Source organism: Myiozetetes cayanensis, unplaced genomic scaffold (assembly GCF_022539395.1).
Source record: "Myiozetetes cayanensis isolate MyiCay16 unplaced genomic scaffold, myiCay2020 scf3, whole genome shotgun sequence".
Taxonomy (NCBI): domain Eukaryota; kingdom Metazoa; phylum Chordata; class Aves; order Passeriformes; family Tyrannidae; genus Myiozetetes; species Myiozetetes cayanensis.
In genome coordinates this window covers 45858136-45964031 of record NW_026087521.1, presented here as the reverse complement: position 1 = coordinate 45964031, position 105896 = coordinate 45858136, and the positions used below count along the sequence as shown (strand labels likewise).

Genomic DNA, 105896 nt, shown 5'->3' with positions numbered 1-105896 from the left:
ATGTCATAAGTTAAGCATTTTTTACTTGTGACAGAACTACATCTTCTGTTTGTCTTAAAGAGTTAAGGAGAAGATTTTTAGTGTCTCCTCAATGCTATTAACACAGAGGGCTAAACTGCAGTGATTATAAATACCTAACAAAACATACCAGTGCATTGTGTATGGTATTGTATCAGTTTCAAGGTTAAAGTTTACAAATAGGGCCTATGCCCCGGGTTTGTAGTTTGTCTCATGATTTAGTTAAGAAAAAAGGACCACTTCATTAAGCTCTTCTACAAAAAGTGCACTCCAGCTCTGGAATTACAATGTCCTTTTCTTTATATCTTTGGTTTATTTCTTTAAAATAACAAACTCTAATGCATCATGTACTTTCATAAGAGCTTCCATTTTTTTCTAGGCTACTCTCCATAGACCATCTACCTATAAATGGTGTCCTTAAGCCAGAGACCACTGTTTCTGGGCAGTTCAATTGGTAGGCAGCAGATCAGTCTCAGATTGTAGCACGCAGTGAGACAGCTCTGTTCACACTGTTTCACTACAATCATTTGCAGGGACTGAGAGACTAGAGAGCCTGCCCTTATTGTGCTGCAGATATGCATGGTTCCTCCAGAGAACCCATAATAATTTCCTTAAAACACTCACTAAGAAGCATGTCTGAGGATAATGTTTATGCTACTATAAGTGCTCCTTCTGTTGGTTCAGCTATCCCAGCAATATCCACCTAGCCCTCTCTCAGCCACATGCACACTCCAAAGAATGTGCTTCTCCTCTGTGACTTTTCAGCATTTATATGATCTGTAGTTCACAGGAGCCTAAACACTCAGGGAGAGTATTCAGGTATGTTTTCAGGGAAGTGCAAGAAGAAAAGGAAATGAGTGGACCAGTGCCATAATGTCAAATCCCCGTTTCAGTGAGAGGTCAGATGACTCTGTTGCCAGTTCTGATCTGACATCAGATGCAGTATCTGAGCCAGCTCTAATCAGGCTTAGCCACTTGGCATAGTGCTGAACTGTGTGGAAATACCACAACAATGCAATTACAGCAGAAGGACGTACCAGAACAGTCTGTCTCTGAAGTCAGTGTATCTGGGATCATGTTGTGTAGTTATGCTTGGGTGCTACTTTGCATAGTGTGGGTTCACATTTAATGGCCAGTGTTCATAGTACAACAGGTGCACAAAGTGAAGGATATGCTAAATAAAAGTATGGAGATGATAAGGTGGGAGAGACTTGATAATGGGATGCAGAGACTGCAATTTGATTTGGAAGGCTCAAGGGCTCTGTAAGATGAGGCATCTGGCATACAGGGAGAAGGAAGTGTAGTAGATGGTAGTACAACTTCTGTTGTAGTTGTAGAGGATGGAAAAGAGCCTGTGAATGGTATACTCTTTTGGTATTGTCAGGAGGACAGTCTTCCCTTAAGAGAAAAGAAATCATGCCTTGAACACTGCTGGAAGTAGGTCTCTTAAGTACAGCTCCAGAGGCTGCTCAGGGGAATAGTGAGAGACAGTCTAGACAGAAGAAGGAAATTTGTGAAAAAGAAAAAATAATACCTTCTTCAGAATCCTTCCTGAAAGAGATACTTTCACTTTCATATATGTTTGCTGTGGTGAGGATTTTTGGGCAAAGAACAGATTGAATTTAGCTATGCCAGTCCCTAGCCTCTATTTCTCAGATCTAAAACTGGGCAAATTTCCCTTTGATACCAGCAACACTGACTACTATCTAGCTCCAGCTGCAAGCATGATAGTGATGTTGGCTGCCTTCAGACATTAAAAGGGGAAAATGGGAGTTCCAGGCTCATTTTCTGGGGAAAAGGGTCTTAATTCCTGAAGTGGGTTTTGGTTTTTGTTTTGTTTTGCGGTTTTTTTGGTTGGTTGGTTTGTTTTTTGTTTTGTTTAGGTTTTTTTGTGTGTGTGGTTTTTTGTTTGTTTGTTTGTTTTTAATTTTTGGTTTTAGGGTTTTTTGGTTAGTTGGTTTTTGTTTTCTTTTGTTTGGGGGGATTGGAGTTTTCGTTTGTTTATTTTGTTTTGTTTTGTTGTTTTTGTTTTGAAAAGGCCTACACTTTCCATTATCTGAGGTGTTCTTCGGAGAAGCAGCTGGAGTAGAAGTCAGAAAGTGGGAGTGCTGAATGGTAATGTGAGGGGGTCGGACAGATCTCCGCACAGCAGGTGGAGCTCCCTCAAGCTTCAGACTTACATATTTAAGAGTCAGAAAATTCAGGGTTGACAGTGCCAATTATATTTGCTGGATACAGCAGAGATCTGAGATAAAGAGATAATTGTCTTCCTTATAGCAAGAGAAAGGCAGTAGCTGAGAGCAATAGAAGAAGAAAGCAGGAAGAAAGAAAAAACATTTAGTGGGAGTAGGTCAAGGCATATGTTTTAGCAATGGTGCTGGAATTTCAGGTCTTTAAACCTCTTCAACAGGTGATACTTCCTCTCTGGGGCTCTGTAGCTATTAATATGGAAGCGAGACATTGAAATATAGAGAGACTGTCTGGCACTTAGTCCCTGAGAAGTTTGCAGATAGGGAGCTAGCTGTGGGAAACGTCCTCAAGGAAAAGTGTTTTGCCCTGAGGCTACAAATGATAGGACATATTTTCAGGTTGTTCCTAAGCAAAGGGACCTAGGGAGGTTCAGACCAAAATGGTCTTCCCTGCGTTAGTGAGCTGTAAGAGATCCCAGTGTGTTTTGGAAGGCTTGAAGATGCTGCTCTTTGTAAGAGTCATGGGATGACTTTTCAGGCTATTGTAGCCTGAACAATTTGATAATGCTTACACTACACGTCTCTTACAGCCTAGGGATGCCAGGATGTCTCTCTACTTCATTAACTTTCTTGCTAATACATTTGTTGCTCAGTTTTGGTCTGGTGACTGTATTTTGTGTCCTTTTTTTATTTAATTTCATTTTATTTTACTTTTTTTTTTTTTTTAATTTTGCCATCCAGTAAGGTGGTTACTGCACTTTAATAACTGAAATTACTGCAGCATTTGGGAAGTAAACAGTTGATCAGTAGTTAGGCTGAATTCAATTCCCTTTAAAAGGCCAGTTACCCAATGACAGATCACCTGTGAACTTAAAGGATATCAACAGCAGCCTGTAGATATTCTACAGTGTACTGTTCAGTGACTAGATAAATTTGTTAGATTTCAATAATAATAGTTCCTCAGGCATCATTACTATGTATGAATTTATTCCTCTTTTTATTTTTTACTGTTCTGTGCATTTCTGTAGCACCTCTATTATCATAATTTACTACATCTCTATCATTTCCTTTGACTGTTATTTTCAATAGATAATACCTCAAAAGTAGACACAATTAAATTACTGAATAATGCCAACCACAAGAGATATTTACAGAGAGGAAAAAGAAAATCCAAGCTAATGGCTAGCTCAACCCTCATTAAATACAAAATACAAAATTTATGGTAAGGTTTCCAAATTCCTTAAGTGTCCTATACAGCCTAAGGCCTTTGTTTCAACCCTAGAGCCGTGCAGCCCTTCCATTTAATGTGCACGATACCTGTTCAGGGGAAAGAAGATTTTAGCATTTGCAGATGCATATGCATTCAGTAAAACAGTCTCCAGCAATTAGTGAGTAAAGTTCTCCACATCCTTTCTACCTCAGCAGGACCTGCAGAACTTAAAAACACACTGCTTTCTGAATCCCCTTCTAAAAGTCACTCTGATGTTGGGAGACGTTGTTATTTTATCTCAACTCAATTTATCCTGGTCAGCACCTCAGGCGTCTTCTCTGTTACAGTTATTTGACATCCAACATCAGTGCACACTATTAGGCTCTTCTATTGCAAAGCACTAAAAATCATCATAGTGAATACTTGTATCCCTCCAGAAGACATTATCATTTTAAAAACTCCTCACAGTGCATGTAGCATGAGTATGTTTTAATGGGAAAAATTGAAGCAAAACAAATATCTTAATTTTACTTCTCTACTTTCTGAGAGAAACAGGAAATACAAAAGGAAATTAATACATCCAGCACTCTTGGGTAATAATTAGCATAGGCGTTTGAAAAGCAGTCACACAGAGAAGAATATGTGCAAAGTCAGAGACTGCAGTGACCTCCCACACTGTGAAGTTCTTTAGAATTACTGAAATTATAAACAAAGTAAAAGCTCTTCTTTCTGAAACAGCCGCCTCGATGTCACTTGTTTCCACATTCCGGCTTCTGTCGCTGCATCCCACACTCTCTCTGTTGCTAAGTGCTTTAGGCTTCTGCAATATGTTCCAGCAGCTCCCTGTATCTCTCAGATCTCCAAATGTGCTATCATCTGAGAGCAGGATGTCTAGGTTTATCTGACATGGTAAGAAAAAAAGATTAAACTGTACAAATTACAGCTTCCTAAAGAACACTGAATTTTCCATATAAAAAAAAAAAAAAGGTCTTTGTAATTTTGCATGTCCTTTCATAACATTTTGTTAGAACATATTTTCAATTCACTGTAGGATATGAGAGGGACTGGGGCACGTTATGGCTCCTGGGAGCAGCTGTAACTACATCTTGACTGTGACAATAGCAGCAGAGAGGACTGTGTACTTGCAGAAGCTTAGATCAGTGCTGCCACTGAGCTATGCAAATAAAGAAGCTCATAAATAAATGGAAATCATAAGAAAAGTGGGGAAAAATTACAACATTTAAGAATTTACATAATTTTGTAATTATATTAGTAAATACAGACTGTTACATCTATTCATTATTCTGACTTAAACAATTGTTTGGTTTCTTCCAGCCTTGTAGCAGACACAATAGTAGCTTCCATTTAGGAGAGAATGTTGTCACAGTTATTAACCCAGCTATAGCTGTCTTTTTTCCCTTGGTGAGTAGGCATCTTACCAAGTGCAGTTTTCAGCCTGTGTGCCTTTACCCACCCTGGGGTACGGTTCCACAGCTCTCCCTGCATCCTTGGCTACGGTACCAGCACACCGACTATTGTGACTGCTGGCAGGTTATGCTGTCTCTCTTCCATTCAAGTTAAGATGAGCAACATCAGCTCTTTAATAGAGATTGAAGAGCTGTTTTTAGAGATTAAAGAACTAACATATGTAATTAAACTGTGTGGGCATCCCCCCTATCAGATTCAAGAAACATTCTAGGTACATTTTTAGGTTAGATTTGGCATTTCCCAAAGCCAGCTTAAGGTACAGGCAGAGCAGGAAGTATTTTCTTGAGAAAGTAATCCAGCACATAAGGAGTGGATTGGTAGAACAAAACAGCTGATACTAAGTCACCTCATTTTTCCATGGTATGTATTTTTATTTTTTTTTCTGGATTATATTTAGCCCAGTCACCAGAGCCAAACACCTCCACTACACATGTGTTTCAAAGCTTTCTGAGAAGAAAAGTGTTAAGTATGTGCTAGAGGACCTTGAGACGATGCAGCTCACACGCTATTTTGGAACCTCTTGTCCCCATTAGCACTAGGGTGTATGTGGAGCAGATTTGAAGCAGAGCTGCTGTTTTCATTTCCTCCTTAAGGAATTTAGTTTGTATGCACCAAAACCACTTGGAGAACTGAAACACCACATGGTAAGTGAAGACAATGCCCTATTGCTTTGAAACAAATAGCTAATGTAGACACAGCCTTTGACAGCTGCTGAGGGAGCAATCTGTTGGTTCTGCTAGGGCCTAGGAGAGGAGATCAGCTGCTTTAGGCTGAATCTGTTCCCTCTGTATAGACCACCTTTCAGTATCACTTCATGCCTTCCTGCTTTTCTATCAGTGCTCTGTCTTATTCCTTTTCCCACGTCCATTCTCACATGGGAAAAGGTCCCTGGCCTGCCCCATTACCATCTATGTGGAAGGCAAAGGAAGCGAACTGTGGCTGCTGAAAGATGGTGCAGGCTGTAGAGTGAGGACCAACACCTGCATGAGACCTGAGCATGGAAATGCCGTAGCCAAAGAGAACTGAGAGAAGTGTGTCTCTTATTCTGAAATAGCTCACTTGCTAGTGCTGCAAATTTAGATTAACTACACAAATACAAAAATTTTAAAACCATGTTTCAGCAAGATGCTTTCTCTCTGCCTCATTCTCCCTACACGGCGGGTAAGAAAATTTCCTGTTAAATCTGTCTGGTTTCTCCTGGTTCCTGGGCCTCTTCTTTGCCTCCAGACATGTTCTTTTAATAACTGTGTGCTGAGATGAGGTATCTTGCCTCTGTCTTCCTTCCCTCAGTTAGTCTGAGCCTGAGACCAAAGCTGATAACCACTCTTCTCCTTAATGAAAACCTAGGATGAGATGTTCCATTGCTTGACATCTTAAAAGCTTCTGTGGAGGGCTGGGATTAGGACACCCTTTACCCTACCCATCCCGGGTTACTTTGAAGCAGAGAAGAATACGAGCCAAGGCAGGCAATATGCAGCAAATAACAACTACAGAGCAGTGCAAGAATCAGATGAAAAGCATGCTTCATCCCTTTCTAGCTGGACAAAGTAATGGCATGGCCCCAACCAACCATATAAGGTACATGTAAGGGACACAGAGCCCCTGCACCACTCTACTTCCTGCTTCTTTTCCCCTGAAGCTCTGGTTAAACTATGTAGATTTTACAGTGTCGTCATATGCTCAACTTGCTAATAATCACACTGTGCTGCAGAGAAGCTCAAATGTCATCGTAACCGTTCCCTTGGATCACTTCAGTGTGGTAAGGAACAGAGAGAACAAAGATGCCAGAGGACAAACAGGTGTGCTACAGCAAATATGGAAGAGCAGAAAGGAGAGAAGCAAAACTGTGGCAGAGCTGGTAAAGCTAGGGTCACCTGAAGTCACCCAGCTGGACTGATATGGTGGAAAAGTAATGCCCTACAGAGCAACTGCAGATCCATGTGAGGTTACACCAGTGATACAATTTTCAAGATTTTTCTATATTAGAAAGACTGGGATGGAAAAAAATCAGGGACAGTAGTCAAAACAGTTTTAATTCATCTGACAAGGGCCAAAAGCAGTAAGTGTTTATGTAGTTCATCAGGTAGCATCCAATTAAAACAAAACCAAAAAATAAAATGCCAGCTGTAAGGAACAGCAGTTTGACATCTTTGCTGATATGCTCCTATGAAGGGCAAGGAATAATGTGGGTAGAAGCGACCCAGACCCACATCTCATGTGTAAGATCAACCTAGGAAGCACCGAGGCATGTTGTATTGCAGTGCTGTGTCTGTTACAATTGCAGAAAGACAACTCTCACATTCCTTTGTAACAACTACAAATGTCTCTTTAAGGGCATTATACACAGATGCAGTGTACTCCCTGAACTCTATTCTTGGTATGTTACTAAGATACGCCTGTTTCTATGGAGAGCTTATTGTGGGCAAAATAAACTATTTTGATGAAATATAAAAAAGATAAATTAATTTTTCAAAACAAAATATTGCATGAGAATGCTAGTGATATGAAATCACACTAACATAGAATTTCACATATATAGTTGCCTCCTCTTTTTTATTGTTTTTCTTTTTAATTTCTAGTAGACATATATCCTAAATTCTGTATTGTCTATAAACTGTTATAAATTATTATCTGTCCTGCAAAATAGTTAACTAACTGTAGTAGCCACCTATGTAGTGGCTACAAAAGCTCCAACTGAATATTTCTTTGTTTTTAAAAGGTAAGTATAATTGTACAGCAATTTACTGTGGATTATGAGTATCTGTATGACCATGAATATGCCATGTTGTAAAGTAAATAAAAGAGCTTTGAAATAAGAACAGTAAAGGCAAAGGAAGAGAGAACAAATGAGTATGTTAAATAAAGCTCAGCATTTAATTTTAACATGCTTCTGTGGTAACAGCTAGACTCTACAGATGACAAGTAATAGATATGTGGGGGTTTGTGGCATTCCTGCTTCTTTTTTGTTTATAGCTCTAATTATTTTATTCTGTGCTGAAACAGACCTTGAGAAATGCTATTCTTGACTTAAAGAATAGTTTACTTGATCAATCAATGATTTGGCAAAGTAAGAAGCTACACAAAAAGAAATCAGTGAGGAATTTCACAATTAAATCAGTTGGAATTTATGAGTGACCTCTATTTTTTTACCTTTAAAATCTTATCTGTAAAAATGATTAATCTCATTTGAAGATGCACTTCGGTATTTTCAGTGTCAGAAATATTCTATAGGTTACCTATCAGTTTAATCAAACTTAAATGCATATGTAGGTATGTAAGGTTTCTCACTGGCACCTACGAGGCAGCATTTCTTACCATGAGCGGATAGAAGCTGCCATCTATATCCTTCTGTTTTTATGCCACCCTTTTTTCTCTCTCGTCTTCCAAGGTTGGAGTCTTCCGAATCTAGCACCACCATAAGAATATACACATGGCTGCCTAAAGCAGGAGGATTCATAGGACAGGAAAAATTAGTTAATAGAAGCCTGACTGATCTGGCTGTCCTGAAATTACAGACCTCACCGCTTTGTCCCTCCCAAGTGCCAGAGGGTGCCATCACTATAGGAGGTGTGGCAGAAGACACTACAGGCATCTGACTCACCTGCCTTGATGTCCTCACTGGTGGTTAAAGCTAATTGCCACACTATACAGGGAAATAGGTATGGTTCCCTTCTCCTCTCCCTCGGGGTGTAACAGCTTGCAGCAGAAGGGTAGGGCAACTAGCTAGGGCAGTAATGCATTAAAAAGTAACCTCTTCGTTCTGACACCTATAGTCTTGTAACTGCAGGAGGCTCCATGTATTTAGTACTTCAATTTCAAATTCTCTAAGTATTTTGAACTGGCAATGGTACAAATGTTCTGAGACTCACTGATGGCATTTCTAATCAATTCAGTGAATAATGACTGCAAATTTCTATGAAGCAATTTACTTGCAATGAAGAAGAGAGATGCTTTCTATTCTGTCTGCAACACTGAACCTGCATGACAGAAACAGAGGAGAAGAATAGGAGTCTCTTCCCAGGACATTTCATAAAGCGAGAAGTGTATCGACGAATGGGACTTGAAAAGGAGAAGCGGCAGAGATGTGTATACACAAGTGACCAGTTTTCATTACCTGTAGATCTTCATTGTTTTGCTCAAAATCTTTTCATCAGTTTTACTCTCCAACACAAAATGTAAACAACATATAGATTAAAAAAAAAAGTTTCTATCACTAGGCTAGGGTTTAATAATGACCTATCATCTACTGCACAAACCTCATTTACAGACAATCTACAGAAAATACTTAACCATTTCCTATCTCAGTATGGTAATTGCACTGGGTTGAGGTAGGCCTAATATCTTGTGTTTTGAAAAGCAGGATGTCCTGCCTTTCAGAGCAGTAGTAGAGAAATAAAGGAGTGCCTAGTGTTTGTTTGCACACTCAGGCAGAACTGTACAAAAAAATCTCTCTCCGTGTTATTAACTTCCTTTTACAAGGATTAAGCTGACTCTTGCTGAAGTCAATAGAAATACTTCATTTACATTAGCTGGAGGAATCTCCAACTGGAGAAAATAATAATCAAGAGAAAGCAAGCAATGAAACTAGATTTTCCACTAAAGCAATGCTCCAGATCCCACAACTGGTAGACATTTTGTAAATTCAAGTCCCAGAAATACCAAATATAAGTAAAAGCATCAACTCAGGTTTTGTAAAGATACAAAAATTATTATCTTCATGAATTACAAATATTCTTCAAAATTTAGAAATACAAGGTATTACAAGAAATTCAAGGTACAAATAAGAAACAATATTTAAGTAGCATTCTGATAGGATAATGTGAAGTTAACTAAGAGGTTAAGCAACATAAAGGAAGAAAACAGTGACAATGGTATCTCATATGTATGTCATGTCATATATTACAAATAATTATATGCTAATAAATAACAAAATAGAGATAGGGAATATGGATAGGATGGCACAGACCTTCCAGTTATGGTAATTTCTCCAGCAGTTGATCAGTCTCCAAACACCTGTATTACTACAAAAATTAAAATCTCAATGAACACCCCACTATTTGCACTTTCCTGCTTGGCAAAAAGCAAGGTTTACAAAAACAAATAGTAGCTTTCCCTCTTTCTATGTGAAATATACAGTGCAACTAAATTAAAGTGCAGCTAAGTCAATGACCAGTTAACAGTGACTGAAATCATGGTAGAAATGGTTACAGCTCTTGTTAGCAGACAAAACTTTTGTTTCTTGCAAGGGTGACCTCCTTCTCGTTGCTACTTCCTGCTTCCATTCATTCAAAGAGGAAGGGGTTTGGTCTTCGACTGAGGTAAGAGAATTTTACTTTTTTGAGCCTAAAGGCCTTGTACCAAATCCAAGTAACCTGGAAAACACTCTATATGAATACCAACCTTGATATAAGAAAGCAAGAAACTATCTTAATTTGATTATTTTAAATGGATTGAAGTTTGCGTAGGTAGAAGACAATCATCACACAAAGGAGTGCTACACAGACTAATATAAAAATAGCTCCTGCTGTGAGGAGAACAATAGCTCTGTTACTTTTCTCGGAGCACAGATACAATTAGTTAGAGGATATTGCTTTCTTCAGAAATTTTTGGCATCCAATAGAAAAAAACAATTGCATTTCAAAACAGAATATTGTATTTGAAAATCATTTCCTCTTTTAATAACCTGCCAAGACTTTCAGTCTTTCCCCTGCAAATGAACACATCCCTTGTAGTTTAGCACAATGCTTTCCCTCACTGCTGGCTGATTGCGAGGTTGCTGACTCCTGATGCTGTGACACAGAATCCTGAGCCTGGTTTTTGGCAGGAAAATAACTGCTTTCCACATACACCATGTGAAAAATGCATACGTTTCTGTAAGGTTTCCACCTGCTGTTATGTGAACTCCACTGATTTAACTCCTATACTTTTACTGTCACAGGAAAACTGTGTACTTTTGTTCAATAAATGCAGAGGTAAAGCCAGTAGATTCATTTTCAAAGCAGGAAATCTCAGTCCCCTGACAGCACTGTATTCCTACTGCTGGATTTATATTCTAATGGTTGATGTAGATTTCATCAGATTGTCCAGTGGCAATAATTCATTCCATGTAACCTGGGTGTATTCCATTCTCACTGGCTTAGAGAGCAGACCTATTGCACTCACCAGCCAATCCATCTTAAACTAGTTTAAAATATTAATAATCATGGTTAGCTAGATGGAAATATGATTGATTGCTACATAATCCACTAAATGATAAAACAAATCAATAGATGTAGCTATAAAACCAGGCCTATGGGATAAATTAATCAAAATCAGTGCCTACATTTCAAACTTAACGTCTGTCACTCTGCCTTGCTTCTGTACCGTCTTTTGCCCAGATGTGAAAATCTTAGTCTGAGGACATGAAGTAGTGGCAGATACAATGACCAAATGGATATCAAGTGTTACAAACCCTTCCCTCTTAATAACTAATTATTCTCCCATTACAAGTGGAAAACCTTAAAATACTCTCATTACACTGCAATCAGTGTTGACCCCTAGGGTTTCTCATCCTAACTGCTTATTTTTTTAGTTTCTTCTTTTGTTTGCCATAATTACTTTTCTTGTCATAACAGAAGTATCAACAGCAAACATGAATATGTATCAAGTAAAACAAGCATCTTTTAGTGATATTTTTAATACTTAAAAACATGGCTGCATAAACTTCCACCTTCTCTCTGTACCTCATATATGGAACAGCATTTACTTGGATGTGCTGCAATAAACGCACTCATTGCTGTGTTGTCTCACAAACTTGTTTCACAAATCAAGTATATAGTAACAAACTTGCACACTATCATTTATAATTATATTACTTACCCAAAATTGAATAAGATAAAACAAAACACACATCATCTTGCTAGCATTCAAAGATTAGGACAACTGGTAGGTCTAGCTAGAACTGGTAGTTCCTGAGCTTTAAAGGAGATCTGTAAGGAGTATCTTTGCATTACCAGGAAGTTCAAAGCTTGAGTGTCTGCTTTCCCTGTGTTATTAAAAATCCCACACGTTTTGCAAATATAAGGTAGCTATCCTACATCTTGAAAACATTCAGAAATACCTTGGTAGTCATGTTTTGTCTGTAGAAACAGCAAGTTTGTTTCTGACTCATATTTACTTCTTTTTTATCCTAAACCAATTTCACTAGAGGTCTACATCAGTATGAGCAAAGTGAATTTCTGTGCATGTAAGAAGTGGTTTCATGCTTGCACTCCTTTTTTAGGCAAGAGCAAATCACTTCTGTTTACTGGGAAACATACTCGTCTGTATTCTGGTTTGCTTGTGCTGTTGGAAGGGTCAACAGAGCTGGAAGCAGGGGAATTTTCAGCTGGCACTGCTCCTGTGAAGGCAGCTCCCACTTGGCCCTACTGTGGAGAAGGACTGGTTAGCATAAGCTGCATATGGAGTTCCTCAAGATCAGGAGCTTGCTGCTGCTGCAAATTAATATATATGCTGGTCTCCACCTAGACAGCACACGCAGATCTGCCTGCAGAACGAAGGAGCTTCGGCCTCCCTCAGCACTCACAGCAGTGGGGTGAAGCGAAGACCTGCAAGACCTGTGAGTGAGTTCAGAGCCTGTGATATGACCTGGCATATTCAGTCAGTAACCCTGGTTTCCACGAGGGTGGGCAAAGGCCCTGTGACACTGAACTTGAGCTGAAAAAGTAAGAGAGCAGGCAGGCAGCAAGGATCAGCAGATGTCCAAAAGGAAAAAAAATAAACAATTTGCCAAATTCCAGCCTAAGTGTACCTATGATCTGGTACTTGGAGTTCAAACCCATGTCACTTAAATTACTTCAGATTTGGCCTTCCTGATAGATCTTGCTCTTTGTGTGGTGGAAATGTGAAAACAACAGTGCAGAATAGCTGGCCCCCAAGACTAGCTTTTAGGTCTTGCTCATTAACACAGAGCCTAAGAAATTTGGGGCTGGAAAGGGCTGAGAAGTGAGGAAACACACACAATCACTTTGAAGGGAAAAAGATTCAAAGCACAGGAAGGCAGCATAGTTGGTGCTGGCAGAACAATCACAGTGCAGACAAGAGGGATAGTACAGGGACCATGAATGCAGGAGACAAAGGAAATAAAGTACCGCAAGAATAAATGTGGAAAAACATGAGTTAGAAATCGATCTAAAAAGCCACACGATTTCCCTTCAGTTACTGATGTGTCAGCCGTGGGAAGGGGGAAGCAGGGGGGATGCCTCAGAGATGAGCTAAATCGCCCCACAAACCCAAGAGGAAACGCTGCCAGAAACCGGAAAAAATGAAACGAGCAAACGGCCCTTTCTCACCCTGCCCTCCCCGAAACCGCTCAGGGGGACCCCTCGGTCGGCCAGCAGCGGGCAAGGCCTCGGGGCGGTTTCCCTGGAGCGTCTGCCGAGCAGACCCACTTCCTCCCGCAGGAGGCGGCGGCCGCGCAGGGCCGCTGAGAGCAAGGAACGGCGGCGGCGGCAGCGCCCCGCTCGGCTCGGCTCGGCTCAGCCGGGCTCCCCCGCAGCGGGGAGGGCGGCCCAGGGAAGCGCTGCAGCAGCCCCCGCTGCCCGCCCGAGGCATTCCCCGCGGCGCGGGCCCCGCGCTCCGGCCTGACCCCCGCGCTCGCCGCGCAGCCGCCGGCTCAGCGGGGCTGCCGCCAGGTGTCGCCGGCGCCCGGGCGTCCCCGGCCCCTCCTGCGCCCGGAGCCGGCGGGGCTGGCTCAGTGCGAGCGGGCGGAGGCGTCAGCCCGCAGCGGGGACGCGCAGCCTAGCCCGGCTCGCCTCGGCTCGCCCCTTCTTCGCACACCCCCGCGGCCGGGCCCGGCTCGGCTGACGCTCTCGGCACCGCCAGCGGCCGGCCGAGAGGCTCCCGACCACGGCCTGCGGCCGCTCTCCGGCGGCGGCAGCGGGGAGCCTTGGCGAGGCGAAGGCTGCTGCGGCGGCGGGGGGAGCAGCCATGTTGGAGCGGGGAATAAAGTGACTTTCCTCGGGGAGGGAGCTCGGCCGGCGGCGGCGAAGGCACTCAGGGCAGCCAGGGGACGGAGGGGTTCGGCTCCCGGCGGCCAGATACCGCTCCTGGGCGGAGGAGAAGGGGAAGGAGAAGGGGGAGAGGAACCGCCCCCGGACCCGCGGAGCTCCGGCGCTGCTGGTGAGTGGTGGCTGCTCATTGTCTCCCGGCCCCGGGGTGCGGGTCCGGCTCGCGGGGGGTGTCGGCTCTCGGCCCGCGGTGCGCGGGACGTGGCGGGGGTGATGTGACAGCCCGGCCCCGCAGGAGCGGGGGCAGCGGTGGGGGAGCGCCCCGCGGGAGGGCCGGGGGCCGCCCGGGAGCCCTCGGGGACGGGCAGGGCCGCTCGGCGCCCCCGGGCAGGGTCGGGCCGGGCTGTGGGGGATTTCCGCTGCCCGGTGGCCGCTGGGAGCGGCTCCGCGGGGGCCGGGGGGCAGCTCCGGCAGGCTGAGCGCTCTGCGAGGGGAGCCCAGGGAAGCCGGGCGAGAGGGGTGAGTCGGGGCTGCGAGCCCCTGAGCACCGCCGGGATTTTTTGGTGAGCTTGCGTTCGTCACCGTCCTTTCCCACCGCCTCCACCTCTTCAAGCGAGGCAGCGTTCTCCTGACAGCTCTTCTCCTCGCAGCCTCCGCACGTATGACACATTCGCTCCTATTGCAGGTCGCCCCCCACACGCACACCCAAAATATATAGGTTTCAGTGCGTGGAAACAGGAGTTTTTGTGCCCTGAGCTTTGAGTTCGAAGATGACAGGATACGTGAACACTGGCTGACCCTGAACTTCTCTGAACTCCTCCCTCCCCTTCCTCTCTCTCGTATATGTAATGGCTTGAGACCAGTGAGAGCAAAATGGTTCTCTCCAAAGGCCGGGGAAAAATCGTGTGGAATTACGTTTATTTTATATTTAGTGGAAATTTTTTACACCCACCAGTGCCAGTGTACCATGTTCATAGGAATGGATTAGCTGTTGCATTAGAAGAATGCTGACCTTGATCCCCTTTGTCTTTTCTGCAACAATTTTGGGAGCTGGCTGGAGTTGTCTTCAACTCATTGCCGTATTTGGCACTTTACTAACGGTGGTTAACATTATTATGGGCGTTATGAGCAAAACGGGGATGAGTTATATCATAGTCCAACTCAATAATTTAAAAAGCATTCACTTCCTTTTTTTATTTTTTAATTTTGGTGAATAATTTATATTAGTTTTGTAATTTAACAGAAGATCAATAGCAACTTTCTTGTAGCTATCACGGCATAGATGTAAGGAGAAGCCTGGTTGGACGTTCTTCCATTTCTTCTCCCCGCCCTCTCCCTTCTTTTTTAATTGTATTAATTGAACTGGAAACTAGATCAGCAAAGGTTAAATACCGGGAAGATGCAGGGCAGAAGAAAATATTTATGAAAAGAGACTTAGTACCGAATCCAGCTTTGTTTTCTTGTTAGAACTGGGTAAAAATTAAATAGGTGATTGGGTATTTTATATGCTTAAGATGTTAAAGAAATTGCCATATTGCTTTGTTGTAAGAATTCTGTGTTCTTGTACACAGCTCTTGTTATTTATATCTGCACTTCAGTAAGTGACAGGAGGAAGGCTTGTTTTGAATAATTAACACACAAGTAACAGATACGAAAATGTCAAATCACATGTTTGAAATACATAGTGAAAAAGTCCCTTAAAAATTGCTTTTGCTTGGAAAACAAACTGAATTTACTTCTCCAGCATAGATAAACCATTATAATATTAACTTGACATTAAAAGGGACACATAAATTGGAAAGATGAAAGCATCTTTTTTTTTTTTTTGGTGGCATTATTTAAATACTGCTTTAATGATAATGACTCTGACTTACAAAAATCTGTAGAAAGGTTGATGCAGTGAAGTTCATACCTTTTGTTTGCATGTTCTATGGTGTAACCCTGTGTTTACCTGGGATAGAGCTTTACACAAATCAGGAGGTGGGTTCTGCCTACATCCGTACAGAAGAGTTTGCAAATTAGAGCCTGTGTTGTCTGAAGCAAATTATAGTTTGAAAGTGGCGAGTCATTTATTTTAAGCTTGGCTAAGGGTGTGCATTAATTGATCTTTTTAATATGTAGAATGCAACTAAGGTGTAGTGAAATACTTGATCTATAATTAGAAATATAATTCAGGTTGAGAAACAGATCAGGGCTGTGTATTTCCCCTGAATGGCTCTGGCTTCAATTTCTGCCTAGCACTGCAGTGTGAAAATATGATACAGCTTATGACAGGGATGTTAAGATGTTCTGTATGCCTGTTGTTACTGTTACGATGTGGAGCTCTTACAGTAAAACTGCAGAAATTTTTGGATGGCCTACTAACATAGAAGATCTTTGAATTTCTTAAATGACAACTGCTGCTAGGGAAAAAACCAGAATACTTCACTGCTCTTAATAAGTTTTGGTTCTGCGCAGTACATTTGAGTAATTACACCCTAAAAGGCTTCGTTGGAGTCCGATTCAGTGAACAGTCTACATTATAATCTTTCTCTGAATTTGGTCTTTATCCTCTTTTCATGTTAATGAAAGCTGTTGATATTTCACATACTAATCAGCTTTTATTTGTTGTCCAAGGAAGCTAATCAACTGTAGTCTAAAAACACATATATACTAGTTTTGTTCTTATTGAATGCATTATCTCGTAGGATGTGCAAATGGACAAGATCATGTCTAAAAATCAAGCTCAATAGTAATAAAGCTTTTCTTGTGTAAATTCACTAAATATTGCTTAAAGTTCTTAAGTTACAGATATCTTCAGTTGTTAGCTACATGCCTTTTAATGCTTACTTTTTTATTTTTGCAGCAAGCTCTGAATAGCTCTGAGGCAGCTGGACAGAACTGTGATCAGTGGCACTGCAGAATTTGATTAATACACTACTGCATAACTTTAGCATGTAAAAATGCTTTTGAAATGCCAAGTGTTTACTTGACAGTTAGACTTTACATCTAAAGGACAAACTAAGCCAATCTATTGCTAGTAATCACTGTCCTTTTTTTTGCAGTGCATGTAATTATAGCAATATACACCTTCTGAGTATGAGAACTAAATTATTTGTTTTTGGTACCTGTTCACATATTGATATAGAGACTTGGATGTTAGAAGTAAAATTATTTTATGTTTAAATATGTTGATCACTAGACAAAAATTTTACTTTTAAAAAACAAGTCTAGGCCTAGGGGGCTTTTTAATAAACTTTCTAAATATTTTATATCCTCTATCTATACCTTCTGGGCCCTAGTAATGTTTTCCCCCACGAAGCAAGAAAGAACAGGGCTTCCTCCAGAAATACCTGCTAATGGTATGGGATGTTTTCTTTTACCTGTGTATTTTGTGAAGAGTTGTGATGCCCTTTTGACAGCTTCTATCTGAAGAGTGAAAGTTAATGCTTGTTTGGACAAATAAGTTTTTGTAATTCTGTATTGAATACAAATCCATATATACACACTTTTAACTAACTTGATGGATTGGCAATCCTTTCAGAGTTTTTGGTTTCCTGGATTCCTTTTAGCAGCGATGTCAACTCCAGAGTTTAGTAGAACTGGTTAATTAGAACATCTACAAACAGCGATTTAAACCTCGAGTGATTAACCACTGATGTTGATAGTCACAGGGAATAAACAAAACTGGAACTTGGGCTAATTTGCCAACTTGGAACACAAGAACATTTGGAAGAGAGAAAAAAAAAAAGAATTCTTTTTTTCTATGATCCACTTGAATGGAAAACAATAACCTTAATGGATGCATAGATCAGGTAATGTGTATTGGACTGGCTTTTGATACATCCGTCCTTGGATAATAAGGCTTTTGCCACATCCATGGAGATCACTAAACCCTGTGTTTGGGTGTAAATATAATATAGTAAAATACTGTAGACTCATTGATACTGGACATCATTGTAATTCTGCTTTACTGGCATATTTGGGCTTTTGTGGCCTAGTGCCTGTTTTTAAAGGATTAGAGATGTCATTCACTAGGAGACATCAGTTTATCAGGTGTGTTATGCATAAGCATGAATGCTGGAGAAAAAAGAAATGTGACAGCAGCATCCTCAGTGCAGCAGCAGAAGAAATAACTGTCAAGTCACGTTTAATTTTTCATGTGGTAGGACAGAATTAGGCTTAATGATTTTAAGAAGACTGAAAAGTATCTACTTTATAACATTTTTAACTAAACACTCAAAGGCTTCTCTGGATTGCAGGACAATTTTCTGCTTGCTTATTTCAGTAATACCTTAAAAATGCAGTAAGCTGAAGGATAGTTTTATCCTAGGTTTTGATTCTGACCTTTTTTCCCTATTTTTTTTTTTAAATTTATCTTCTCTGGAACAGCTTGCTGGGCATATATTATGTTGATCAGGGCTACGTTATTATACCAGAACAAAGAAATTACGTGTCTTAGAGTTGCATTCCTAGCAACAGTTCTTACCTGTCTTTAATTTTAGGTTGAACTTGTATCTTGCATTAGTGAATGTTACTTTCTGCCCTCTAATCATATTTCATGTAATTATAATCTGTACCTTGTAATTGCACTCCTTTCTCTGACTGCTGTTGTTTTCAAAGGTTTGGTAGAGTTGCATGATGATCTCTGATTTTTAACATGTGCATTTTGTCAGCTTCACTAAGGATACTTGCATGCTTTCAGTTTGTATTTAAGTTGTCAGAATCATGACATTCTCTTCTTTGCTTGGTGGATTAGAGCATTTTGCAGGCACATAGCTGTACTGATACAGTAATATCGTAGTCAAGTGCCGTAACCTGCATAGTCTTTCAGAAATTTCTCTTCCAAGTGTTTCTGACTTCCTATTCTTAACTTACACGGAAGTATCTTTGTTTGTTTGGATGTTGTTTAGGTACGTGCAATATGTCTTTATACAACGGTCATTAAAGTTAACATTTAATGAGGTTTACAGTAATGAGTATTAATTAGTGTTCACTGAAATAAATGTATTTATGAAATATGGATTACTGAGAATTAGTAGTCATCAGTATCATCATTAGTCATCAGCAAACCCATTGTCCTGTAATTGAGAGAAAACTGTTTGGGTTAAAAAGTTACAGTTACCTATAGGTCAGTTTGCAAAAAATGTGAAGAAGCCAGTTTACAAAAGTATGAAGAAGTTGAAGTTGAGATCAGTTAATATGATTGGTAAGAGAGGCCAAAGGCTATGATGAGGAAAACCCGTTCTATGGCCAACCATTACAATAAGGCAAGGTGTATTTTAGGAGGAAATTGAATTTTAACAAGGCCATTAGCCTTTTAGAAATGTAAAAAAAATGTTAGCATTTGTTCTTAGAATAGGTTGATGTTCATTAAATACTGCTGTTCATAAATAAACCAGCTGATAGTCATATGTGGCTCTCTGAGACTTCCACAGAGAACCCAAAAGGTTTTAAACAGCTGCCACTGAAGTTGTGTGGTAAGTATTGTAAAAGTTTATAGGGCATTTTCTGGAATGGTAATGCTGGTCACATTTCTCAGTATGTCTCAGAACACTGAGAAATTGTGTCATTTTTGCACAATGTAAGGTTTCTTTCAGTGGTTTTAAAAGTTAGGAATAAGCACAGTAATGGATATTGACGGAGCAGGAGTTTAAGAAAATAGCTCTCGCTCAACATATATTTACAGAGGACCGATCTTGTGAAATTAACTTCTGGTTCTCTTGATAAGATTAAAAAATTTGTTTGGTATGTTGTTGATATTGCAGACAGGCTTCTCTGAAACTTTTTACTTGGCTGTTACATGGAATTTTGATTATAAGGAACTAGAATGAGAGATCAAGTGTCTACATATGAAATGGTTTAGAATCTGGTGGATAATATGAATCAAGTGGTTAACTATAAATAGTTGCTGTTACGTAACTGCATGTGGTGAGGGCTCCTCATCGTCAAAGTACGTTCCCGAAGGGGCACGGGGAAACCTACTCAGTGCCAGCTGCTGGGCATTGCCACTAATGACGTGAAAGCCAATGAAAATTGCTGATGATTTTTGTAGCTCGCAGAAAACTGCGAAAACAATAGACACTGCAGCATGGGTAATGAACACAGGGTGGATGCTTGGTAAAATGGCAGTTTCCTGATTGTTTACTTGATGTGGTATTTTATATCAGGCTTTAAGAGACTGAATACAGTGTGCTAACTTTTAAAAATAAATTAGTTATATTTTGTGATTGAATCACATTTAAGCGGTTATTAATGTTACCTTTTAGCTTGGGTATTTATTTTCTAAAGGTTTCAAATGGTTTTTTGTGTATAATACAGAACAGATATTAAGTGTTGATCTTCATTCAGTATGTGGGTTTTAGGGAAAGCTTTTATTTTGAAAGTATAATAATAGAAGTAATTATATGAAAGAGGAGGAAAAACAGTTATGAAATAATAGATTGCATTTTATATTTTCATCAGTTTTCCATATGTTTTGGAGCAAAGTTGAATTTCTGAATGTAGAATTTGTAAATGTTCTGTGTAGACCAAAAAAGATGTGGCCATATACGTATTTAACTGGGGAAAATTAAAAACCTTTTTTCAGTCTGTCCTTAGTTTATTACCAGCGCAGCTTCCTCTGTTCTTTCTCTCTTTGTCAGGATCTGGTTGTCATAACCAGCAGTAGAGTATTTACATATGGAGGGGGCTTGTTTCTTTCTTAACCACCATTCAGTCTTAAAGCCGTGTCATAAATATGTTACTAAATTGTTTAAGCTTCTGCTTGTAGAGTGCAAAACTGTTTCGTAATTCACTTTATTTATGTTTGCTCTGGAAGCTAAATATAAAACTAAGGTCTTCCTATATGACTATGGGAGACTAAGCTTGGGCTGGTGCTGCCTGTGAATGACTTTGTTACTCCACAGACAGTTCAGTCTGGAATAAGTTTGGCACTATTGCTCAAAGCTGTGGTGGTTTTCCCCTTCGCTGGCTACTCTCTCATCCACTCGCTCCTGCCCTTGTACCAACAGGTGTCTTGTGACTGTCGGGGAACGAAGGAGGTTACAGTAGCTATTTGGGTTCAACTTTACTTTTGTGTTTACCTGTAAATAATAGTCACTCTCTGCAGAATCAATGGAAAAACAGCAGTTTGTAATTATTTATTTTTTTTAAATATCCTGAGCAGATGGGAGGGGAAACTTCCTGTGTACAGATAGGAAAGGAGGTGCTCAGCTGCTAAATATATCAATCATATATTCTATACTAATATCTTTTAAAAATTACATGTAAAACAGCAGCTTAGAAGCTTACTTTGGTACTCAGTAAGAAGGGACAGTGGGGAAATAGTTACTGATAAATCTTATAAGATACATTCTTAATTTTTAATATGAGTACATCTTGGAAGTGAAAGTTATGAAAGGCAATAGGAGTTGTGGAAAACGCTAGCATTGGAGGAAAGAAACCTGAGAAAACTAAAAGTATTTATTCATACAAATAATATTTAAAAACTGAACTACATAAGGTGAAATTGAGCTACAGAAGGAGTTTGAAAAATTTTGGAACATGCAAAAATAAAAAATCACTTAATAACTATAATATTTGTATTTTAAAGGAGCCCAGTAGTGGAGTTGTGCAGGGTCCTTGTTTTTTCTTCTGAAAAACTGGTTACCTTTGGAGAGACTAGATGAGATCTTTGGCTTCATGGAAGGTGTAGTTTGGATGTAAAACACTGAAATTTACAATGAGTGTTCTTAAAGAGTGAGAAAAATGTCCTGCACAAATACTCAGGTAAAGCAATTTCAGAGGCAATTGCAAAAATTGAAGATTCTCCATAATGTTTCTTTACTTTTGTCAGTGTGATTCAGTAGGTTATGGCAAAGAAGGAAAATATTTTGAAGCTTGTGCTATTTACCTTCAGGATTAAACAAGATAAACAGCTTACAGTGTTCCCATATGCACAAGTCACAGTATTTTTAAACCCGCTGCTTGTAATTCTGGGTTGTTTATCAGGGAATACAGTTAACCTAAATGTTTTTTGGAGGCTTGTTTCTGGTACAACTCAGTATAATTCTCAAAAACAAAGTGTTTGATCCATGAGCCAAAAAAATAGCTTTAAAATGTATTAGGCAGAAGGCAGCTTTTAGTTACTAAGCATACTCTTTTTATTTTATTTTATTTTATTTTATTATTCTGGACAGCACAGAAGAAACAACATAGTGGTGTATAGTAATTGGTTTGCTCAGTATTTAAGTGCTTTTCTTCTTGAATCATGCAGTTTTAGTAATGTAGGAGCAAAGTAGATTATGAGTTCTGAAGGTTTGAGTTTGATATGCTTTGGTATTAAGCTTAGTTACTGGATTTTAAAATGTTTTTGGGTTTAGTTTATGTATGAAGTGTTGAGTACTTCGTAAGTAAATAAGAGTTCTGAACCTGCTTCCTTTAAAATGGGCTTGTTATTTTTTTTCTGGTGGTTTTACATAATAGGAGTTTTGGTTTTCTGGTATTTGTGAATATTTCTGATAGTGATAGAGGCAGACATTAGTTGAAGATTTGAGTTGTTAGTTGTTTGTCCTTGTTAAAAGTTATTTTGGGAATGAAGGGATAGCCAGTGATCATTTTCACCTGTAGCTATGTCTTAACAGGAGCCCCTGGTGGTCTAGGGGGGTAAAGGCGCCGCGCTATCACCGCGGAGACCCGGGTTCGATTCCCGGTCAGGGCCACTCCCGGGCAGGTGGGGCTCGTTAGCCCTTAAAGGCAACCCACCTACGTCCTAAGGACCTCGCTGCCACCGTCCAAGCTCGCTTGGCCCCGGCAGATGAACCTTAGGATTAAAGGGTGGGCTCAGTTCCGCGCACACTGTGTCTCACCTAAAAAATCCAATGCGCAGGCTGGAAGGTGGAAAGACCTTCCCCGGATCTTCGCTCGCGAAGACTGGCCATTATTATTATGTCTTAACAAAATACCTGCATTCTTCTTAATGATCTGTTTCTAGGAGTGGGTAGATACAACCTGGATTTTTTTGTAAATGCATATGTCTATAATCAGTAGAGAGAAACAGGTTCAGAGGGTAATCCGAAGACCTTAATGTAGAACTGTCTCTCTTTCCACATTTACCTGCAAAGGAACCCATCACAGCCATTGTTTTTATATTGCAGCATAACAGTTTGAGCTGAATTAGGTGCTTACTTCAGAATAATTTTTGTTGCATCGGTAAATGGAAGAGGTTTCCACAACTATGTGCAAAGTACTGGAGGGAAGGGAGAGGGCAGGCGTTATGCAGTTGATGGTGAAGAAGGAAGAGAGTGTGGCTGGGGGATGGAGTCAAGCATTTTCTTACTAGTGGTGGGAAACTGTAAATTTCTGTAAATAAACTGTAAAATTGACTCTAGAACTGGTATGAAACTTTCTCCTAAGTGCCTCAGGTGCCTAAAGATGAACAGTGTCCCCTCCCCCTGCAATTTATGCATTTGGGTCTTTTAATATGTAAGCAATAAAACCTGCAGACTTTCTTTATTCGTCACTTCTTGCAAATGCTTATCATTAATTAAAATTCTAGTCACGTGAATAGTCGTGGTAGTATATTTTAATGTTGAAATAGGTTCCTGAATAATTTGTGTTCATTTTATGTCTTGCGGCAGTTTCAGAATCCAGGGTTGCAAAATAATAACTATCTGGTTTGGGTATTCTTGTGGTATGAGAACCTGGTTCTTAGAATATTTGTGTTCTGTGATAAAGTAAGCCTAGTGAAGATTTGGGTACATCCTACACCTGCAGTTGATGTTCGTTACTGACTTTTTAACAATATAACGCTGTATTTACATTTACATGTAATTTACATTTACATCTTTACATGATGGGATTGACATATCTGCTCTTGGTAACTGAAATTGTATCTTAACTCAGAGTTTGTATTTTTGATTTTGCTTGGAAGATAGGATGTAAAGTCTTTATTTTACTTGTATATTGGGAATTATTTTCTTGAGCTGATTAATGTTATTTGCCAAATTTTATGCTAGTTTAGATAACCTGTTGGAGATGTTATTTTAGGATATATCTGCAGCAGGCCTTGTGTAGTGACATTGGCCAGTTCTCATGAAAAGAAGTGCATCACTACCTAAAGATGTATGTAGGAGTGCATTCTACAATTTTTGGTTGCATGACTTGAGGCTTCTTAAAGATACTGATCTTTAGGGTGTGAGTGCTGAGGATGTTTTGAAAATCAGCCTTAACAGGGTTGTCTGCAGAGGCCTGTTAACAGAAAAAATACCCCAACGGTGTCGGAAAACTTTTTAAATTTTAGTAAATATTTCTAAGAAACAACTGAAGGAGAAGCAAAACTCGTGTATCTATAAAATACTAATAAGCCACCTTTATACTAATAGAATAGGCTAGCTTTCCTTTTTCTATGGCTAGGTGTTATCCCACTCTCAGCTTTTTATGCCAATGTAAATGAATCTAACCTGGATTGTTAAATCTACGTTAGTGCTTTATGTCTCAGTCTGGTTAATTGCACAGGGCCTCTTCCAGTCGTATGTCAGATAGAACTAACACATATGTAACCTCACTGCTTCCAGCCAGGTCTGAAATACAGATTTGGAAAGCAGCCCTGTTGACTGTCTTCTATAGGGAGTCTTCTCTCTTAACTGCATTTGGTATACAGAACTTTCAGTAGTAGACTGTTAAAAAAAAACCCACAAAGGTCTTTGTCACTGAAGGAGGAAAAAAGCCTCAAACGTCTGATAAAGCACAGGAAGCAAAATTGTTGACAAAGAAAATTCCTTTTCTGTATAGTCACTTTTATGAGAAGAGCCACACCCCAAAGGTAATATATTTAACTGTTGGTGGATCCTAGTAACATAATAGATTTTTTTTTTCTCTCTTGTATTCAGAGGTTTAAAAGGGATAGAGAAAATTATGTTGGTTTATATCCTTCCAGAGTTATTTGTGGTAGTTGCCACATTATTTGTATTACGTTCTAATTGTAATGTTTGCCTCTCCATTATGGTAAGAAGCTTTGGAAAAATAACATGTACCACTTTGTGCAGAAGTGGGAGACATGGATGATGGTTCTTTTATCTTGTTTAACTCCTGTCAAAGCTACTTCCACAGTGTGTACAAGTCTTGCCTTTTCTGCTAGGTAGTAATATTCCAGTTGGATTGAGTTATCATGGCTCTTTATCATAAAGTCTTGGGAGTTTTTGATTAAGCAGTCTGAAACACAGAGAAGCTGCACTCTGTTTTATAGCATAGAGATGCATTTTTATTTTTAATAATGTCCCTTTCCCCTCTTTGGATGAGTAGCTCTGCTGTATTTTTGAACTGAACCTTAGGGTTAGCTGTGGTTTTATTGGGTAGCAGAGGGGGCAGACCAAGGTGGGGAGAGAAGTGCATAACTGGGGCCAAATGAGAGCTTTACAGGTAGGGCATGGTGTTGCTGTGCACTCATCCAGAATCACATTACTGGAGCATGTTTTTTTGAAATACTGGGAATCTGGTAGGGTGGGGGGTTTGGGTCTTTTTTTTTGGTTGGTTGGTTTTTAATTTTTGGGGAGGGGCTGCCTTTGCGGAGGTTTTTTGGTTTGATTGGGTTTTTTTGTTTTTGTCTTTCGGTGGGTTTTTTTGGTGGTGTTTTTTAGCCAGAGGAAGACCTAGGGGTTGTCTTAGAGCTTTGCCATCCATGCTATCAATAGTATTTAGACCTAAAAAGTCAGACATCTATGTTTATCTAGTGAAAAACAGCATATGTAAATCTGCACTTAGATTCTTGCAGGTTTTCTTTGAGAGGTGCTGCATACAGTATTGTCCATGATATATGCTCATTTTGTGTTCTAAGGGTAATTAAATGTTTTGAACTCTAGTAGGCCACAGCAATGTACCCAGGTATTCTTTTTTGTAAATTCCAGTCATGAAATGCTGTAGATTGAATACTATGATGTAAGAAAGCTAGAGGTGATTACTGAATGGTGGTGTTGATTGATGTCAAACCCATACTCTGCAGCACCTAAAGTTTTGGGACAGAAAGACTAAATTGAGACTTAAAAATGTTTCATGTGTCCTGATGGATTGTCTGGTAGTGATACCAGTTTAATCTTATCCATGGTTCTGGCACAAGTTTTCATTGTACCAGCTCTTTACCAGAACCCTGTTTGCATCTGCACCTCTGTACCCACGAATGGAGTGCTGGGCTCACAATTATGCTATGAAATGCCTTGCACTACTCTTTTTTTAGTACCTTGAAACTTTACATGTATGAAAGTTAAATATTGGGAGTTCTGTTAATAAAGTTTAAAGTTCTGAAAGGCAAAAAGCAGCTTTTCTCCCTAATCTCTAGTATAGTTTTGTTATCTTTTTTATTTGTCCAGCAATATTTTGGGAAGTGCTGTTTCCCTAAAAATGTCAGTAGGGAATGTCAGAAGAGGCAAACTATATTTTTATATATTTTTATATACCTAAATCTTTGCAGCTTATCTCTTTTTTTGTCCTTGTCTATTCTTAGTAATTTGACTTCTACTAGAAATGACTAATATTTGAATTTGTTGAATTTGAAATGTTTAATTTTAGAGTTTTTAAAAGCCCTTAGAATATGTTTTTATCTGCTGTGTTGATCAGATGTCAAATCTGAAATTTTTGATGTTAGTTCAACCATCTAACATCACTGAGAGGCAAAGTTAGTCACAGAATCTTGTTCACAGCCCACGTTTTTCATACTCTATTCTGTTTTTTTTTCCTATGTACGTTGTTCACAAATTTATTTACTCAAATAATTCCATGATGTTAGCTGTAAGAATTTGTATTATAAAAAAGATGGAAACTTGTAGCTTCTGATCTGGGAAAGCTATGTTTGAAAACAGTAGAAGATTGTAGAATTAGTTCTTTGTCATTTTGAGACACTACTTAGAGACTGCCTATCTATTATATTGAAGGGATTTTTTATGTTGAATTTTTCAAATGGTGTACTATCTAACTCTGAAATTCAAATGAGTAGGAAGAGAAATCATGATCTATCTTAAATGTTAAATAAATTAATAGAAAAAAGAAAGGCACCTGATGGATAGAAGAACATTCTGACCTTGTAGAAAATAGAAGGTATTTAGGATTATAATAAGCATTAGTAGGCCTTTGCATATTTTGCTTAAGGTGTCTCAAAGTAAATTTAACAAATGTGACCTATTTTTAGAGTTTGGTCTATTGAAAATCCTGCTTATGATGTATTTGGAACTGTTTTTACTTGAAAGATGCAATGAAAATTTCAGGTATTTCTATAGCGAAGCATTCACATATATTGAAAGGAGGAAATTGAAATTGCAATTTTATGTCTGGGTGAAATTTGTCTATAGCAAATGAGATGTAAAAAAAGGCAACCACAGTTACTTTTGTTGCACACTTCATGATTAGTTAATGCACGTTGGGCATGTTTAAATGCATGTCTGGCATATCAGAATATGATTTATACTGTGTAAATCATAAATACTTTACTCAGTATTTTCACTGCTCATTACACAGAATTGTCTAGCAGCACTTGAGAGAGTAAATGAATTCTCCTAAGACACTTCTAAGTGCTGTCATCAGCAATATCTACGTGTTTACATTCTCAACTGCGTGGACCACTTTTTAAAATAATCCACTGTGTGTCTTTGTCATGCTAAAGTAGAAGTTTAATACAAGCACTACATAAATTAAAAGTGCTGTTCTTTTTTGGTAGCGAAACTGTCTCAAATTTAGACATCCAGGCTCAAAACAGCAGTTATTAATCATTTAACTGGGTTAAAGAGGTAGTTGCTTTTAAAAAACTCTTTGTAATTATTCAAAGCTAATTGTTTATTTTAAAGGAGTAGGGAACTTTCTTTGTATAAAATGGTGTGCAGTGCTGAAATTAACCTGATTTGTACCATGTGATGTACTGTTTATCAAAATGATGCACTGTAATTTAGAATCATTTAATTAAAATAGCAGTATCTTCTAGGTGTTTTTATTTATACAATCAGATCAACATAAAATGAATTTTTAAAAAAAGCTGAAAGTTGTTTTTCTTTGTTTTTTTACAAGACTTTATGCCTCTCTAGCTGTACAGATATCTGGGAGTGGCATTCCTGGCCTGAAGGGTGGAAGACTGAATGAGTCAAGGCCTGACTGTGCCATGAACAGTGACCTGACTACCATTGCTTCCCTTTTGGTGGCTCTAGTGGGTGCATTCTGCAATGATAACACTAGCTTTAAAGCTCAGAAAAGCATCTTAAATTATTGCGTTAATCCTTTCTACTAGAGATATTTGGTAAATTCTTGAGTTCTTGTTCCTGTCTGTATTCTCATTAATTTGGTTATTTGGTCTTCCTAGCTGGCAGACATACACTCAGATAAAATGTAATGTTGGTACCAAGATAAAAGTTTCTGTCTCTAACAAAGAGACTAGGTTGAGAATAGTGTGAGCTACCAGGAAATAAATATTTGGAGGATATTTACCTGTTTGCATCATACTTGTTTTGAGGATAGGTTCAAGCGTAGGAAAGCTTTAAAATGAATGTGTATTTACTGTTGCCTCCAAAGGTCTTTACTGACTAGATTACTACCAATATGGACAGGATCCTGTTGTGGATCTTAGTTAGCTCTACCTGTCCGTACAAAAGCTAGTAAATCTCTGTGTTACTCTGACTTAAGGGTTTAGTTCATCAAAGCTGTAATGTGAGGCACAAACAAAAACTTTGCTGTGATACTATAAAAAGGTTTCTTGAACTGAGGATTTGTGCCTGGCATTATTCCCTGCTATTCTACAGATCCAGCAAAAAAAGTGATTGTAAACCTGCTTTGATGGCACTGGTAATATAAAGTCTGGAAAGGAGGGTGTGTGTATTTGTTTTTTAGTAGAAGGCTGTTCTGAGGCTGAACTGAGTTTAATAAATGTTTTTTCCTCTGCTATACTGTACATGAGGCTGAAAAGAAAGTTTTGAAAAAGTTGACTAGAAATGACCATGAGTAGCATTAACTCCACTTGCTTTAGTCTTGTCTCAAGACTGTTTTCCTTTAATGTGGTGGTGATTAGACTGGAGTAGAAAGATGGCCTTTTCCGTTGTCTGCTGCTCTAGGGCAGCTTTCCTGCCCTACAGACTGCACCAAACAAGGATTCCCACCATAGGGTGGTAACTACACAGTGGTTTTCTCTCTGAGTTGTAGTTTAATTTAATGGCATTTAGAGGAGTTCATGGTTACCCATCTCTTTCTCTTAGGTCAGTTATTCACTGTGAAGCTCTCTGCTCTATATGCTCGTTGACCTAAGCGTTAGTGTGTGGAACTGCTGATAATCAGACATGTACATTCCAAAACATTACACATTTGCAATTTGTCCTCCAAGATGCTCTGCACAGTTAGTGCAGTGTACTGCATAACGGAGGGAGATCGTTAGGTCTTCTGGTTGACTTGGTGATTAAATTAGGTAATTCTGGCAGAGGATACTTTTGACATTGGTTATAAATCAAGTGGTCACATGAAACCTGCTCATTACAAGACTAATTAATAAGAAACATATTCTATACTTACACCTCATAACCTCATCTTGTTTTACTGAATGTCACCTAGTATAGTACATAATTAAAATATTTTGAACAATTTCTCAAGTATCATAATAAATTGTGAAACAAATTCTGTCAATCCTGTAAGTCATATCAAAACAAGCTGCTTTTTGCGCTTATTGGGCTCTCTTAGTGAGAGTTTTTGGTGGTGGTTTACAAAACATGAACTGAGGTAGAAATTAATTTCCAGAAGTCTGTTGAGGTGTAATAGAATAATTCTCTTTTGATAGTAGTAGAAAGACTCTGATCCTTATTCTTGCTTTTATTTTATTGTGAAGACTCAGTGTTTGAGTACAAGAGGTTCAGCATGGTATTTACAATGGGATGTGTTTTTGTTATACCTGAGGTTGGAAAGTTTAGCATTGGGTGTCCTGCTAGTATGAAAGGTAGTATGTGTCTTTTTTTTTTTTTTCTTGATGTTCAATTGACTCTGTGTTACTGTGAAGAAAATATAATAATGTGTATTTTAAAGAATTGATGCTAGATACAGAGTGTATTTCAAGGATGTATTAATCATCAGATTTGGCTTAAAAAATGTTCTTGGTCTCTGCATGTACCAACTGCATTGGAATACCACATCTGTGTAGCTTAGATTCCAATTTGGGCTTTTTTATCTCAAAAGTTGTCTTTCTTCTACCAAATAAGGGTTTAGTTTGACCTACTGTATTCTGATATTTTATATCATCTTGCTGGGATACTCATGAGCCTTTAAAATGTTAATTTTCTTTATATTGGAATTTCTAATCAACTGGAAGTATTTTCTGCTTGACTTTTGTACTCCTTTCTGTCATGTTTCAATGGTAAGCAAGAGCTAATCTAGTCTGGAAGGAAGCAGGATACCTTGTTTATGTAACTCTGTTGTAATACCACAATATGCAGCAAGTACGTGTAGCAAGAATAGGCTTAAGAAGAGTTGTTCCCAACCTTTCTTTGCTTTGTAAATCATATTTGAATGTTTAACATGCAAATTTAATGATGAACATGCATTTGAAAAACAAATTGATGGTGATTTTATTAACCCTGTAGATGGGAGATTTTTTAATGGAATGGTAGAGAATTTTATTTTGAAGTCTTGTTAGAGTGATCAAGAAGTGTGGAACATGGATGTGGAAAAAAGGGCAGCTCTTACAGATTAGTCAGTCTCATTCCTAGGGCACCCTGACTCTGTGTGTGTGTGTTACTGACATGCAGCATGTGAGCTCTGTATATCTAATTTGGGATACTTAGTAATTTTATGATAATTTAAAATTTTTTCAAATTCAAAATTCAGAGCTTTTTCAAACAGGTTGTCAGGTAGTTGTATGTTTAGTTACTTCAGCTCAGAAGTTAACTGTGCAAATATGGTAATTTGTTCCTTGTTGAAGGAAGAAGCTGCTCTTCAGGCATCAGTTTATCAGGTGCAGTATAAATGTATCAGCATGAGTCCTGATCTCTACAGTGAGTCCAAGATCTTATATCTGTGTAGGCCTGCAAGCTTCATGTAGTTATGTTTGCATGTTCAGGTTTGGTTTTTTTCCAGTCTCTAATACTTATTGAAGTTCTTCAGGCTTATTGCAGGTATGGATTAATTCTTCGGAATGTAGTTGATCTGTGCCTACTGAATTTGTGCTGCCTGTGGGAAGCATATTATCTTTGTTAAAGACCTGATTAGAGTTCATGGAAGCATGTAATGGTGAATTAGATGTTGGGAAAAGAGTTACCTCTATGCTTGACTTGTTTCAGATTTGCCTTGGTAATGTTTGTGACTGTCTTTGCTTTTTTGCTGTCAAAATGTCATTATTTGGATCTTTCCCAATGTTTTTATTCAAGTGATAGGGAACAGAAGGGAAGGAACTAATTGGTATGAGTCTGGAAAACATGCTCTGAATACACGTACAGCATTTGTGCTTTCTTATCCAGATTTCCAGCATGTGAGATATGTGATGGCAGAAGCATCACTGACAATGTATTTACAGCTCGTGGGGAGTCCAAAATGTATTTTTATCCTCACTGCCACTAAAGCAAAGTGTGTGTATTTCTCTCCTTATGAAGGTTCTCTTAAATTCTTGCTGTATAATGAGGAGCTTGTCTTGCTAGTTCATTAGTAATGGCTACATCCTACCATCTCTTTTGCCAGCAGGGGTAGGAATTCCTCCTACACCCAGGAAATAGGCCAGATTAATCACTGGTTCTGTAAGACAGCAGTTTGTTCTTTAGATTTTACATAAGTGGTATCTTTAGGGGGCCAGGCAACATTGATGTTGCTGTGCAAAGGGTATTTCCACGTAGGTCATCTGCTTGCATTTGGACAAGTTTGCATGTATTGATGTTACACATTTGATTAAGGCGTAATGGAAAGGTATCTGCAATTCAGAAGCACTTGGTACCTTGGTTGCTTCACTACAAGAGGTCAAGGCATTTCTAAAACTCAATAAAATCCTAAACTGTCAAGCTTATAATTCTGTTTGTGCTTCAGCATATTGCGAGGGCCGTAGAGGTGGCAACACTGTAAACAAAAGCATGAGAGAAATAGTCTGTAGTGGGTTGCATATAATTTTTATTATTTTCTGTCGGTACTGCAGTCACAGCAGCAGTGATACTTGAACTGGTTATAAAGTAATCTGTTTGCATATTGCTACCGACAGAAGCCTTTCATTGGAAATGGTTGCAAAAAATGTTATAAAACTTTCTATGAAGTCTTCCAGTCACTTCCCTGCGTGACTTGAAGTTTTTTATTCCCTGCAGGTTAAAAACCTTTTCACTTTTCCATGTTCCATTTAGCTTCAGCATTTGGGGACTGGAGTCAGTGTTTTTTCGAAGTTAATCTGTTTCTGGGTCTGTGCCAGCAAGTGATCAGTGAATGTTTATTTCTCCCTCACCCTAAGAATTTGCTATACAATTTGAAAATACAGTCTATTATGGCATGTCATGCTAAGTTGAGATGTTTGCTGAGGCTGTGCAAAGCAAGAGCTTGTTTGGAAAATGTATTTTGTTGGATTGTCATCACCTGCTATCATATTACAAGTTTTCAAATCTCAAATTAAAATATTCCACTGCTGGTACTGAAATACACAATATCAAAATGTTATATGAGAAACAATATTTGACAATCCTTTTGATATTCTTTTCCATCCACTGTTATCATGCTAGTAGACGTTTTTCTTGTGGGGATAGGCAGCTTAAAACATCCGTATGTGTTCAGAGAAGTGTATGAGTGTAAGTGGTCATGAGCTTAAATGGTCACGATCTCCATTTGAATCATCAGTATGAGTTATGTTATAAAACTGGTTGTGTGGCATTACTGACGCTTCCTTCTACTGAACAAGAAAATGGTTTGCAACTTCTTGCCTGTAGACCAAGCCTTTTTTTTTTTTTTTTTTTTTGTGCATCTGCAATATCAGGTAGTTGGTTTTCAGGAAGTTGCTTTTGCCTTTTTTCTTCTTTATTTATTTAATAGCTTGATTATTTTGCCTTTCTCTAGACATGAGGTGTCCACAAGCATAATGACTGTTAACTCTAGTTGACTTTCATATTGTCAATCTAATGGCAAGATTGAGATATAAGGTCATAAAGACAAATAATACTTAGCAAAAATGGAGGGGGGGAATTAATGGATTTTTTTTAAAGTGATAAGAGTATGAAGTGTATTTGTTTAAATTCAGATGACTTCTAATATTTTTAAGGTTAAGGTATAACATTTCTGCTGATTTTCCAGTCTATAGGATGGATAATTATTTGTTCTTGAGGATCACTACTTGGGCTGAATATTTTGATGGCTGATTAAGAAATGGATTAAATATTTCAGATTTGCTAACAAGGTGGAAGTTACAGATTTTAGCCAGAAAAACTAAATCAAATGTGATCTTTTTTTTTCCAAAGAACTTGATTGCATATATCTTTACTGTGATCCCTGTTCATTTTTTCAGCTTTTCTTCACAATAATTTATTTGACTCAAGTTTGGGAACTTCAGAAAAACGATATGATTTCTTACGTATTTCTTATGTATCCTGAAAGGGGTAGGATTTCCTACGTAATTCACTCAGCATCTCTCAACACTAAAAATAGATCTGTGAAATTCTTTCAATTTTTTTGTAATTTCTCATTGTAAATATGCAATTTTGGATTTCTTTTATTTATAATAAATACTGTAGCTGATGTTTAAACAAACTTAAAGCTAGCTTGAAAGTGGAAATTTTTAAAATCAAACCTAGAAGAGAGGAAAAAATCACTACTAAAAATATTTGTCAATATTTTAGCCTTAGAGTAGCTAATTTCTGATGCTTTCAATAGAACCCTCTGTCAGAGATTATTATTTTGTTCTTTAGATTTCAAATCTTCTTTGTAGCTTTGTTTATTTGACTATATGTATTTCTTTACATCCAGAAAGGTTACCTTCAGCAGTATGGGAGAACTTAATCCGTTGCCTATCTAGTGCAATCAGATATAAGCTTTGACACACAAGGAAGAGTAGGCTAAAGAACAGAAATGCATATTAAAGTACTCTTACATAAGGGGAGTATTTTTAAATGATGCTGGCTTAGTGGTGTGGATTTTGTAGAGGCACTCATATGGTCTTGTAAACACATGCAGTTTAAAAGCAAGACTGTCTTAAGCATGAGAATTTTGATTCTGTTGAGGTCATGGAGGGCTGAAAGACTACTAAATCCATTGTCAGTGTTCTTTCTCATTTTAGTTGAAAGGTTTGAGGGTTATTTACTGGGGGTTTTTTCGTGGTAGTTTTTACTTCAGAGCCAGATTCAGCTTGCATGCATTTTGCAAGAGCTTTCACAATTTCCTTTTTTAATGCTTTTATTAAACAAGATAAAAAATAAGAGAAAAAGATAAACACACAAAAAAATCCCACTACCTGCGAGGCATACTCAAGATTCTGAAAATGCTTCTCTGAGTGATGTCCATCATAATGGAATCTGAATCAGACTGGAAGCAACTGTAATACCATTTGCTTTCTTCCACTGTTAAAACAGCAAGATGTGAACCTCAGCACATCAAAAGCAGGGTGGTCAGTGGGGCAAGGGAGGGAATTCTGCCCCTCTGTTCCACTCTGGTGTGACCCCACCTGGAGTGCTGCATCCAGCTCTGTGGTCCCCAGCACAGGAAGGACATGGACCTGTTGGTTTGAGTCCAGAGGAGGGCCACCAAGATGATGAGAGGGCTGGAGCACCTCTCCAGTGAGGAAAGGCTGAGAGAACTGTGATTCTTCAGCCTGGAGAAGAGAAGGCTACGAGGTGACCTAATTGCAGCCTTCCAGTACTTGAATGGAAGTGACAAGAAAGATGGAAGGAGACTTCTTCCAAGGGGTTGTGGTGATAGGACAAGGGGGAATGGATTCAAACTGAAAGACATTAGTTTTAGATTACATATTAGGAAGAAATTATTTATTGTGAAGGTGATGAGACACTGGAACAGGTTCCCCAGAGAAGCGTGGCTGCCCCATCCCTGGAAGTGTTCAAAGCAAGGTTCGATGGGGCTTTGAGCAACCTGGTCTCGTGGGAGGTGTCCCTGTCCACTGCAGAGGGGTTGGAATGAGATGATCTTTAAGGTCCCTACCAATGCAATTCTGTGATTCACAGACTCTTACCGTAGAATCACAGAATGCCCTGCTCTATAATTCTGAATATGGCTTTGATATTTGTTTATGCTATTACAAAAGATAAAATAATCGTAGCTTACATAACAAGGGAAAAAGATGGAAAAATGGATTTGAAAATAACATTCATATTTTATGCTTTGATATTAGATTAGTACTTGAATTTGTAGCAAGGTTAACTGTCCTGAAATCTGTCAGGGGAAATGAATATGTTTCTGTATTGACTTACCACTTTATACCGTTCCTTGTTTGATTTTGATGCATAACTATTCTGAACATGTTGCATGTTTCAGTTCCTTGAAAACTTTCATCCTAGCATTGAATCCCAATTTGTCTACTGTATGACTGAAATGATCGCTACGGAGAACTGGAGATTGCTACATACATTTGTCTAGAGGACATCTCTCTTTGAAGATTAGTATATAGGTTCATTGTTTACATTATTTTCTTTCCAGAAATACTGTTTTTAATTGCATACTTGTCAACAGTAGCCATGCAAGTACAGTGAAAGAAGTTATGATTTTTTTTGTATTAATATTTTTCTTGTTAAATTAATCCATTTGTGGCAAAATAGTGAGACTATCCACCTTTAGGGAAAAAAGCATCAAATAGTTGTTTAAGCATCTGTATTGCTATATATTTTTCTATCTGTTGTTTAGCCATACCTGTTCTTATATATAATCAAATACTGTAAATGTTTTAAGTGTACCTTCAGTAACAATGCATTTATTTCCAAGCAGTCTTGTTACTGTTGACTGAAGTTAAAATAGTTTTGTAAAATGTGCAGCATTGAGAAAATGAACAGATAAATCAACAGTGATGGCCACATAGCCTTTAGCTGTAGTGTATTACTTTAAATAGTGAAAAGGCATCTTTTTTGCTCCCAAGAAATCAATTCCGTCGTTAATATTCAGGCTTAAGGAATTTGCTATTGCATGACTGTTAGTGTATTCATCATATTTTATGGATTCAGACAAAAATTTATTGCAGGTTAATGGCTTATTGTATTAGACATTTTAGTTGTAATTGCTTCAAAACCAGATAAAAATATGCATTGTGATAATGCTGAATTATGTAAAATATCAAACGTTCCTGTCAAATTGGCTGAGTCACATATTTCTCTCAACTTTTCCTTTTTTGTTAAATTATTTCAAGTTTAAGGAACTGTTGTGCAGGGTACAAGATAATTAGAAATAATAACACACTTCAGTATTTTTACTTGAATAGTTTCAGCTGCATGAAATTTAAATTGGCCATCTAAGCTAAGGGGCTGAACACAGATGGCAGAGTAATGGCTGGCTAGTGATCTACTTCAGAGTTGAAAGGAGTACTTTAATTTTACAGGCAAGAAAGTGTAGTATTAAAAACAGACTAGATCAACTAATATTGTAGAGCAAATAGTTTGAGTAGAACACGATATTAAAACTGAATAACTTTTAAGTGTTTTACCTTTCCTTTAAAATATATCTGATTCAACAAAAAAACAGTAAATTTATTTGCAGCACACCCTGACAATTTTATCTAAACAGTGTAAGAAGGTTTGTGTACTGCTCTGGTTCTTACTCTGTGTAAGAGTTGTCATTTGTTTCTGTGCTACCATCTTCACATAAATCACAGCATCTGTCTTTTGCTGTTTCTAAAAAAGGAAATTGTTATTGGTTTACCTGCAGGGGAATGAGTTACAATTCTCTTAAAGAGACATTTTGAATAATACCATATTTCTGAATAAAACAAAATTCCTTTTTGGGTTTTGAGGACTTTTGATAAATCTGTTCTTGTTCTTAGACTTTATTCTTCATTTTCTCATGGTGTGACTTCTGGTTTCTTCACAATTCTGGTGTTTCCAGCTTTTATGAGGATGGGATAAGTGAAGAGAATACCGAAATAGAGCTTGCATAATATATTTGTGTCTCAGAGGAATTAGATAATTTCTGTGGTGTCTGTATTCATTATTCCTTTGACTAAATGTTCAAATGATTTTGAGATAGTAACACTGAAGTTGACTTAAGGCATCCTGTGTACAGTAAAGGAAACCAGAGATCTTTGAAGCTCTGGAGATCTTCTGTCTCATTCTCCTTTAAAGATTAAAACTTGCCATAGGCACTTAAGGGCTCACTAACTGGATGTGGCAAATCATTAGTATGTTTTGTGATCGAGTAAAGGAGATGATATATCTTCAATCTTTCTTGAATTATTCTTGTAAGAAGACCGCACAACTACAAACTAGCCCAAACTTTGTCCTTTACTCTTGAGTGTCCTTCTTAGGAGTCATTTCTGAAGGAACAGCCCTTTGAAACTAGACACATTATAGATATCTGACTAATTTTGCAAAGTTAAGTAAAAAGTAAAAATCATGACTTTGAGTCAAGAGGAGAATATTATCTTGGCTTCAGTTCTCGTTCCTGGGCAAGACAGAGCCATAGTTTCAACATGGTCTTGGTTCTTAAGCTTAGGAGCGGTTATAGAACTTTTTTCTTGAAAAAACTTGAGAATTGGGACATCACAGGTTTGGAAAATAGAAAATTTCATATTTTACTATAAACTTTCTTGAGGTGATATAAATTTTTGAAAACTTCCATTCACAAATGAAATTTAAAGTAAAGGTTTTAGTCTCTGAGGTGTCTTACGTTGGTCTGGTGGTTCTCCAGGAGGTTGATAGGAGTTTTAATGTCTTCATTGGGAGAGTAGTTAGACCAACAATAGAAATAAAAGAAAAGAGACAAATTTTACTCAGGTAATGGTGGAAAATATTTTTTAAACAACATACTAAGTAAGAACATCAACCTAAAATTGGAGTTCTTGAAAACCCTTGTTTCTTTGATGCCTGGAATAAGATTGCTTAGGGGGCTGTAGGGCTTTGTGATTGCTGTTTTACTCTGGAAAGCTGTCACTACAGCTATCTCTGTGCGAGCTCCTGTACTGCAGATCTCAGCTGCACCTCTAGCAATAGCAGATTTGTTCATTACTCTCACTGCAGGATCACTCAGCAGTGCAAACTTGGTCCAGATGAAGTGTAAGCAAATAATAACACTTCTGTTGACTTGATCAGAACATGTAACAATGCTGCTTTTCAGCTTTCTGGTGGCTGTTGTAGGACAGTTGATCCTCTGTTTAGTGTAGGTTTGGAACAGAGTTACACTTAAAGTGTTTTGAACAGATTTGTACAGAAAAGCTGGAGAACTCTGTTGCTTTGCATCGTGTGAATGTGTGGGCTTTTGATCTGGTAATTAGGCAGCATAATACTCAGTTTGCTGTCTTGAAATGTACCTCAAATCTCTTGTCATCGTTTTCCCTTTTTGTTGGTGAGAAAACTTGTTGCATGCAGCTTTCTCCAGTCCTTTCTCTCACTTCTTTTCAATACCTTGTGAGTCTCCAGTATTCTTCAGTTTCTTCTCTTTGTAATTTAATAGTTTGTGCCTGTCATTCATTGCCCATTGCAGTTCCTTGCTCAACCTTCATTCTCCAGTGGCTCTAGTTGCTTTCTCATGGAAGCATCAATATATGTTTAACCTTAAAATTTGTTTTATTGCAACTTTTTAAATTGTACGTTCCAGAGTAACTTCTCTTAACAAGAGCAAGCTATGTACTGCTTCACAGTCTTTTTTAACAGGTGTTTAAATATTGGTAGGATACTAACTGAAAATAACTGATTGCTTTTTTCTTTTCCCTAAGACTGAAAGGTGATTGGACATAATTCCTCTTCAGTAGGTTTTATGCGTTAATGTAATTGAAGACTGATAAGCTGAACAGACAACTGAAATAACTTTTGTATAAATTATAATGCGGAAAAAAAAGTAGAGGTTGAGCTGTTAAAGTGAAGATTGCAGCAAGATTAGGAGTGTGTTTTGATCATTATAATCTATGCAGTTCTTGTATGTTTGCCTGGCTGCTTGCCATCCTCAAAGATATTTCTATGAGATTTTGCTCTGAATTTTTTCTCTCTGTCTGGTTTCAGTAACAGTATACCAGGATAATACGTATTTTCACTTGTTGCTTCTCTGAATTATTTTTTTTAACAAACCCTCTTTAATTTAGCAAATTTGGTCATTCTTCTTGAAAACCACCTTTACTTTCATTAACCTGAGTTTGGTTTATATTTTTTGTATAAAGCCAAAGTGAATATGCTTCTACTATAATTTTAGCCAGACAGAAGCACTTCATGCATAGCACATTTGCTACCATCAGGTTTCTCCTACAACTCTTTCTCAATAATCATAGTGAATTCAGAAAGGAAATATTTCATAACCACATAACAGTTTATGTCTGTTTTATCTTTATTCATGATAAATGGCTCCATTTTGGACCCTGCTTCCAACAGTAGAGATAGCTAAGTTGTGAAGATCCAAAGCTATAGGATCGTAGAATGGTTTGGGTTGGAAGGGACCTTAAAGATCATCTCATTCCAACACCCTGCCATGGCAAGAACACCTTTCACTAGACCAGGTTGGTCAAAGTCCCATCCAACCTTGCTTTGAACACTTCCAGGGATCCCTTCTAAAAGTGGGATCCCTTATAACCTCTGCTAGGGACATACAAGGTTCAGAGATGGACAGCTGAGAAACGTCATAAGTTTTACCAACAGTGTGGAAGAAAAGATACAAATATCCCAGAAAACTATTGGAGCAGTTAGATGGTCCCAATTGTTTTAAATGACAATAATAAACAAAAAAGAGTCCTGAGAAAAAAAGAGTCCTTGAGATTAATGAAGTCAACTGATACCTAACTGTATTTAGATTTGCTCTCAGTTCCAGTAAATTTAGGGTATGGCTTGTTCTAGTGACTCATTCTGATGCAAGAAATGGTAATGCCTAGAGGATAACTGTTAGAAATAATACCTATGTAACATGTACCATGTTGGAAAGAAAAAGGTATGAGTTTATTTTGCTCTATGAATGTATAATATACTTTTAGATGGGATATTGGCTGGACTGCAATCCAACAGTTTATTTCGTATGATTAAAATCAGAAATGGCAGAAATGAAGAGTGCGTGTCAACCACTGAGCAGAAGGAAGCATACACAGTTCAGTAGACAGATATGGTTGCTGTAATCAGGCCTTCATTAAAACTACTATTTCTTTGTAACTAGTGTAACTTTGTAACTAACTTTACTTATTGTCACTCAACACAAGCATAAATTTGGCCAATTGTGTATGTGTATTTTGTCTCTATGTGAAGTAAACCTGTAGTTTACTGCAGTACATAGTAATAGTGAATGCCTCTGTCATTCTGGTTTATCATTCAGCTAATGAGAACTTTAATTCTCAAGTCGTGTTATAAAGGTGTACTAAAAACATAGAGGACAGGGTGATAAAAAAAATCACTTCATGGCAACAGCCTGGCAGATTTTTATTCTGATGTTTTCATCAGAATGTAAGAGTGAGATAATTGTGTAAGGAGAACCTTAAATGTTTGGGGTTTTTGGTTATTTAACTTTAAAAAACCTTCTCTAAAAGCAAGTGTAGTTTGTTTTTCATAATAAAAAAAATCTAACAGCTCATTTTATTTACTTCAAAGATCTGTTTACCAGGTGTTGTGCTGAAACTGCATTCAAGATGCACAACTTAAATTTCGGTGTGATAGTACTTGATTATTTTGTGCTTCTACAAATTACTGATGAGACCTCAATCCCTCGTCCTTTTGAAGGTGTTCTCCTGGGTTTCCTTTTATTAAACAGAAATGCAGACTAATTTTAGAGAAAGCAAAGCTATAAATCTGAATTACAAGTTCTGCAAGTGAAAACTAGAAGGTCCTTGGACTGTTTAATTTCAGGCTGATGGATTGTAGTAATCATAGAATCATTTAGGTTGGAAAGGACCTCTGAGATCATCAAGTCCAGCCCTTGATCCAACACCACCGTGATTACTAAACCATGGCACTAAGTGCCACATCCAGTCTCACCTTAAAAACCTCCAGGGACAGAGAGTCCACCGCTTCCCTGGGCAGCCCATTCCAATGCCTGATTACCCTCTCTGTAAAGAATTTCTTCCTAATATCCAACCTAAACCTCCCTTGGCACAGCTTAAGACCGTGCCCTCTTGTCTTAACTGCTGGTTGTCTGGGAGAAGAGACCAACCCCCACCTGGCTACAACCTCCTTTCAGGGAGTTGTAGAGAGTGATGAGGTCACCCCTGAGCCTCCTCTTTTCCAGGCTAAACAACCCCAGATCCCTCAGGCTCTCCTCACAGGACTTGTGCTCAAGTCCCTTCCCCAGCCTGGTTGCTCTTCTCTGGACCTGCTCCAGCACCTCAATATCTTTCCTGAACTGAGGGACCCAGAACTGGACGCAGCACTCCAGGTGTGACCTCACCAGTGCTGAGCACAGGGGAAGGATCACTGCTGGCCACACTGTTCCTGATCCAGGCCAGGATGCCATTGGCCTTCTTGGCCACCTGGGCACACTGCTGGCTCATGTTCAGCTTCCTGTCGATCCAAACTCCTAGGTCCATTTCTGCCTGGCTGCTCTCCAGCCACTCTGTCCCCAGCCTGTAGCGCTGCAGGGGTTGTTGTGGCCCAAGTGCAGGACCCGGCACTTGCCCTTGTTGAACCTCATTCTATTGGAATCAGCCCATCTCTCCAGTCTGTTCCAGGTCCCTCTGAAGAGCCCTCCTGACTCCAGCTGATCGACACTCCCTCCCAACTTGGTGTCATCTGCAAATTTGCTAATGGTGGACTCAATCCCCTCATATAAATCATCAGTAAAGATATTAAACAGAACTAGGCCCAACACGGATCCCTGGGGGACACCACCGGTGACCATCAACTTTATCCAGGTCACTGACAGCAATAGCAATATCAGCCTCTGCAATGTGATTTAACACCCAGAATGTGAATTAGTTTACTGTGGAAGGGTTTGGCTCAGTGTTAGTCCTTGCCAGGATGAGACTCTGTAAGCATTAGGCTTTAACAGCAGAAGAATGCTGGTGTTTATGAATCAGAAGAAATTATTTTGAAGACAAATACAAAATGTCACTTCTTTTCTTCTTGCTCAAGAAACAAAAGAAAGCAAATGGGTCTGTCCAGCACAACTAAATGTTTCAGACCAGTGCTCTGTACGTACTGTGTGATCCTTTCACTGCTGCTTTATGGAGATTTTTGTAATAAAATATCCGTCTATCCTTACTTAGCCTTTAACCTGTAGCTTGCAGGATCCTAGAGAAATACTGATTTGCCATGTGTGTGGGCCTGCTTTTGTTGACAGTATCAGTGTTGCTTGCCTGGTATTAGTCACGGTTATTTTACCTTCTTTAAATTCTGTTAAAAAGAAATCTGGAGACTACTTGTCTTTCAGGTTTTGTTTGCTAATTCTTTGTGTCTGGTTTAATGGTATTGACTGACATTAATAGTTGTTACTTTCCGAGGTTTCCCATATACTAATGCAGTTTTACTGATCTGACATTCACTTACAAATACATATTTTTTCTTTTTTTATTTGTTGCCATTTGTCTCCTCCTTACTGAGTCACACTGAAGTCTTGTCACTGTCTCAGTTCTGTATAACCTGTTGTTGTTTCTTAATCTTCAGCTGGTCTCTGTTCAAGGTCCAGAAAACTCGTTTGGATACCTTCAGGTAGAGAATTGTTTATAGTAAGTGAAGGTAATGTGATGTTTGAGTAAGTGTCCTTTGATGTGCCAGACTGTTTGCTCAGTCTGGGAGGGAGTGGCCTCTCAAACTGATTAACTGGAGTCGCCCAGATTACGTAGCTGTAATTTAGTTGTTCTGCTTAGTTTCAGAATCTGGGAACTCTTGTCTGAATAGTTTAAGTTACCTGGAGGAAGACCAATATATAAGATTGTGAAAGACGCACAAGGAGAAGTTATCTGCACAGGCAAAGAAAAGGAGCATCAAGTGATCTTTAGTCTCTATGTGTTAGTCTCCATGTAGGGTTCCTGATTTTTAAGCCAGTAGTGACAGTTGTGACAGCTTGATGCATGGCAGTTGCTTTATTTTTTATATTTAAATGAAGATGTAATTCTTTTTTTCCCTTGGCTCCTTGAACCCTGAAGAATACCTGTTGTAAGGCTGTCAGCTGTTGACTTAATATGGAAACAGGATGTTGATGCAGGAGAAGTATAGAGACAGAAAAAGAGGTGTTTGCATGTAGTTACTTGGTGGTGGGAATCGTAAGGGGCTGAACCTGCTGCAGAGAATGAAAGCACTTGTGCTTCTCTCTATTTCACATGCATTTGTTTTTGTTTTCCCATGTCATCTTTCCTCAACAGCATTTGCTGGTGTTCTTTATTTTGTTCAGAGATAGTTTTATTTCAGATCTCAGTTTTTGTTTAGCTAAGCTAAATAAGCTTAAGGCAAAACTGCATTTTTTCAGGCTGCTTTTCTGGTACACAGCAGTTCTGTCATAGTGCTCCCTGTGAGGACAGTCTTACCTTGGATTTGATTTGCCCTAGTGATCACTACTCTACTTCTGTAGAGATATTAAATTGGCTTAAGCAGGCTTATGCTTTCCTCTCTGCCTTGGAGGGCATATTGCCACCACCTTTTTGTTGCCAAAATAGCTATTTGTGAAACTGCTTGGCAAACATATGTTAAAACTCTTCTTTCTTTCCCAGGTTGTCAGCTAGATAATAATTTGCATTAGGAATAGTGCCTTTCATGTTTAGTATCCTTGGCAATGGATACTGAAATGATCCATGTGTGCATATTCAGTTGACCATTAAATGGCACCATGAACACTTCAGACAGATGTAGCAACATTTGTCTGAATGTTATAACAGAAAAATTGGTGCCATGCTGGGATATCTTGACTGCTATGTAAAAATCAATACAGCAGAAAAAAATTGTAATTGTCTGTTGTTCAGAGATTTTCTGAGGAATCTCTGAGGTTGTACCAAATACAGGATTGGAGAAGGGAAGAAAAGACAATAATTTGCGAGTTTTAAAAAATTATTAAATCAGAGCAGTTTATAAGTTTAGATAAAAGACATTTGTGCATTCGAACAAATTTTTGAATCACAGTTCAAAGATTGTTTATTGCAAGAATAAGTTTATTTACTGCTCCTTTGGAATTACTTTTGAAATACCTCAGTGGAGGTATTAAATGTGCTCAACCTGACTATAAGAAACCTGCTTAGGCTGTTGTTTCTGTCCGTAGTTACTTTCTTAGTTGTAGCCAAGGTATTCTATCCATCTGTTACTTCAGGAACAGTAATTGCACCACGGACAATATTTCTGTCATCAAAAGTCTCTAGAAAAATATGAAATACAGAAGAGACTGATAAATCGTATGGATTAAATGTCTCCAAAGTGTCCATTTTCTCATACAATTTTTTTCTTTACGTCTTGTTCTGTGCCTCAGTGTAATGCCTTCAGTGCGTGAGATCTTGTATGTGGGTTGTTACATGTTGGAAAAACGTACATATATGTCATCAGTGCTGTAGAACACGATCTGTACTGCTTATTGGTCTCTTAATTCACTAATTGAAAATTTTTCCAGTGTTGCTATATTGTCCTTTCTTAAAAAAATGAAAAATAAAAAAATCAACAAACCCAAACTGTCAGTTACTGTGAGAGAACTTTGTTCCTCCTGAGCTGTTTTTTTGGTTTTTTTTATCTTCTGCATGTACATAGAAATGTAAGAGAAATGCATTCAAAGCTGTCTGTTTTTAAACCATTCATGGCTCTTTAATATTACTGTTAGGTACAGTCGTCTGCCTACAGTAATTATGGAAGGGTTTGATTTTACATTTGCTTTGTGGGCTTTAATGTCAGGCCTTTCTCTCTAGGTTGCTTGGTGGGGCTTTTTTTGTATTCACAGCTATACAGAACATGTATTCAGATTCAATATGTAATAAACCCAAAAATTTGACATTTGTAAGAGAAATTGTGAGCTGTAAATTTACAGTGATTAGCCACAGAAAACAAATTTTTTATGACTACCTTCTTTTGTCTGCAGTCTTAACAGTTACAAAGGTGTTTTTTTTTCCTGGGATGAGCTCTCACTTGGTAGTTAATTTCCAGGCAGGCCATCATAAAGTTTCCTCAACAGCTTCCTCACTGTAATAAATTTTTTGTTTAAGAAAAAAAGGCCAAACTGGTTTTTTTTAATCTTGTTTAGAAACCTGCTCCCCTCTTCTTTGTTGATCCAAATCAGGTGTCTCAAGAATATCGAAATAAATTGAAAGCTTGTCATTGCCTTAGGTCTCATATTGTAAATAAAACTTTCTTGTGAGCACAAGAAGAAGCAAATGTGGAAAACTCTTGGTTGTAGGAGTTCAGATGCTTACGGGACAGGTGGTGCTGGGCTGAGAGCTACTGGAGTTTGGGAGAAGGATCTTTGGTATGAGATTCTTTTCTTTGATGCTTGAATTGCAATGGGGGGGAAATAAAAAAGCAAGCCTTGAAAATCATGCATTTTATTGACAGAATTGCTCAGATTTACAAAAGATTGCAGATGCTTTTTGGTCTTAATACCATCATTGTCTTCTAGAACCCAGAAGAGGTTTTCCACTCAATTTTCTTCCAAAAACTTGCTGATTTGCACTGAGGAAATTTGTCTGAGGAAAATTGTCCTAGAAGTGATGACTGCACCATTGTAAATATGTTACAAAAATAACCTGAGTACTAGGCAATAGCAAGCTTTGTGTGCACAGCTTCTTTTTTTAAACAAATACTTTTTTCCTGAATACTGCAGTAAGGCTTAATACTTACTAATCAAAGCTCATAAAATTACAGATATTACTTTTGGTTTCCACTACTCACTATATCTTCCAGGATTTAAAGTTCTGTGGGTCTGTGGTAGCATTTATGCTACATCCGTGCATAAATAGTTTTTGCCTTTCCCTTCAATAGAAAAAAGACTTTCAATTTATGGATCTGAGAGCAAATGCAAGAAGCTTTGCCAGTCAGCTCATTTGTTTTGTTGGCTTAAATGTCAGCCAATTTAACCAGACTCATACTGTGTTTTTTCACTTGGCAGTTGAGAGAACAGAGCCTTTGATAATTAGCATGGACTTATTAATCAGTACAATCTATCTAATCTAGGGAGATCTGTCAAGTAGTATGTCTCTGGTGATTTTGCTATTTGATATGGCTTGAATCTGTGTGGGAGAGAATACATGTCTATATTGTAGAGAATGTAGCCTTGCTGTGATTACCTGAGTAAAGTTTTTTGAGTCCGGAGAAAGAAACATAGGATATGAAAAACGGACTGCAAGATTTGACTCTCTTGGCAGATTTGGTGTTTTTGTTGATTTTTTTCCATTTATTTAAATCCTATACCAGTAGGGTAGTTAAATAGGCCTGTAGTAATGATCAATATATTTTTTAACTTAAAGGATTAGTTAAAAACAAACCAAAACCTCTTCTATTAATTTTTGTCCTTCTTTACTCTTTAAAGGCAGAGGGACTGGAGGGGGGAGTGTAAAGATACAGAAAAGTATTCACAGACTAAATTAAATTAGAACAGGGTAATTTCCATATATTTCCTCTGTTTGCAATGGTTCAAATTCCAGTTGATGATCTAGATCAGGAGCTGAATATAGATGCTCTCATTCCCTCTGTGAGGAGCCTCTTTACCTACATTAACTAGTAAAACTATCCTCAAAATAAAAAGTTAACCTTTGTGAGTACCTTTCTACCTCCAATTTTGAGTGATTGTTTGGCTGTGATTCTGTAAGTACATAAAAAGGGGCTTCACATCAAAAGTTTAGTTCCATATTGGATATTGTTTTATTCATAAGAAAAAGGCTCTTGAGGGTCCTTTTGCCCTTTTTGCACTTGGGAGGTCAAACTAAGCTGTGGTATTTGACTCCACAGTTATTTTTCTTTCATCAGTAACAAAGGCCTTGTTTGTCAGATGTTGTTTAAATCTGTACAGTGTCAGTTCTTTGACCCAATACAGCATAAAGCTAACAACTTTTTAAGTAACTGTGTTCCTGACAAGAGAGTCTAATTGGTGAGTCTCATATTGTTTCTAAAGACTAGAGGTAGAAAAATGCAGTAGAACATTTTTTTCATTGAAGGGAACAAATGGATGTTGAAACAAATACAAAGAACAGGTGCAATGACTAGGATGCTGTATTTGTAATCCATTCTTGTAGAACAGAATTGTGATTGTAAGAAAGTGTGTCTGTACTATATGTGAATTTTATGAGTGTTTAAACTTACAGTTCATGATCTTGGATAATTATCTATATACTTCTCATTAGTGTACTTAGTTTGCTTTGTATTTGATGTGCAACATGCTGATGTGATCAATAGTTTTGTTTTTCTAATTCAGGTAGATTGAGAACAGTTTATTAAATATAGATTACATGATGAAAAGCTGGTTTTCTTTTTAGAATTCTTTTTTCCTTGACAGGTGTTTCCTGTTTCTGGTCTCAATTAATACCATTTGCAGCACTTTAAGCTTTTCAGACCTCTCTTTCTGACACAAGGAGTTCATATGGAGTGCTGTTACCTGCTTTCTTTGATGTCTTATGCCTGTGGCTTTAGTTTGCTAACCCATCCTTAGGGGCTGTATCCATCCTGTTGCTCATGCTGTTAGTAGGGTTTCTGATCCTCTCCTTTCCTCCCCACTTCAGCTGTTACCTTACAGGTGAATTTTCCAGAACAAGAACTGCCTTTAGATGTTTGAAAGACACCTATTACCTTGTAAAGCAGCTTGTAAAAGCAGTCAAATAGCAACTTCAGTGTGTATCTAAGTTGAAAAGTAGTTTTAAAATGCTTAATCTCTATGTAGATGTATCTTAATGCAATATAACTTCTGGAAGCAGAAGAGTCAGCACTTAAACTGATGCAAAGCTTATTGAAGTTGAAGGACAGGTTCTCTTTGATTTCAAAGGGCTTTGAATCAGCAAAATTTTAGTAGCCTTTTGGTATTTGTGACCCTCCTGTAATGAAGTGGCAAAAATTTAAGCTGTTAAATAACTTAATTAATTTTGAACATTTTAGCTGATTTTTTTTTAAACTTACAGGGATTAAGCACACGTGTTAACTGTGTATGAAGATCTTTTGCAGTCCTTTTTTCCCCTCTATCAAGGTACCAAGGGTCTGGGAGATTGAAGGAACTCGTAGGGTTTCTGAGAATTTTGGCCATTGTCCATCTAAGGCCTCTGATTTTTGGTGAATATATGAGTGTGGCATCTGGTTAGGTTACTTCTTTTGGAATCAAAATGCTTTAATGTCTGTCTGCTGTATAGTCAGGGTGTTGTGAACATCTGTGGGTGCTCAATGTGAAGTGCTGTACTACAGGCATTGTGGGAAGGATTGGTCTGATTCAGAGAAAATGAGCCAGAACCCAAATGTTTAAAACTGATCTTAACCTGGATGATTTAAAAACTGAAGTTTGTTTTCAGAACTGTATTATAAAGATAACTTTTTAAGAGACTTTGGGTTCAACATGGCTTTAAGACTGTTGAAACAAACTGAGTTGATGACAGTGTTGGAAAACAGAAAATGTAAATTTTAGCATTTTTTTCAAGGATTAACTTATGTTACTTTTAAAGACAAAAAGACCAATTTGTCAGAGTAAGACTGCAGATCCTTTGTAAGAAGCAGCAGTTCCTTTAATACATTGTTGCTTCCTTCATTTCATATCATATCAGTATAAGAATTGAACAAATATGTCTTTGCCAGCTTTTGTGGGTTGTATCAGATAGTATCATATGAGATTGCCTGTCCTCATTCTGTCTGCAGAAGACTAGAATTTGCCTTAGTTGCATTCAAGTGTGTGCATCTATCTGCTGTGACATCTAAAATATTTGATTTATTATGTATTCAGAGTAGATAAATTTGCAGAATAGAATAGTCAAGCTGTGGGTTCTGTTCTAAAACTAAATATAAAAATAACAGTCTATTCTTCTCACAATTTTTAAGAATTTGGAGAAACTTCATGAGTCTTGCTACATCTAATCATTGCTGGTACGTGGCTGTTACTAATCAAATAACTCCATTTTGGATTTAAATTAGATTTACTGTTAAAAGGAGATAAATATGCATCTGTTATGAATTGTGAAAATGAGTGTCAGATAATTTCCCTCCAGTTTTGTTAAACTGAATTAAAATGGACTTTTCTGCGAAATTGTTGTCATTTTAGAGAAACAGTGCTAGCTTTGGATTGTGTAGGTGACTTTTTCAAAGCTCCATTCACTGATGTCTGGTCTCAAACTACCAAGACTTAGCAGACTCTACAACTTTGGCTGTGAGAATAAAGAAGTCAGAAAGACAGGACGTTTCCAACTGCTCAATACTAGTCACTCCCTCCTTCCATTCTTTTTTCCCCTCTCCTTTACAAATCTGAATTAGCAAGAATACTGGTGCTTTAAGGGAGGACAATTTGGCTTCATTTCTCGTGAGTATCTTTTCCTTTAAAAAAACTGAATTACATTTCAGTACAAGAAAGCATTTGTTCACATGTACATTCCCACTCCTTATTCCTTTTTATTGTTAAATTCTTGGAAAATCAAGCTGTGAACTTATTCAGAATCTTAGCAAAATTGGTATTTCATTGCTCTATGAAACCTTCCTTTAACGGGAGAAATGTTGTAACTATAGTTAAGAAAATACTTGCTTTTTTATTAGCTTGAGATTTTAGAACATTTTAGAACATTAGAGATTTTCTAATCCACCCATCTGTTAATTTATATGTAACATTCTTCAGCAGTAGACCTTCTTTTTAATTAAAAAAAATTGTGTAAGCTTAAATACTTGCAGGATCAAAATCCAGGAGCAGCCTGTTTACCTATGAAGGCACCTGTTTTTTCGGTTACTGCCCAAGTGGAAAATTGGAAAGAAATTGTGCTGTCAGGTAGCTTTAGGGTATTACATAACTCAAAATTACGTGTATCTTTTTGAGAATAATACATGTAGGAAGATGCAGATTTCAAAGAATGCTGTGGGAGAATTGAGAAAACTACATATAAATGATGTGTCCTTCCGAATTTTTTACAAAACTGGGTTTTTAAGAGAAACAGAGGCCATTGTTTTGGAAAAGTTAAATGCAGAAATAAAACCTTTTCAAGTAAGGCCTTTAAAGCTGGTCCTGAACAGGAGAATTAAATGTTCCCTGTGGAATGTTTTCTGAATGCAGTTTTTTAACAATAAGCACATCCTGCTTTTGAATGAGAGAGAGCAAAATTTCTTATACTAAGGTGTGGCTTTATTGCACATACAGTAGTGCATTAAAGGGGCAGTTTAGAAACTGCTGTCTTAACTGTACCTTCATCAGTATATTTTACTTTCTGTATGTCTGTACCCAGTGCCCCACTATTTCTGCTTATACTAACTGTGGTTGTCTGAGATGTTACTCTGATTTGTATTCCACCTCTTTCCCCTTGGATGCAGCTGTTACTTTACCAGTGATTTTACTGTTCATCTCAGACTTTGGAGCTCATATCCCAAATGTCTTCTTTTATCCATCCCTAATGTGTTATTTTCTGTCCTAAGCAATCTAGTCTTGTGATAGTTTAGTCTATGTTTAGTCCATTCTCCTACCACCAACAACCACTCCAGGTTTGTTCCACCAATTTGATTTCCTTTTTTATTATGGAGCATCTAAACAAAGAGCAGTTCCACAGTTGAAATGTGTATACTTAAGGGAGTGCTGTCAATCTAATAAATGTAGAATTTTAACGTACTACTTTTTTCATTTCTCTGTTTAAAGGAGGACATTGAGGAAAATTTGATTTTGTATGTAAATGACACATTTTGGAGTGCAAAGAAGCTGATGGAGGGGAAAAAAAAGTATGAGCTCAGACTTAAAACTATGCTCTGCTTGTGTTGGACACTGCACATGTGAATCTGGGAGGCTATGAGCAGATGAACAAGTTACTGTAAAATAACGTCAGGGTTGAATTGTCCATATAGACCAAGAAAGGACTTGTGCCTCTTGTCATGCAAGGGCAAACATACGGCACACCACAAAGTTCACTTACCAGCTTAGACTCATGGCAACACGTTTATTGACCTGGAGCTTTGTTAATATGGCTTGTTAGCTTACTACCACTTTCGATGGAGAAAGTGCCTTCTGCTTTGTTCTCAGTTTAGTCTTACTGCTCAGCTCTAGAGAAATAGTGTTTTAGTCATCATTATCAGGCCCTGGCTGTCTTATTTCCCTAGGTGGCATCGGGTTTGAGAATTGCTTTTGTGTTTAGGGCTTTCAGCGTTGTCCCCTTCCTCCTTTTGTGAAAAGGGCAAAATATAGAGGAGTTCAGTAAGTTATCATCATAAACAAATGGGCTTCAAAAGAGAAGGTTACAGCCTCCTTCTGGAGGATTTGGTGGAAGAGACTGTGGAGGATGCAATGGAGTACATACTCATCAAGTTTTCAGATAACTGTTTGTTTCATTATTGGATTGTAAAATTAGTGATCAAATTAGTTGTTTTGTTGTGTTGTTTTTTGTTTTTTAAACACAAAGATTCTTATTTTCCCAAACAGAAATAAAAATTGTAAAAGTTTATGGGCATCTACCGACATTCTTCTTTCGTCCAGTAGAGTAATCTTGCTTTAAGGATATTAGGGATAACTTGGATATTGCCTAAATTTTCTGTAAGTCTTCCTATATTTTTATGTCAGGCAATTAAATTTCATTTTCTGCTTTATTTTTTCTCATTTGTTGTTGTTTATTTTTGTTTGCAGGCTTCCTTAAGCCAGACTTAATATCGATAGAATGAAAAAATTTAAGAGGAGACTTTCCTTAACCTTGCGGGGAAGCCAGACCATTGATGAATCGCTGTCTGAGCTGGCAGAACAAATGACAATTGAAGAAAACAGCAGCAAAGATAACGGTAAGCATATCTTTCACTTTGTAGGAAGTGTAAGAATTTTGTCAGACCCCACTCAAGTGAGTGTTACTGGGGTTTATTTTAGTTTTCAGAGCTGCAGGGACTTCCTCCCTAACCATTTCTTTTGGTTTATCTTATATTCAACTGCCATAGTTATTTATCAAAATATCAAAAAATATCAATATTTATCAAAAGTATCAAAACAGCTTTTTGTCAAAAACTACCTAAATTTATCTTTTTATGTCATGTGCAGCAAAGGTCATAGATGTTCTTTCAGTAAACAAACCCATTGTATGAATTTACTGGGTCTCAGATCAGCTTCATATGGCTTCAAATTGAGTCTTTTCTCAAAATCATTTAGTAATATGATTGATAATAATTGCTTAAGTATTATAAATAAAACTGTTTACCTTCCCATTGGTGGTGCAGGGCACTGAATTGTGTCATCTCTTCATGTCTCTCAGTAGTACTTTTCTTCACCAATATGAGGGTGACTAGGAGCATTCAGGATAACCAGCTTGCCCCTGTGTATCTTACATAAGTCTTTGGCTGATCCCATAAATCTAGTGGCTGCTGTAAAGTCCACATTAATGATGATACAGCTTTTGAATGCAATCTGCAGTAATAATGACTGGAAGAGGTCTTGTTGCTTGTTCTGTTTCCTGGGCTGAAGCATTTAACTCATATTTCATCCTCAGTGCTGATTAGTGTTATTTTTTTACTCTGCTGACATCTAAGAGTTTTTTCAATTATCAAGTGGTCTGAATTTTATTTTTCCCTCATTTCACACCAGTAAATAATTCTGAATTTTCCCACTGAAAACTGACAGGGCCAGGAAATTTGAGCAGAGGTAGATGCAATGGAATTTGCCTTGCAGACATTTAAAACTCCATTCCAGTTAAGTTGCATACCAAGGTTTTGGAAGTTGTATTTACCTTTGGCAAAACAAAGTTACTTACATTTTTTGGTTTTGCCCTTTATCCCTGGTATATTCATTGCTTTTGTCCTGTTTTTATCATGGGCTATGCCCAGTATTTTGGGAAACAAGGTTTCTTACAACTTTTTATGTGTTGATACAACAAGTCTGCTCTGAAGCAACAATTACAGTATTTTTGCACTGATCTCTACTAAGTCCTTTCTGAGACACTGCGTTGTGCCATGTGATTTTGTTTGTATTCACCTTAGTTACTGATGCATATTTTCTTCAGACCTGTATAAACTTCTGCAAGATTGATTTTGTTATGTAAATAAGTGCTAAGAAAATTATTTTCACACTAAGAAATGAGCATGAAAAATTGTTCCCAGCATCAGTGAATGTAGTGGACTGGATTACTGAATTGATTTGTTTGAAAATTGAATCCAGGAAGAATAAAAGCATTTTACTTTAAACTGGACCATGTCCTGGCTGTCTACTCAAGGGATAGAGAACACAATAACTTGCTTACAGAAATGTGAGCTTATGCCATCTTAAACCATGTGTGAATCCATTTGTGGCTTGTAATATTTATCTGAGAATTATCCCAAACAGCAATACTTAGATGTCTTCTGCATGCTTGTTGCCAAACTGTGACAAGCTTAATTTCTCAGCAGATACTTAAAGTGATAAAAATACAATTCAAGAAAATGTTTCTAATTGCAATGGTTTTATTTAGCTTTTAGTGCTCCTTTTATTTTGCTTTCCATGTTATTTAATTGACCAAAAGGAACTTCATATGCTAATATTATGATACATTATATGCTATGCTTATACATGCGGAATGTTGTTGATGCCTTAGTAGAGTCTTTCTGGATGCATTCGAAGTGTTGTTGGTCCTCTTGAAAGAAGAAGAAATACAAACTGTACTTTTGGTGTGCGTAATCTTTACTCATCATTTTCTGTCACTAAAAAAAGTTTTACTGACACTTGCTACTTTTTTTGGATTCTTCCAGAATGCATTTATTAGTATCTGTCCTATCTTTGATCTTGCAGAGATGAACAAGATACTACATTATGGATTTTTATTTTCCTTTGTTTTTGCCTTCCAACTCTTTCCCTTCCAACCTACTTTTCTTAGAAAGTAGAGCTGGAAAATGCTTCCTAGTCCTGTTTTCCTAAAGGAAGCTCGAACTTTCTCACAGATGAAGGTATTTTGGAAAGAGTAGGGTTTGGGCAATGACAAGCGCTGGAAAAACAGTCAAGAAATGAGTTCTCTCTTTTGGTGAAAGATAAGTTTGGTAGAGAACATAGCCTGGAAAAAAATCCTTCAGTGGGCATTTAAAATAATTGCTTGCAAAGGATTGCTTAAATGAGGCCTTGGCATCTTTATAAAATCAGAGTGGTAAGAAGCCTGTACTAACTGTAAATATCCTGCTGGGACACATGAGAGGATGTAGCCTCTTGAAGAATATTTTATAAAGGAATAGCTGCATTAAGATCTTGAAAGTGCATCCTTTACTGCGACGGTGCTGATCTCAGAAGGCAGCAGTAACCGTCTCCTTAGTTCTGTTTTTAGGAACAAACAGCTCCTTTGCCTTAAGGAACAGAGAAAACCAAATGTGCCCAGTTTACAGGCTTTGAATCTGCTCTTAAAGAAACTTTAAAAGCACAGTTTAAAAACTTTAAAAGGCGTGCCAGTATCTTGATCTACAGAGAATCAAAACCAGGGATACAAATAGCCTTCAGAAAGTGGTTCTTCATATATGCTTTATTTTCAAGCAGTCGTACATCATCAACTTGAGAAGTGAGAGTTGAAGGGCGTTGCAACTGTGCATTTCATGCCAGAAGTCAAGGCTAGACCCTGAACACTGAAGACCCTTTATAGCAGCGTTTTGTTCCAGTGTTGTTGTCCAGTTTTGTTTAATTTTTTTACTTTCTGGCAAATTACTCATCTTGTCTCCTGTCATTCCATGCTGATGGCTGTGTTCACTTAAGGTTATAATTTTAGACATGCTAGCTTTTTTCCTTCTTAGGAAACAGCTGTGTTAATGGACTGTAGAGATTGTAGAGACTATGTCTATAGAAAATCACATCTGTGCTGACCTAGAATCCATGCTTGTCTCCTGATTTTCACATACATATTCTTTAAAATCTTTAAAATAAAGTTCCAGTTCAGTGCTGCCGTTCCAGGTGTAGATCACTTGTACACAGTACCAGGGACCTTTCCTTATGATCACCTTTTGGCAATAACCTGTGTTGTTTAGCCCCCTGTCAAATGTTTCTTCTCCCAAACAATTGCCTGTGATTTCAAATAACTGTTGCTCCCATCCGGAGGCCCACCTTGTCATTAGCTCCAGCTTTGAGTGGGTTGTTTCAAGACTGAAAGAACAGTACTCCTAATGGAGAACAAATTGTCCCATTTGTAGTTCACAGACGTAAAAATAGATAACATAACTTTTGATTTGCAGTACATGGATACCACTGAATCAGCTAACCTTTTGTATGCAATCTCATTTCATACACAGCCTCCTTCATCATGTAATGTCAGTACAATCTCAATATGCATCACTCATCTGTGAGCAGCAAAATGGGATTAGCAGGGATCAACCCATATTGTTCAATGCACTAGCACAGAGCTATTGCACTGAATGTAGAATAACCATTAGTTTTGTGGTTTTTTGAACACCATCAAATTATTTAGTGACCAGAAACCTATGTATAATTAAATCTTCCTTACAAATTATGTTCATCATAATTGGCTTCTGAGTGAGGAAGCATTGCCAAATCAGATGCATAAACCATAAAAATAAAGTGACCAGTTGAAATGCATAATAATCCATCTGAAGCCTTATGAACTGTGGACTGTATGAAGTATACTTTGGGCTAGCCTTTTAGCTAAGTACAAAAGCTTTTCATGGTCTCTTATATTTCAACATATAAAATCAATTAGGTGGATTTGTTCTTTATTTTTCATTCTACCATGTTTTCATTCAGCATACTAACAATGTGCCAGCTTGCTTTTTCAATTCTAGGTTCTACCTTAATATATGTATTGACATTAATATTGTAAATACTAAATGGTAATTTGTAGGAGTTGATGACTAAATTTGCTCCTGAATTTTTTCTTTACCAGTGACATACTAATGTAATTTGGCTAGAAGTAACGTCCAAATCATGCATATTTTAAGCCCAATTCAGTGTAAAATTTATGCAAATACTTTAAATACATATGCTCTATAATGAAAGCGAAAAATGTGTCTGTATTTTCTAATATTATGAAATTCATTATCATGAACTCCAAGCATGCTTTTAATAATAATTGCAAGACATGTTCCAAAATATGTCCACAACTCTTACATTTATATGTAAGTAACTTGGAAAGCATTCTATTTGTCAAGTTTTGGTTTTATATATAGATAGATACACACGCACATAATAACCAAAACAAGTGAGAGTCTGGTAGAAATGGCTACATGAATTTGTAGAATATTTATCCCCATTTAGTCTGTTTTAGCTCGGTGATGTGATCATAGGATCCATTCTCACGAACACTTGCATAATTTTTTTGTAATTTTACAGGTGTGAGTAATAATGGAAGGATCAGCTACGGTAAAGTGCGTAAGTGTTTTTTAGGTTTAAGGCATTAATGACTAGTTAATGCTCTGATAAGAGGGGTGAATGTTTATAAAAATTGACACATTGCAATACTATCTTAGAACATCCAAATGCCTTTGTGGCTGTAATCATGTCATATCATTAACGGAGCTGAGAAACTCCCATTCCATCTGCTTTGTGTGATTCCTTGAGCGTGGAAGTAAAACAGTGTGTTACAACATATTTTCAAGACAATGTTCTTGAATTGAAAATATGAGCATAGAAATGCTTACTGGTATTTAATCAGTAATTTTTTTCTGTTGATGTTGGAGGAAAGTATCAGTATAAAAATGTGGGGGGTGGGAGGGTAGAAATCCCCAGAATTGCTAGAGCTCATTCTAGAGCTACAGATTACTGCAAGTCACTGGCATTTGTCACAGCTAAACACTGCACCTTGTACTGTCCCTTGCACCATGCTGACAGTGTTTTTATTATAGTCTGTATGTACCCTTCTGTGCTGTGGTATACATCCATTTTTATTATTACTGTTCAGTATGATTTCTCCATCCCACGTACACTGCACAGCATAGTGTTCTCTCTTCCCTTTCTGCTTTGTTTCTTCCCACAAAACCTAGAGGCTCTGTTCATGTGCGGAAGTGCTTATAAAGTGAAGTGAGCATGAAAGTTCCATGCCTGAAAGTATGCTGCAGTAGCCTTGGAGGGCCGTGTGGAGGTCTTGTCCAGTCATAATTGTTTTCCTTCACAAGTAGAATACAGGTTTGGCAGAAGACGATGCTTAGATGCAGAACTGGACTCTCTAAATATATCAAATTTCTGTTAGTGTAGGCTCACTGATGTGTGTGTAGAGATTTGTTCTTAAATGGTATTCAGATGGACTTCCTAAGTACAGAAAAGTAAAATACACATAACGAACCAACACGATTTATTTCTGAAAGCTGGGCAAAAAGGAACCAGATCCTCTGTTTCCTGGTTTGGTTGGCAGTGTGGTTTCACAGATGTTTGCATTGGGAGTTACAGGGTAGTTATGTGTGTGGATGCAAGGATAGAGTCCAGGTATGCTTGTAACTTGGCTATGATGCTGACTCACATTGATTTAAATTGTAGCTAAAACAGTTTTCTGAAGGATTTGGTGTAGTGTGATGCCTTCTGCAGTTGTGATTTTAGCTGATGGTTTGCTCTGCTTATATGATTTGAGGTACAGAACTACCATGCCTGTGTTCCAGCGCAGATTCTGATGAGAAAAAATACTGTCTGAGAATTATCTTCTAAACACTATGAAATACGTAAATCTCAAAGGCAGGTTTTTGGCTTTGAATATATTTCACTTGACTGTGATCTTCTTTGTCTTGGTATCCAGACTGAAGGCAAAACCTCACTGCATGTGAAGTCAACTTTGAAAGGCTTTTTTTAGTGTTTTTTGTAGATATCTTGATCTCATTCCTTGCCTTGTGTATTATTTCTTGGTTTTGTAGTTTAAACAGAAACCTTGGAAAAATTTCTACCCTTTTTGTCCCAAATAAAAAAAAAAAAAAATACAGGACATTACAGTGCCATTTTAGTAATTGAGGTACTTCATTTCTCATCAAAGGTTGAAGGCCATGTTTCTCTGAGTTTCTTTCAGCATATTTCTTCAAATTTGCTGCCAAATATTTTTTGCCCTGTGTTGTCCAAGTGAAGAATATTTGCTCTGGACATGACTGTTGTACTCAAATGGATAAATTTGAGCAATGGAAGGAATCCCTTGAGGTTTTGCTAAGTTTTGAATATTTTAGTAGTCAGTAGTTCAGAGATTTCATCTTATTTAATGAATAAATACTATTTTAAGTGATATTGAGTGGTTGCTCTGTTTTTATATCTTATATGGGACCTGTCACCTGCAATTAAGTAATTTTACTGAGTGGGTCTGACTGCCTTATAGCAGTGTAATTAAGTATTGTGCAGCGCAGCATACCAGCTCTAAAATGTCAGAAATTCACCTGCCTGCATTCTACACTTTCTGAAGAAATAAAGAGCTTCTTGACAACAGCTTCTTCAACAGTTTGTTCAAAATATTTTTATTTCAATTTAAAAAAATTTCCATTTTTATTGCTGAGAGACATTTAAAAACCGAGTAATTATTAACAGAGCATGCATTCAGATCAATTAAGTGAATTTGTAGTAGATGATGCCAAAATGTGATTAAACTATATGACAGTGGCATTTGAGAGGCCTATATAAATAATCTTAAAAGCTTGTCATGATGCATCACAAGCTTCATGAATGCAAGGCTGTTTAGAGAATGAATATTTAGTTTCACAAATACAGATTTTTGATACTTTTTCATTCTCTATCAAAATGGAAAATTAAAAACAGCCTCGGAAGTTTTCTGGAGCAAGGGTGAGGTCAAGGTGGGTGGAAAAGAAACTACGTAGAATCCTGACCTATAAAAACTGGTAGCGGATTCTTGGGACATTTACTGAGTTTTTGTTATAGTCGAGCCAGTCCAAAGTCAAGTTACAGCTAAGAGTGGTGAGTGAGGTTCTGCCTCCACCCTTCTGCCAGCACCCTCTCTGTGTACCCATGGTGATCTAGTTCTGAAACCTAAATCAAAATTACACTTCTTTTCTGTGGGGGGAGGACCTTGAGCCACATTTCAGGTAGCAGCAGTGAATTGTGGCAGCCTTGCTGTCGCCCAGAGTTCATCCTTAGAGTATGGAACATGCCTGGGTTCAGCCCCCATTCGGTACCCAAATCAGCAGTCAAATTCTATGTGATGGTTTGGATCTGGCTCCCTGCCAAATGCCCGAACCCACAGTAGCAGCCCCCCCTTCTCCCTCCCTTCTTCCCCCAGGGCAAAGGAAAAAAAACTATGCAAATTGAAGAACCCAAAATCAAGCTAGTTATATAAAAATATGTATTTTATGTATATTACAGTTATATACAGTTAAGATGCTATGTATACAGCAAAAGGGAATCCAAACACCCCCCAAAGGGATAGGGAAAGGGGAAAAAGGGACAAAAGGGGACAAAAAGGGACACTGAACAGATATACACAATAAAACTCAAGAACTATACTAATAACTAACAAAACAGATCTCACCACATCCCTTAGAAAAGCAGGATTGGCAGACACGGCCAGCACTCTCCAATCCTCTACGTGTCAGACCAGCGGTCGCTGTGGGCCTCAGCCTTAGATAAGTGAGACCAACGCAAGGACCCACTGTTCCTGAACCTCGCCGGAAGAGAAGAGAACGAAGGCCTCTCCTCTCTTCTTATTTATACCCCAATTTGCTTAAAAATCGTATGGAATACTGGGAACACTGCCCCTTCCTTGGTTACAAACTGGTCACCAAGGAAGGCCTAGATTAAAACTACCACAGTGTTCAATATCACTTACTCTGATTAGAAAAAACTCCACTTTTCTACTTTATTTGTATGAAGTTAAAACACATATTTATGTATTTGTATGGTTTCCATGTCCACAGTGGATAACAGTTGTGGAATAAAACATTTTTTTGCGGACTTAATCAGCTCTGTCAGAGATGTTTGATTTAAGGGATAATGTCGCGCTGTATGACAGGTGATTTTGGTTCTTTATTAAAGCTAGCTGAAGCAAGTATCATTCCAAAATTTAGGCAGTGAAATCTGAAAACCAGCTTGGTCTTTTTGTCACATAATAGAGATACTCATGGGACATAAAAAAAGAAAGAGATAGTTGAGTATGTGATATTATATATTCATAAAATGTGTTTTAAAATGCATTTACATTCCTAATGAAAACACTTTCTTTCTTTAATCCACCAGCTGACTGATGTGTGACAGTATGTCAGTTACTGAGGCCTTGCCAAGAAATGCCAGGCAATTCTGCAGGCTCTCTGAAGCTCAGATTAAGTAAATCCAGTTAAGTAAATCCAGCACAGGAAAGAAAGTGGTAATGTGTAGGTCTTTGTTCTTGTAGATGGACAAGGAAAAGAAACATCATGGATTTATTTAAAAATTGCTTAACTTGGGAGTAATTTCAGGTCAGGCTTTGTGGATAATTTAAATTGCAGTTAAAGGAAAAATCTTTATGAAATAGTTGGTTTTAGCTAATTCCTCAAGCAGGCTTCTTGGTTGTATACACCAGTGTTTTACTTGACTCTGACAGTTCTCGTAATTATGAAGTAATAAAAGACATTTCCACTTACGTTAAAACATAAGTTCATGTAATTTCATAACGGAAAGATTTCAGTGTCTTGTTTGAGTTATCTTCTGGGTTTGTTTTTGTTAGCATTAGCGTTGGCATTATTTCAAAGTTAGCAAAGCCAGTGGTGGTACCTTGCTGGGTACTGTATTTTCTTAAAGTATATGTATGTATTCTAAAACAGATCAGTAACGTGGTCTAGCAACTCCTACAACGTTAGTAAGCCAGGCTGGTTGTATTTTAAACAGTGTTGACTTTGAATAGTGCTGTTGTATTTATTTTGGGTCATGCTAATAGTAACGGAAGTTTGAGTGACAGAAAGTGGGAAATACAAGACAATTATCCAAAATTAAATAAACGGACAGCTCAGCATTCACCAGACTTGAAAATCGAGTAATACAACAGTGCATAGTCACCATGCATTGCCCAGTCTTCAGCCTTGCTGAAGGTGCACACTTGAACAAGATAACATGAACATGGCATTAAAAAAAGGAAGGTGTGTGTGTATATATGTTTTTATAGATATAAAATTAACGTCTTTATATAGATAAAAAAAATTTATTGTAAAAAGTGTTTAGGGACTTTGGCAATAAATACATGTCATTCTGTACATCAGTATAATACTTACATAATTTATGATACATAACTTATATTCTTATTGAGAATGTTAACTTTTTCCACACTTAAAGACTAGACTTGAGTGATAGCTTAGTAGGCTGCATAAGAAATGTAAGAGTTGAAATGTCATTTCTTGAAAGATGAGTCAAAGATCACATGATTTTTTAGCCAAAATAAGAAGAGAATATAATAACAACTGACGAAATACAGTTTAAAAGGAACCACTGAGAAGTCTGCTTCAGCTTCTTTGCATATCAGTTTGGAATTACAGATTACAGAGCAGGGTAAGGAAAGAGAGCTGGAGATAAATAATTAACAAGACCCTTGCTGGAATGGTTGTGGTAGTGAGAGCCAACACAATTGAACTGCCCAGGTGCTGCAGAAGTCTTGTGCTGTAAGGACAGCTGGAGTTCTCCCTGTGCGTTCTCCAGTGTCTGAGGATGACATTTGAGGGCAAGTCTAAGATTAGAACTCAAACTATAACATCATTTCCCCAGAGAACTGTACTGGTTTCTAGCTCAGAGGCTTCCTGAACTAGGCAAGTCTCGGGGCGGTTGGTAACCCTGAGCAGGTTTCTTGTTCGATCTCTCCTTGAGCCTTGTAAGTTCTGATAGCCATAAGCATCCTGTGGTGAGGAAACACCACAGACTGCGTGGTGTGAAGAATTATTTTGTGTACCGTTTGCAACCTGCCACAGCTGGCTCTTCCACTACTCTCCCTCTTGTGCTGAAGAAGGTGGTGGATGCAGCTGATTCCTAAGTGCCCACTTCAGTCCTCCACCAAGTCTGTGGGTTATATTATACTTCTGCTGGTTTAATCTATATGAGAGAGGAGGACCAGAACTGTGCATGAACCCAAAATGCAGTAGATCCATACACTTGCACAGTGAATTTTCTATTGTTTTTTTACTCCCCGTTTAATTTCCATCATTCATGTTGACTGTGACTGAATATTAAAGCAATAGCAGCATGAAAATACCTGCTGTGCCTCTGGAGACACCTCTGTCATGTCAGCTAAGCTTTTGAGTGGTTACTTAGTACAGTGACACTAAGGTAAGGAATGTTTGTGAGTTTTATATAGGGAAATATTTTTTTAAAGGCAAATCAAACCTATAATCACAGAGATAAAATTATAGGAAGCAGTTTATAGATGTATGTAATGTAGGCATTTAACTTTTACACTTTAGGCACATTTTACTCAAGATTAGACAGTGTCACTAAATTCACATCTTAAAAACAGCAGTGTGATACTTTAAAGGTAGTGATTCAATATTAATAATCCTGAAAGAAATTAAGTGAATTAAATGACATTGGAACTTCAAAAGAAGTACTTGAGGGTCTTTGGAGAGAGTTAAGTAGTTTTTTCAAAAGCACTTAAACTCTTGTATCTCTTCAAAATAGTAACAGTCATGTAAATTAATTTCCAGCAAGAGTTTGCTTGATCATTTTCAGTATTTGTTCCATTATTGTCACATTTGCAGGGAGGAGGCAACACAGTGCAGAATTCATGTAACTGTTTCTTTAAAAGTTCCTAGCAATGCAAATCTAATTGTTTATAACAGAAATATTCTTTCAGACATAATCTTACATGTTATACTGTCATATGCCATATGATCCCTTCTTTTTGTAAATTAATGTGTATTAGGATTTTAAAACCTGTAAGCAAGTAGCATTAATACTTCTCTTAGTCAGAATTATAGGTTCTTAAGACCTCCACTTCATTGTCTGTCAGTAGTTATGCCTGTCCTACTACATGACCTAAATTATTGTTCCTAAATTTATAATGGGCTCCACAATTTAGTACAGTACTTAGGACAGTGCAGGAAGATAATAGTTGCCTATTATGACAAAAGTTATTTCTGTATAATTGGAACTTATTACATCAACCATTTGTCATTCTTTTTTGTGTAAATTTACTGTGTGCTCATTAATGTGATCAGTGTTTATCCTTGTATTTTAGTTGAACTTTGCCTATGTTAGGATATTGCAGGAATTTTGTTTTAAACTGTAAAATACATGCAAATTTACCAATTCATCTCTGAGTTGGCTCTCTTTTTTCATAAAAATTTAGTTTCAGAAACAATGAAAGTGAAGAAGTACATGCTTAATATATATAATATATTGTTATATGAGGAATAGAAATGAGGTAAATAACTTGAAAGTTTTGCTTAGTAACCACTTAAACCCACTAAGCATCAAAGTTATAACTGATGATGACTGTCTCTACAAAACAAACTATGTATGTTCATCAAACATTTTGATTTTCAGTGTTACCCTTCATTTGTTTACCACTGTATGTAACTCAGTGTGAGGATTTTAGACTAGAAACTTGATCAAATTCAAATCAAATCAGATCAGGATGAAAGTTAGAAAGCAGAAAGCAGATTTTAATTTATCAAAAGCAGTATGTGAACCTATGTCCTGTCACATGGAATAACTAATAGATTCTATTAAAAAATTTATGAGGAATTTACTGCCTGCTGCCCTAGGATAAATATGCTGTTAAAGGAACACAGGAAGGAAGCTTATATGGTGCTGAAGTCAAAAGGGATGATACAAAGTATTAGAAACATAAATAAGCATTTGGGACAGAGATGTGAGAGTTTTGAAGACCCTGATTAAACTTCATGAGCATACACATGGATGTGTGGTGAATTTTTCGTCATGTTCACCCACTTCGAAGCTGCGTTTATGAAGGATGGTAACTGAAGGATGCAGGCAGGTTTATAACACTGCTGACATGTTCTTTCACATTCAGATTTTCTGCCTGCAGCATGTTTTTTTTCCCAGTGTTTTTTTTTTTTTCCTGCAGCAGCTGAGTTAGTCTTTTCTTGGTGTTTCTTTTTGGTTTTTTTTGTGTTTGGTGGGGTTTTTTTTGTTTCACTGTGTTACACATGTTTATTTGCAAAAATTCGTTACATAATTATTTCTTAAAGTCACTGCCCTGTCCTTGGATAGTTCTGTGTACTTCTGTCTCTTTGCTTCAGACTAGTCATAATAATATATCCACAAGGGTTTTGTATTTGTGAGGAGAGAGTGGGTTCCCGTCAGGATCATGCTTTTATTAGATTACTAGGTGTTTTTTGCTGTTATTTTCCTTCACCATCAAAATTCTGCCTTCCATACAATATTTTCTCCTAGCTATATTATTCTTCTTACCTTATTTTAGAAGGGAAGGCAAGATTTTGGGTTCCCTGCATGTGGGAATATATGTTGGGGTGATGAAATGGCATCCCAGACCACTCCCTATCCCAGTAGGCACAAGTGGAGTTCTGAGTAGATCCTATCTATGCTATACTCGGGGAGCAGTGGCTCCAGTAACACCTTTGGTGGGTGTTGCTCCATTCAGTAGCACTTGTGCTGAGGTTGCTCAATGGCTGCTGCCTTTTCTGTCTTCTGAATAGAACCAAACAGCACGAATCTGTAACGTTAATAAGAATTAAATGATGGAAAAATAAAATTAATTGAATCGCAAGTGTTTTTTGGGCATATCTTCTGGTCTTTACCCTAGTACAGGGACAGTGCTAGCACACAGCTGCCAAATGACTCTGATCTCTTTCTGAAGTGAGAGTACTTCTCCTTTTTTTTCTTTTATGAATGACTCCATTGGCAGTTCTGGTAAGTCCAATTTTGTGACAGTCAATGCAAGCTGACATCTGTTCTGCTTTTTCTTGGGGTAAAAAAATCCTCTTGTGTTTTTACAGTTAGTCTGCTTCTAGTACCATGTCAATCCTTGGAATGCTAGTCCATGTGTGCAGAGTCAGCTTGCTGAGAGAGCATGAACACACTATTTCTGTGCACACTTGTAAATAAGATTTTAAAATTTATAACTTTATCTTTTTAGAAAGTGTTCATCGTTAATAGTAACAATTTTTACAAAAATCTCAAGATCCTGGTTTTAAGTCTTAAATTCTGTGAATTGCCTAAAGTACAACCCAGTAGAAAGCCAAAATAACAAATTGAACACTTAATTTTTCTTATATCCTGTAAGTTAATAACTTTAATTATGGCATGACAACTCTGATAGGTATGGACAAGTATGTTTACTGCTGAGGACACGCAGTAGCAAGACCTTGCTACTAGTGACATGCAAGAATTTTGGGAGGGAGAATATTTTCAAGGCTTACAGTTGAATTTGCTCATCATAGTTGATCTAACAGCTGTTCTGTTTAAATTATAGCAAAGATTAAACATTGTGCAGTAAGGCAGTAGAAAATAATTACAGCATTCTCATTTCCTTGAAATTCTAAGGCTGTATATTCAGTGCATTTGCTCATCCAGCATCAAAGTAACAGAATTTAATAAAATTGAATTTGGGTAATACTTAATGCCATGTTTTGGACTCATTTGTTAATAGAGAAATGGCAGTAGTATGATGGTCTACTATTAGCATGAAAAATAATCTTACCAGACTGATGATTTCCTGTTTAGTAACTGTTTTTTTTCTTTTTCTTTTTTTTTCCTTCTGGCATGTTCCTGACACTCCTCCTTGCACGTGGCAATGAATATTTTGATCCTTGTGACTTGTAGAGCCTATAGTGAAGAATGGCAGGCCTCCAACGTCTCACAGCATGCACTCATTTCTCCACCAATACACGGGATCTTTCAAGAAGCCCCCTTTGCGGAGACCACATAGCGTCATAGGGGGCAGCCTCGGCTCCTTCATGGCAATGCCCAGAAATGGGAGCAGATTAGGTAATTTCCAACGTTGTTTGTTTAAATTAAGTTTTCTGTGAAAAGTAATGTTTGTGTTGATTCTTGGCATGAGACAGAAGTTATTCTAATGCTTTAATAAATCTCTGGGTATGGGGTAATTTTTTCTGGAGTTGTTTGAGAGTTTTGTTTTTGAGGCGCTAAATGTCTCCTAAGATTTTCATGAAGAAAGCAATCACACAGAAATCACTCATGAATTTTTAACAAGTTGCAATGTTACAAAAGTTACAAAATATTTTTTCTAAATACTTTGCGTGGAACCCATGTATACATCTCAGTTAAGCATTGGCAAGAAGTACTATAAATGTAATATGTTAAAAACAAATAACTCATCCCATAAGTGGAGTTATAAAAGAACTGGTGTATTATTTCTCATTATTATAAGGAAAAAAAAATTTTTTTTCAGTGACAAATTAAGGCCACTCAACTTTAATTATCTTTTTGTTGTGGTCCCGAGGTTTATTTGTGCTTCTGTGAAACAAATAAGTTATGAAATATTTTCTCTTCCACAAGTAATTTGTCATGTTGCTGCCTCCAGTCACCAACAGTTTTTTACCCTGCTTTTATGTTATTCTAAATTATGGTTAATTAATTGATCCTAGAAAATGAGAGCAAGTCACAGCTTAATTAGAATTTTATGATTTTTTCAATCTTCTGCCCTCCTTTAGAAGTGTGTGATAAACTGATCTTCAGGATTAAGCTTGGAATCTTCAAGACAGTAGTCAAACCACTTATATCCTCTTCTGCTGTAATATCACTCATCATGTTCAAAAACATGCCTTTTTACTGCTTGTGCTACCATTCAAACTGAATCTGCCTTCTTCGAACTGTCCTCTTGAATTGGCTATAGCAACTGTTATCACACAAGAAAATGAGGTTTAGTGTGCACAGCTTGATTGCTATATTAATTCCTGATTCACTCAAGTCCTGTACACAGTATATTTAAATTTTTCTTTCATTTTTTTCCAAGCCAGTCTTTAGTTAACTTGCTAAGAATCTAATAGGAAGACAAAATTTAAAAAAATTATTGTGTACTTAAAGAACTCTGTGGTTAGGAATATTTAGTCTTCTAAGGGTTATTTGTCAAACTAGATATATATGCTTGTACTCTTGTACTTGTGTGTTGACTTTATCATCAATCTCTAACATTTTGAAATGTAAATTTACAGTGACTTATTCCTCTTCAGAATTTCACTTCCTCTTCATGAACTTCAAATGAGCTTTCCAAAAGGAAAATTCATACACAGAATCAGAGAATATTCTGAGTTGGAAGGGATCCTCAAGGATCATTGATATCAACTCTGAAGTGAATGTCCCATAACAGTTTTTGTTTTCTTTTTTTGTTTTCTCTTAATGATCCTTCAGTTTTCTCCACCTTTCACTGAAGGTTGCTCTTTATGTGTACATTAAACACCTCTTTTTGCTTTGGATATGATGATGCCATTTTTTTTACTCCTTATTTGATGAAAATGTAAGCTACTTGTACATGTTATACAGTGGTAGAAAACACAAGTACAAGTATATGCAAGCATAATTATTTTTTCTGCTCCTTTTCCCCCTTTTTCCTCCTTTTGTTCCTGCCACATGAGAATGGTTATTGCTCAGCAGGAAGCTGAGATTTTGCCTGTTGGGATGTGATGGTTTGGATCTGGCTCCCTGCCAAATGCCTAAACTTTCAGTAACAATTCCCTCCCTTCTTATTTATACCCCGATTTACATAAAAATCGTATGGAATACTGGGAACACTGCCCCTTCCTTGGTTACAACCTGGTCACCAAGGAAGGCCTAGATTAAAACCATCACATGGGATAATGACATCACAAATGAAACAAGTCAAATATACTACACTACATGAAGCTTTTGTTTTCTTTGCTTTCTTCACCTGTCCTCTTTTCTTTACAGTTCTTCTCTATTTCATAGGTAGAAAAATGCGGTCAGAGAGATATCCTAGAAATATCACAAAATTATGGCAGTTAAAGGATGATTAATTATTTGGTTAAAAAAAAACAGATAAAACTGAAACCTGCCATAGGTGCATCTTCATGGCTGCTTGTTTTTGAATAAGATTATCAACATAAAAATTCATTGAAAGGCTAAGGAGTGTTTTGGGGTTTTGTTTGCTTTTTGAGTATTGTGCTTGAGTTCCTGCAGTTGTGGTAATGTGTAAAATCCAAAAACACTTTGAAAAGAATTTCTACTTGGAAACTCTCTGTTAGCTTTAGGTTTTGTAAAATGCTGTGTAAAGTAAATATTTTTGAACTGTACCTCTGTTTAAAATTTGTTAGTAATTATTTAATTTAGTATTCAGTAATCAGGATGATTTTAAATAATATAGATGATTCCCAGGCCAGATTGTGAAACCACTGAATGAGGGTCTAACTGAGGTGTATTTTTAGCTCACTTGATCTATAAGGCTTCTACAGTCTTGTACTTCTGGAAACATTTAACTGCTGCAGTCCCATAATGAAGCCAGAGCTAATAAACTCTTTGTGGTCCTGACCTGGCTGAATGCAGAGCAAACCCGATTGTCCTTGTTCCATGCTTACATTAATGGCACCTCTGGAGAGGCACCTGGATAGTGCAGAGCCACCTAAGCTGACCCTCCTGATAAACTGATAAACAGCCAGGAGGGAGTTTATCCCTACTTTTGCCAGTTGTGCTGATATAGTTATGGAGAAGTTAGTATTAATTGAAAGGAATGACATTTCCATACAGCTTTTATAGTTCAGGAACATAAACAGCAAAGGCAGTTTCTATGGCCTTCCTCAATTTGAATTTTATTCTTAGTGAAACTGATCTTAAAATGTAGTCACTTCATAGAAAAGTAAGCTTTGGAAAAGTGTGCCTTGGAAGGAATCCAATATGCAAGTCACGTGATTATTTTTGTAATTATTTGAAATAGGGGGGGAAAGATCATGCAGTCTGACTCAGTGCTGACTAACTAGTGCCTTTGATTATGGCTCACCTGGAGGAGTTCTCCTTTGCTGCACTGTAGGTTCTCTGTATTAATTTCTTCTGTGGCGCGTTGCTCCATGGTGAAATGCAGACAACCTTTTCCTTTGAATGTACTTCCATAGTTACCCTGTTACATTGTAGTCATCTACAGCTTTTTATTACTTGGCCATACTGGATATTTAATAAGACCTGTAGAGTACATTGAAATAAGTACCTGTGTAAGAGAATGGCTTGGGTGTTCAGTGGGAGCAGTTCAATACATTATTGAATGTTTAAAACCTCAGAATACCATGCAAATAGGCTCTGATGCAAAAGAACTTGCCTACAGAAAAGCTTACTGAAATTAAGGAAATATTTCCATGATTTTCATCATTGCTTAATCAAATGTCATCATGCACCTGTGTAAAAATTATTAAAATGTTTAGGTTAATGCCTTGGTCTGGGGTTTATGCTAGTAAAATAATGAATGTAAGGCTCTACTAATGCTTTTTTAATTGAATAAAATAAAAGGATGAATTTATATTAGATGATGACACAGTCAAATTATTTTTTAAAAGCTTAAAATTATATCTATTTAGAAAATAATTGAAACATCTGCAAACCCTTACAGATAAGAGCAGTTGAGTATTTAGCCCATTGGAAATTCAGGCATGCGCTTAATGATACATTTTTGGATGCCACAGCCAGTATCCTGCTTAAGCCTGCTTGGTTATGGGTATGTAGCTTATCCAGACTTACCAGAATTAATCAAATCACAAGAGTATTCAAAATCATCATCTTATGTAAGTCTGAAATACTGCATCTTTAGACTTGTGTGGTACAGACCACTTTGTCTTCACATTCCTGATTTATAAAAACCAGAATCTCCTTGCAGCTACATTTTCTGTCCCAAATGTATGGGCTTGTGTTACTAGTTCTTGAAGTAGTCCTTAGTGGTGTGTCATTACATAGCTAATCTCCTTAGCAGAAGAATTACCTTTGTCAACTACAGTGCTCTTTGTAGTTCTGCACATTGCATTTTGAATTGCCGTTTTTTTACTAGTAACTTCATAATACAGATGCTTTTGTGAATTGAACGTGAAAAGTATGACAGTATCAATCCCATAATTACTTTTTAATAAGTGTCAGTCTTTTTAAAAAAAGAAATTATGTAATTGCTCCATGGCTTAAAATACAGCACTACTTTAATTTTGTCAGTTTTATTTTGTGGAATTGCTGCAATAACTGTCTCTTACCTAGCTTCCATAAAGAAAATAGACTTTGAGGCCCAGTCAATGAGCTTGTGCTAACATGAGGATAAGTAGATTGGGGAACCATTGTCAGTAACTGCTACACATTTTGCAAACAGAATCTCTAGAGCTGTAATTTAAAAGGGGATATTTATTAAATAACTGATGCTGGGAATGTGCTTCTTTATCAGATACAACGGCACTGTCATAACAGCTTTGCTGCAAATAGTGTTTTCAATGATGCTTTTATATTACTAAAAATAATTTCCCACAGTTTGTTAGAGATTTTTAAAAAGACAGCTGTCAAGTCACTACAGAGGATAAGAGAGATTTCTTAGAGGTCTGGCAAAAGAGAGTCACATTTTGTCTGCTTAGCTTCAAGTTAAGGCTGATCTTTAGAAACCACTTTCTGTAAATCTTTTTCTGTGGTTCAAACTACTATGCCTTTAGAAACATTGATGAGTATTTACCTTGTTTGAAACCAAAAGATTGCTTCTTATATAAGGAGTGCAGGTTAATTTTTCTTATTCAGTCCAAATCTGAGCATGACTTGCACAGAAAATTCTAATGCAGTGTGGATTTTCAATCAAAATCCAATATAAATCCACATTACTGCTGGAAAATATGCTTTGTGCATGAGATGCATGCTTAGTTTGTGTGTTTAATTACAGCATTTTGAGTTACAATACGTGTTGCTAATGCCTTATGAGTTAATCTTTCTTTTTATATCCATTCTGTTTTCTGTAAAAGGAAATTCTTTGTACTGAAGAAGAATTTGTTCCTTTGAAGTCTGCATGATTCTGTGTGAAACAAACTAGACAACTGAAGATGTGCTGATAAGAAACATTGACCTAATGGCTTTTATCCCCCCTAGAAAATCCAACTTTCTTGCTTCTTGATAGTGAAAAAACTTGTAGTTATTCTTTTGTTTTGTTTTGGGATTGTTGGTGGTAAGACTGAATTGATCTCTGTGTGTTTTCCTAATATTAACATTTTTTTAGGGGTAGAATTCTGATGGGTTTAGTTCCTCAGGTTCTCTTTTACCTTGTACAAGATAATGCTTAATATCAAGGATCAGGTGAGGGCAAGGAAATGTGTGGTTTTTGAAGCACCTAGTATTTAATCACTAGATTAATTTCTAGTTCAAATATTCCAAAAGTAATAATGGAGCATTACTCATAGTAAATTGCTTGTATGACCAATTTCCCATGTGTGTCCTTTTGCAAGTCATTTGGCTCTCTGCTGTTAATGACACCGCCTTGATTTCCTCCTGCTCATTACAGTGTCTTCCAAAGTCTGGAAAATTCTTTGGTGCTAAAAAGTATAATATACACATAAACTCTTTTTGTGGATGAATCTAAAGGATTGTTTTAAAAATACCAATTTTGTGTTGACAGGAAGATCCTGCAACATCACATAACTCAGGCGGTCTGTTAAGTACATTCCTCCGTAAGGTCACAAGTTTCACTTAATTGCTCTTAAATGTCAGGTCCTCCGCTGAATGCACTTCTTGTATGTTTTGGGCCTCTATTTAGATGGTCGTAATACATTCTATTGCTCCACACTTGGACACCAGAGCATTTTATTTCTGAAGTTCCCTTATTTGTCATTTCTGAAAATAATACCTATACCTCTCTGTTTTGGTTTTTTTTAAGCTTTCTGAAGATACATTTAGGTTACTAAGATCAGGTATTCTGATTTGAAAATGCTAAATATTCTCACCAATGTTGTATATCCAAGAGCAGCTAAAGAGAGCAGAAGTACTGAGGGGGTTTAGCCGGATTAAAATTGGGATTGTTTGTCTTTTGTTTTGGAAAACTGAGTTCTGCTGCAATCCAAATAAGAGAAAGAATGATAAAGTCTGCATAGAAGTTCTTTAAAGTAAACCTGTTCATTTTGTGATTGTTCCTGAGCCATAAAAAGTATATCAAGGCTGCGTGGCTGTGATGAGCCTTTGATTCTGCTGTGTAACCTGAAGCGCAGTAACAGTAGAATTGTTTTCCATCTCTACAAAAGAGCTGATTAACTGTTTTCAATTATTTGGATTATTTTTAAGATATTGTTCATGAAAATCTGAAAATGGGGTCAGATGGGGAAAGTGACCAAGCTTCTGGAACATCATCTGATGAAGTTCAGTCTCCCACAGGTGTTTGTCTCAGAAACCGGATACACAGACGAATCTCCATGGAGGTAATTTACTTTTCATATAAGGATCATTTAAATTGACAAGAGACTTGGGGTTGCTTTAATTGTTTATTATAACTGGTTGTCTTCTCAATTAACTGTAATTGTTCTGACATAAAATAGTTTCAATTCTGCACAAAGTATGCCTCCATTTTCACACAGAAAGATGGTTATCTTGCACTGTTTATGAGCTGTTAATTTTGAAAATCTACATATGGTTTGAAACTGGGTTTTTTTGGGGAGGAATTTTTTAAGTGTAGCGCTGGAATAGCTTTCTGCCACATTCTGCACAGTTCACTGAATGTATTCAAGAAGTTTAGACTTTTTTTGCTTAACACTGTTTTCTAGTCTTTGCAAAACCAGTGCTACAGCAGCAATGGTCCTGACTGCTTCAGCCTTTTCCTCTCTTCCTGTTTTTTTTCGTGAACGGAACTTTACAGGATGGTAAACAAAAGGAGGAAAAGTACCTTATGAATAACTGTGCACATAATTTCCTTTATTTATGAGTCTCATTATGAATACTAGCCACCCTTGTGCTTGCTTTGTTGTCATTTCCCTTTGTGAACTAAAACAGAACACTTCCTTTTTCTTGAGTGTATAAAAGTTATGGTTATAATAATGTCTTTGTTACAGAAGCATGTAAAATTTTGTAGTTGCTGCTTTATGGTATACATAGCAATAAGTGTAGTTTGTAAGATTTTAAATCTTCATCCAAAACCTCATATCAAATACTGGATTGAGAAACAGATTTGGATAAGTTACAGTAGAGTGTACGTGCCAAAAATTTTTTATTTGTGAGGCGTTCTGTTATGCTTGGAATTCCAAGACTCCAAGCATGTAATGCAGATATGAATCCAAGAATGTGTGAATTAGCTGTATTGATTATTTATATAATTTCTTGCACGTGGAAGGTTTTGTTTTCAAAAGCCTGAATTTGTAAGTTAATCTCAGGTTTGATCTAAAGACTTCATTGTCCCAAATTTCTTTGCTGGATTTTACTTGGGAGGACTAAGGTGGGCCTATTGGTTTATGCAGGATACTTAAATTAAGAAAAAAAGTCATTGTAAAAACTAACTAATCAGAATGTATGCTGGAGAAACTAAAAATCAAGGAAATTATTTTAAAGGATTATTTATTTTTTGTTCATTGTCTGTTTCCTCTGTATTTTGAAATGCACACTTAAGACAGGAAAGAAATAAGGAAATTAATGATGCATAATGAAATTGACTAACTGAAATGGAAATCTGTCAAGTCTTCCAGAGAGGAATAAGAGCCATTAAAGGATTCTCTTTTGTATTAGAATTCAAGAACTCTAAAACAAATTAGAACTCAGGAATAGTCAATAAAGTTCAGGAAATTTCTGTGTCATTTTTTATAAGGTGTCATATAAAAGCATCTTTTCATTAACCTCTGTAATTGAGTAACAAATCTAATATTACTGTTTAAGAGGCTTTGGGAAGCTTTTAAGTTTTGTTTATGCAGTGCTGATTTTCTCATTTTCCTCCAAATTCCAATGCTTGTTTCTGACTGTTGAAGTTAACATTATTTCTTTATTTCTTTATTGACTGACTCAGTCAACGAGAGCAGGAATGTTTTCTTGGCAGCTATTCATGTATATTCTGTGAGAAGTGCAATGTTTCCCTCAAATCACTTTTAGTACTGATATGGTGACTTTTCCCATAAGATTTCATGCTATTGTGTGCCAACAGTCACAATTCTGAATTTTAGGAATGCTGCCATTGAGAGATACTTGCGGTGGACTTAAATTTACTTCTTAGAAGTGCTTTGTAGGACAGTAGGTGGGACTTTTACCTGTTAGTGCATTCCAGAGGGAGAAAACTATAACAATTTTTGTAGCTTTGGTTAAAATACCTTTCTAATGATAATTCTTTTTTTTCAGTCAACTTTCTCATTTCCTTAGTGAAAAGGCTTTAAGTGATTACATTGTCTACCTGTCTTTCCCTCCTCCTATTTATCCCATGGGTCATTTTTGGTCAGTTTTGACAAGGGGATAGAAATCTCAGATGCTAATTTTCTGTTAATTTCTCTGAAAAAAAGCTCTGCATCGGGAGACATTGTTAACGTATCCACTGCTAAGAAAGATACAGACTTTATTAAATGCCACAGGATCCATACATGAGTTGAGTTTCAAGATATAAGTCAATAGAAAACCCAGTTTTACTTGTTTTGCTGTTTGTGGAACAGGATCGCTTGCTTCCTTGGCCTTTGAGGGAACCAAACAAAGGTTTTGTCTTGCAAAAAGTCCTGCCTGCACGCCTTGTGTGATTTGTGCCATGGGGCTGGTTCAATAGTAGCAATGTGATTATATAAAGAGAAAGAAATAGTCTGTGTTGTGAAGTAAGTCTCTGTTATTTCAGTTTCATTTTGCTGACTTGTGGGGATCTGTCACCTCTAGACATCATTGAGTAGCCTAAGAACATACACCCTTTATAGCCCTTTAGGCTGAGTTATTAGCTGTATGCTATACATACAGGTTGGAGTAAATTAGTGTATGTGTGACAGTATGTTTTTGCTGTAGCCTGCTGAAGTCACCAGTCCCACTTGAAATCCATTGTAGAATGTATTTGAGTAAATACACACAGTTGGATAAACGCGATAAAGCAATACTCTTGTTCCTCCACATTGAGATGAACGTGCCTCTCACATTATGGCTATGTGCTTTTTATGTGTTTAGCTTGGCCAATATTCACTGTATTTATAATGGCTTTGTATGTAATTTCTTTGTTATATATGTTTGTTTCTCTCTGCTGAATTGACAGAAGTCCTGATTTGTTTTGAAGGTAACTAATCAGGTAAAGCTGAAACCTTAGAACAGTCCTTTTTACTCGTAAGAACTTTGTGCATATAACCAGAGTTTTCATGCTTAGCTTGACCTTTCTCTAGAATCCTGAATATTATCAGCCCATCAAAGGAAAACTCAACCCTTTCTTTAAAGTGCTTGCTAAAAACAAGCATACTGTACTCAAAATGCTAATTAGAAAAAATGAGTATTAATATTCCTGGCATGTTTTGTCCATTAGAATACACATCTTGATTTTTAGTGCAATTAAATAATGTAGAGCTAGAAATAAAATGTTGTCGAAGAGCAGACATGTTATCTGCTACAGAGTATATGAAAGATTCTGTTGGGAAATAAAACTGGTGTTTCTAAAATTTTTGTGTAGAAATATCTTGGAAGATAGAGAAAATGCAAAATAGACAACGGAGAGAGAAATGGAAAACGTGTTTGTTGTAGCAGAGTCTCCATAGCAATAGAAAGCTGAAAATTTCATAACCTTAAATTGCCCTGCTTTAGATAGGAAATCATCAAACTGCAATGTAACCTAAATACGAAGCATTTTAGATATGAAGTGGTGATAGTGCAATGAGAAAGAGCTACCAGCTTTCGATTTGTCATATCCTCCCCCTCAGCCCCCCCTCTGACAGTACAGTTTAGGCCAGCATGACTGCTGCAGACAGGGAGATGGTGTGCGTTTGCTTCTGAATTCGACAACACTGCGGTTGTGGTTCTAAATTTTTTTTTTTTTTTAATGATTGTTTCTTGTTATCATGTGCTTAGAAAACAAAGAGAACATACCAGAATCTCATTGTGTTGAACTAGATAAAGTTTATTTTGCCTGTAATCCACAGGCTACAAATTGTTGGTAAAGCAGTTGCCTTTTTTTTTTTCTCCTTGCTTCCACTCATTCAGGCAGGAACTGTGCTGACAGTAGGTGTGAGCATCTATTGTGTGAGGAGTTTGGCTTCAAACACCTGTTAGGTTTCAATTAAAATGTCTAGAATTTTCATGCTACTATTAATGATTACTTAGTAAATCAGTAAAATTATGAAAACAGTTGTATGGAATAATTTTTTCAAGTGTCAGAAGCAATGCAGCTTAAGAATGACTACATGTGTATCTCTGTGTGCTTTCATCATGTAATGAGAAACACTTCTCTAGATCATGGAGCTGCAACTTAAAGCATTTTTCACTTTATTTTGCTTGAAAAGAAGACATGGGCAGTAATGCATTAATATAAATTCATGTTTCTAGCTGTAAGGGTTCACTGTGGTCCCTGTGCCCATGCACTGGATAGTGAATGCATCATTAAGAGCTGTGGTGGATGAAAAATACAGAGAAACACTCCGTGCAAATTGAAACATCTGTTTCCCTTTCCCAGAAGTCCAAGGTCCGTAAGCTGTTTTAGCATGTGAACTGGCGGAGGGCCATAGCCCACTGTTCACCAGCCTGTTTCCCAGATATTTTATCCTGAGAAACAGTTCCTATCCATCCGACTGTCACATTAGGGACAGAAGTGTGTTCCAGATCAGACTGCTCCTACCACACTGCTATAGGGTATAATTCTCCCCTGGGAGAATTAGCTGCAAGGTTATGCTTTTAGCTGAACAGAAGGAAATACAAAGGCTGTGAATTGATGCTGTAAGCATGTGTGCATTGTGCTGGTCACCTTCTGAAAGAAAGTGTATAGGTGAAAAGTTTTCGGTCAGCTTCACTCTTTAGCAGGGCTGTGACTGGTTTGGAGGTCTTGACACAGTCTGAGTTACTCAATCTACTGTTGGTACAGCTGGGCAAGTGTACCTTCTCCTGAGAAAACCCCACAAAATTAATTGATGTTTCAACTGACACAACGTTAGGATTTTGTTCACAGGCCTCAGATTAGAATGTGATTTATAGTTCCCCATTCACGTGTGCTAACAGGACACTCTTGAGTCTGTTCAATTGCTTAAATGCTTGAACAGCAGCCTGGATGGCAGTACTGACATAGGTTTTTGATTGGGGTAGTGCAGTACTTTCTCCTTCCATTAGTTTTGGAAGCAGGAAGCCACAGTATCCAAGAGAGCCTGAGTGTTCAGCCCTACATATCTTGCCCCTCAAGAGTGGTATTTCTTCTGGGTCTGAAATAGCCTGTGGACTCAATCTTGTGATAAATATCTGAAAGTGCTTTGTGTACTTGATTAGCATATTGAAAGAAAAGGCTTGATTTAATTAATGAATGAATTCTGTATTTGGGGTGAATTCTCTCCCAAATATAAAAAAGTCACTTGATTCAGTGCTCCAAATTGATGCTTTCTTAAGTTGTGTTGTATTTCAATAGACTGGCTGAAAACCAGCATGGATTTATGGTATGAGAAGTAGCAGTGATCCTTTGTAGTCTTAAGATTATATTCCTTATTGCTGTTAACAAAAGAAAATCTTCTTTTATAACCCTTTCCTCAAGTTTACGAGAATAGTAATTGATTAATTGTGATTTAATGTTTTCAGTGAAATAATAACACCACCATTTAAATATAAAGAAAAAAATGTAGTATTCAGATATAAATCACTCTGCTGAAGGCACTTTATGCATCATAATGAAATTATAGCTAAAGCTGTCAGTTTTTGTGGGGGAATGATGATGGTTTTATACACATATAAGGTAGACTGGTATAGATAACTCATCCCAGCTGTTAAAATAGTCTTTCTGGTTACAGTAATTGAGGCCTATTTATAAAGGTGTTAAAATAGCATCCTGCAAGGATGTTGTAGGTTTTTTTTGGTGGATGTGTATACTGGTGTTTTTGATTCAAGACCTCAGAGGTCTGCAGAGCTCTAACCAAATAACACAGTTCTATACAAATATATTCTCTGATTTAGGGTTAGTTTTTTTTCTATTTGCTTTTGCCTCTAGCAGTCTTGTTGTATGTCATAATTTTGTAGAGGATCCAGTTGGCTTCAGCTGTGCTAACTGTCATTTGACAAAAATGCACTGAAATTTGATAAGGCAACCTTCAGAAAAAACTCCACATGCTAAAATATTACAATAAGTACATACTTACAAGGTAGTATATTGGAATGTTTAAATTTTCACTGGCATAAACAAGTGTCCTAAAATTAATTTGTTTGCTTTATGTATCATGAAGGAGCACCTAGCACACATTTTTAGTTAAAATATGCAAGGCAAGAATAGAGGGAAAGGTTGGTTGTTTTGGGTTTTTTTACAGTAAGAATGTCATGAAGTGCGCTGCATAGAGGATTATATGATATGGCATCATAGATGTCATTAAGCATTCTCTAGTGAACAAAAGCACTGTGACTTACTAGTGAACAGCTTGTGGTTGCAGCTGACACGTCTCGCTGGTCCTTGCTGAAATTGGTGAGAAGGCTCATTCAGACCAATGCTTGCACAAGAGAGCATTTTCATTTGATCTGTAGTGGATTGTTTGGCTGTCAGACTGATGCCTGTATACTTAGCAGAACAATTCTGTTTTCTTTGTGAGGCCATAACAAAATTTTGCAGATGGAATTTAGCAATATTAACTCTTCAAAGATAAGGTACAGTTTAAGGGAGAGGTGGACAGCAAGTTGCTGCCTTATAGTAAAGTAATGATCGGTCTGGAAATGTAACTTATCAGTGAACTGAAGAACCAAAGCAATGAGTATAGGTATATAATTCTGTAGCTTGACAATATACATTGTCATCCACTGACATAGACAGCTTCCTTATCCCCTTGGCTTCTAAACTTGTATCAGTGGATAATTACTCACTTTGTTTTGAAAGCGTAGTTGTCTGATAGTTCACTTTCTTACACCACATTGCTGCATCATCACCTTAGAGCCCATTCTCCTCCAAACCCATCTGGCCACACATAAGGAAATGCAGGTTTTGGAGGTGCTCAACTGTTAGGTTTGCTAAATGAAACATTCAAGTAAGAGTCAGCTGTAGCTGATGTTATCATGGTTTTCTAACAAGTCATTTGGTATTACAGCATTGCCCTTCTTGGGGTTTTTTATGTCCTACTGCTTCACTGGCAGAGGCAGGAATCTTTCCTCTCTTGTCGCAGTTTTGAGTGCAGTACCATTTGTAGCCCAATAGATTTGAGAGAGACTTACTGTTGCCGCAAGAAAGAAGCAGTCTGCAAAGTGGCACTTTGTGAATGGATAAAAAGAAAAGTAGCCTCATTTTTTCTACTTTTTGCGGTGTTGTAAAAATTGGGTTCAGGAAGACCTTAACAAATCCTTCCCTGGGGCAATTTTCTGGTTATGTATTTTATTTTTGATTGTAGTTTTTCTGTTTTGTCAAAAATATTTGTGTCTATTGTGTAAATGTGCTATATAAGTCAAAGATGTAATGACTCGAGTTGTCAGAAGACAGACTAAAAAGTGTGAATGTTTCAAATTATTTATTTTTCGAGTAGTTTTAACATGTAGAGTTCAAACATTCCCTGTCCTGTTTTAGATACATCTTTTTTTAACTTCAGTGAAATTTAGTGAAGTATGTAGTACATCTTGGCAAAAAAAAAAAAAAAGGTAAGTTAAGCAAATCCAGAAGATTTTGTTATATCTGATTTAAAATGTGAAAAGTTAACAGTGTTCATTTCACAAATAAAAGTAGGTTTATCCTGTGGAAAAATGTTCTTTTTTGACGGGGTCTAAGAGAAGTGAAAATTGATCTGTTGATCAGGAATGAGACTTTCTGAAAAATGTCATGCTGTGACACCAAAGAATATTCTATTCAACTCAGTCAGGAAACTATAAAGCTGGGAAGATTTTTTTATGGAGAATAGGAGATGAGGAAAGGATAAGTAGCAAAGGAGAAGTTTGACAGTCAGATGTGAAAAACAGAATGTGATAGAAAAATTCTCGTATTAAAGTCTTGTGGATGATTTACTATTGGTGCAAGTCTAGAAGCTGATATTTGCAAGAGTATTTTAGACATCCAAAAGAAGACCATAAGTAATGAAATACAAAAATGTTAGTGTTGTAAGTTAGTATAAGAATTTAGACAACTTAATTCCAATCAAACATTGATAAATTTATTAAGCAAGCGATAATAAAGTAAAACAGTGCTGGGTGGCCTGGAAGGCAAGTGCCCTGCCGAGGCACACACTGAAATGAAGTCAGTGTCTCTTTTTATACATTTTCAAGTCCCAGGTTTTGGATGTAAATCTGCTTGTGGCTTGAGTTCGTGGCTTGTTGTTACGTGGTCATCTGGCATTTGTCAGAGATGAAGGGTGCAGTTCTTATCAGTTGTAAATTTTACCGATACTGATACTTGTTTGTTTAGCAAGATGTCTGCAATTATTTTTACTGACGCTTGATTAACAGGATGTCCATGAAACTTATCTTGTTGAATTATAAGAAAAATTCCTTATTCCCTCATACACATAAGATTTCATGAACAAAGTTAACCCTTCTATTACAGTTAGGAGTTTCATTTTTTACTTTATGTGTGAAAAGCAGCCTAAGTTTGGAGGTTTTGACTGTGGTTTTAGTTTGTTTGTTTGTTCATTTTTAATTTAGAAGACATGTTTGTTTACTCTATAATGTTAAATTCCTCAGCTCACAGGACCTGCGGGATTTAAGTTGGAATGCCTGCCTCCTTTTCTTGTGCCCAAGTGTAAGTAGTTAGTGGTAGACAGAACATGCACATCAAGTTACAGCAACACAGTTGGGTGCTAGCCAGATGAAAGAAAAGGCTCCACAAAGTGTGGCTCTTTTCAGAGCATTTGCTGTAGCTGGCATTAGAAATAGATGGTAAAGACAAGCACGAGTTAGGGTAGTTTATCTCCACAGAAAACAAAGTGATATTAGTGTCACAAGTGCTTACATGTTTATCTACCGTCAAGCAGGGTAGGACAAATGTGACTCTCATTTCAGACAAATTATAAAAATAGATTGCATTTCTCTGCCAGTAATACCAGTAGTAAAGCAAAACTGAGAATAAGCATTGCATATGAGGATAGAAAATGTGTTTTTAAGTTGTAGAAGGAGGGGGGAAAGTGCCACAAGCATTCTGGTTTCCCTAGCAAATCAAATGGTGCCTGAATATGTTCTCCAGAGTATAGTCTGGAACTAGATCAAAAAATAGCTCATTAAGTAACATACAGTTAACCCTAGGCATTTGAGCATTTACAGTACCACATTGATGTATTTTGTTGCAAGTGCAAGTTGACCCTAAAGGTAACTATAAAGGAATTAACTAGAAAATGCTATGAATTGACAAAAACTTTTTCATGTATCTAGAACTCATTTGGAAAAACAAATCCTAAGTGACATGCAAGAAAATAATATAATTTTAATTTTTTAAAACATAGTTTGTTTTACCTGAAGTACTTTGCTGTCCCTAAAAGCTAAGGTTCCACATTCCAGTAAACGTTTGCTTCTTAAGAGTTATAAAGGAATGTACACAAATACCCTTGGCATAGTTGAGGGCCTGTGTACACCACTTACACACTGTTATGTTTAAGAAAGGATATATAAAATAACATAGAGAGTTGCTTTATTTTACTACCTTTAAAAATTAAAAAAAATTTTTTTGAAAGTTTTATAAAGGGATGCAAAATTAGTGTTAAAAATGGGCATTTAACTCTGTAGTATTTACAGTCTCAAAATCTTAAGTATCTGAAGTTAAAGAGGATAGGAAAACTCAGTCCTACCATTAATTTTACGTGCTTCCTTATTCTTTAAACAGTATTGTAGCAAGATCTTCTAACAGCCTGCATTTTTAACAGTGTGCTAATAGTTTCCATTATAAAAGCTTTCTTGGTTTTAGTTTGGTTTATTTTCTTATGAGAAATGCTAACAGGTCATTGCATTGAAATTAGTGTGGACAAAGTCCTCTGTCCAGAGAGTCTCTTTTTCATTGTTTCACAGAAATCTGCAGAGATTTAAGAGAATTAGAAATTCTTAAAAATCACCTAAAAATTCCTACTGTTGCTGGCACTGCAGCCTGGTTCACACCAAAACAGCAGCAAGCTGTGGGGCTTGGAAGAGCAGGTTTTACTGCTAGTAAAGCAGCACTGGCAGGATTGTGGTGGGATGGCAGCACGAGCAGTGTGAGGGAGAAGAGCTGGAGATTGCATGTGACGTGCAGCTCTGGGCTTCATACTCCAAGGGCAGCCTCTCTGCAAAGGCTGTTCAGCACCACCAGGGAAACAGGGCTCCCCTGGGCTCAACAGCCAACCCAGACTGGCCAAAGGGCTATTCTGTACCATCTGGTGTGGCACTCAGCAGTAAAAGCTGGAAGTAGGAGGGAGGAAGGGGGAACATTTGCAGGAATGGAGGAGGAAGGGAGGACATTTGTCTTCCACTTTTTGAGCCACTGTCGTGCATGCTGAGGCCCAACTTTCTGGGAAACAGATGGACCACCTGCATGCCGATGGGAAGCTGTGAATCAGTTCCTTCTTCCACTCTGCATGGGCACACAGCTTTTGCTTTCCCTATCATTATCTACACCCACAAGTCTCCTCACCACCCTTCTGTCTTCTCTGCATCTCACAGGAGCAGGGAGTGAGCGTTCCTCTGGGTGCAGGCTTGACTGTGCACTGGGGTCAGCCCCCAGTGGGGGAGTAAGTCTCGTGCTGCCATCAGATGACCAGGTTGCCCAAGTGTCATCAGACTGCCTGGTCTTGAACCTAAGACTCAAAATTGGTGGGTGTGTGGTCAGGTTTTTGATTTTTTTTTAATGTTGTCTCAGTTAAATTAACTGGGCTTTTCAGCTGTGTCAGACTGATGTGATTTTAGTTTCCAGTTTTTCTGTTTCGCCGCTAGGAAATATTATGCTTATTCCTCTCATGCACATCAAATGAATCCCCTTTCATGTTATCGTATAGCACTTACTTATAATTGCTTGCTTTTCCCAAGAGGTGGTTGCTTCAATTACGGCGAAAACTGGGAGGAATTAAGAGAGAAACAAGAAACAGTAATTTCCATTTTTCAGATATTTGGGGGTCCAGTCTAAATTACTTACTTTAGTTTCGTGTATTTTAGGCAGTTAGGTAAAGGATAATTGTAATACAAAGAAGACTTCTTATTTATGATTCTATGATCTTTCAAATATTGTTGTCATAAAAGGTTTCTGGCTGGGAGGTAGCGGTTTTAATACATGGTTTTAAAAAAGAAGTCTTGGCTTGGTTGACATTTCAACACAGCCAAGTGTGCATGAGTATTGCAAGTAGAATAGTAGTGTAAATCGTTAGGAGAAAAAAATCTATAAAGTACCTGCTGCAGTTTCCATAAAATCATTATGTTTTTGTCACGGAAAAGAACCCATCTTCAATTCAAAGAAGTTACGGAGAATAGGTAGTGTTTTGACTTTATGTACAACATGAAAAGTTCAGGCTTCCAACACTTAATACTTTGGGTTTTTTAAGGGTAGAAGAAGAATTATTACTATCGTGTGTTGTCCATTATATTACAAGTGTAAGTATAGAAATTTTATTAAAATGAGGTATTGCAATTCTGAAGAAATATCTCCTTACATTCCCCCTCAGATTGTGGTGTGTTTGGGTTTTTTTTAAAGACAGACATTGCAGGGGGTGGGACTGTAAGGGTTGTTGTATGTTTAAAGCAGAGTAATGTTTGTGGGGGTTTTACCTGAATTGGAATAGATTTTGGCCTTTGCAGCAGTAAGTATTTACATTCAAACATTATCTGTATTACCTACTGTGGAGCACCAAATGTAAGTTTACAGCTTAAGCTCAGTTTAGAACTGTGGATGTCAATGGATCTCTGAACTAAGGCATGGTGGCTTTTGCAAGTGCCTGTTGCAAAAATGGCATAGGCAGAGATTTAGAGAATAAAGGAACAGGAATTATCTAATAGATTTACAAGTACCTCCCATTATAGTATTTTCTGGTACCCAAAACATTATCTCTATTTTTTATGGTAACTGGGCTTCAAAGGAGGGAATTCTTAGTACCTGTAAAGAATCTTAGATTTGTTTTGTTTCCCTTCCTCTCCATTTGAAAAGTTATGTGTTTACTGATGGCAGGCATTGTGCACTGTGCCAGTTAATGGCATAGTTTTCAAACTGCCATCACAGCTTAAAGGCTACCTTTGCTTCCTTCTTCCTACATATCCATCGATTTTATGTATGCTTGGAAATGCTTCTTGGAGGCTATGGAATTAGGTTTGAGGCACCACTTTGGCTGCACCAAGGATTAGTGCTGTGAAAGGAGAGAACATGCAGATTGAAAGCTTTGGGGTACAACCAACTCAGTATTTCAGGCGTCCTTTGAGTTGTGGTCTGTGATTTCAGTGTCCCTATAAACATTCTCTGTTAAAATCCCTAGAACAGACTGTGTTAAAACACATATTGTCAAACCAGCACTGTGGGACAGTGAGAAGAGAGCACTACATAGCAGGTTTCTGTGCCATAAGAATTAATAGATAGAAGTAGGAGAAAACTATTTTGCCACAGGGTATATAGGATAGTGATGATATCTACTGTGTTGAGAAAGTTGAAAAATTCAGCTCAGTGCTCTTTTCTTCTGCTGACTTGGTATTTGCCAAATTGTTCTTGAGCCATCAGAAAATCGGGATATTGGCCCAGTGTTGATCTGGGATTACAGCAGGAAGGTGGAGTAGAGTGATGCTGCTCTTTCTTCTGTCATCCCTGTCTTGTTGCAGCAGTCTCATGGTTTTACTCTGCAGTGAGATGTCAAAGCTGCTTTCCTTAAGTCAACATGGCACGCCTTCCTTGGTGCTCAACTGTTTTGAAGGACTACCAGAATTTTCTGAAGAATGCAGTAAATTATTGGATGAAATTATTTATTTTTCATGATCTGAAGCCCTCCTGAGTAGGAGAGAGGCATTTTTCTTTTCAGATGACTCTACCTTCACTGAATTCTAGTTGCTTATTAGAAAAATGGCATTTGCACAAAAGAAAGAAAATACTGTAGTGGAAAATACCAGCTTACTGTAGGAAATACTTCTAGCTTCTGTTATGATTAGTTCCACCACTCTCCTAAATACCACACAGGCAGTTTTAAAATTGCCAATGTTTTGAAAAATTTGAAATACTGAGGTTGAAAATGAGTTAATAAACTTAAACAAGAAGCTGCCAAAAGTGAGTCATTCTTTTTGTTTCCTTTTGATTTAACTTCAAAATGTTGGTCAGAGCTGTCATTCAGTGAAGTGCATTTTTTTGTTTAAAGAAAATTTAAAAATTCTGTACCAAATGAGAAATAGACATCTATTTTTTTAAGTTATGAAAAGAAGCTGATGTTGGACAGCAAAGCAGAAGCTAACAGACTTTGTGCTCTGCACCTAAGGAGGTGTGAGGAACAAAAGAAGAAAAGGAGGATCAGCTGCCAGAATTTGGAGCTCTGCTGGCATCTCTCTAAAAATTTCTGCCGATATCCAGTGGCCATAGTGAATAGCATATGTAAATCATCCTGGGGGGATATATATTAACACCTCAGTCCTACCTGAGATTCAACTAATCGACAAATTATATAGATTTTTCAAAGTATATATCTTTAACTGATACTTTTTGCTTAGCTTTTGCTCCAGGGATGTGCACAGGTCATGCATATACATGGTTCAAATGCATTCTCATCACTGAAAGCTTAGCAAGTTGTTCACCAAGATCTCGAGTCTTGAAAAGTCTGATGATCCAGTTCTTTTGTCAGCCTAAGCCAATTTGGCTGCCAGCTTCCTGGGCTTGCTCTGCCTCTCCTGCCCTGTGTTCAGGCTGTGAGCTTGTGTGACCTTACACTGAACCTGTTTGGAGCACAAAGCTGGCAGGAAGCTTTTGCACTTTGCCTGAGATAGTTTCTCGATGATTTAGCATGCTGAAATAGTTCAAAGCTGCTGCAAAGACATGAGTAGAAGCACATGGTCAAGCCTGAGGGGAACTGAACTAGGATGTAGCTGCCAACATTTAGGTTAGCTCAGGATGCCCATCTGGAGGTGACAGGTAAGATAGAAAAGGGTAACTTCCAGAATGCCTTGCTGCCCTCGGGTCAATACTGATTAAATCTGAGCTCCACCAGCAGAAATCTGGAGTTCCCCTCCTGTGCTGGAGAAAAGTGTGAAAACAGTGGTGCTTCCAGAGATGTCCTCTTAACTTCAGGGTAGAATCTATGGGAGTGGATTGTATACTGTGACATTGTGCATGATTTTCTTTACTTGAATAAGCTACCTTCACCAAAAAACAATTCCTGGTGTTTTGGAAAATACTTCCCATGTTTTGTGAGTCTGGATATGTTGCCCTTTTATCTATGTAACAGTGACTGGCCATTTTTAAGACAACATTTGATATTTTGTTTTCTGGCATGTTTGAGATTAAAGCCAAACTAAAAATAAAAACAGTAAGAGTGTGCAGTCACCCCAAAGAAATTTTCTCCTCCCCCCCATTTGCTCAAATGTGATTTTGTTTCCCTCTTGTCTTAGAAATAATGAATATTGTTGTTAAAAAAAAATTACTAGTGAAAAACAGATTCTGATTGAGGGAAAACTGCTTTTATGTAATGGCGTTTTCATTTTCTAAAGATCCTGTAAAAAAGAGTTTGAAATAGAAAAATGTAATAATACTTGTTATAGTTGGCTCTAATAATGAAGCCATTCTGTTTTGTAAGACTGGAAAAACTGGAAATTGAAGTAAGTCTGTAACTTGCAGTAGTCAAGAGAAAGAGAGGGTGATATATTTTGAATCATAGAGATCTCTTGTTATTCTAATGTAATTGCTATAAGAAAAGAAATGTATTTACAAGTCTCTGAATTCTCAGTCTCCGGTGTTCAGGGTGTGTATAAGTATCCAAGTAAACTCAATACATTTGTCCACAGTGTAATTAATTGCATTTTAATATTTCTTTCCTCTTGTTAGATTAATGAGTTTGCACAGGGTTTGTCTTTTTTTAACCTGTTATCTAAGCAAGTTGAAGTATTGTTAGAAGAGAACATGTTCTTAAAGCAGTTTCTGTGAGATTATTTTTAATTGTATAAACATTTCAGTTTTAAACAGTAACACTGGAAAACCAGTAGCACTACAAGTGTTAAAAAATGTTTGAGGAAATTCTGAATTGCATTTGACCCTTCTCTTTTCCATGTTCTTTGCTGCAGGATTTGAACAAGCGCTTGTCCCTGCCCGCTGACATCAGGATACCCGATGTGTATCTTGAAAAGTTGCAGATCAACAGCCCACCCTTTGATCAACCCATGAGCCGACGCTCTCGTAGAGCATCACTAGTAAGTGTAATGAAGCTGCCTTTCTAAACCAACCTCTTGGGTCTTCAGAATCCATTTACTGAACGTGCTTGTATTCCAGGGGTATGTTTCAGCCTCATTTGCACCTTGGCTTTTATGTCCTGAACGTCAGCATGCACCTGTCAAAATTCAATTAAGAACTTTACCCTTTCTTTGATTTTTCTTCTGCAATCTTCGTCCTGTCATTTCTCATTGAAGGTCTTGACCCATGGAAATCAGTGGCTTAACTCAACTCCTGAAGTACATACTTAAATCCTTTTGCTTTTTAGAGCAGGGATGATCTGTTTGAGCAAATAGGCCACACAGTCTTAGGTCAAGGCTGGGGCCTTCATATGATTTAGTAGGAAGGCCCTAAAGGAGCATAATATGAAGGCAGGTCCTCCTTACTGTTCTTTTTGTATTGGATAACAAATTTTCTTTCTCAGAATTGCTGTTGAGATGATAGTGGATGATTTGCATTTTTGTTGTTGTTGTTTTAAAGCACAAGTGATTTCCTAAAAGAAAGAATGAATAAATTCACATGTACCTTTTTAGATTATGGGGTTACTTTAAAAAATAAGTCTTTCTCTTGGAGATGGTAGAATGAGTATTTCTATACTGTAATTAGAGTATAAGTCCTAGAAATGTGAGATACTTGTGCATATAAAATATGCACATCCCTGAAATAATACAAAAAGCACCACTATTGCCTTATTTTTATAAAAATTGCTTCATTTCAGTCATAATTTGATCTATGAGCTTTCTTAATGTTAATTGAGGTTTTAAAGAGTTACTAGACTATTACTGAATTCCTGAGCAAATTCTTTGGTGAGAAATTCTTCACAGATAAAAACTGAATACGTTTATGAAACGTACATTAATGTTTTCTTGATTTAATAGCTGATTTGCTGAAAAATACACGTCAAAGTACTTGTAGTGAAATAGCTTCTTAACTGTGAAATATCTTTACTCATTGTGAATAATGTTTTTAACAAAGCAGTGGTTGAGATTTCATGTATTTTTACCCTGAAAAAAATACAATTTAGTGTGCTAGACTAACGAAGCTCTGATCTGCTTGCCACCTTTTACAGGAACAATATTAAAAGAAAAGAAGATTGGAGCAAAGCTCTGGAAGTAATAACAATGTAGCTAGCTGAAATATTTATGCCAGAATTTTGTAGCTCATTTACCCCTTAGTTACTGATGTAGCATTGGACTGAGGAACAGACTTCCCCAAACCTGTCTTCAAATACTGGCGAAATACCTGTTCCATAGAACCTTTTCAGTGGAGTCCACTACTGGGGGGCTGGGGGAATTCTCCCGTATGTTTAAGTCTCCTTGCTCATTTAACATCGAGCCCTGAGAGTAGCCGAAGTTCTCTGTACTTCCTGAAAGACTGACAGAAAAACAGTGCCCTCTAATGAATATGGTTTGTGTGTGGAATCAGCGTGCTGTCACAAGGTTGTTTCATTTCACCTTTTAAAAATGCTTTCATTTTTAAAGGGCTTAAAAGTCCAAAATGAAACCTGCCAGCAGTGTTGTGGGATGCAGGCATGCATTTGCTGCATTGTCCTTTCATGATTTCAAACTAAGCTTTAAAAAAGAGAAATTCAAGGGCTCGTTATTCCAAAATTGTCATTGAAAGCCTGGTAGCAGACTGTTAATTACAATATATGACTACTATGCTCTGTTTCAAAGGCATGTTTCTTTTCAGGCTTGATAGGAATCAAAGGAAAAAGGCTATAAAAAGTACCTAGTGAGGACTTGTTATATTTTAGGTCTGGTGTTTTACTTTGAAATACAACAAAAAAAAATAGCTTTTACCGTAATTGGATTTTGTGCATGCATCAACAGTGTTGCATGCGCAGTGGCACAGGTGTAACTTCTGCACCAGTTATTAGAAGTCAAAGACCAAAAATGCAGTTCATCAGTGTTTCTGTGTAAGTCAAGGTAGATGCATATTACAGAAAAAAAATGAAATAGTTCAGAAAATATTTTGAAGGAAAAATGAAATTGTTCTTAGTTTGAGGAATGTAAAAACTAGTTTTTCTTAGGAATGATAAGCAACCAAAATGTGATCAAAAATTTAAACATAAAAAAACAGGTCTTGGAGAAAATCTGTCTTCTGTATGTAGGAAACATTTTATGGTTTTATTGTATTAAAAGAAGAGAATGAATTTGTTTAGTCTTGATGAAATCATCAAGGTTTCCTAGTAATTAGGCTTTTTAAATTGTATCCCAGACTGTCTGGCGATAAGACCAATGGCTATGAGTTCTCCTTTAGTTTCTCCTGTCAACTAAGCAGCCTATCTTTTTAATTCTAATACCATCTAATACTCACTTCAAGATATGTTTGTTTAAGTAGGTCAAAATGCACTTGGAAACATAATATTTATTTTGCTGACATTGTACCTGTATCAGGGGTATGTTTAAAATCTCACTGGAGCTATAATCCCTAAGGCTTGCCAAATATCAACTTTGCTTGTATTTTGAGATAAACAGCTTGTCTTTGACAAGCTCCTAAATATGTGTGATGCTATAAGTAAGTATCACTGCGTAGACAGTTCTAAAACATTTCATTTCTAGCAATAATTTAATAAAGCAGAATTACTCTTAATGCTATGTTGGCATAATTATATGTCCTTTATTTCTCTTAGATATATCAAATATATTTACAGACAAGATCTTACACTTACTTCGGATGTATTTTCTTACATGTGTTCTGAAAATTAAGTATTAATCAAACTTTTCTTACCTTCATATTGTATTATTGTCAAATCTGAATACAGTCATCAGTATTTATGTTACACTGTGTTACCATGAAATAATATGAAACTTTAATATCAATCAGATTTTTAGGAGCAAATCAGTGTGTTCTGATATGTGGACCTGGGTGCTAAAGCCAGTCCAAGATCAAAGGATTGTTCCTTGGAAATAAATAACCGGGGAGGGCTATGTATGGAAGTGAAAGTTGATGCTAGGGGAGAAAACCTGGCTTTTTTGTTGTAGTGTTTGTCCAGTTGTCAGTAAAGCATAATCCCATGAAGCCTATGAATTTTGGGTTTTGACATATGCATGTTGTAAATTGGTTTAAAAATTTACATGCATTCTTTACACTGCGAGAACAATAGAAAGCTATAAAACAATCGGTACAATTGACTGTGGTCTTATATGAAAATAACTATTAGAGACAACCATGTTAAATATAAGAGTAGCAGTGAATTCAAATGGGAAAAGAGCAACAATTTTACAGTCTTTGGGAATAAAGGTACTATATAGGCAGGCAAAGCCCTCTGGCTTGCATTGAAGAGCTAAGCTGGTGACCAAAAAGAGAAGGTGAATAGATCCAAGTAAAATACACAAAGATGTAGAGTTATGAGGTAAGAAATGTAAATTGTTGAGACAAAGCTGAAGCTTGTGGAGGAATTATGTTTAGGGATTTTCCTAGCAAAGTTTTAGTCTGAAAAGCATTGAGAGGTCAGAATGGGAGAGGAAATTTGGAGCTGGGATCTTGAACATAGCAAATAAATTTACTTTGAAAGAAGCAGGAGCATATGGTTATGCTGAACAAGAGAAAGAATGGACTAGTTTGAGGTGACTTCTTTGCTTTGAGCTATAACATCCTCATTAGTAGTAATCAGATCAGAAGAGTGGAGAAGACCTAAGTAGGAGGAAGGTTAAAGTGAGGGTTTGGTCTAAGTGTAACTCAGTACATCGTTCTTCCAGGATACACGGGAGACTGGCCAACAAGCTGGATGCTGGGATGCATTTATATCATAACATGCTAAATTGTTTTAAAAATAACAGTTATTTGGTGTTTACTATCAGGTAATTTTCTGAAATGACGTTTAGCTTGCTTATTAAATGATGTATAAATTGTTTGGTTTTAATAATGAATTTTCCATTTATTTCATTGCAGTCAGAAATCGGATTTGGAAAAATGGAAACCTATATCAAGTTAGAAAAGCTTGGAGAGGTATGTATAACTTTCTTTTGGAATGATCACTGCTTTGATGACAATGTCTTATATAAAATTTTGCATAAGTGTTAACTGAAATTCTCTAAATCCCTCAAAATAGCAGTTGAATTTATCTTTTCAGTAAACCAAACATATTCAACATGTATAACAATTTCACAACCACACAAATGTTCTATGCATATATGATAAGCAAAAAAAAAAAGGAAACAAAAAGCAGAAAAACTGTCATAGAGCTGAGGAAGACAAGACTCCGTTAGCAATTGAGCTGTGACCTTCTTACAGAGGCTGGCTTTTTGTAGTATAGACAAAATTATTCTGTTAATAATAAAACTAATTAAGTCTGGTGTCCTCCTGCCAGGAGTTATAATGGACTAGAGGCCAGTGCTTGCAAGGAGCAGGCAGTAGCTACGTGTGTTCTGGTAAAGAAGCCTGCATGCCTGAGCCAGGCAGCCAGCCAGGTGCTGCCAAGTGAAGTACAGAACACTTTGATTTTGCCTTTGCATCCAGGAGGGCAGCAGGCTTTCCACCTCCACTCAGCCTCTGACTTCCAGAGAAATAGTAGGTGGGGCCAAGTGTCAGTCCTGTACCAGTGGGATCAGATATGAACAAGACACGCAACATTGCAGAAGGAGGCAGGGCTGGTCAGCATCTCTGCTGTGAGTGTTGCAGTCCTCCATTTGCAACATTTTAATTTCCAAACACATTTACTTTCTTATTTTGCCGCTAGTACTTGCTGGATGGATCACTAGACATGACACAACAATGCCCATCTCTAGAGGAATGGTAATTTAATAGCGATGAAGTGATAGTTGTGGATGTACATAGTCTAAACTTGCTTAAAAAATATAGTGGACAGCACCAGTTTTGTGGAATCACAGAATTGTTTAGATTGGAAAAGGCCTTTAAGATCATCAAGTCCAACTGTTACCCAGCACTGCCAAGTCCACCACTAAACCAGGTCCCTAAGTCTTTTATCTGTCATTTACACATCTTTTAAATACCTCCAGGGGCAGTGACTCAGCCACTTCCCTGGGCAGCCTGTTCCAATATGTTTTCATTAAGCTTGTGGGAGAGTATGTCTGCAGCCTTTGGAGACACAAGTGCAGCATAGTGTAGAGACACCTGAGCTGGGTATCAGTAGTCAAACAGAGACTTTCAGGAGCATAAATGATCCCAGCAGTGAACTTTGTGAACTTAATGCTACCTGATCTGACTTCTTTGGTAGCTCTGTGGTATATAGGTTTCCACGTAATTTCCAGAGCTGCTAAGCATACACATCCCTTGTGCCTTCTGTGAGTTCAGTCCTCTGCTTGAAAAATACTTCTGTACTTTTACATAATATCAAAAGAATATAATGTAAAAACTATTCATATCCAAAATGAAACCTCTTAAAACCTCAGACCAGAAGTTTATGTGTTTTTATTTAACTAATGTTTCAATGAAGGAACAACTTGTAAAAGTTTCCTCTTTTTTTCCATTTTATAGGGTACTTATGCAACAGTTTATAAGGGGAGAAGTAAATTGACAGAGAACCTGGTAGCTCTGAAAGAAATTCGCCTGGAACATGAAGAGGGAGCACCGTGCACAGCCATAAGAGAAGGTGGTAACTTTTTCTTTAATTTTTGGAATTTCAGATACTTCTGGATTTGTTTTTTGTACTTGGAATACACAGGCTTCATGGGAGATCAGTGAAATTGGTATTAGTATAGATCAGGAAAATTTTCGTTCAAACATATTTAGAGGTTGTGTTTCAGATTTATTTACTTTATGAGGGGTGATTGTGATCTCAGATGCATTGTTACAAATGAATGATTTGATACTGAATTAGACCACTATTTTTAAGTAACTTTCAGGGACTCAGAATACATTTTTATTGTATGACTTCTGTCTGAAATGTATAATTTTCAAAATACAGCTTATTACTCAAGTGTATGTTTGGTGCTTTGATTAAATATCTTTCTTATTAACTTAATCTATGAGAGTATTATGTTTCTAAAAATAGCTTTTTAAGCAAAAAACCCCCAATAGCCTAAATGTATGAACTTGTTAGAAATGCATTTAATGCTTTCCATTTACTTATTTTTTACTTACTTTTCTCTTTTGCAGTGTCATTATTAAAAGATCTGAAGCATGCAAATATTGTTACATTACACGATATTGTGCACACAGACAAGTCTTTGACTCTTGTTTTTGAATACCTGGTAAGTGCTTAAACAATTAGTGACCTTTACATTCAGTATATTATTTCTAAGAAATGGAAACATAAAGGAAATTCTGTACTCTTTTTAAAAATACTGGGACTATTCTAATTTTCTCCTGCATCTACAATAATGCAGCTGAAAATTAAAAAAGCGTATTCCGTTCTTAAATTACTGTAAATTATATTGTGAAGCTTTCAGAGTTTCATTCATAGCAGGTAGTTGTGGTCGATCTGAGCAAATGGCCTACTTGTCCAAAGTCATTAACTGTAGAAAAGGTTAATCACGTTACTGTTCCTACGATATTTTTCTCTTATGATGTAGCTCACTTCCAGTGCAATTGGAGAATATACCAGTTTTATAAAATACTGTGCCACACACAGATGGAGGAGAAGGCAGTAGCAAATAATGTTGCCTGAGCTGATGCAGCTTGCTGAAAGACATGGGTATTTATATCCTGTGGAAAGACAGAGTTTTCTGTGCCCAGGCTTTTGGGTTTTCTGTCATTGAATATCTTTTGCAGAAAACTCATTTTTCTGATGTATTATTTCAGTTCTAACAAGACATAATATTCATGCAATGTGTTGTCCATAATTTGACTGAACAATGATGATGGTGTTTTGATAGGACAAGGATCTGAAGCAGTACATGGACGACTGTGGTAACATCATGAGTATGCACAATGTAAAGGTGAGTGTTTTCAGTGACAGTGACTGCCTTCAGCTTTGTCCTAAGGATCTCAGAGAATTTAATAATCAGGAGCTATATGGTTTGGTCTTTTCAAAAGATAAAATAAGGAAACAACTTTCTTGTTGACCTTTTGGCCTGACTTAACTGCATTTGACATCAAATGGAGTCTTTATGATTTTGATGGATTTTAAGTGTTTAAAACATTGAAAAGAGGAGATTATGTAACTTCATATTATTTTAATTCCCTTTGAAGTTAAATATCTAAAATTTAAAAATTCCTAAAAAATAATACACTCATAACTCTTTTGGCCTCTTCCTGTCCTTCCACTGCTTTATACTCATTTATTAAGGCTGTAGTTTGATATATAGGCACACTATATACAAACGTGCTACATATATGCATACTATATACACAGAAAAATGTAGCCTTGATTATGAATGTGGGTTTGGGTGCCACTGCCAACCACACACAAATAAGAAATTAAAAATATATGTTTAAGAATGAGTTATGTTCATCTTTCCACCAGGAAGAAAATGGAAGTAATTTCCTTTAAGGCTTAATTGCTTTTTCTTTTAACTATGGCTGCGGCCAGGCCAAATGACTCAGTTTTGAATCTGAGTCTGCTGAAACTAACTCAAGTTCAGGTGTTACCTCTCTCATAAGAAGCAGTTTTTGACTTGGAAAACTGGAGTAACTCTTTATGTTCATTAATACTTAGGGCTTTATAAACAAGGTTCCAAGGAGAGGTCAGTGCTGTCTTGAAATGAGTGAAGTGAGTTGGCACTCAGTCTAGATACTGGTTACTGTTTGGTTAGCTTTGTCTTTTATTCTGTTGTCACATTACAGGAAGTATCTCTGTGGAAAGACATCTGCCCTTAACCTCCTCTGTTGCTTCCTTTGAGAGTCTGCAAAGAGAAATTCTTTAATTTGTTTCTACTTTGCAGAGACAAAAAACCCCATAATTACATTTGTGTTTTTAATTATCTGCAAATTAATAAATAAAGCTTTAAGCTTAAAAAAACGTAAGGGAAAGCTGTAAGTGGGAAACTGACTCCTATAATAAGTGCAGTTAAAGAACAAGCAGAATCTGGTTGTGGTAATCCGAGCTAAGCAGAGCAACTGTTTTTCCTTGTTTGCCTGTGGTTTCAGCTGTGCTCGAAGAGCAGGTTTATATGGTCACTACCTTTGGCACTGGTAAAACAGAACAGCTGTAGGTGCTTACCTTGCAATAGCTGTGGGGGTTCGAGTCATCGTTAGCGTTTGAGAGACCTCCCTGTCATCACTCCCCTCACGTTCGTCAGTGATTTTAATTTTTTTGTGTTTTGACAACATGAAGATGTGATCTCTGCAAGTATTAGTTTTAACCAAAATTTTGGTGTCCTGTGGATTTCCAAGAAGATCCCTGGCAACAGCGGTGAAGATTCACAATTTCTGTAGAATAACCTGCTTTTCATTCTTGACTAATCCTTGCAGTCCCAGTGTACACTAAAGATGGCCATCGATTTCCATAGCAGTCCTGCTAATATAGCTTGGGACTGACTACCCCTGCAACAGTATGGACATGAGTAGATTGAACAAAACTTGTTGCTCCTCATTCTGCTCTTAAAAGAAAACAAAGAAAGAAAGAGATCAGTCCCAATTCCTGTTTTTCTAGAACGGGTAAATCCCACGTCAGTAGACTGAGAACAGATGGATATAACTACACCTGCTGTGTATTTGCCCAGTTTACAAAAAAGAATTGGTGGTGTCACTTGGTACAAAATAAATCGATGTGTTAGAAAATGGTCATATGAAAACATTCTAGTGTTTTCCCTCAAAGGTTGTGTTCCATGATGAATTTGTCACATTGGTAAACATTGCTTTCAGTACTGCTCTATATTTTTTCATTGTATATCTGATCACCTGTGCTGACTGAGGGCCATTGTGTGGTAAATGCCAGCAATGGCTACCCAGAACTTCTGTGGTCAAGATCAGACCTTTATATGTACAGAAACTGCAGAACAGTTCTTAATGCAGTAATATAGTAAACTTGCTTCACTGCCAAACCTTTCTTCATCCCTTACTACTTTAATATCTATGTATGTGCAGCATTAATATGCATGACTGGAGCTACTTGCTCAGCTTGCTATTGCAAAGGACTAAAATAAGCCTGTGTGTGTCAAGGTGAGGGGATGAATGTAAACGCCAGAGGCAGCTAGGCTGTTTTAGTAATCCTCGTTTCCCCATCTCTCTGTGAGCTTGTGAATCCAAGTGTATTTTTCCAGTAGCATGCCAAAACATTCTTTACATAGTTTAGCACAGTTGGATAGAAAGGATGCTGAGCTGCATTTTCAGAAGAGATTCTGTGGCAGAAGGGAACTTGAGTATATAGTCAGAGACAGTTACCTTTAAAAACATCAGTGTGTGCAAGAGCAGTAGTAAATGCTTACTTTAAAAATAAATAGGCCTGTGGTGCTCTTCAGTTAAACAGAACAAATTGCTCTTAAAAGTCTTTGTTGTAAAGTATGGTGCTAAAGCAGTGCATTAGCATAAAAGGATTTTAAATCTCTGAACAATAATGAAGATATTCAGAATGTGTTCATATGGAAAAGTAACTCACTTTTTGAAAAGTGGTTTTGTCCTACTTACAGTACAGAGACTTAACTCTCCACTACCCAGAAGGGCTGTTACGGTCATGTAATCTGTGGACTAACATTCTTTGTCTAATTTATATAAATGTTCTCTTTTGTAGCTATTTTTATATCAGATTCTTCGTGGTTTGGCATACTGTCATAGGAGAAAGGTGTTACATCGAGATTTGAAGCCGCAAAATCTACTCATTAATGAGAAAGGAGAACTGAAGCTTGCAGATTTTGGTATGGCCTGAAATTATTCTGTAACAAATATTTTTATCTCTCAGCAAAAGAAACACTTTTTTCCTTATAAAAGGAGAAGTGAGTACATTGGGTCTGTAGGGAATTTGGATGTTCTCAAAGGGAAAATGAAAGTCAGTCTTTTACAGAGTATCAGTAATCAAAGTAATACCTGTATGGGTAATGCTGTCACTTGACTTGTGGTTTGAAAGTATTCTTAACAGCTTCCTTTGAAATTGATACTTAATCAAATCCTTGTGGTGGAGCTCAAGTTGCTTCTCCAAACACTCCAGAGTCACTCTAAAGCAGGGTAACTATGACATGAGGTGAGAAGAAAAGGGTCATACACTAAATTGTTAGGTCTTGCTCCATCACTTGATGCACCAAGTTCCTTTGGGATTTACAGTAGATGGGGCATGCACATTTTCCTGTTACCTTCTATGTCTGGAAGATCCTTCAAAAGTTACGATACCACTGGTTGTTCCCGTTGTGTGTGAGTGAAAGTTGCTCAGAAGATTGCATCTAACATGATAGACCTGAATTTTATTGAAGATATTACTGACAAATTGACAATGTTAGAATGGAAGAACCCTGCTGATCCAATGCTGATTTGGTCTGTTTCCACTATTTCATTATTCGTTTGTTGCCTTCTGCCTTTTGCAATGTGATTTTCAAACAGAAAAAGTGCAGGGGGGTTTTTTCAGTGGGGAGGTGTCATGTTGATCTAGTGCTTTGTGGATTTAATGAAATGTATAGGATTAGCTCAGAATTTGATCTGTTTACCTGTCTTCTGTGCTTAAAAATGCTGACCACAAGATTGCCGTAAATACCAAAAGGCAAATCACAAATTGTAGAAATGTATTTATTAAGGCCTTTAAATGAGCATTAAAGGAAGGTATTTAGCAAATATAATAAGGTTGACTTAGTTCTTAAAGATCCTTTGTCAATTTCATGCAAAAAGGATTTCAGCAAGCTCATATGACTCTTCATTTCCCTTTTTATCAAGGATTGGCAAGAGCAAAGTCTGTTCCTACAAAGACCTATTCCAATGAAGTTGTCACATTATGGTACAGACCACCTGATGTTCTCCTTGGATCTTCAGAGTATTCAACTCAAATTGACATGTGGTTTGTATAGCTTTGTCTCATTTAAAATTTTGTTCTGAGTCAAGTTGAAAAAATGTTAACTCTGCTGTTATATAGTAACATTCAAATACTCATATACTCAAATCCTTTGAATTTTTGTAGGCTACAACTGAATTAGATTCTTAGAGAAAGGATTGATAGACTGGGAAGGCGCTACTGTTCCTCTCTGAAAATGCACAGTATCATGTTATTGCTTGGAGTAAGCAAGCATTAGGCCCATAGTAATAGAGGGAAAAATAAACCTTGTTCTCCCAGTGACATGATAATGTGGTATTTTACTATGAACTTTAATGCAATTGATTGACTTGACATGTGAAGGAAGGGGATATAATACAGCTATGACACAGGTTTTGTTCAGTCTTTGACAACTCTTTGTTGCTACACATCTTTCTAAATCATATTTTTAATAGAAATGTGTGACTAACAACTAATTTAATAATTTGTTTTAATTGAAGAAAAATTACAAAAGTATTTAAGAGCTAAAATTTTAGGATTATTTCTGCTTAATCTTTTTCCTATTTTTATAAAGGGGCGTCGGATGCATATTTTTTGAAATGGCATCAGGAAGGCCTCTTTTTCCTGGTTCAACTGTTGAAGATGAACTGCACTTAATTTTCAGACTTCTTGGTAAATGGATACTTTCAGCAGTAATGTTGATGCTTTATGTTTGTATGAGAACTGTAGATCTTTATAAACAATGATATTTTATATTGCATTATAATCAAGGTGATGAAATATTATTCAGCTGAGTGTACAACTCAGTTTGCAGAACACAGACATATTGAATGATGTTTTTCTTTTTTAAATTACAAGATAAAGGCTTATTTATGTTGAAGTTGTTTGTTTACATTTTTAAGCTGAATTTGTTGCTGCTTTTAAATGCAGGAACTCCATGTCAAGAAACATGGCCAGGCATTTCTTCCAGTGATGAATTTAGAAACTACAACTTTCCTAAGTATAAACCACAACCTCTCATCAACCATGCACCAAGGTACTCTGTGTTTTGTTAATAGAAAATATGCATCCCTGTGGCTTTCCATATTCGTGAATGGGAACATATTTCCAAGTACAGTCTGCTACTGAATTCTGCAAAACTACTCATCAGTTGCGTTATTGTGGGCAGATGCTAATGTAAAGCAGAATCCTGGTACTATGTGATTACTCTCTCTAATTTCATTCTAGGTACCACAGCTCCTTAATACCTATAGAACTATAAACTCCAATTAATAATGTCTTTCTGGTAGGAGTATTCACACAGCATTTCCTAAATAACCCAGATTCTCTTCTGGTTATACTATTATGGTCCAGGCCATTTTTTTAAATAGCCAGGTTTCCTTGGCAGTTTCTTGAAATAATTTTAAAACTATAATGAGGGAGTTGAAGGATCTGTACAGTTAATATAAATAAACTTTATAATATAGACTACAGATTTTTTGTTGACATTGAAGAAAAAGATTAACATTGTTTCCTAGTGAGTGTAGTATTAAGTAGTATTAAGCTTTAAAAAATAATTTTAAAATTTCAAATAAATAATCCAGATCAACCTAGTAAATCACAATCCAAACTCAGGTTTTGTCTATCCCCAGTGTTTTTCAAATGTCTTGTTCTGACATATTGGTACTCATGTGCACATAGTTTAACATACATAAATGTTGTTTAAGTGAAAGCATTTCTATGTTTCAATTTAATTTTCAGGTTTGATATAGTTTAATTTAGTTCCTCAGCAGTTTTACTTTTGTAAATATAGTTCAATAACTGTTTTAATTTTTAAAAATATTTTTATTTTTAGGCTAGACACGGAAGGAATTGAATTGATAGCGAAGTTCCTTCAAGTAAGATGTGTTTTGTGGCTTTACTTTATAAAAGTGCAAGTTTAGACTTTTAATATATTATTTGCAAAATGTATTAGAAGCGATAGGATCTGGTAGATCTATCTCAAAGTGAAATGTGTAGGTGAGTCTGTAGTGGATGATGTGAGAAGAATGAGTTTTGGGAAGCCAGTGCACTGTGAGAATTAAAAAAAACTGTGTTTACTTTTTTTTTCTCCAGAACCGATGTCTTCTTATACTACTTCTTGTAAGAGTAGATTTTTCTGTGTTAACAATATCCTGAAAAAACTAAATCTCTTGTGAAATATGGCATTAAACCAGAACATTTAAATACAAATACTGTATTTCCGTAACGATGAACTGAGTCAGTACCAGAGAAGGAGTTACTAAGGTGTAACTCTTCAATTTGCAAACTGTATTCAAAAGGTGGAGTGGTATGTGGGCTTAAATCTTCTAATCTGTATGAAAAATGAGCCAGAAACAAGATAGAAGGCCAGCTCCTAAGTCTTTGAGTACATGCAGCACTGTGACTTCACAGTGTTAAAAATTCTTATTACCTAAAGTGGAGTGCGCTTATACTGCTTTGCAGTCTGAGATTTAAATTCTACAGCAGGTCTTCTTCTATTTACCCATTGTTTTAGAACAGTACTTGCAGTCCAAACCTTTGTTCTTATTTGTGTACATCTTTTTAAGTGAGTGCATCATTGTCCAGAATTGGCATGGATGCCAAGTAGCAGACATCTAAGCATTGTAACATCTATAAGTAAAGTATGTTTTTGACTTGCATTCACAAAAGTTATTTTGACTATTTTAGCAGCCTTGTTATATGTTGGCAGTACTGATTCAGATAACATCTTAGATTTTTGTGCGTGCATTATGGGAAATACTGAGCAAATAAAACTCTGTTTCTCCCTTTGATGAAATCACTTGATTCAAAGAGATTTTTAATGGAAACCAACACGATTCTATGCTTTTATATTAATAGTATGAATCAAAGAAGAGAATTTCAGCAGAAGAGGCCATGAAACACGCATACTTCAGAAGTCTTGGAACAAGAATACACACTCTGCCTGAAAGTAAGAGGAGCAGTAAAGTAGCAGAATATTGTTAAGATAGTACATTAAAGCTAAGTATGTTGCATAAGGAAAAACTCTATTAAAAGAAGTCTGATATATATTGACTTAAATATTTGTCAGTAGGAAACTTTTTTATTCTAAACTATGTAATTAAGAATATAATTTTGTTTAATAAAACATAGTTATGTTTGGATGTGAATGAATGTCTTTGCTACATTCCAGGTGTTTCAATATTCAGTCTAAAAGAGATTCAATTGCAAAAAGACCCTGGCTTTCGAAATTCCACCTACCCAGAGACAGGTATGGAAAGCTTGATTTTTTTCTCATGTGTGCTAAAAGAATGCTGTGCCAGAGGCATTTGTAATTGAAAAATGCTTTGTTAAATGTACTCAAATAAATATCAAGAATGATTTACTGAGATTTCTGTAGAGACATACAAGCCAAAGGCACAGAAAGAGGTGAGTTTTGCCAGGGATGGGCAGAGGGACTGTTAATCTGAGAGTATCTTGGAGGTTAATCTGAGAGTATCTTGGAGATTCAAACCATAAATGTGTGGGTGTGAATGTGGCAAAGTGAAAAAAAATACATTAAGTGCAGTTAAAAGAAAGATGCTGGTTTTGGTTTAAGCACAAAGGATATTCTCTTGACATAGAATGACAATGTAGATAATAACTTAGTACTTCTCCTGTGTAAATGCTTAGCTTTCTTACCGTGGTCCATGTTCTGTTGTAGGACATGGGAAGAACAGAAGGCAGAGCATGCTTTTTTAAAGTGGGCAGTGCAGAGTCAAGCCCAAGGCTATCCTGTCGATCAAGGACTCGGATCCAAAGGCAGTGCTTTCTGTTGGTGGACTTGGAATCGCAGTTTGTCTACACTGTCCTCTTCACAGTGGAGTCTTTTTATTTCCAACCTGCAAATTATGTTTTTATATTTGTTGTCACAGTGTGACAATTTTTTGTACAGTTGGTTTTAAGGTCTCCTCTGCCACTAGAGCCAGTAGGTTACAGCTGTTGATGTAACTGTAGCTGCAATTTTTGTGCAGGACTGAGAAACACAGTGCATTATTTATTGCGGAATCATTGCTGCTAAATAACTACTGTCTGTATAGTTAACACAACAGTTCCATGCCTGAAAAAGTTGCAATGGCTTTATAATATGTGAATGCATCTGTTTCTCTTGATAAAATGTTCTACTGCTGCGGGGTTTTTTTCTATTTCTTAAACTGCAGTGTTTCCTGGAATGTAAACATAGCTTTGCTTGGCTATAGGTGAGCCATCTTTAATGCTCTAAGTTCTTGGCACTTAATTCCTTATTTAACATTGGAAGTATGTGTTGAAATAGTTGAAAAATTATAATGCGTATTATGTTTTTGAAAAGCACACGGTGTGAAAGTTGATTCCAACAAGTGAACAGTAACTATGATTTGCTCTCAGATCCTACGTTAGTTATTGATAAATTAAAGCATGGAGGCTGGATGATAAATTTTGTCAGGCTTACTCCAGCATAAAATATTTGCACATTGTTGTGCATATGGGGCCTGCAGAAACAAGGACTTTTTTACCTTATTTTTAACTTAGAAATACAAATAGTAAAAAAGATAATTCATATACGTTGGACCCTGACTTACTTTTCGTTACAGAGGAACAGGACAACTAATTACAAGAACATGGGAATAATGTCACACTTTTCCCGCCTTGTTGCTCTGCCATTTGTGCATTATTCACTTGAAATCAACTGGAAAGATGCAAGTTTGTACTTGATAAGAACTCACTGTGCTACAGAGCTTTTACAGTGGGAACTTAGGGAGTTTTTCAGATCTTAGATGTTATCTGTTTTCCAGAGATAGTAAACATATTACTACTATGCTTATGCATCTCAGTGAGTATCATAAGTACACCTTGGTGATGGTTACAGTATTTTTAAGCATTTGTGTTCACCTTTATGAACCTATTTGTTTAGTGCATCTTAAAGAGACTGTAAATCTTTATTGGTATATTTTGAAATGTTCATGTAAATCTTTGGCTGGTATATCATGAAAATAGTCATAGGTAACTTAATTTTTCCTGACATTCACTGTAAAACGTTCAGGGGTCCTACCATTTCTGTTCAGGAAATCTTGTAGTTTATTGTTATTTAACAGTATTAAGTGAATTTTTGTATATTTCATTTTAACTTTATTTGTGAATAGTGATTGTGGCATGTTTGGGGGTGTTTTATTAATATTTCATTGATACTGGTAAATTTGAATTGGGATTTTTTTTATTTTCTGGAAGAGAGAAATTCATGTGTAATGGTGACTATTGGACCACTACTGCTTTTCAGCATTTGTAAACCGGTTTTACGTTAAATCTTGTAGACCTAACAAACTGCTGTTATTTCTAACTGACCGACCTGTATTAATATTGTACTTTTGAAAGTATAAATATTATGTGGAATTCTTTGGTTTTGTTTTGAAATTTATAATAAGAAAAGCCCTGTGTTGTTAAAAATACAGACTAAGTGAACTTGCGGTTCTTGGGGCATTGTTGGAAACGTTTAGGTAGATCTGTGTGTTGTGGGAGCCGTCAGTTTGAGCTCTGGCCGCTGCTTTGGTTCATGCAACGCAGAAGTAGTGGCAGTGGAAAGTAGCGTGGCTCATCCGTGACTGAGGCCGTTCAGGATCTTATCAGAAGCACGGCCCACGGTCTCGTTATTGGTGAGCAAGTCCTGCATGTCACACGGTGTCAGAAGTCTTGCCTAGGTCTGGGAGCATAATGCGTGTCTCGGGCACATGCGTAGGTCTCCCGCTGATTCCAGTGGGAGTGTTACGTGTGTGTCAGAGGCAGACGTGGCACTGATGAAAAACCTTGTCCTGAAATAGTTGTTATATATTTTTTTATAGTTGCTATGGATATGATCTAGATTTTATACTGATTAACTTTGTAGGAAATACATTGTAGATGTGATGGTGTTGAAGAAGGACGTATCAGAAAAACATCTCCTTTTTTACAGAAGTAGTGAAGATATAGGGTAAATGTTCACTGTGGATAAATGTGGGATTTAGCATTTCTAGAACAGTAATATTTTATAGATCATAAAAAAACAAGTAATAATGTGACACTAATGAGTAAAGGACTTAAAGGTTTAACTGGTAAAATGAAGTGCATTAATAAATTTAGAAAGGGATCCGCTGCAGCTAACAAAAGGATGTTCCATTTTAAGTAGGAGCTCAGCTTTTTTTGTTACAGATGCAGATGAGAAGATCTTCTGTAAAATTAAAGCACTCTGTTTATAAAGAGATTTTTTCTAAGGACCTACAAGTGAATCTGTTTTCTTCATTAGGAGGTAGCTTTAAAGAATGTATTTCTTGAAAAACGTGGCATCTGTGGTCAAGCCAGCTTGGGGGTTTTTCTTAATTCTGTAATTGAAATTCCTGCATCAGCAGAGACAGTTCTGTGGCAGCTGCCTATTTGGGGCAGTAGTCAGCAAGTCTGAGGTTTCTGGGCATCTCTCTGACATCCTTGTTGTGCAGTTCAGTGTTCTGCCTCCTGTCTGGCAGAATTGGGTACTATGGACATGGTTTCACTGTCCCCAGAACTGTAGGGAGCATTGGCCTTTTTGGGAGAAGACCTCAAGCGTGACAAAACCCAAGCAGATAGTCACCAAAAACAGATGACTTTCAGGATTTGGTATGACCACCTTTGCTTGAAGATGAGTGATCGGTTTATGAGAAATGGCCTGCAAGTTGTGGCTGATTTTAAGTAGTTCTTTTTAGAAGGCGCCTGGTGTATCCCACCTACCCCAGGGTAGGAATGCCAGGGAGTGGGTGCAGGTGCGTGTCAGAGTAAGGTGGGCTCGGAGACAGGACAGAGGCAGGTGGTGGCGATGCGGGTGTGTGCACACACAGGTGGAGATGGAAGGGGAGAGAGGGTGGGTGGAGGACGGGAATTGACAGGTCAGGATGGGAGATGGACAGGGCGAGGCAAACCAGCTGCTCAGCAATGCTCTAGAGGAACGTGCATCTCAACATGGCTGTGTTATTTTTGTGCTGCTTTACCACAGCGTCAAGTAGCCAGAGTGTATCCCTGAATTGGGCAATAAAAGTTAAAATAAACAATTATTAAAGAATCAACATACTTTGTATTTGCAAATCATTTGAAAAACTTGCGAGGTAGCATTCTTTGGGCTGCTTGCTTGTTGTTTGTGCTTGACTTTTTTCAGTGTAATAAAGGTACATTGTTTCTGTTTCGCAATGTTAAGATGGAATTAAGGTTAAGAATACATTCAGTTATTGTGGACAAAATACATGAAAGTTATGTTGTAAATATCCCCAAGCTAAGTATTATAAACCCAGGAAATACTCGGAATTAAGGTCAGATTTGAAAGAAATCCAAACAAATCAGGGTATGGAAATGTGCAGCTATTGTAGCACATGGTGACACTGAAGAAAAAGCAGAACTTATTTTGTCTGTGACAGCATGATCATTTTGTCTGGTTACTGATGAGCAGAGTTGAAATAATTCTTGCACCTTATTAGCACATTTCAGTACCTTTTTTTACCATAACAAATTTTGGCTTTAAAACATGTGACATTTCTATGAAATGCCTTTATTTTTGGGAGGAACTTGAATGCTTACTTTATACAGTTTTTGGGTTTTGTTTTTTTTTCCAGAGATTGGACTGTTAGAGGTTTAATGCTCCCATTTGGTCTTTGTGTTGTTCAGCAACATCCATGTATCTCACCAGCATCCATGTCATACCAATTTAGGAGATTGGCAACATGTATAAATTATAAAACATAAAGAAAGCACCATGAAAATGTGTAGTTAGTTGGAACATTGTAAGCTCTGGCTGTACAGGTGGGATGATTATGAAGAGTATAAAAACCAAGCGTATACGTGGACTTTGTAATTCCTGCCATGCACCCATTTCATCTGTGGAGTTCAGTTGCACAAAAATCATACTCTTTTTCTTGGCCACAGTGAAAATGCGGTTTTTCAGAACTGGGATGAGAGTTTAGGTATTCTAGATTGTTTTTTTAAT

General features: G+C 37.2%; 1 protein-coding gene across 2 annotated transcripts; it reads left to right on the top strand.

Annotated features, from left to right (window-relative positions):
- The first annotated feature begins 13745 nt into the window (after positions 1 to 13745).
- CDK17 (cyclin dependent kinase 17) lies at positions 13746 to 104985 on the top strand. Of its 2 annotated transcripts, XM_050323435.1 has the most exons (18): positions 13746 to 14064; positions 51597 to 51745; positions 56238 to 56276; positions 65583 to 65747; positions 72006 to 72139; positions 86982 to 87107; positions 91024 to 91080; positions 92569 to 92683; positions 93190 to 93284; positions 93909 to 93971; positions 96704 to 96827; positions 97831 to 97951; positions 98499 to 98596; positions 98855 to 98960; positions 99759 to 99801; positions 100784 to 100874; positions 101097 to 101174; positions 101607 to 104985. In XM_050323435.1, the coding sequence occupies exons 2-18, from the start codon at positions 51628 to 51630 to the stop codon at positions 101642 to 101644; spliced, it is 1611 nt and encodes a 536-aa protein (XP_050179392.1). In that variant the 5' UTR covers positions 13746 to 14064; positions 51597 to 51627; the 3' UTR covers positions 101645 to 104985. The 2 variants fall into 2 exon arrangements, with proteins under 2 accessions (XP_050179392.1, XP_050179393.1); XM_050323436.1 differs by lacking the exon at positions 56238 to 56276 and having other exon boundaries at positions 13750 to 14064.
- Positions 104986 to 105896: the final 911 nt, after the last annotated feature.

What these genes read in the sequence shown, in the direction of transcription:
- CDK17 (XM_050323435.1), top strand. Translation starts at nt 51,628, where the DNA reads ATGAAAAAATTTAAGAGGAGACTTTCCTTAACCTTGCGGGGAAGCCAG. An exon ending in GATCAGCTACGGTAAAGTGC is followed by an intron (nt 56,277 to 65,582) that starts GTAAGTGTTTTT and finishes TGTGACTTGTAG; the next exon opens with AGCCTATAGTGAAGAATGGC. An exon ending in AGTTAGAAAAGCTTGGAGAG is followed by an intron (nt 91,081 to 92,568) that starts GTATGTATAACT and finishes TCCATTTTATAG; the next exon opens with GGTACTTATGCAACAGTTTA.